The 106,269-nt window shown below is 41.4% G+C and overlaps 7 protein-coding genes across 14 annotated transcripts; 3 read left to right on the forward strand and 4 right to left on the reverse strand.

Annotated features, from left to right (window-relative positions):
• Positions 1-10,185: 10,185 nt before the first annotated feature.
• LOC121624091 (zinc finger and SCAN domain-containing protein 22-like) lies at positions 10,186-12,963 on the reverse strand. The gene is made up of 2 exons (XM_041961704.1): positions 12,754-12,963; positions 10,186-11,096 (listed from the first exon to the last, which is right to left on the reverse strand). Exons 1-2 carry the CDS (start codon positions 12,938-12,940, stop codon positions 10,282-10,284), a joined length of 1,002 nt encoding a protein of 333 aa, XP_041817638.1. The 5' UTR covers positions 12,941-12,963; the 3' UTR covers positions 10,186-10,281.
• A 2,104-nt stretch (positions 12,964-15,067) lies between these two features.
• On the reverse strand, positions 15,068-25,360 carry zc3h11a (zinc finger CCCH-type containing 11A). 5 transcript variants are annotated; one of them, XM_041960110.1, is made up of 18 exons: positions 25,286-25,341; positions 24,864-24,945; positions 23,610-23,681; positions 22,546-22,693; positions 22,316-22,435; positions 21,529-21,652; positions 21,236-21,418; positions 21,063-21,128; positions 20,243-20,416; positions 19,771-19,842; positions 19,567-19,665; positions 19,324-19,383; positions 18,695-19,207; positions 18,446-18,519; positions 17,783-18,350; positions 17,276-17,448; positions 16,864-17,066; positions 15,068-16,395 (listed from the first exon to the last, which is right to left on the reverse strand). In XM_041960110.1, exons 4-18 carry the CDS (start codon positions 22,597-22,599, stop codon positions 16,173-16,175), a joined length of 2,706 nt encoding a protein of 901 aa, XP_041816044.1. In that variant the 5' UTR covers positions 22,600-22,693; positions 23,610-23,681; positions 24,864-24,945; positions 25,286-25,341; the 3' UTR covers positions 15,068-16,172. The 5 variants fall into 5 exon arrangements, with proteins under 5 accessions (XP_041816044.1, XP_041816035.1, XP_041816052.1 ...); XM_041960101.1 differs by having other exon boundaries at positions 24,864-25,360; XM_041960118.1 differs by lacking the exon at positions 24,864-24,945 and having other exon boundaries at positions 25,286-25,352.
• Positions 25,361-26,575: 1,215 nt separating this feature from the next.
• sypl2a (synaptophysin-like 2a) lies at positions 26,576-44,238 on the forward strand. Its single transcript, XM_041961374.1, has 6 exons — positions 26,576-26,770; positions 26,996-27,070; positions 35,268-35,389; positions 37,708-37,906; positions 40,181-40,354; positions 42,085-44,238. The coding sequence occupies exons 1-6, from the start codon at positions 26,756-26,758 to the stop codon at positions 42,208-42,210; spliced, it is 711 nt and encodes a 236-aa protein (XP_041817308.1). The 5' UTR covers positions 26,576-26,755; the 3' UTR covers positions 42,211-44,238.
• Positions 44,239-47,529: 3,291 nt separating this feature from the next.
• Positions 47,530-65,437, forward strand: atxn7l2a (ataxin 7-like 2a). Its single transcript, XM_041955918.1, has 10 exons — positions 47,530-47,659; positions 48,703-48,771; positions 49,867-50,206; positions 51,020-51,276; positions 53,086-53,168; positions 58,059-58,270; positions 59,014-59,194; positions 60,397-60,518; positions 62,639-63,605; positions 65,184-65,437. Exons 1-10 carry the CDS (start codon positions 47,530-47,532, stop codon positions 65,199-65,201), a joined length of 2,379 nt encoding a protein of 792 aa, XP_041811852.1. The 3' UTR covers positions 65,202-65,437.
• A 1,391-nt stretch (positions 65,438-66,828) lies between these two features.
• On the forward strand, positions 66,829-74,715 carry LOC121614064 (cytochrome b561 domain-containing protein 1). Its single transcript, XM_041947839.1, has 3 exons — positions 66,829-67,721; positions 69,085-69,122; positions 71,274-74,715. Exons 1-3 carry the CDS (start codon positions 67,565-67,567, stop codon positions 71,778-71,780), a joined length of 702 nt encoding a protein of 233 aa, XP_041803773.1. The 5' UTR covers positions 66,829-67,564; the 3' UTR covers positions 71,781-74,715.
• Positions 74,054-84,932, reverse strand: zbtb40 (zinc finger and BTB domain containing 40). 2 transcript variants are annotated; one of them, XM_041947821.1, is made up of 12 exons: positions 84,834-84,932; positions 84,002-84,193; positions 82,637-83,070; positions 82,242-82,435; positions 80,710-80,923; positions 80,115-80,513; positions 79,154-79,360; positions 78,195-78,359; positions 77,826-78,040; positions 77,570-77,726; positions 76,516-76,754; positions 74,054-75,767 (listed from the first exon to the last, which is right to left on the reverse strand). In XM_041947821.1, exons 2-12 carry the CDS (start codon positions 84,151-84,153, stop codon positions 75,552-75,554), a joined length of 2,592 nt encoding a protein of 863 aa, XP_041803755.1. In that variant the 5' UTR covers positions 84,154-84,193; positions 84,834-84,932; the 3' UTR covers positions 74,054-75,551. The 2 variants fall into 2 exon arrangements, with proteins under 2 accessions (XP_041803755.1, XP_041803762.1); XM_041947828.1 differs by lacking the exon at positions 84,834-84,932 and adding an exon at positions 84,799-84,819.
• A 1,037-nt stretch (positions 84,933-85,969) lies between these two features.
• On the reverse strand, positions 85,970-103,954 carry usp48 (ubiquitin specific peptidase 48). Of its 3 annotated transcripts, none has more exons than XM_041951292.1 (28): positions 103,826-103,954; positions 103,199-103,336; positions 102,545-102,665; positions 102,224-102,365; positions 101,425-101,552; positions 100,838-100,962; positions 99,621-99,729; positions 98,271-98,404; positions 97,085-97,170; positions 96,633-96,812; positions 96,311-96,448; positions 95,962-96,111; positions 95,347-95,547; positions 94,519-94,630; positions 92,601-92,743; positions 91,353-91,427; positions 91,069-91,193; positions 90,543-90,665; positions 90,383-90,444; positions 89,990-90,100; positions 89,485-89,615; positions 89,237-89,343; positions 89,000-89,107; positions 87,843-88,025; positions 87,433-87,558; positions 87,249-87,297; positions 87,097-87,123; positions 85,970-86,714 (listed from the first exon to the last, which is right to left on the reverse strand). In XM_041951292.1, exons 2-28 carry the CDS (start codon positions 103,330-103,332, stop codon positions 86,692-86,694), a joined length of 3,153 nt encoding a protein of 1,050 aa, XP_041807226.1. In that variant the 5' UTR covers positions 103,333-103,336; positions 103,826-103,954; the 3' UTR covers positions 85,970-86,691. The 3 variants fall into 3 exon arrangements, 2 of the variants coding, with proteins under 2 accessions (XP_041807226.1, XP_041807232.1); XM_041951298.1 differs by having other exon boundaries at positions 103,911-103,948; XR_006007306.1 differs by lacking the exons at positions 85,970-86,714; positions 87,097-87,123; positions 87,249-87,297; ... (1 more) ...; positions 87,843-88,025; positions 89,000-89,107 and having other exon boundaries at positions 89,485-89,610.
• Between the last annotated feature and the right edge of the window lie 2,315 nt (positions 103,955-106,269).

The following is a 106,269-nucleotide window of genomic DNA, read 5'->3' on the forward strand; positions in this document are numbered from 1 at the left end:
AATTATCAGTTGGATTTAAATGAATGCAGCACAGGTGAATATGTGCTGCAGCTCATTTCAGTGATTAGTTTCAGTTCAGCAGAAAGACTCAAGACACATCAAGAAACAGCCTGTTAGCTCAGTGTCTTAAACAGTTTCCATTCTGTGTTGATGATCATGAGAGTAAGTGGTACGTGTGTGTGTGTGTGTGTGTGTGTAGCCCTGCAGCCTCAGACACAGCTACTGTATGCTGAACAGATTCATGACTTGCCCTGTAAACTGAAGAATGCTGACTAGCCAACTTCACCTTTACAGTCCTCCACAGCAGCAGCCCAGAGCCAGCTCACTGCCAAGCTGCTGCTCACAGCAAGCGGGCAGCTACAGATCTTCTTGGTTTGTTTTTAAGGCTCATTGCTTGACTGATTTTCACTGAAAAATAACCAGAATTATTCGATAAAACAGATCATAGACTGGTTTTCACTCGGATCGTATGTTCCCACATATCCCAAAGCTGATGCATCTTTCAGGAAGAACAACGAGATTGAAAACCGTGTGGAAATTAAAGAGACAAATGAGGCAAAAAAGCGAATTAGCTACTGATTGTTGTACGGACAGTAACATTTCCACTACAGTACGTTGAATTGCAAATGGTTTTATAAAATCAGGTTTTCACCCAGATGTTTGTATAATTGGCTTTTAAATCAAGTTTCACCCAACTGAGTAAATGCCTTTTAATAAAAAAAACATTTATATTAAAAAGCAATGGTAAGGGCCTGCATCTAGTCTTTATGCCTAAAAACATATTAAACATACAATGTTTAGACCTATGACCCCACACCAATTTCCATAGAAAACAAGAGGCTGGTGAAAATCTGACAGTGACAATGGAGGGTTAGAGAATGAGCCTGTACCAGCACAAAAAGACACACTGGTTAGGTTAGGCTTAGTATTAGGTTTGAGAATAACCACCTAACAACTCTTGCTACAACACTGGAAATACAAAACAACTTGAGACAGTGTGTTTGTACGGTTTGACTAAAACAAACATGGCTGAGGTGATTATTTACAACCACAACTTTAAACTAGCTTGAGTAAGGTTAAGGCTCTGTCACCATGTAAGAGCACATTTAACTGAATTAGACAAAAAAAAACTTAAAATCAGGTTTAGTGTTGAGACTATTTTAGTTTTTGTTGGTCAGCGAGACCAAGCTATAAATTCAACAGCTTGATGTGTTTCTGTGTGTGAACCTCCTTGTTTATTCATGTTTAGATTTCACTGTATTATATAAATCTTCAGTGTATGTGCACATGCGTGTGTAGGTCCTCAGGTTGGGTCATTGGATCAATATATCAGATATCAGTAATTGGCCAGGTCCATTGCTGAATTGGGTTTTTTGAGGGGGCAATTTTTGGGGGGGATTTCTGTCATTTTATTTTCCTCTGCAGAATTAATTGCATTTTTATTAAATCATGTAAATGTTTCCTGAGACAACTTCTGCTGAATATACTGATGGTGGCCACCTGGAAAATCTTAACAAATCGCCCAACCTTGGCAGGTCCATGTGTAATCCTGCCTCTTCCCCTGTAACATCAACAAACTGCTAGCAAAGACTCAGATCACACACACACACACACACACACACACACACACACACACACACACACACACAGCATGACTCAACGGGAATCTCCATATTTAAGATGAATTCCCAAAAACTGCTGACCCCAGGTTGTTTTCACAGTGCAGGTGAGCTGGTGATATTACTAATGCTTGTTTTGTTAGAGCAATAACTGAGAACAATTACTGCTCTAAAAGTTACAAGCTCTCTTTAAAAAACACTCTTGAAGTCAGTGTTTCATTCTGCACTACAAATGCCCTCTGCTGGGAAAATGAGTGTAGAAGGAGAGAAGCGTTTCTCCTTTTGCTGGACTGTAGGCTTCATGTTCATGTCATCACTTCTTTGTTATTCAGCTGGGGAACAAACATACAGACAAACACACACTCACATACACTTTCCTCTTTCCTTGGTCTGGTACATGCATTAGGCTCTCATTACACTAGTCGATAATCACACATTTCTGTACAGTAACACAGTAACACATAGCTCCTATATAAGAACGCTCATCGTCATATCAGAGATGAAGAAACACTGCAAAAAATATCCCAGAATTTATCAAGATTGGCTTCTAGTGGTGAAACTGTATAATTACAAATGTTCAAATCAAATATGTTTCCATACCTGTATCAGGTTTGTATCATAGCTGTTAAATGTGGAAAGCAAATTTACTCCAGTACTGCATAATGTTAGCAGTGAAGGTAGTTGTACTTAAGACATGTCAGTGCTACTTTATGCTTCTGCTTTATTACACTTTAGAAGGAAATGTGATCTTTATTCCAATGAATTTTCTTGACAGCTATTACTCACCATTTTCAGATTATGATTTCAGATGCAAAACATGTGGAGAACCTATAAATGATGATGCTTAACAATAGATTAAACTACCCACCAGTACATCAAGTAACTAAAGCTTCAGCTCAACTAGCTAGACCAAAAAGGTCTCTTACACGTGGACAAGTCAGTAATAATAATCCAGTCATATGAATAATAATAAAACACTCTGACTCTAGTCATTCTGCATGATCAGTACTCTTGATGACTACATTTGGTACACTCATTATATACTTCTGTGCTTCTGCTTCAAAAACACAGTGAATAACTGACTTTTGCTCATAATGGAGTACAGACAGTGTGACATTAGTACTTAAAGGCTGTGAATACTTGACCTTGTCACTTAAAACTATTTACAGTGATCACCGTTGATAATCCCCAACGACGAAGACATTTTAACACATCAGTCGCAAAGCTGAATTGTTTGCAGGAGATAAATCCAATGCAAACACAGCACACGCACCACTGATGGATACACACACACTTAAAAGGAACTACAGTATTACAGGAGTCACTTTAAATATCAGGTCAGAAGAGAAGAAACACCATGAGGTAACATCCTTCATGTCACTATGAGCTCACTATTGATGATAATCCCCTTTGGAAACATCATGACTGCAGCACAGGACTACAGTTGATGCACACTATCACCGATCTGTACTAAGTGATTTAATGATGTAAGTAAAGCGGCTGCTGAGAGCAGACAGCCAGTGTGGGACTATTATGGAAATGTTGTAGGACTTATGTGAGCAGCACAACAAGGTCACCATGTACAGCTGTGAAGTGTGTTGTTCTGAGGTGTGTGTCGTCCATTGGAATATAAATGCTCTGCCTTTTCTTGTGGTGGCCTCCCTTCCATTGAGCTGTGCTCTGATCCGCTTCCTGCGCTGAGGCAGACCTGACTCACCCTGTGTGCAGCCCAGGCTGCAGCCCCGGGGCCTAACCGAACAAGCCCAACTTGACAGCCCTTTAAACGTCCCGTTCGCTCGTCCTCTGCAATGACACCTCTCCTCGCACATCACACACACGGGCCTCTGCAGATGCAGACGGCGAGGCCGGGCCCGGTCATTTCCCCGGACTTGGGTACCTTTATTTGCGATTTGCGCAGAGCAGCAAAAAATCCCACGAAACCGCAGCATCATCCAGAAGATGATGCGCAGAGAGAGGCGGGGGCCCGGGTGCACCGGGTGCCCGGAAAACACTGCAGAGAGACGGGGCAATACCGTTCCGAGCCTCCTGCGCGGGACCGGAGCTGCGTTCCGTACAGCTATCATTTTCCCCAGCCTCGGTTCGCATCACCACCCCGGTCTGGCTCCGCCAAAACCGGGACACCACCCGATGCGTCAGTGCGATGGGGGCTACAACTACAGAGCATCACAGCAGAAAGTAGAAAGAGTGCGCCTACCTGCGCTGGTCCGCCGCTCCTGGCCCCGCTGCTGCACCGGGCACCGTCAGCTCCGCAGCGGCATCAGACAGGACCACCTCCTCCTCTGCGCGGTCGGCGTTACCGGAGCTCTGACTCCGTGTTTCCTGTCAATGCGGTGCAGGTCTCTCTCTCTCGCTCTCTCTCTGCCCTGTTCCCCTCCTTCAGCTGTTCTCTCTCTGCTTCGCAAGCGCGCCTCCACGGTGGTGCCGCCGCGTGCACACGCCGCACGCGCAGCCAGGGGTTGGCCGGCAGGTGGAGGGGGCGGAGGGGGTGGAGGGCATGGCAACAACGAGGGCCCCCGGGGTGGAGACCTTTAGTTTCTTCTAGCTTATTTTAGTACCATTTTCTGATATGAAACAATAAACAAGACACTAAACCACATGCACGAGGCTGCACAGTTAATTTATCACAAAACTGTGAAAATATTTCTATTCATACTGCAACCCCACATCAGCACAGAACCACGTCATTAAATCACATAAGAGTGAGCTACAGTGAAAACACAAGGCTTTGATAAGGCCTTCAGACTGACTGTAGCATCAGCAGCTGTCTGTCAGGTTGGACGTGGTTACAAAAGCAGTTTCATGGTGGAAAAAGCATGAGAGCATCCACAGAAACGTTTCTCTCTGTCCACTTATATGCTCCCTGTATGTTGTTTTGTCACTTAACTTCCAACGTAGTTAGCTTAGCTGTTAACGACCTCTGCTAGCAACCAACAGAGCTTCAATGAAGTTTTATGTGATGTCTAAATGTTAGTCTAAAGCCTGAAGGTCAAAGCTCTGGTGGGAAAATACCACAGTACAGGCCGAGTCAAATTTGATCATGCAGAATCTCCAAAGTGTGATCTGTCCACAAACCATCAGCACGAAACACCATGATTCATGTTAAAGATTCATCATTCTCTGCAGGTAAACATAACAGGTGCTGTATGTTTACCTGCACTTCATCTGTACTTGGGACGATCACGTCACTGAAAACTGGACGTTACTCACAGTCACAACCCCTCTGACTGAGTCTAGCAGCTTTACACACGAGTCGGTAAGTTCATAGTAAATGCAGGACTTAGTCACTTTCACAAAAAGCTCCAAATATTTTTTTAGCATGGTGTGATTCTCAAGTACTGAGTGCACTCAGTGACTCAGCGTGGTGAAATAAGGACAAGATCTTACCAAAATGTCCTCACTCGAACACTGAACCAGCCAGGAGTGAGCACACCGTCTCACTGTGAGGGCTGCATACATCACATCATTAATCAAAACATCCTCCGAACCGTTTATTCCTTATTACTGTATATATACCTCTCGAACTACATGCATGCACGCTAAAACAAAGCCTGTGCAAAGGAAGGCAACATAAAAAATATCTTTCCTTCATGTTTGGGAAACAACAGCAAAATAATGTATTTCGAATAAAATGTGTTTTTTTCCAATGAAAAATCGTTATTTGATTGTTGCTCGTTCAAAACCATCAGTAGCTTCACTTTACTTGTTATTGCCAGTCTCAGTTTGGGCTTGGAAACTGCACATTTTCAATGAAAAATCTGTGTTAACAACTGGGCATGCAGCATTTTAAAGATGTGGCCATTTGTAGACAGATGAGCACTAATGAAAGACTGTTGAGCTGCATTATGGGAAATGTAGGATCCAGCATTTGGAGCTTGAAATATACATATTTTCAGCCTCTGCTACAATTTTGACCCTCATTTTTAAATCTGCCTGTAAATGCTTAAGTGTGTTTCTTAAATCACAGTTTCCACACACATATGTTGCAGGAATAATCACCTTTATGGCTCAAATGGCCATGAGGGTAAACATTGTGACTGATGTCCTCTACACAACAAAAAAGGGCCTCCGGTTTCCCAGTAGCTCAGGGAACTGGATGCCACATTCTCACAGATTGCGTTTTATAATGTGGTTCTTGGCTTTGACTTCATATGGAGTAGACTGTCACCTGGCTGCATGGACCACCAGCTACCTCACCAACAGACCACAGTATGTGAGGCTTCGCGACTGTGTGTCGGATGTGGCAGTTTGCAGCACCGGGGCTCTGCAGGGCACTGTGCTCTCTCCTTTCTTCACCCTCTACACATCAGACTTTAGACACAACACATCCAGCTGCCACCTCCAGGTGTTCTCTGATGATACAGCCATCAATGGATGTGTATCACAGGGGAACGATTTGAAATACAGGGAAGTCGTCACTAACTTTGTCAACTGCAAGCACCACAGACTACACTGGTGTGCATCCAGGGATCTGACATTGAAATTGTGGAGGAGTACAAATACCTGGGTGTACACCTCAACAATAAACTGGACTGGTCCACGAACACTGATGCCCTGTACAGGAAGGGCCAAAGTCGTCTCCATCACCTGAGAAGACTGAGGTCCTTTGGAGTATGTAGGACATTACTGAGGACTTTCTATGACTCTGTGGTTGCATCTGCAGTCTTTTACGCAGTGGTCTGCTGGGGCTGTGGAAGCTCTGAAAGGGACAGAAAGAGACTGAACAAACTGGTCAGGAGGGCTGGTTCTGTCATGGACTGCCCTCTGGACACCATTGAGCCAAGAGGACGATGTTAGCCAAGCTGACATCCATCATTGACAACCCCTCCCACCCCCTGCATGACACAGTGGGGGCCCTCAGCAGCTCCTTCAGCAACAGACTGCTGCACCCACTCTGTATGAAGGAACACTACCGCAGGTCCTTTATACCAACAGCTGTCAGAGTGTTCAACTCCAGCGTTGCCTAACTTGCCTCACTGGTTTCCATATTCAGACTGTTTTTTGCAGTGATGTGTGATTTATCATACACCTAGTACCTTGCAATACTGCTCTCTTTCACTCTGATTGAGTACTGTACATATATATGCATAATAGTATTCTACTGTGACATATACATATTTATTTCTGTGCAATATCATTAATGCTATAGTCACTTTATCCACCATGTGCAACTTGTGTATAGTCTGTGAAATTCTACAGAATTTTTGGCAGTATATTTTTATGGCATTTAATTTCCCAGCTGGGGATCAATAAAGCATATCTTATCTTATCTTATCTTATCTTATCTTATCTTATCTTATCTTATCTTATCTTACATACATTTATGTGAAAAGTCCAGTGATCAGAACTTAACACATGAAGCAGAAAATGAAATATTTACTCAGTATTTTATGAGTAACACAGAAATTGGCCCCTCTAGTTGTCACATGTGGAGGATTTCACTTGTTTGGTTGTGTGACACAGTTATTTCCTATTTTTAGCAGACCCCTGATCTTTGGAAGATGGTAGAAGAGTTTCTGTGTCGTGTGTGTCTAAGAGAAAGTGTATGTTGTGTATTGTGATTTTCTAAGGAAGTTCTATTTATTGTATATGGAGCAGCTGTTGCTCAGTTCATAAGGATTTGGCTTGGGGACCGGAGGGCTGGCCAGCACAGGCCAGTCGATGTGGAGGTGGGCCGGAAGCTGGAGAGGTGCTGGTTCACCTGTGGGGCACCGCAGAGGCATCCACACGCACTGCACCTAAACCCTAACTGCTCGTGATGCTCGAACCATCACCCTGACATCTCTACACATCATTTAGGTTTCTCTGCGTGCCTGTGTGTATTTTTTTAATTGGTAGTAACAATAAATCTCCAGCAGATGGCAGTAATGCTACATGATGACATGGATAGATCAAGACAAACAGGAGTTACAATTTTACTTTCATATCTTTCAGGTGACTTAAAATGAAAATGAGAATTCCAAAAAGAAATGTAAAGCTAACAGAGCTACAGAGGATGCCATCTCCACTGACCTCCACTTAGCCCTAATGCATCTTAGCAACACCTACAAACACAGTCACCCTAATGAAACTTAGCGCTGATAGTTCTGATGCTCAGTGATATCGGTGAGGTGGGGTGCCTGCAAAAAGGATGCTAAAAGACAATATCAGCCCCAGCCACAGCCTGTTAACCCTGCTGCCGTCTGGCTAGCGATACAGAAGTAACCACTGCAGTACTACCAGACTACAGACCGGCGTCCTGCCTCAGGCTATGAGACTTCTCAGCTCCATAACATCCTCCATACTCCACCAAAAATAAATGACTCTCATAAACCTTTTCCCTGCATGGAACTTTTTGTTATGCTGGTTTTGCAAATTACACTACCACCACATTTTGTAGTACCCCCATTCCCACTATAACCAAAGTTTTGGTTATAGTGGGAAATATTACTCATATTGTACTGATACTGCACATATTCTATGTGTGTGTGTATACTGTATGTACACATTTACCATATGAAAGAAAGGGGATGTAGATGTACAACAAAATTCTATTTACAATAAAGATATACTGTAGATGTGTGTGTGTTTGTGTGTGTGCAATATTTATGTGTTGTTTGTGATAATGCCACTGTACATATTCTCTGTATATATAACATGTATCTTTCTTATTAATAAAACTTTTTTCCTTTTTATTCCTTTCTTTAGGACCACTTTTATATACTTTGTTCTATTTTACTACCTATTTTATTGTTTTATTTTATTCTGATTTAGGTATTTGTTTACACAGTTCTGTGTGTGTAGCATGGAGGTGGATACAACTCAGGGCTGCTATAAGCATTATAAGTGACTGCAGTGGGCCCTCTATCCACCACGGCCCTGTCTGTTTGGTTTGTGTCTGTTTGAATTTGCGTTTTCAGGGAAAAGCTCTACTCTAGTCCATCATGGCGGATGGTTTGACACGAATTCAATGTGGAGTGATTGGAGGACAAGGGTGAATGAAGATGCCATTCAGTCAACATCCCAGTGCAGGAAGCTGAAGCGAAACGGAGCAGAAACACAGAAAGAGAAAAAAGCAGAGGACAAAAAAATACAGGCAAGAAATGATCTTTCCATATTGATTGAGACTTTTATCCTTACAGTAGCTGTTAACATGCTTTTAATTTGAAATGAAAAAGGTTTGTAATTAGCTATCTGATATCAGGAAGGCTGGCTACCATGTTACAATGCTGCCACAGTGCTACCTAATGTCAGTGTTAGCTGATGCAGTATTGGAGCAAAACATTATGACATGCTTATGAATGTGTGACGACAACTCGCTGTCAGATTAGACTGTAAGGCTGTTGTATGAGAAGCCTTTGCCTTTAAGTGAGAACGACTAGAGGAACTTACTTTGGAATAATGTTATATGCTCGTTAGCCTTAAGTTAGCTGATTACCTTTGGCTTTTATGTTGATAAAGGATGCCTGGTCACAGGCATTGGTCTTTTTCATGAAAGGATGAGTGGGGCCTTTAGGCCAGAAGGGTGGTGGTGGTGGTGGTTTGAGTTTGGGGGGTATAAGATGTGTAAGATGCCACAACATACATCTTTCCAGAAGTCCAGTGGGAAGTGTTTTCTGTTTGTTGCTCCTTTGCGTTGGATGTTTGAGCTTCACTGTGCAGAATGATGGAAGAGCAGAGTTTGACACCTGAAGTCTGCTTTCACATTCCTCTGCTGAAGAGGAGTTTCTCTGTTCTCACCGTCAATCTCAGGTCAACACGAGCACATACACGAAGATTTGGTGACACTGTGCTAGCGAAATAAGTGTGATGTGGGAAGTTGTGCAGTGCTACCAGTGTGTGAGTGGACACTAAGTGTCTACTCATTACACAAACATGAGTGGACACCTTGTCTACTCACACAATGATAATGGACTTGGTAGAAGTGGTAGAAGTCTTGTGTCGAGCAGGAAAACCAATAAATGATCATGAATATTTTCATATTCATAGACTCTAGATTTTTTTTGCGAATGAGTGAGAAGGCGCAGATGCTATCTGAAGTATTTTTAACTGAATAATTGCACTTTTTGTGACAAAACCAAATCAAATTATCATTACAATCACCTGTCTTAGCATATGTCTGATTGGGATCTTCATGTTTCTATTTTGTGTCTCACATGTCGTTTTTAGAGCAAGAGATTAGTAACTAGTTGTTATTACACCTCTGCTTTCCCTGCTATGACAAGTCAAATGTGTGCTGTGAGAAAGGTCTGTTGTCAGTTTTTTCTTGCCCTCGTCAGTCAGGGAAATGCAGTTTTACAATGCAGGGGACAGTCAGAATTGACTTCATTGACTTGATTGATTTCAGTTATCTCTGCTCTCACTTCCATTTCTAACTAACCTACAACCTGTTTAACTGTCTCTCTGCTAATGACTATCACCATCACCATGTCTGCACTTTTAGACATGACAAACATTGGCAGGTAAAATGTTCGGCAAAATTATCCTTTAAATCCTTTGAGTATTCAACAACACAATCAATGGATCATAAATCTTTATGTACAACACTTTATTGCACAACAGACAAGACACACAGTCAAACACCATTATTGTACACTGTTTGAACCTGAAATGTAGCTACTTAAAGCATTTCAAAGTTTATAGATGGTCGGGGTAGTTTGTTTGTTCACTTGGAGTGTGGTGCTCGGCTCCAGCTGGCCCTCTCTCTGGTGTGGAGCCTGAAGTGGGTGTTGAGGTGTGCTGACTGGTTGAAGCATTTCCCGCAGACATGGCAGCGGAAGGGCTTTTCCCCTGTGTGGATGCGGTGGTGCCTCTTCAGCATGCTGACCGTGGTGAAGCTCTTCCGGCACACTGCGCAGCTGTACGGCTTCTCCTTGGTGTGCCAGCGCATGTGGACCTCCAGCTGGCAGGCAAAGCTGAAGCCCTTCCCGCACTCTTTACAGCTGTGCCACCTCTGGATGCTCTGGCTTGGGTGAGAGGAGCGAGATGGAGGGGGCTTCAGGGATCTCACATTCTTAATTTGCAGTATGTGTGCGTTCTGTTTGCCATTTGAGCGAAGCAGCCCCTTCACCTGCTGGTCTGTTTTCTGAGTCCTGTGACTCTTTGCAGGGCTGGCACAAAAACTGCTCTGAGCGGCTCTGCAGTTTGAATTAACAGTCATGGGGGATGGTAGGCAGTTGGCTGGCTGCTGTTTGCTGCTGTCCTCTCTGTCACTCTCTGCCTTTACCTCCTGGGATGTAAGCGGAGGTGGGGAGACACTTTGTCTGCGACACACAGTCTGGGCTGGCGGAGGATTTGGCCTCTGTAGTGGCTCGACGTGACTGCAGTTTCCTTCCTCAGACTCTCTCGCTTCTTGTGAACAATCTGCTTGAATGCTTCTGAGTTTTGGCTCTTCTTTGATCTGTGGCAGCAGCTCCACACTGCCGCTCCACTGAGACTCACAGGGCTGACCATCTTCTTGGGGCTGAGCAGAGTGAGGCTCTGAAAGGTTACAAACACCACAGTCATCTTAGGTGTATTTGCATAAACATGTGGTGTTAGTGCATCTTTTGTAGGGATGCTCAAAGATGGACTTCAAGTGTATTTTTATCTTTTAGTCTTTAATGGAAACAAAGTTCTGTTTTCACTATGGTTCCACCAGACTCCACTCAAAAATCTGAACATCTAATCTTGTTTACGACAAATCATGTAGACCTTGAAACTATTTCAGTTCTAAGGTAAGATACGATGAGACAAGATGAACTGACAGGTTGTACTGCTAAATTTAGCACATATATTCTTCACCTGATGTCTGAAAGAAACCTCCCGTTTGAGTAACATTTGCTGAACTCATCACTACAGTGACGAGTTATTTTAGGAAACAAACTATATGTTTGTGAGCTGATTTGAAAGTCATCTTCAGTAAGTTTGAGAAACACTGAGAAGGGAAGTCAGAAAGTTTCGAAAGAAAAACTAACACATGATTGGTTTTGGTCTTTTTCTAGGATTTGTTGACAATAAGAGAAATATAGAATGACAACAGTTTGGAATAATCTGAATATCAATGTTCAGCTTCCTAAACTACTCATTGAAACATGACTTTGCTTTGGGGTTTGACCTCCAGTTAGCTAGCTCTCTCTTTAGAGCTCAGTCATTCTCATCAGTTTTTTCCTTTTGTTTATGACTAGCCAAGGCCTGCCATCCCTTCAACATGTCCTGTATCAGTATTCCCTGTATTAACCCCTAAACTGGCTGATATTGAAACATTACAGTATGTTACTCTATTCTCAAATGGGTTTGTGGGCCAATTTGTTGGAAATAAACATGTATGTTATCATACAACTAGAACCAGATTCTTTGAAACATGATCATAATGTGCTACTGATAACTGATTCAATAACTTAGTAACTTAATAACTAGCTGCTACAAGGGGCAATTCTACCTTGTCACTTATTTGTTCTATGAGTCAAATAAAGAGTCACTGTACTAAGTGAGATGGGCAACGTGACCGAAGTAAATATCACAATAATTATCACATTATCATCATTCGACATAAGTTGCACCAAGATTCAAGTCTGAAGTCATCTTGTTCTTTTCAAGACATACATGTTTGTAAAGTTACACTCTAATGTTGCAACATTTTAAACTGCTAGCACTTTGTAAACCTCATTATCTTGTTTAAGGACATTAGCTATGTATAGAGACAATGATTTATCATATTGAATCACTGCTCAGCTCTATCATTTTCATTGTCTCAAATTTGCGATCATCAAATGCACTGTATCCATCATTTACAGAGCTATACAAATGTCGATTTCTGGGACAATAGACTGTAAACAAACTTGCCAGTTTTCTTCCACTGATGTTTTGTGGTCTATGTTTATTATTATTGTTGTTGATTATGTTGTTCTAATGACCTGTTTCTTACACTGTCGTACTGTGCGTTTCGTTTCAATGCAATAACCAAAATGTAAGTTAGCTAGCGTTAATGTATGACACAGGCTGAGGGTCCGGGTGTTAGTCACAACACACAACTCTACCCGTGAGCACAGCCCCATTAAAAACGGATATATTTTGAGTGAGATGTGGCGTAACATTCAGTACATCAGTAAACAGAGCATATCAATGACAAGCAGCACAGCCAGCAGCTGGTCCTCACCTGGCTGCAGCAGGAGCCGTTGGACGGCTACATTGAGCAGCCGTTTGAGCCGTTCGTTCTCCTCTTTGGAACGCAGTATTTCGCTCTGATACTCCACCACCGTGTCTTTAACGGCGCGAAAAATCTCTTCGGCGGCCGCTGTCAGCCTGTCGTTCAAAAACACGTTCAACAGCTCCAGTTTGGTCATGTTTTCTCCCGCTGTCTCCAGAAGCGGAACGTCCTTCTGTTTACATCCACTAACCCGGAAGTAGAAGCATACCGGCTTCTGCGTACAGTCAATGGTCAGCGGGACCCCGGTACCGCCACCGTTTGGACGGGAGACCACACTGCACCATGTTTCTCCAGAACTGGTTTGAAAATTGGATCTATCAGTGGCAACGCTCAATTAACAACCAGCAAAGTCAGAAACTGCCCTGGGGGCCCAGAACAGCAGGAGTTCATAAGCTCACTAAATATGAAATGTATATTACTATATAATGTTGTGTTTAGTACCACAGACTAACTAACCTGTGGCAAGGTAGTATTATTTCAGCACAGGAGTGCAGGTCTGTGGCCTGGGCATATCGTGAAGCTGCTATGTCAAGTCTGCTCTGTGTATGATACTTAACAGGAACTTGGAGGTGACATTATACATACATAACACAGAGATTGCCTTAAATGCACTATATATGGAACAATAGTGACATTCCAGTAAGAAATCACTCTTTGAAAATAGGGTTTCTAACTATCATTTCATTTAGGCAGTTGATCAGTTCAAATTCTGTCACCCTATCCAGAATTTCTTTCTGAATTCAAACTCCTGGTCACCCCCAAAGACTTTGCTACAGTGTTAGAGACTATTACTTCAGAGGCTGTAATACTATTCAAAAATGTGTAGGTGAAAAAAACATGAAACGCAAAGACAGTGGTGAGTGAGTTTAGGTTTGGGTTAATTGATCGATTCATTGATTTTTGTAATTATCTGCTTATTCTGGATTTGATGCAACAAAACCTTTCAAACTGGGACAGGAGCAACAAAAGACTGGGAAAGTTGTGGACTGCTCCAAAAACACCTGTTTGGAACATTTCACGGGTAAACAGGTTGATTGGTAACAGGTGATAGCATCATGATTGGGTATGAAAGGAGCATCCTTGAAAGGCTCAGTGGTTCACAGCGAGGATGGAGCGAGGTTCACCACTTTGTGAACACGATTGGCTCGGGCTCAGTTCGTATTCTGTTTTAATATACACTCACCTGCCACTTTATTAGGTACACCTTGCTAGTACCTGGTTGGACCCCCTTTTGCCTTCAGAACTGCCTTAATCCTTCATGGCATAGATTCAACAAGGTACTGGAAACATTTCTCAGAGAGTTTGGTCCATATCGACATGATAGCATCATGCAGTTGCTGCAGATTTGTTGGCTGCACATCCATGATGCGAATCTCCCCTTCAACCACATCCCAAAGGTGCTCTATTGGATTGAAATCTGGTGACTGTGGAGGCCAGTTGAGTACAGTGAACTCATTGTCATGTTCAAGAAACCAATCCAAGATGATTCAAGCTTTATGACATGGTGCGTTATCCTGCTGGAAGTAGCCATCAGAAGATGGGTACAGTGTGGTCATAAAGGGATGGACATGGTCAACAACAATACTCAGGTCGGCTGTGGCATTGAAACAATGTTGTTGGTACTGAGGGGCCCAAAGTGGGCCAAGAAAATATCCCCCACACCATTACACCACCACCACCAGCCTGAACCGTTGATACAAGGCAGGATGGATCCATGCTTTCATGTTGTCAACGCCAAATTCTGACCCTGCCATCTGAATGTTGCAGCAGAAATCGAGATTCATCAGACTAGGCAACGTTTTTCCAATCTTTCATTGTCCAATTTTGGTGAGCCTGTGTGAATTGTAGCCTCAGTTTCCTGTTCTTAGCTGACAGCAGTGGCACGCAGTGTCAAAGTCACTTAAATCACCTTTCTTCGCCATTCTGATGCTCGGTTTGAACTGCAGCAGATCGTCTGAACCATGTCTACATGCCTAAATGCATTGACTTGCTGCCATGTGATTGGCTGATTAGAAATTTGTGTTAACAAGCAGTTGGACAGGTGTACCTAATAAAGTGGCCGGTGAGTGTATGTTGTATGCAGTCCCAACTTTTCGGAATCAGGGTTGTAATTGAAATACTACTACCTCATTGTAATTTTTGTGTGACATGAAATAGATAAACATAGAAGGATGTGTTTGTTACAAGCTAAGTTACAAAACAGATACCAATTCTATCTTTCATGCATGGGCACTTGATATTAGTTCGCAAACATGGCACAAAGTTAAAAGTATTTTTTATTTACACAGTAATTTGTACAAGTCACTTTGAACAGTAAGTTTGTGGGAAAGGGTCAGGACAAAACAAACACATATTATGACCAAAAGTTGGTCTTTTCTCAGACCACATTGACAAACCAATGCTAACACAAAAGAGAAAAAGACAAACAAAGACAGCATTGTTGAACTGTAATACAGCATCTGTCAATCATATAAAGAACATATAAACATCAGAAACCATCCCTGAGGTGTTCATTAATTAACAAATACCAGGAGCACTTAACCCAGACTAGTTATTCCAAAATATGCCCACTGAATAAAAGAACTGCTTAAAAAAATACACACATTTCAAACATTACAAAACCAGTTAGGGACCATCACAGATAGAAGGTGCACTCCACAAGATCTTGAAGAGAATTCAACAGAGCACATATACCTGATGGATAAAATGATCAATAACAGTAACATGACTGACAAACTTTGGATGTCCTCTCAGGTGCTGACCTGAGCTTTGTTGACAGGGTCATTGTTGCAGTAAAATTGAAACATGTATTTGTCATAATCTGGAAATTAGCTGGGCAACAGCAGTCTTGTCCACTCACTGTTATAAAAAAAACAAAGGTAGTTGGGGGCAGCTACTGTTAAGTGCAGTATTCATTATTTCTAGATTGAGCTTGCTCTTCCCTTTGCATACACAGTATACACATATGACTTCTCTCTAAAATGACACATTCATCATTCCTAACATTTAACTTGCAGGAATTCTTGACAAACTCTTCACGTCTCCCAGTACCAGATCTTTTTTTCATTTTCTCTTTTCAGGAACTGATAAATTTGACAATGATCATAAAGAGACATGATAAAAAAATCAACGCACTGCAGAACAACACCTGGGGCATCAGATAATCATTTGGACAGGAAATGAAAATGAAAACAAAGATGAACCTAAAGCTTAAAATAAGTTCAACTTTTAAGAAAAAGAAATGTCTTTTTGAAACACTTTGTGGTGGATAGTGGGTGATGGTCTTCACTTCCTTAAAATATAGAGTCACCAGACACGGTTGTGGGTGACAAGTTAGAGCAGCGTGTTGATCGAGCTCAATGGAGCCCTCAGCTGTCAATCATCTCTGACAGTTCCTGCAGCAGGTCATCCTCTCCGATGGCAGGGTCCACGTCTTCATCCTCCAAATGGTCGTCAGTGAATTCATTGATCAGCTCCTCAAAGTCGTCCACAGCAGAGGCGGAGGCAGCAGCGTTGGAGGTGGAGATGGTGCGGGACGCAGCTACGCTTGTTCTCCGTGACTTTGGCTGAGTGGGAGTCTTCAGCACTGGGCTGAAATATACAGAGAGTCTTGTTATTTATGTCGTGTCTGACAATGCTTGGTTCATGTCAGATGTGAAAAACATCAGAACAACTTTAATCGATTTTCACTGGGACAGTCTCAGAACTACCTTGTTTGTGTGGAAAAGTCCGTAAAGGTCATATTGAGCAATGACATATTTGAGGTTTTTTTTTAAAAAAGAATGAACATTTTTTAAGAAAGGATGTCATCACTGATTGTTCTTCATCAGTATTTCACACTCCTCGCCTGGGGAGTGATGAGTTCACATTCTATAGTAAACCAAACATTACAAGGTCAACACGAAAACACTGTCTATCCTGTAAAAATCATTGTTTCTTCATGATCACAGAATCATACGTAAAGAAATTGCTAGTTATCACTCCCCACGCCTGCGTACAAGTGCACTCATTAGTGCTGATGTTCAGAGCTGAAGTTTTAAAATCTCCTTGGACCTTTACCTTTGGGGGACTGTACAGGCCTCTCTGGCAGAAGGAACACTGACAGTTGGCTTGGTTTCCTGGCTCTGACTGTGTTTGAAGACAGGGACAGTCTGGAGCTCCTCTCTTAGTGGGCTGGAGCTGCAGCCTGAGTCCAACAAGGTGCTGGGACTAGGTGGTACAGCAGAGCTCAGCTGAGCCTCTGCACTGGAAGATGCCAACACCTGACAATGGAAGTCACTGGAAGTCATTAACAGCACTAGACTGTTTAGATTACACAAATCAGGAAATATAAGGGAACACAAGGCAAAGGCAAATATGAAATGTGCCACATCAAATTAATTTAAGACACATCTGAAAAGGTCCTGGTACGTGCTCCACACAGGCATAGGAAGTATAAATTCACCATCACTGGCCCTGTGTGCCGACCTACCTGTCTGTCTCTGCATGTTGTCTCCTGTAGTGGCTCCTCCAACACTGTGGAGGCGCTGTTCAAAGGTTTAACAGCAGCGACAGCAGATCGCTCTGCTCCTCTCCTCTTCTGGCCTGGTTTCACCTGCACTGCAAGCTTCATGACAGACGGCTTCACATTCAGTTTGGGCCTCACTAAAAAGAAAGCAAAGTTTTAATGCTATAGAATGGCAGAGTTGAAGAGCTCTTTATCCTTCCCTGGTATCATTTCTGTGTGGAATAGACACAAACCCTGTCTAAAGGCAGTTATTTGTAGATGTGGCCAAACAATCACATTTCTCTCAGTAAAGTAAAACTGAGTTTCTTTTTACATGCCATTTCAGAAGTCACAGAGTACAGACTGTACTCTGTGAAAAAGTTAGGCTTTCCTTGCCTATCCAAGTCTAAGGTGGGTTACCTTACAAACACTTATTCACAGAAACATGGGTTGCAAAATGAAGTATGGATGACAGAGTTGAAGGTGGGGTACCTTTGGTATCTGTAGTGTGCTCTGGGGATTTCTTCTGATTATTGTTCAGTGTTTTTTCAGCAGTAAAGGCCTCTGCAACAGGACCCTGAGGAGACACTCTGGTCTGCTTGGCTGGTGACAATGTGGTAGAGTTTGTGTTTTTGTCTGGGACCTCCCTTAAGCTGCTGGGGCTCTGAGAGCAGGACTCAGTCTCAGCCTCCAGTGGAGAAGAGCTCTGCTTCACAGGGACTGAGGTACCAGCAGCCCCTCTGGTACCAGGAGTAGTATTGCTGTTCAGAGCAGCCTTGGATCTGAGGGGGATCAGTTTACGAACAGGGACCTTCTGGGTGGAAAGGGTAGTGTCAGGGACCGGAGTGGTGGAGGAAGGTGATGAAGAGCCTGGCGGTGTGAGACTGACTTTAACAGGAACCTTTCTCTTCAGGGTTCCTTCAGTGGTCTGTTTCTGACCAGGTTCTGCTTCACTCGAGCCTTTGGCCTGCTCCTCCATTTCCTGCTTGCGGAGGCGTTTCTCCCTCATGATCTCCTCGAAGGTCTTGACCTTGACACTGTTACCATTGGTAACATTTGTCTAGAAAGATACAGATACAGATTAATTACCATCACATAGAGTCAACACAATAACAAGTAGCCACAGCCAATACTGCAGTATCCAAGAGACCATACCTCAGAAGCAACAGCATGACTTTTCAGTGGCTTCTCTGTCACCTCAGCACTCTTCTCTGCTGTGGTGTTGCCTGCTGAGTCCAACATAAAAACTATGTTAGAAATTCAGAAACATGGTACAAAAGATAATGCTTCGTAAACTCTAAATGTAATGTGTCAGAAAGACATTTACAGTCGTAGAATTAATAACTATAACTGTGTCCACACACAGGGAACAAAACTCTGTGATCATGACGAATGCTGTCTTACTTTGGGACGCTGGTTTACTGATGCGCAGTAGGCGTGGCTTCTTAGCACTGTTTTCCTCAGTATCAGAGCTGTCTTTGTTTTTAGCCTCCAGGGCCTGCTGAGCCTGAATCCTCTCTGCCTTCTCCCTGCGGATCTCCTCCAGGGTCTTTACTCTTACACCCCCGAGGTTTATGGCCTCAGGACCAGGCTTGGCTGTGTCAGGCTCTGCCTGGCTCTTTCCCAGAGCTTTCTCCACAGTGTGTTTGGCCGTCTTATTCTGCTCCTGCTGTTCTTCCTGTCTTCTCTTCTTGGCACAAAGAATCTCAGAGAACGTTTTAACGTGGCTAATGGAGTGGTCTTTTATGCTAATGGCTCGTTTGACACCTCTGGTGGTTTTGGTACTGCTGATTTCTGGAGCCACGACTGAAGGGCCCCCTTTTGACTGAGACTTTGCTGCCTTCTCCTGTTTGATCTCCTCCAGAGTTTTGATGTGAATCTGCTCAGGACCTTCCGTTGACTCTTTGTTGGTTTCAGCTGTTGGTAAATGTGGGGGACAACAAAAAGATGTTAATCATTACCATCTTTTCAGACAAAATAATCAACAATCACCGTCATCATCATCAACCTCTGATCTTCTTCAGATTTCTTACCTGGTTGAGTGGCAACAGACTCTGCAGACAATCCAAGTCTTTCCTTGACAGGCATCAAAGCTGCAGAAGAAAGAAGTTTAAATAGAAATATCATTAATACTAGACTGGAAATGATGAGCCCCATCAAAACAACAACCTGGTTACATACACATTTCATAGTCGCAACACTGCTCTTTGCATCTTAAAATACATCATCTATCATAAGCATGATTTGGGTAAAACACAGGCGCTCATGCTACTCACCTTTCTTCAGGGGCATTAATGGCGCTTCCTGATCCACAACTCTGCCCAGACGCTCAGCTAGACTCCTTCTCAGTGGGACACCTTCTCTGCTTTTCACATCTACACCAAGGACAAGTCATGAGCTTCTAATCTCTACTCTAAAATTAGCATTATTAGCACTCAAATGAAATCTGTAGATGAGGTTTAACAAGGGTGCAAATTTACCCGTGCTGGGCATCTTCCTCCCAAGCCTTTCAGTCACACTGCCTCTTGGGCTCTCAGCTTCTTCAAGTAGGCCTGGGTTAAAAGAGGGACCATTTGCTGGTTGAGAACAGGGTCATCATCACATTAGAAACAGAGCCAAGACAGGCGCTGCTTCAAAGCTATGAAAAGTATACTTCAGTGCAGTAGGACCTATCTGTCAATAGCTATAGTCCAGTCATTGATTTGTCCAAAACATGCAGTGCGACTGAAATACACACGAGCAACTGCTGTCTACTGTCAAGCTAGTATGAAAGTTTTCTGGATTCGTTATTAATCTGACACTCACATTTCTTTAAACTAATCATACATATTTCATCAATTGTATGTTATTGTATGTAAGTATGTAAAGATAAAGGTAGATATGGGAGGAACGTTGCAGAGTTGGGTATCCAACTCTCTGAAAGCTGACAATCTCACAAGTCCTGCTCTTTACCGTCTCTCGCTTCATGCAGGCCTGGTCGAAAAAATGACCGGATGTTTTCTTTCTCTCTGTTGGCTGAGGTATCAGCACTCTGGATGGGGTAACCAGCTCTCTTCATGCTGGCCTTCAGGGCCTTCCTCAGCCGGATCTCCTCCAGCGTGCTCACTCCAAAGTTCAGCGAGTCATCTGTCAAGGCACAACATTATCTCATAAACACACAATTTGGAAGTAGTACCACTTCGGTCACAAATTATGATGAATTATGTTTGTGAATATATATTTGAATTGCAAAAAAAAAATGTGAAAATCTGGTTGTGGAACAAAGTGAAAATTAATATCTAACTTTGGGGGGAAGAAGCAGTACTGCCACAGCAGCTGCACTGAAAGCACTGCATTATGAACAGGAGGTACAAAATGTTTCTGTTGTTCCGTAATTACTTTTTTATTCCGGGAAAATCTGTTGAGCTTGGACATACTCAAGTCTGAGTCCTCCCTCTTGCTCCTCTCCCAAATCAGTGAATTAAGGGTTTATTTTGACCAAACCAGTTGGTGGTGATTGTTGGAACAGTGAAAGATGAACAGGGAAGACTTTAGAAACAGTTGTATTTTGTTTCTGTAGCATTTGAATGAAGTTTGCTCTATGATGATAAAATGACTGTTCAGTTGTTGACTGTTTTTGTGAGCAGAGTCTGGTGGCTTTGGCCAGAACGATATAACAGCTGACTCTGGTTAAACAAAATAGATCTTACTCTGTTTTGGACTGTCTGTGTAGGGATCCTGTCAGTGGCAAAAACCCTTTCAGTGGACGTATACTGACGCCCAAACATCTCACCTGATTTGGGTAGTTTTCTAGAGGAAGAGCCAAGCTTGCCATCCTCTCCCTCCTCTGAGAACTGGTCTGGAAACATAAAGACTCATGAGTGATTAAGGCCACAAGGAAAATTCTGCCTCAAAATGAGGATTAGAGGAAACAAAGAAGTCATTTTAAGATCAAATCCAGGTTACCGTCTTCATCCTCGTCATCATCTGCTGGATTGATCACCACAGGTGGATGGGTGGGACTCGGTACTGGCTCCTGAGCTTCTGTCTTGATGACACCTCTGAGCTGAGGATTGGTTGCAGTGGGGAGAGGGGCAGCTGGTGGGGGAGCTGGTTCCTCATGCGGCTGTTCCTCATTCTTGCTTAGACCTGGGAGAATTACATCGATTATCATTACCTTCTTTCATAGGTGGATGTTTAATTATCTTAAACTGTACATGTCAATTGTCAGCGTGTTTGCTTAAACAATGCCCACTCACTTTTATCAGGTGAGACAAACATGCCGTCAATGTAGCGGGGCTTTTCATGGAAGAAGGCACAGTGTGGCTTCTGGCAGCCGGCTGCTTGGTTCTCCCAATAACAAGGTATCTCCTTTCGGTTTTTCTGTTTTGATGAAAGAGATAAACAGCTTATAACAGCAATATGGAGATGGGCTGATCACATCTCAGTTAGATCTATGTACATAAAATTTGCCCTAATACATGACATCATAGCTGAATTCAAACTATATTATTTCAGGACGATATTTGTACGATTCTATTTTCACTTTTGTACACTGATTGTGTTATTATTTCACCAACAAAATACGGTTAAGATGTCGGAACAGAAAAGCGAACCCATGACTTTGGACTGCAAAGTTTGGAGCTAATAGCTGATATTATAGAGAAAGAGCCAATAATTCAATCAGCTTGATCTTGAAGGCAAGTATTTGGACACATAGCACATTTTATAAATATACTGGAAAAAAGCTTAAATAATAAGCTACAGACATTTCACTCATATTTTATTAAATGAATTGCTTTCATTGCATTGTAGCATACTGATTTGTTATTTGATTGCTTTACCAGTGTATCAAGTGTTCCTCCCAACAGGTCCAGAGGCAGGAGTGGAGCTCCTGGCTCAGGCTTAATGGGAGACTTTTTCTACCCTTCGGTAATGGCCACTCATGACACACGCAGCCTCAAGTGGGCAAAGCTTGAAGGAGATACTTTTGAGCTTTCAACTGAAAGCAACAGAAAGCAAAACAAATATTTCAATTTTACTTACTGTGATCTTCATGTGGCGAAACTTGCAGACATTACGGAAGCATCGTCCCTCCTGCCAGAGGTTGCAGACGGTCTCATTGCCCATAGCTGCCTCACAGTGTCTGAAGGGGCAACTGTCTCCCTGCACAACAAATGACAAACAGTAAGACACTGACATTCTTCCTCATTGTCACTTTCCGACTGGTCACATTATATGTGGAAATGTGAGCTTTGAACTCAAATGTTGCTTACTTTAGTGCAGGTGGAATAGTAGAAGAAGTAGCAGTCATCTCCATGGTTGGTCATAGTAATGCTGGTATGCGTCTTGAGTGACGGAGGTGATGAGGTTACGACCTTTAAGCCTAGCAGCTGGGTCTCTTCAGGGCCAACAGGACTCTTCCTGAGACAGAACACAGACCACAGCAAAATATGAGAGAGAGAAAGCCTACTCCATTACATCAAATCACAAGAAGTTTCCAACAGTCAGAGATGTAAAACTGCTACCAATACGGCCATCTGTAGTTTCTTTCTCATACAAAATTGAATGACTTGAATGACAGGATTCTTACTGGAATTAAGTGCAGTATGATTTTACACAACCTATGGGTTTGGGGTTGTTTTTTTTTCCCTTTTTAAGTAAAAATGGACTCATTTCTGTACTTTAAATGCAATCATAAATGCAAAAGTCTCTTGTAAAAACAATGACATGTGATGCAAAACTGGGGCTAGGGAGAGAGCAAAGAGGTGCTGTCATTTCAATGCAGCAATCTACTTCAGATCAAATGAACCATGCACTGAGGACAAATGTCCTCAATGTGACCTAAGCTCTATTTGTAGTTTGTTTGTTTGAGACACAGCACAGGACCACATAGAGGAACTGTTCTTTGAAAAGCACTTGCCTGCATTTACGTGTGAAGAGTCAAATGTACTGGTGAAAGAATTTGATTTTGCTTTATAATTATATCATATGACTTAAGGCTGAGCAGTATTTAAAGTCGCTGCGTGCAAAGAGTAAAAATCTGTATACTGGCAATTTTTTTTTACTTTTAGACGCTGTTGTCTGAGAAATGAGCAGAATAAAAAATGTAAATGGACTGAGACTTAAACCAAAAAACAGGAAACTCACGACACAACTAATTATGTAACGTGTTGCCCAATCAGTGATGTTTTTTCTCGGGGATTTAAAAACAGCTTCTGAGAAATGTAAATTAAGATGGCCAATAAGCCGCCACACATATTTTGAGTCTTCGGTTGGTCATTTTGTCTGTACTAATGCGCCAAATGTGGTTTTGATTTTAGTATTGTGCCACATTTACCTGAGGTGGCTATGAAGTCGTCTCCCTCCTGAGCGCACTGTTGGTAGGATGTCACCGAGGTGGTATGGAGTCCTGAAGGAACACTTGATCCATGAGATAAGAGGAAAAGGGGGGTGGATCGCCCAGAGACACTTGTCTTCCTACGACATCCCTTTTCTGAGACTGTCTGAGACATCTTTATCTCCGCCAGACAGCTAAACATTACTGATGGAGGGTGCAATATAGTCCTTTGGGGTTTTTTTTTATTATTTTTTATTAATTGGTGTAACCAAGGAAAGAAAGCAATAGGGGGACATACACAGCCAGAAAAGAAAAAAGGAAAAAAAAAAAAAACGATCCAAAAATGGTTAAATTGATGTGTTGAAAAGGGGACAAACGAGGGATGGTGGGTGGAAAAATCCTCAGCTTCTTCTTGGGCTCGGAGGCATTTTGCACACTTGGTGACATTTGAGTGATGCAGTAGAAAAAAATGGCAGGATATTCAAGCTTCTAGAGATTTTCAGCTGCTGATTACCAATGCTGAAGAGAAAAAAAAATCTTCTGCCAATGTATTCTGAAGGGGGCAAGCTATCCATATCCAGGGATTCCCAGAAAGGACCAAGAGGATGGTTTTAAACCTACAAATCAATGAAAAACGCTCCCCAGGGAACTGAAAATTGGTTATTAAGAGACAGACAGTTGTGCACAAATACAAAGGAGACAGTTGGACATTTCCACACAGAGATACAGCATCAAGAGTCAAGAGTAGAAGCACGCTAGAACAGGGGTCCAGGTCAGTGGACAAACTTGCTGTTACTACATTGCATTACAACCCACGTTTACATATTTCAGGTATCTAATCCAGAATGAAGAACAACTGAATTTGCAGTTTGTGGGAGCCCAGACCTGGGCTGTTTATGCAGTCTAGACATGGAGGCCTTAGTTCGACACTGATGATCGGCCTGAAGAACAACTCTGGCTTCCATCTTATGGACCAGGAAAATTAACTCTCAATAACAAAATGCACTTACACGGAAAAAAACGGGTTAAAAATAATGATTCACAGAGTTACTAATTCGCATTAAAAATAAATACTTCTGGGGGCACAGTCATAATAGTCACTAATCGGGCAACGTTAACATATCTGAGACCGCTTACTAGAATCGACGTTTCTTGGCAGATAACATGCGTTACAGGTCACCTTCAGTGTTGGTTCAAGATATGTATGGTCAAGCTTAAAAACCAAGACAGTCAAGAAAACAATCACATACTTACTGTTTAATAAAAAGTAGCCCAAAGCTAGCTGGAACGAACTACGAGCGATTCCCAGCAGTGATGAAGAAACACTACTGTACGACTAGAAATCGACAAACATTAAAATAACGTTAGCTAACTTTAAATATACAATAGAGGAGTTTTGAATATTAGTTAGCCTGGCTAACTATTCGCTGTTATCAGAATACTGAACATCAAATAAATATCAACGTTAACATAATACGCTCTTGTCGTTAAGGGTTATCTTATCATCTGCTCCATAACAGAGGCCTACCTAAATGACCAATTTCTATCGTTAGCTTTAGCTAAATGTTAAGACGGTTGTTTAGTTTGTAATTACCTTGACATTCACTTTTTCATATCTAACACTACAGTGTAACAGCCAAATATATTATGTAAACAAAGTATGCAAGGTTAATTACCAGTTTCAGATTTTAAAAGATTTAAAAAAATTGAGTAGTCTCGGAAAGACTCCGTCCCAGGCCGTTCACTGCCGCAGCTGTGCAAGACTAAAGCAAAATGGCGGCAGCAGGATAAAAACATGAGGGTGGGCCAACGAGTGTGCTGCGTTCGGGTCCACTGGAAAGACTGTAAATTCAGCAACTTCTTGATACAGAGATGCCTGTGGTGCTGTGTTTTCATGCTGTGTTAATTAGTTCTACTCCACTACAATTCAGAGGGAAATGTACTAGTTAACGTCGACCAACTACACAATTGTACTAAACATAGTTGAATCAAGAATAATAATCAACACAATATGATATAGGAAGATATACCGATATCACGGTTGCTTTCCGTTGCTGTATGAGCAGTCACCTTTAGTTTTGATACTTAACGTACAACCTGCTGAAAAAATTGCATACGTTCACACAAGTGAGAAGCGTTTATGATTACTTCCACCACCACTGGTTTTGCTGTGTTGTTGGTGTGTGTCGGTTAAATTATTTAAAGTAATTATAAACTAATATAAGAGCTAAACCGTTCATGGTGCAACAAATATATTCCCACAAGGGAGCAGTGTGAGTTCCTTTGGCTGACGTGCCTGAATTCTGCCCGTTTTGAGTGGATGGGCACTTTACTTATATACATTATCTTTTAAAAAAAAAAATCATTTCTCAGTTATTATGCCCTACATGGGGCCATGCTAGGTCAGGTCAGTTTCACATCTGCCACACTACTATACTGCTTGTCTGAAAAATCACTATATTTTTTTTTAATCTAAGTGAGAAAAATTACATATTACATAGCCGAAACAGTTCTCCCAATATATATGTACCATTGGCAATGCATACTGTCCACAGACAAGACATTACACTCTGCTGTCTTACACTTGTTAAGAAATTAGACGGACAAAACTTCTAGTAATTTGAAGGTGACAATATTTTATTAATCAAGTCTGTGTCCAAGAGGATTTTTTTAACCTTTTACAGAAAAAAGATAACTTGGAAGAATACCGCTGATATTAAGGAAGACCGGGAAAACTTTTGTATTAGTCATCGCTTTGACAGATTGTATGTTCCAGACGGAATAAATCGGGGAGATAATATTCTGTGAAGTTGAAGTTAAAGTAGGCTAACGAAGAATCTAAGTTGTTTGTGTGCTAGGACAAAGTTTACACTTTTTCATTATTTTGAAAAGCAAAATCCGGAAGTGGTGTAGATTTTATTTTGGTCGGTTTGACAGCGATTCAGTTGTATGGGGTTTGACAGCGTTACAACAGTGTTATCAGTTGCTTGCTTCGTTGTTACTCTGCCGAACGCTGACAGTCAGTAGCAGTTGTATCGCTCGCCACCTTTTGAAGGCAAACGGAGTATAACTTTAAGTTAGCTTTGCAACTAAGCTGACAGCCTTAGGGGTGAAATAAAACTCATTTATCGGCGTTGCACGTCACAATGGACACTGTTCAGGTAGGTGAGTTAGTTGAATACACAGGTTGTCAAGCGTTAGCGTTAGCATGTCGCTAGCAGGGGTTGGCTAACAAGGGCAGGGCCAGTTAGCCGCAAGGTGACAAACCAGTAACGTTAGTTGCTTGGATGCTAATGTGAACGCTAATTCGTTTACACCTGGCTAACTAGCTACTTATTGTGTGTGTCTTTGTCAGTCTTTTTACACACCTTGTTTATTATCCGCAGAGATTGGTGTCTGGATTTTCTCTGGACCTGGGACCATTGAAAGAACCCCTTGGATTTATTCGTGTCCTAGAATGGGTAAGTGAAGTCAAAAAGTAGTTAAAATGTCTCTACAATAGGTAGCAAACCACCTTAACGTCCGTTATCGAGTCACAAGTCAGTTACGAGTTACAAGTTATTCTTATTAGCACCATACTCAGTTGATATTTCTTAATTGTCTATTTTACTTTTTCCATGTACAAAACACCATCCAAGTGTATCTCAGTGTTGTTAGAAAGATATTCTAGTACATAGATTAAAGTGTAAAGAAAAATACTTCAATAGCCGTTGCAAGTTCTTCTGACTCTGCTTTGTTCATTGGGAACTTTGGAGTTTTGGCTTTTGACTCGGTTAAATAATACCATAGTGGACCTGCATGTAGCTACTGATTTCCCAAGTGAAATGTTAACCTAAGATAAGATGTAAACCTTTTGCTTTGAACTCTTATATGCCTCTCACAGTGAACTTGATTATGTATATTAGTGGACCAAGCTGGAAGCTCAAACAATCACCAGGAAATTCCCAGATATTGTGACTTCTGTATTGAAATAGTACAGCTAAGAAAATAGTTGCTGCATTTCAGACAGTTAAGCAGTACCACCCAGAACAGGAGTGTGGTTGATGTGACAGAAAAACACACAGTGAAGTAAATGATAATGTAACCTGGCCATAACTGAAAGCAGGGGTCTGACTTGGTGCTCCTGTGAACTACTTCTACTCTATGTAGCTGTTGTGAGGAAGGCCAGCTGTTGAGAATCAAGTAGCTTGGATATAAAGTATGTGCTGGTGCTAAGTAGAACATGCTCCAGATATCAGTATCAGTATTGATGTGGACTAATGTGCTAACTGCCCCAGTACAACAGGCTGTGCTCTGTGTGTATTTAAGGCGTGGACTTGTGGAACAGCCATGTCCGATTGTAACTAACACATACAGCAGGTATTATCCGTTGCTGTGCTGTGGCGTTTCACTCCAGGAAGGTGGCTTAAAAACCCCAGCTTTCTATTCCATTGTCAAAGTGTAATGCACAATGGGCAGTTATGGTTGATTATCAAACCTCTATACAGTACACTAAATATCAACTGAATTGTAGCAGAAGTGTATCATTTTCTGAGTTTTGGACAATGATAAATTAGGTGATCAGAAAGGTTCGAAATAAGTCAAGGTTCAGCCAAATTATCTAAGATACTTTATTTGGATTTGAAACTTACAGTGACCACACAGTGTTTTTCTTTGAAATGATAGTAGTAATCTGCCAGTCCAAAATTAAGCCCATTCCAACAAGTACAGTAGGACTAAGATTCACCAGAAAGTCTGTCTATATGCATAATAAATATACAGTTTCTTTACCTTTATTTTCTCTTAACACATGGAGGTTTGTTAACAACCTGGCATTAATGCTGTTAATTACAGCTGTGTTTTTCCTGTCATGACATATCAAAATGTCTACAAACTTAATGAGTAAAATATTATTATCAAGAAAATGATGCCAAAGCCAATAGAATTATCCTTTATTGTGGATTATACTTTTCATTTGGGCTATTTGCTTGCATATGTTTTTACTGTGAAGTGGAAATTTAAGGTCCATAATTTTTAAATGGAAAAAAAAAAGTTTGAACTGAAGAGGTTACTTTTGTTAGTTCTCTGTTCTGACTATTGGATGTAGAGCGGATGAGGTGTCTAGTTCCAACTGGGCAGTGCACACTTCCCAGGAAACAGACTGTAAATCCGGCTGGCTGCTGCAGCACAGCAACTCTGACTATCTCCTTGGGGAATGGGGTGCAGTGGTATGAGCAGAGAGCACACATACCACTGGGGTAAATCGGCATAGATGCGCTAGGTTGTGTAAAGGCCATTGTATACTTAATGCAGGACCTGCTTTAGGAAGGTTTGTACAGGCAGAAGGACATGTGTCTACCATTTCCCTCCATTTCTTATTAAAAGATTCAAAGCACCAGATTGGCAAGAGTTGGCCTTGCTGGTTGATGTCTTGAGGAACAGCAGACAGCAATAACAGTCATGGTTAACAGCTCATTTTTACACACTGGCACCTAGTAAACAGCAACTGTACAGAAGTCACTGAAGAAAATGCTAACATCTCTCTTGAAATACTTAGTCAATATACATCAAATGATCTCAGCAGGTGTGTTTATGGGACATTTTCCTGTAGTGGTTGGTTGAAACGTGTAGAAATACAGCATAGTTATTACTAAGGCATCTACTGGGAATGTTCGTTTGCACACACTGCATGTGATTGGCACTGCAGTGCCTTGCCAGATAATGTTGCGTTGTGGCTTTGCAAACGAGGTTCACCTTCTTTCCTGTATTGCCAGACTGGCCAGTCTGAACACAGCATAAAACACCAGTCTCTTTCTGGTGTGTATGCCTCTATGTGCACTAACAGTTGTTAGTGTCCAAATCCTGTGACTGAATAGGCTGCTGCTGTCCATGTGGAAATGTGTCTGTCAGTTTGGTGACTTTGCTTTTTGGGTTTTAGGATCTTTGCTCCTTTATGATAGTCCGAGCTTTCTAATCTGATTTTCATACCTGCAGACATTGTTGTTTTGATTTTTTAACCCTTGCTATTTCCAATTGATCCAGGAAGTTCAATAAGTTCATTTTGTTGTTGGTCTGCTTCAGTCTCATGGCTGAAATAGACAAAATTCTTTGAGGGTGAGACATTCTTAGTATTCTAGTGCTGGGAGAAACGTCTTGCCTCTTCTATTGTAATGCTTTTGGAAGATGTTTAGAATTGATTTTACTGGATGTCAAACTGGCCTGTATGCCACAGTCTATAAACATGGACATTAGCCAGTAACTGGAGTTTTTCACAGTGTCAGGTGAAGGGTGGTCTTGCTATTTTTGTCGTCATGGCCTGCTGGGTCTTTTTTTGGGTCATATCCATGTGATGTGCTATGTACAAATAAAGGTTGTTGTATAAAAAGCTAAATTGCTAATGTCAGAACCTTGTGACTGCCTGCTGCTGTCTCTTATCTGTCCTGCCACTCCCTGATCAGGAGAGCTGGTGAGGAATGCATCAGTCAGTCTTTGGGAGGCTGGGTGGGACACTGGAATTGGGACCTGGAACCCCTACCCTATCTGGAGAGTTTATTTGGGGTGCTGTCAGATTGGCCCGGGTGGGTCAAGCAGGGCTGAGATGAAAGCTGAGAATTGGTGTGGAGATCCAGAGACACCTGAAAGATGAAACCCATTCCTGGAAATCCTCAGTGGCCTGAAGCTTGCTAAATACTGCACTGCATTTCTCTGTGTGTGTTTCTGTTATTTCTCTTGCTGTTACTACACTACTGCAGCCTGCAGACTGTTTACCTCAGTGCCTGTGCTTACCAAGTGCTTTGGCCCAATGTATGTAACTTTTTTGTGGTTGAAAAGGATCCTGATGATTTGATTTGGGAATGTGCATTGGTAGATGTAGGCGTTAGTGAACAAAGGACATTATTCTTGAGAGAAAGTACATAGCAAGAATCACATGCCCTAACCAGAAGCTCGTCATTGGAGGAAGGATGTCCTGGGAAGGGGGAGAGGTGTGTGGAGGGGGGTGCCCTTTGTCGCTTAGTACTCCTAAGTACTGTAGTGCTTTATTCATACAGACTTTACAGGACAGTTACTGCAACACCACCATTTCATTGTAAGAAAAGAACACATTTTTGTGAGCATATCATATTGTCACTGTCATGTGAAAACCAATTTGGTTGCTTGTAATTAAGTTAAAGGACTACATGCCTTCAGTGGGTTGAGGTCATTTTCCAAACCCCTCTGGCTTATCAAAAACTTTCACAACACTTTGCATGGACAAGCAAGCCAGGGAGGAGAAAGGAGGTTAGCTCTGCTAACAAGTGCTAAAAACCAGTTTGGCAGATATTGGCAGGGCATGTTGTAGCTAGAGCTAGGCAGCAAGTGTAACTGGTGATGCAGACTGAATGGTGCTAGCTAATCCTGTAGTAAGAGGTGTGCAATATATTGTCGAAGAGGCAGCAGGGATGCAGGGACTCCTTCACAGATGGGCCAAACATCCTTGCCATGGTACAGTAGCACAGTTAGTAAACCACCACCGCATCCCTCCCCAGCACCGAGCAGAGCTGAGGGAGTGAGGGAAACTTTAACATTACTGCTAGCTCGTACTAAAACCAGATTAGCAGAAGCTAGCGAGGCAGCTGTAGGCCATGCTGGTTGACAAGCTAGTGATGCAGCCTGAATGGCACAAGCTAACCTAGTAGTTAGCAGGAGTGTGTGTGGTGAGTTGTTGAAGAGGGAGCAGGGATGCATGAACTCCTTTACAGAAGTATTGGTCGTCTTTCCTCTGGTACAGTATGGCTAGAAGTCTGCACTGCGTCCCTCCCCAGCACCAGGCAGAGTGGAGGGAGCAGGATGAAACAGGAAAAGTGAGAAGACTTGACAGTTACTAAGAGGATCCTCTCAGCAACACCCAGTGGTGACTCAGTTAGTGTTCTGGGACTTGGCTTTGTCAAAAAGGAGACGAGCAATGCATGCACTGGCACTGTTTTATAGGGCAAGGGTGCTACCCCCTGATTGGGTGGTTAGTACAAAATTCTTCCTCAGGTGCAGAGGTGGAGCTCTGTAAAGGAAAACACATTGCAAAGCCCATTGGAGGCCGGAGCACGCATGAAAGTAAGTAAGTAAATATTGGGTTAGGCAGTGTAATATTGACAAAAAAATATGATAAAGCCATGGCAGATCACACTGCAATTATGTGCTTAATGACACCTTCAATAAATAGTTCTACATGTTCTAAACACACTTGACAGCTTTTGTCCAAAAAAGACCAGTCATAGATGGATTTCCAATAGAATTTAACTAGAATAGAATATGCCGAGATATAATTCACTACAATCAAACTGCTTTTAAACAAAATAAATGTCAATAACACCAGTAATAAAACCAATATTAGAACACAAGACAACCCTTGAGTTTAAAAACAAAAGACTAAAAAAAAGACTAATTTTATTTCAGAATGGAAGCTTTAAGTTTCTAAATGAGAACAACAGAGATGCTACAGAGGGGCATTATTGCCACCAACTGTTGCTGTCACTGTCTCGTGATTTGATTGATTTGGAATACTTGATAGCAGAGGCACAAAAGCTGTTTTCTCATATGAACTCTGGAAAATGTCCACAAAATCAAGACCGAACATTGTTCAAACATGGTCAATGGACTTTATTTAAATAGACTCAAGGATACTTCGTCATGCAGACTGCAGGGGATCAAACCGCTGACCCTCTGATGTGGATGAGCCACCGTGTAGATGTCCATGTCACATGTGTTCTCATTTACTGGAAACACTCCATTTGGCTTAATTGAGGGGTGGTGCCTGGGTAGAGCATGCAGGAGGAGGACTCCATAATGATGACTGTGTTTGCATTGATATCAATACTGCATGTATTATATCTACAGTATATATCTGCAGTATCAGCAAAAGAATGGAAAGCAGTATACAGGCATGCAGAAAAGTGTAAGCCAAATGCCATGGTGGAAAGCATAAATTAGATACAGATAATTGTGTAAAGAAAGACCATTACATTTCCCCAAAAAGTAGTCATGGTTATCCCAGCCTTAATGAAACACCACATCATTTCCACATATTAGTTTATTGGTGCTGTGTTTATGACAGAGAGCTGCTGTATGAAATCCCACTCCCACTCTGTGCCTAGTTTGTGTCTGTATTTTAGCATGTAATGTCTTAAACAATAGGATGAAACTGCAGCAGTGAGAATCTATTTGGCATTGTAGTGGAGTGGTAGTCTGTTTACAGATAAAGTACTTGAATACATTTTTTTCCTGTCTTAGATAGGACCAATGATGCTACCCAAGTGTGTAAGAGGTTTCTGGGAAGACTTATAAACGACTGTCTTCAGAATTTAGGCTTATAAATATTTTTGTGCAATGTGGATTGCTGAATGTCTACTCAGTGCCCAGCAGAGTACTGCACAGGCCTAAAATCTGGCCCGACCCTGCCCGATTTGTTAAGGATCGAGCCCATTCCAGGTATTTCAACAACAACGAACCTACAGATGAAGAGAGGCTGTTCAAATCTAAATTCATGACCCACCTGAGAAATTTGTTGGAAACAGCCACTAACTGGACATATTTCAACCCCACCATGTTGTGGGAATAAATTGAAACTCCTGCCTGCTCTTTGTCCTGCACCACAGTTGACCCTCAAGTGGCATCACAGTTTTTCTGCACAGTCAGTTCATGCTGGAGGTTAAAGGAAATGGTCTGGGTTCCCCTCTGCTTTCCATTCTTCCTGCCAGTGTCTCCTGTCTGTCAGCAGAGTTGAAGATATCAGCTTGTTTTTCTCCCTTGAGAAGAAGCTTTTTGCTGACATTCATTCTTATGTGATGTGAAAAACAACTTTGACAGAGTAGAATATTCATTCACATTGAAAGAAGCTATATGTAAGAATTTTATTCTAAAATATTGAAAACTTAACTGAAATTATCAACTGGAAATATCTCAGTTTTTACATTAGGTCAGACATCTGTGTATTGTGTTGCAGAGATGTCTACTGAAGTTAGCATTCCAACCAGTTAGCTTTGGCCTGTCTTGTCCCATAATACCACTTTGTAGCTCAAGAGGCCATATGAAGTCACTGTTGTGTCCAGTCTGTCCTCAGTTGAGCAACACCGTAGTCCCCAGAGTTCTGGTCAGAGCTTCTGTACTGTATGATGTACTGTACCGTGATCACCTCAGTGCTGTATTCCCTGTTGTCAAACTTGTTTGGTCCCAGTTTGGTGGCCAATTTTTACATTTCAATCTTACTTATGCTTTGTTTGCATAAGTTTGTGTTGTCTTCTCAGTGCTGCATTATAAATATGATAGATTTATGGCAGTAAACAGTATACTTGTCATTGCCCTGACAACCACAGGACAGAATCGTTTTTTTGTTACATGTATGTGATGTTTGAATGTTTTTTTTTTTTTTCACTTTGAGCACCTTTATCAAGCACGTTTATTTGTATAACGCCCTTGGATACATGAGCAGTTCCAAGTACTTTATATAAAACCAGAAGTGCATTAAAATTACATGTAAAGGTATAAATAATAATAGGTAAATAATATCTTGTGAAGTAGAAAAATACAGAAAGACAAAAAATAACTGTCAAGACATACATTTTTTGCACCCATTGTTCAGCAGTAAATTGCCCCAAATTTAAAGAAGGTACAGTAGAGAAACTTAATCAGTCAACGGCACAGGTTTGGTTCTGACTGTTGGTTCTGGTATTACCAGACTGTTTCCTGAAGTTATAAGGGATGTACTATGGTTTGAATGTGCTACAAGTTGATCTTTTTGGGAACACCAGACCAAATGCCACTCCAGTAGTCTACCCTGCTTGAGATAAAGGCAGGTATGATGCTCTAGATCTTGTATAATGTCTAATGTGTTCGAGCTACATATGGAGGCTGTCCTACAGAAGATCTGCTCATTGATATTCATTAAATTCTGAATATTTTCTTATTGAATTGTTAAGATTGTATTAATCCACCACATGATTAGACAGTATTTCTAATGACAACATGGGCTTTAAATGTAAAACACTGGATTCAGAAAAATTTGAAAACATTGAGTTTTGGGAAAAAGTCAAATGGAATCTGCCTGTGTATCTTAGTTGCAGAATATGGCATGTTACCATATTTAAACTGTGAAAGGAGGGCTCTTTGCAAGAGCTGGACTGATTGAACGTGAAAGTTTGGTTTGTCAGCCTCATGTTAGGGGTTTGCCATTTTTGTTTTCAGCCCTTTGAGGGGGAGGAAGGGAGTTTCCTGTGTGGAAAAAGAATGTAACAACTGCTGGGAGGAGAATGTTAGTGAAGTAGGGATGTTGGTTCAGAATGCATTTGGTATGTATGGGAAGAGGAAAGGCATCATGGTATCAATTTTATATTGATGCCTTCTTCTAAAAGTAGAAGCTTAAATCTGACCCTGAAAAGCAGTCCAGTTAGTACTGTCTCAGTGTAATGTTTACAAATATGAGGACTTAAAAGTCATTAAATTGGCTTTAACTTAATTTCTAACCAAATTTATATTCAGACTCTTTTTATTAATTCAGAATTACTGCAGCAGAATCAGGTTTGATTTCCTTTAAAACCAAAAGCCTGATAGTTTGAGACCTGTCAGTCAAACAAACTATCTCTGTCTCTCTCTCTCAAACTGTGTCTCTTTTAAAACCTCCCACCCTTGCTTATTTCTTTGTCTCGACAGGTGTTCACCATCTTTGCTTTTGCCACCACCGGAGGTTACTCAGGGACAACCCACTTTACAGTCACCTGCCCAGGATCCCAGGTGGTGCAGGAAGTACATCCTGTATTTGGCTACCCGTTCAGGTACTGAAGAACACTAGAGTGCTCCTAGTCATAATAACCTTTATCTGCAGTTAATATGTGAAACAGGATTTTCTTAAAATTTGCTTCCCACACCACAACACCAGGACACACGCAAAGTTCGGTCTTCCTTCTCTTCCAGTAAACAACAGAATTGGGCATTACTGCCATCATCTGGTGAAAAGTATGGTTACTCCACTTGGTCTTGGCAGGTTAAACTAACATTTTGTCCCCCTTCAACTTTCTCATTTGTTACTTATTTTGCCTCTCAGTGTAGGTGAACACACAGTACTGATGTTGCAGAGACATAGCTTTATGTTTTTGTTGTCAGATGACTGCAGAAGAATAAAATCAGGATTTTATTTCCGCAGGTCTGAATGCTCCTGGGTATCGGTGTCAACAGTAATTGTTGGTCACCAGCATTTCGATCCACTATCAGAAAGGACTGGACCTAATGGTTAAAATCAATATTACACTAAGAATATCTTTCAATAATAATAATGGCATATAATGGCCATAATAATGATATGGCAAATGTATGTAGAATTATATAAAGCTGATCAACAAGTGAGAAAAAATCTTATTACCAAAGAAAAAAATCAGTCATTCTAGTTCATTTTCAAAGCTTGCTCAGAATTATGAATTTGGACAGCTTAGTGTTGTGAAATGATTACATGATATGATCATATCTACACCATACATTTCTACTGAAAGTCGTTTGAGACATTGCTGTTAATTGAAGTGATGGCGGTGATGATCATGAAACTCATCCGTAGTTTAGTTGACTCTGCTAGCATTCTGCATGAATAGAGCCAACGGAGCTGAGCGGTTAGAGGAAACAAAGGTGAAGAAACAGAACATCCATAGTGTTGATATTTACCAAGGATTGCTGCCATTTTTTAGGCTCTATATAGTGAAATTGTATTAGTTATTTACTGAAGAGCTGCACTGAGGTAAAGCAATCATTTTACATCTGGGAAAAGCAGTTGTAGAATCTGTTTTGCCAGTCACATGGAGGGACTGAGATAAAAACAGTGTGTTAGAGAGAGAGTTTTTATACAGTAGTTCAGACAATGACAATACTTCAGTGATGGAAATTACTATAATTATAATTAGATCAGTAGATCTCCATTCAGCACTGTTTTAAACCAGAGAAGTCTATTTTCCTGTATCATTTGGCACAGGGTGATTAATATCACAATCAGAATACTTTATTGGTCCTTGAGAGGAAATTTGGTCAGTTGCAGTTGCTGTAAAGCAGTAATAAAGTAGAAAAAGGAAATAAGAAGTATCTTATAGAATATTTAAAATATGTACACTATATAGCAGGCATGTCCAAACTATTCCATAAAGGGCCGTGTGGCTGCAGGTTTTCGTTCCAACCAAGGAGGAGCACACCAGCTTAATTAGCTGAGCTCAGTCTTCAGCTGATAACTCAGTGATCCCTTGATGTTGATTGGCTGGCCTGGTGTGCTCCTCCTTGGTTGGAACGAAAACCTGCAGCCACACGGCCCTTTATGGAATAGTTTGGACATGCCTGCTATATAGCAATATAAATCGACCATAAATAATAGACAATATAAAATATGCACATGTGAATATCAAAACTATGTGTATTGTGCTACAAGAAATAGCACCCCTCTATATAGAAATATATCTGTTGTGCAACATTTTACATTAAGTAACGATAGTAATAGAATACAAGAATACTACTACTGCTAATACTAATACTATGACATTAATAACAATACTAACAATAATAATAATAATATGTAGTAAAAACAGTATATAGTAATGATGATGATAATTATAGTAATATTATTATATTATTACTAATAATAATAATAATAATGATGATAATAGCAGTAGTAGTAGTCGTAGAATGATGCAATATAGATAATATACATCTTCACCATAGTATTACACCATTGAATTTCTGCACATGTTGATGAGATTATTAGAATTTTGAGGTAATCAGTCAGACACATAAACAGACTTTGTGATATTCTGATGTCAGCAACAAGGTCTTCTGTTCATCGAGATAATAATAACTGGAGAAGCTTCCTGTGAAATCTCTTTATGATGCAGCTGATCTATGACCATACATTGGTTGAAGGCTCAGTTTAATTTCTGCACGCAGTCTTTGTAAAATCTTAAGCGTGTCCCTTAATCCTTTCATATTTTCTCTTCTTGCTTTCCTTGGATAGAAGAGTAACCCAGGTGAGGACTTGTTTTATTCAAAGTTAGACAACAAGAGAGTAAAAACAGGAGTCATTAGAGTGATTGTTGAATGTGCCTTCTTCCTCTCTTCGTCCCTTCAGGTTGTCAGCACACCCATATCAGATCCCGTCGTGCAACAGCAGTCCATCCAATGAGACCTTCCTGCAGGGCGACTTCTCCTCCTCTGCAGAGTTCTTTGTGTGCATTGGTGTGTTTGGGTTCCTGTATTGCACTGCCACGCTCATCCTCTACCTAGGCTACCAAAGCGTCTACCGCCAGACCACCCGCGGTCCCATCATAGTGAGTACATATCCTTTGGTCAGCAATGAGCTTTCTTCATACTACTAACCCCCTTTGCACCCACCAACCCTGCGTATGAGGAGAGTTGGGATTGTCTTTTTTTACATCTCAAGCATTCAAACCAATGTTCGCCTTGCAACAACACAGCATCCACATCCAGGAAGTCCAGTTGGAGTAACTAGGGGTGTAACGATGCAATATTAATGGTTTAACATGAACCACATTTTTGGGGTCATGGTTCAGCACAGCAGGGAAAACAAAATTATTATTTTTTTTTTTGGTTTGTTTTTATTTATTTTGAAACAAACATTCAACATTGGCTTATTGGTCATCTTACTCTAACAGTTAAGGCACTTAAATACTGGCATATTATCAGTTAGAATAACAAAAATTAACAGTGTAAGTGTCAGTACTGCTCCATCTAAAGCAGGGGTCACCAACCCGGTGCCCGCGGGCACCAGGTCGCCCGCAGCATCCACATCAGTCGCCCGTAAGCCAGTTCTAAAAATAGCACTAATCACGAATTAGCTCTGTCTAAAATTTTATTGAATTGTTTTGCTATTCTTTTTGAATTACATTTACAGTGATGTAAATTTAAAAACGAATACATAAAAATGTAAAAAAAAAATTATATAATAAAAAAAGTTTAATATATGAACTCTGACGTAGTCTGGGTCGGAGGTCAGTCTAGTGCGCATGACAAACCGGCTTTGCTGAGATGAGCTCGTGAGCGCTGCAAAGATGAGGAGACGAACGCATTTTCTACCCACAAAAACAGCAGAAAAAAGGAAGAAAACTTATCATTTTCACAGTGAATGGGAGGAAGAGTTCTTTTTTACTAACGTGAAAGAAAACTGCGTGTGTCTCATTTGCGGTGCGACTGTGGCGACGGCTAAGCGGCACAACGTGGAGAGACACTTCATAGAATATCATTAATGATAATATAAAATTAAAGGTACACTGTGTAACTTTGTTATTTCAGAAGTGTATTATCAAAGTGGTAGCCCTTTGCATTACTCAGTGCCCTTGAAGTAGCTCTTAGTTTCAAAAAGGTTGGTGACCCCTGATCTAAAGTCGTCTCTAGGAGTGACAGGTCCATGAATTTAAAGGCTTCTCAAATGCCAAAATGCTGCACAGTGGTTTTATGATACTATGAGACAGGATTTTACAACTCTGGAAAGTTACCATGGTGGCAGCTATTATGTCTTTCATTGCAAGGTTAATAGTAGAAATATGATGTTCACGTTACAATCGTAATTCACATTGACAGAGCCCCAGCAATTCATCATTTTATCAATTTGTCTAATGGTCTTTTTTGTTTTTCATTTTCTACTTTTTGTGCTATTTTCCACAGAAAAAAAGAAACTGTAGGAGTTTTTTAAAATATTTTTTTCCTACCTTCCAGACTGCAACTGACTTGTATTTTTTCAAGACTGAACTGTTTTTTTGTTTTTGTTGTGTGGTACATCTAACTACATCTAACTAACTCCAGTTCTATGAGTGTGTGCTTAGCCCTGTGACAAGCTTTGCTCAGGCACAGCCTCGATGGGGCAACCAGGACGCAGGAGGGTGAAATGAATTCTGGTAAAGCAGCAACTGTTAAACGCTTCTTCCTTGATGATATGTTGGTTTGCTTGTGAAAAATAGATTTAGACTACAATTTCAAAGCTGTGCTGTACCATCAAAAATATTCCTGCTATTTTGTCGCCAACACCCACCCACCCCCTCCATAATTATTACACAAAATCAAATGTTGTATTAAATTGCATAATCCCTCTTCATTTTGGTATGGCGCTAATCTCATTTTAAAATATCTCCACTTCACTAAGATCTCATTCTTATTCACATGTGCATAGAAAAGAATTCAGGGGCAATCATAAAAATGTTCACATTTTCTTTATGAGGGGCTCCAGCCCCCATGTAACCATGAACATCAATATGAAAGTATAGAGAATGGATGGATGGCAAAATAGCCAAAAGCAGCACATCATATAAAGATTATCCAATACAGTTTGTGAAATTATTCGTTACATTATGAATTCTGAATTATTATAGGAGCCTGTACACAGATACAGACTGTGGCTAAAACATTGCTGCGTGTTACTCTGTTGAATTCAGAATGAAAAAATATACAGCAACTAAGAACTGTTAATGATGTGAAAACTTCACTTTTGTTCTTGGAATGAGAGCATACAGCAGAACCCTCTGAATACTCATGGGATATTAATGTGTATGTAAACATGCTCCGTGTTTACTTTGTGCTACTCCTGCCAGGACCTGGTGGTGACTGCTGCCTTTGCCTTCCTGTGGCTTGTGTCCTCCTCAGCCTGGGGCAAAGGCCTGACTGATGTCAAATGGGCCACTAACCCAGAGCACCTGGTGGAATCGTGCAAGGAGGTCTGTAAACCAGGAGAGTTTCCTTCCATGGGTCGTCTCAATGCCTCTGTGGTAAGTCATGGTAAAATAGTGCTGCACTCCTTATTACCTCCTTCATAAGAGACCCATAATTCTCAGAGTGGCCATATTGGAGAGCAAACAATATTTTAATAAACTTTATAACCTTAGAAAACGTATCCTGTCTGCTCCAGGATTGACTGTAGTAGAGCTGCAGATATGTTTGCAGCAGCTGGGGAAATAAAGAGACACATGGTTGGACATTCCAGTAGAACTTTTGATTCTAAAAGCAACAAGATATTCAAAGACATTCATGTGACAGGTTTTATCCTAAAATGTAATCAGAATCTGTCTACCCTCGTAGCTATGCTAAACAAGGAAACTGAGCTACAGCAGCAGCAATTTCATCTACTACCCTTAAAACTTTGTTCATTGCACCTCAAAGTCATGCATATTCAATCATTTCCTTTAAAATATTTTTAGCAAATTATTGTATCACACTTAATATCATTAAGCATAGTTCAGTACCACAATATTTATGGTTGTTAATGCAGAATGTGCAGGAAAACTATTTGACCATAGGACCATGGCTCTTAAACAATAGACACACCATTGGAGACAAACATCAGCTAACTTATTTTTGCAATCAGGTCGCTTCACATTATTTCATATAGGCTAACTTTCAGCTGTAAGCCGTTTTCAGAAGCAGATTAAATTTACACTTCTTTATAGGTAATTGTTTCACGGTAGGGAAGAATGTTTTTTTTGCCTTTACCTCTGCATTATAATCTTTTTGATATGTTGAATCCACAGCATAACATCTGAAAGAACTCTAAGTGGGAATAAAGCATTATTAATTTAATTTTATTATTATTATACACTAGTTACACTAGAGCATAGTGTCATTCTTCTTAATAGTGTTTCTGTTCCTTGCAGATGATGTGTGTAGGATGCTTAATTAATAACTGTCCATCCATACCCGAGATAGTGGGAAACTACATCTGTCTAACCACTATTTTGTCCAAAAGCATCTTGATCTGATAATCAACTAAGCCAATATGCTTCATACTGACTGCTGTCAGCAGCTGTGCCCTGTTTTCAGGAAGTTGACAGTTATAAACCTATTACACTGTGCATTTTATAACAGGCTAGCACCGAATACCAACCTCAGTACCACCACTTTTTCCATTTTCAGCACAGTATTCCATATAAATCTGGAGGGTGACTGATTGTCGATTGTTGCTTTGTATAATGCTCTAGTGGCAAAGTACAGCCAGTGCCATGTGATGTTCAAATACAAACTGCCCATTCCCCTTCAATGCTAGGACTGTTTCACTATCCTGCTGCAGCAGGATCGAGTTAACTATGTAGAATACAATTCTAATGCACTTTGCAAACTGAAAATGTCATCGTTTGGTAGCATTTTTATTGTCCTGTTTCTGATCCAAAGAAATGTGTCAATAATGTAAATGCAATAACTGTTCACATTTGCATGTTCTTACCTTACTTGTCACCAATATTCAAATGTCAGTGTTTGCTAAAAAACAGTATAGTGTGTTTTATAGTGTTACTAGGAGGTGTTGAACTGTGTATGACTGCATCAAATAATGTCGGCAGACCAGACCTTTAAAGCTTATGGTACAACTCAACTGGAACATAAAAGAGGAGGACATAATACCATGAATGTAACTTAAACACTTAGTCAACACAAACTCAACACTGCAAATGGTAAAAGTACACAGTAAACATTATATGTTGTCACTAGTCTCTCTGTCTCTCTACAGATTTTTGGCTTTTTGAACTTGATCCTGTGGGCAGGCAACTGCTGGTTCATTTACAAGGAGACTCCTTTCCACAAGGATCCCAACCCACCCGCCACCATGGAAGAAGGAGGGGCCCCTGGGCCCTAGCCACATCACTGAGGTCCTTGAGCATAGCCCTGTAGCCACAGCAGAAATGCTTTGTTCCCAACATTGGTCTCTGATGTTCGCCTGCAGAAATGGAAATAAAAGGAAGGCAATTGTCCTATATACCCCCATACCTCCCAACACTTGCTAGTGTTGGAAAGTTAATCCTGTCCCCAATGACTGAGTAACACTAAGTCTTTCTTTTTTTCAAAATCTGTCAACTCCCAATTCCTGCATGCCTTGAAAACACTAAGTGCAAATACAAACTGAAATGCTTTCACACTATGTACAATAAGAGCTACTGTGAATATAGCTTGAGTTGAACACTAAAACTGTATGTATATGGTGTTCAGAACAGCAGGCCCGCACTACATTTGCTTCCACATTAGCACACTGCCCTCCCTTGATATTAGCCCTTTGGGGAGTCACCTAGTGATGAAATTGTGATGTAGGAGCCCAGAATCTCTACTATTCTTCAACCAAGGAAAGGGCAAAGGATTAACAGAAGTTCAAATCAAACATCCCTCAAATCCAATAAAAGTGTGGCCACAAGAAATGACAATGAGCACATGCATACCTGGGGTTGAGCCAGTCCAGTAGGACCCTGCTTTTCTTACATTATGTCATCTGTAAGAGGAAGTGCTACAGAACAGGTTCCAAGTGCTGCGTTTTCTAAACACGTCAAGAAGTTCAGTAGATGAGCTTGTAGGTTAAAATGTATTGAATGCTCTCTCCTCCAGTTAATATATTAAACAGCTGATACCAGACCCCTTTGTATAATTGGACTTTGGCATGTGTTTTCTGAACTCTACCTCCGAGGCCTGAGACCATCTAACAATTACATTTCCTCCAACAATATTCTAATCTAATATTCTAATCTACAAGCACTACAATGTTTAAGAACACTTTGATATTTTTGCGCTTAACTGTTGATGGCATAAAGGAAATACGATACACACTAAGAAGAAAAATCACACTAAATCCTCCTGTACTTCTCTGTAATTCAAATGTATAAGCAGATCTTTATTTTAGAAGAATCTTTTTGCTTGATGTTTTAAGTTGCTACAGTCTTGTGTAATTTTCCACCTGTTTTCAGAACAAGGCAGGCTCTCTACGTGTTTACTTCAATAGCTGTTATACATGACTTCACAGTGGACGTGACTGATAGATGTCAGGCCAAACCCTGTTTAGTTCCTCATTGATCAAAATGTTGCATTCACACTACTCAGTAACACCAACACCCGTCCTGTTTGAACTATCTTTTGCAAAAGGTGACGTGCAGTCACATTATTTATATACAGTTCATATGTATTTTTATCTACATTAATTGGTCTGTTGCATATGTTAAAACCAATGTTGGGTTTCCTTTTATATTCCCAGTGGAAAAGTGTCAGTGTGCAGCTTCTCTTTGATTTTTTTGTAACATTGTCAGATTTGCTGTTAAACTTGTTGTACCACTGAGTAGCCTGAGGCTTAATTTTGTGATGGTAAATAGTTCAAGTAACAAAAGTGGCAAAATGTGGTTGCCAGATTAATGTAATCCTGCTGTATCTTTTGACTCCTGTTCTGCTCTACATGTAACTTTATAGCCAGTACAATACATCAGAAGGTTTTGTGCTGAACACCTACAGTTGTTCTGAGTCACTGCTGATGATTATTTGTCGATACATTGGCTATTTGCATTGCACTAAGACGGATGTAATGATCTCAATGAAGTAACTGTTTTGATTTGAGTTATTGGGCCATCTGGGCAGCTGTTTTATTTCATTGCCATAGCCTCTGTAGGAAATAAATGACTGGCTGTTTGAGTCACTATAAGTAAAGTAATATATTTTCCACATCATATTGAAATTAGACATATATTTGGTAAGATGCTTTGTCAATTTTAAAACACGAATCTTAATTTGATTAGAGCACCATGAGAATGTGGATGTTTATGTAATGAATTATACTTTATATGTTTTATGCCTTGTTTGTGCAAAAGGAAACAATGGTTTATCTGTATTGACACGTAAAACATGAAAGCTGCAAGTGCTGGATTCTGTCTTCTTTTTTAATTACTTTGCAAAATGAGTTTATACATGAGTACGTCTGTACTTGTTCACATGGTTTACAGACATTTAAAGCCACTATGTACAGAATTTGTGTATGATTATAATGTAACATCTTTCATATTAGCTTTATAGCATTTTGCGGGGGTTTGTAGGGAAATGAAACAATAAGACAATCCTGCTTCAAATTGATGCAGTCTACATATGTATTGCTTCCGGCCGATTCATTCAGTCTCCGGGGTCAGATCTACCTGCCAAAGTATCTTTATCATACTAACACAGGATGTTGCCAAATTCAGAAATTCTACCATTCTATACAGTGAGTTTAATTTCCTGTTTGGATTATAAATGAGTTAACTGTGCTACTCAGCCAGATGTGTTTAGAATGTGTTAAAATCAGCCAACTTTTGGGTCACTGGTGAGAATAGAAGATCCTTCCATAGCAGATTCCTAGAGCTTTGTCACTCCTCTCTTTCTACTCTGCCTCACCACCAATAACAAACAAGTAGGCCATGAGGGAAGGCCTGTTTGGAACCGGATGCTGCCATAGTAAACATGCTACAGAAGTGGTTCCCAGCGTTATAGCTTGTGACCCCTTAAAAAGAAAAAAAGCCTTAGTGTCAACAGCAGTTTTGAGTTGTTCAACCCATGAGTGATTTTCTCCTTCCCAGATTGTGTAAAAGGATGTTGGGGCCTGAGGACTGTGTGTGTGTGTGCGTGCGTGCGTGCGTGCGTGCGTGCGTGCGTGTTTATAAAATCCTGTAAATTATCTGGTGACCCCTTAGATGTGCGTTTCGACCACTTACAGGGGACAGATGAAGTTGGAAGCCACTGCCATATGTGAGGTGTATATGTGTGTCTGTGTGCAGTGTGCAGTGTGCCCTGAACCCAGCCCTCGTCTGACAGATGAAATTGGTGGCAATATGGAGGCATGACATTAATTCATGTTATGAGTGTATTACTACACTCATCAGTAATACTTAACAATTGTGGAGGAAACACTCAGATCCTTTCGTAAAGTGAAAATACTTGTAGTAAAGTGTGAAAATGATTCATTACAAGTACACATCCTGTGTTCTACGTAAGTACAAAAGTATTATCAGCAAAATGCATGTAATGTGTCAAAAGTACTGGCTCTGCAGTAAGACGTTTCCTCTCACTGATATTATATGTGACATAATTAGATTGTTAGTACTAATGCATCAGCATGTAAACAGCTGTACTGTTCTGACTGGTCGAGGTGGAGCTGGTTTATTTCCTCTATATACAGTTAGTGTGGAGTCGAGTGGTTCCCAACCGATGGGTCTGGCCCCTCTAAAGGGTCACCAGGTTAATCTAGGGGGTCTACAGCAGGTGCCAGTATGGGTAGCTGTAGCTGTAACATCTATTGATGAGGAGTCATTTTAGTAGTACCTGACAAAACATTTGAGCGTGCACAAAAGGCACAGAAACATGCTCCACCAATGACTGTATTTGTACCATCTCTGCCATCCATGCTCATAATCACCCTCTGCTACTAATCGTCTTACTTGCCAGCAGCCTCTCTCAAAATCTCAACTGAAGCATAAAAGTCTAAGTGATGAGTAGAGATCCTTCAAGTAATACATAAATAAAAGTGCTAAATTTATCTGCACTTTAACGTGTTCACTTTAAGAATGCAGGGGTGTTCACAGCAGGTGTCTGATTCTGACCACCTGACTGTAGTCACTTAATGTAGGAACTAGTTAACTCAGTCTATGTGGCTCTGATAGTTCAAAGCAGTGGTGGTGATTTTAGGATTCGCTTTTTGTAGCTTTGTCTAAATTTAAGAGGTATGTGGACAGTGGTAAGGGCGGTGGGACGGCTCAGGGTGGGGTGCCAGAAAATTTCCCTTATTTTCAAATCCCAGCGTTGACAGATATGTTATAAAGTCCCATAAATTGGATATATTCATGTAGAGTACAAGTACTTCTAAATTATATTGGGTAAATCTACTTAGATACATTACACCACTAATATTTTGGCCTGTGCATTTATCACCCAAAGTACAATCAACTCAACTTTCAGTTAGTATATATTACTGTTTTGTATCCAATGCCATTTGTGGATTAATGTCAGATGGATAATACCATTTCATATTTCTGTATATATTGTGTTAATGTTACTCATGCATTATATCCAGTCATCAGTAGATATGTCTATACCCAAGCCACTAGGTCACTGATCTTTGAACTTGAGCAGTGGATCGCACAGTTGTTCCTATATGATTGATGCAATTCTGCCGCCTGTGAGACAGTAATCACAGATATTTTATATATTATGTGATAATATTATTATAATATATAATATCTAATGATTTTTTTATCACAAAATTAAAAACGGGTCATCAGCATTTTTACTAAACTCATCACAAGTGATGTTTCATTCCCACTGACAGATGCATGCATCTTTTTCCTGACTTTGATGTATGATGACATGATTTGAGTGTTGACAGTACAAGACCGCAAACACCAACACAGCGTAGGTCTACATGCGACGTACAGTTACATCACATCTTCATGATGAATCGTGTTTGTATTGCAGCACAGCTCTGACTAGCCGTGTGAGGCTTAACCACTTACAGGGATTAGGAGTGGGGAAGGTGTGTTCACGTGTGTGGACCTGTGACTTCTGATCACCATTTCAGAAAATGCTCTCTCTGTGCTTCACTCTCCCACTGAACAGTGGTGTTTTTGTCCAATAGAACATTGCTTGGAATAAAAATATGCAGCTTTGAGGATCATGAGCACAGGAAGCCCTTAACCTTTTTGAATCTGGAGACACAATTCTAGCTGAACCTCATCATAAATTATGAAGGCTGAATTATCAAGAGGGGAAAGTGGGCAAGTTCCCCACAGCCTTAAACATCAGATTCACTGTGTATCAGCTGATTTTTAATTTGATTGTTAGCTAATGTTGACAAAGCATTGTCTTATATAACATTTTGTTTTAAGACCGTAATTATTGTATTTTTATTGTGCAAACTTGTGTTTAACCAAATTTGTGTTAACCAAAAACTAACACAGCAAATCTGGCACCAGGTTGGATTCCAGGTTAAGAATACTGATTATTTTCTTTCGCGTCTTAAAGAGTCCAAAGCCACAACGTTTTCTATTCGTTTGTTAAAGTGATTAGAAGAAAAAACATTTCGAGACTTTCTGTTCCAGTCCACTGTGTCCCAAGAACGCGCACGCAGGAAGTTCCTATCCTGTCGAGAGCGCGAAATATGACGTAAGTTGCTTGCCGCGCAGCGATGATGGCGGTGCGTGAACGCGCAGTAAAAGTAATGGCTGCTCTGGATCGGCGGCTGCCTAGCCTCGATGATTTCGTGGGTCAAAGCTGGACTGCCTGGGCCGAGTGGGCCGGTGTGACAGCGGCGGATGGTAAGGAAGCATATTGACGCAAACACTGGCAGCTATGAAGCCATTTAACCAAAGCACCGGGGGTTATTTTCGTGGAAACGGAGGACAGAGCTAACCATGTTACCCAAACAAAGACCCTGCCGGGTCCTAGCGCTGGGTGGGTAACATGTTGCTCTCTCGCAGGTCCCACTGCATATGCTGTATTCAAGAAAAAACAAGTGATAGTTATTCAGATATAGCCATTATAGTTTGTATTTTACGGCTGTGGCCATGAAACAAACTGCCAGCGTTTCGGGGACGCGTTTCATTTGAGTGAAACGAGCCGGGCAGCGGTGGCATCAGAGCGGAAGGAGGCTAGTGTGGATGGGTAGGCGAGCAACTTCTTGCCGTGAAAAGCTAGGCTAGCTAGCTAACGTGCTAGCAAGCAAGACAGTCTAGCCGTTGACGACGAGGCAGTTAGCGTTAGCATGCTAATGCTAGCAGCAGCAGGAGGATTGAGAGTAGACACCGGTGACGGAGGAGGAGTCTGATGCTGTTGCCACCATGTAAATGCTGGCCCAGCCTTTGATATTGGCTAACGTTACCCTGTGTTCTTTTCGCTTCATTTTAATGTTCCCCTTTGATTCCCAGCGTCGCCGCTTTCATTTAACTGATGTTAACATTTCTGTATGCGACAGGAAATCTCATGTGTGACTTCAGCCCAAAAGTGCTCTCGCCCTTCCCAGCTTAGAGTATGTGCGCTCACTCATTGTCTGGCATCCCTCCAAGTGCTACTTTGTCAATAACTATCAAATGAAGTCCTGTTCCACCACACAATACCTGCTGTTATTAGCAAACCTGTGAGAAAAATGAACAGAAAAAAATGACCAGCAGCAGTCAGTGGAGAAGCAGTTGACCCGCAAATCAGCCCTTTTATATAACACAGCTTAAGGGACTGATTATGTGCAGAATTTGTGGAGTAAGGTCAGGCTTTGTCTTGCTGATGAACCTGACATACAACTTTTGGAAAACATCTGACCTTCCAAGGGGCTCGTTGAACATGCATGTAATGTGTGATGTTTCAGGACCTGATGTGGACGACTGCAACAAGAATGGCAAAAAGGCTGCAGAGGCCATGTCACTCAGTAAGGAGGGTAAGTCTGTATGTCATCATCAATGAGACGTAGTGAAGTCTGTCGTTGTTTGGGACATCTAAAGACAAGAAGCTATAAACTGATAAGCTTTATTGTGTGTGCCTGAATTACTGTGCATATACATTGACCTGTAAAGCCTAAATCAACTCTACCTTAGCTTTTCTTTGGTCCAACCTTGCCAAGAGACAGTGAGTAAATGGATGTATTAGTTCCCAGAAACCAGGGCTGGTATTAAAGCTGGTCAGTGTTTAGTTTAGGCACCTTCTGGCACCTGGCCTGGCCGTGTGTAGCAGCAGCTGTCTTTGTGTATGCATGTCAGAGCATGACATGATGAATCAAAAGGAGTACCTTGATGGTATGTCTGTGTCTAAGTATGTTCACCGTCTCACAGTCATGCTGCATCTATGTCACATGGGAATAACAACCAGAACAAAGCGATGGAGAAGAATGAGCTGGGGTCCACAAATTTGTTTTGATTTGAAGTTAATAAGTTTAGAATTGAAACTTTCTTTCCACTTCTTCTCACTTCACATTAGGCCAGATGTAGGATATACCCTGAATCGGCCGCCAGTCTATCACAGTCTGAAAAAAAAAAAAAACGCACGCACTCACTCACTCACTCACTCACAAGCATGTATTCACAATGATGGGTAAAGTCACAAATTGGCTGTAGGTCTTTGGACTATGAGAAGAAACCCACTCAGAGTGAGAACATCCAAACTCCAAGACACAGCATGGTGGCCCCATGGCTAACCACTACATAAGCAAGCCACAGTGCCCGATCCAAAAACACTATTAAACCAGCGTTGAACTGCTTGACTCACCATGACATTGTATAAGTACCAAGTAAACGGCCAATGTTGTTAAGATTTCTTTTCTGAAAGTGACTGATTTCTGCCATCAAAATTTTCTACCAGTGTTGTCCAACTCTGACAGTACTTTTAAGTGGATAGATGTACCATCTTCCATAATGCAGTAATCATCCGTGCATGCCCCACAAAGTGACCCTGCCATGTTGTTTCCTCTGCAGTCTGATATGTGTGTGTCCATTGTCTTTCCTCTCCCCTTCACTCATCCTCTCCCCTATCCTCCCAGACATGTCAATCTTTGGCCTCTACCCTGGCCATGATGACTTCTACCTGGTGGTGTGCAGCCATTGTGGCCAAGTTGTAAAGCCGCAGGCGTTTGAAAAGCACTGCGAGCGGAGACACGGCCCTCTGACCAAGCTGTACGCCCGACTGCGCTCTCCCACCCCTGCACCCCAGCCCCAGCAGAGGCCCCACCACGGCCACTCTCCTTCCCATGGGACCAACATTGCTTCCGCTTCATCCTGGGAGGGTCGTGGCCAGGGGGTTGGGCAGCTACGGGCAGCACCACCTTCACCTTCCACCCCACCCCAGTACAGACACTCCAAGAACTCCAAGGATGGAGTACGGTAAGAACAGAGTGGGACATGTTGGGGAGAAAGTTCTAACCTGAGCTCAGGGATCACAGAATTGAGCTTCACAAGAAAGTAGATAAAAACTTGAAAGAATGGAGTGTAGTCCTGTGTTTTGTTTCGTTTGTTTTTATATAGTTTTCTTGTTTTGTTTTTTTAAAGGTTTAGAATAGAACATTATCGTGTTATGTGCTGAGTATTTCTTGACTGATAGCAGTAAATTCCTGACACGACAAAGACAACCAACTGAGATGTTAGGAAGTTACTGCACCAGAAAGAAATGGTCCAACACACAGACCCCATAAAAGCACAACTTGTCATTTATGTCATGAGTTTTTCATAAGTTTCAAAAATGCTGATATCAAGCACCTAAATTTTGGTGGAAAATTTTATGAGTAAAAATTAGAGTTAGACAACGTCCCTGCTGCCATTTTGAAAACCGTTTGGTGGCATCAGTTAGCAATTAAAACTATAATATGTTAGCTGGTTAGATATGCAATGGAATTAGAGTCCAGCCTCAAAGGGCTTCACATTATACACGCCCTAAGTTAAGAATGAAAAAAAAAAAAACTGTTGCTCCCACCAACCTTAGGCACGAAATTGAGAGGGGAAACCATCTAGGAAAGAGAAAATACAAAGAAAAGATTAATACTGATGTCATGAACAGATTGTATGCTGTCTCTGATTTTCTGACCATTGGCCAATCAGATCAAACCCAAACAATAATTGTAAATCCTTAATTTTTGCAGCCTTTGATAAAAATGTGTCTGTTGTTTTTGTCAACATTCTTCATTGCCTTTCATCACCCAGACATTCCCCACTGGACAAGTCCTCTCACAGCAGCCACACAGAGTCATCAGTATTTAAGCAGCCACCACCTCTGGAGCCTCCAATGAGTTCTCCTCCACCATCGCTCAGAGATCCACCCTGGCCGCATGGAGGCACCCTGCCTGGCAGACCTTCACCTGGTGATAGGCCCCCCACCCAGAGTCAGAGGAAGGACTCCTCTATGGCCTCTGCAGTACAGGGCCACCGGATCCCAAGACCCTATAACAAAGTGGCCTCCAGTGAGTACAAATATAGAAATTTGGGTAATATGCAAAGAGTAAGTGGATGCTTATTATGTAGTCTGTCAGGTTCCATTTCTTAGATCCATGCTGAAAGTCTTTTTGTTCCAGTCCTCCAAGCGGCTGCAAGGTGCGTTGCAGAAGCGGGGCGTTTTACATGCATTCTTTTGTTAACATGCTCAGATTTAGCTCATTTGGTCATTTGATGTGTACAGTGTGTTTAATTTTGAAAATGTAGCAGATTCATCAAAAATAGACTCACCGCGTATTTTCTGCAGAGCAGATTGGAGAGCCGCTTCTGAAAGGGAGATGGAATGCGCCTGGTAGCATTGCATGCGTTGTCTAAAATTGCAGCTATGGACTCCCTCAGATGCGTTGCGGATGGAACGTGGACAGAATGCGCCCGGAGTACTGCTTTGTTTTGGTAGCTCTCAGAGCCTAATGCACAGTTGTAGGTGTAGTGGAATGCAAAAGTTTGGACAACCCTCATCAAAAATTCTGTGACTGTGAATAATTAAGTGAGCCAAAGATGAACTGATCTCCAAAAGGCAGTTTTTGAAGATGAAAACATTCTTGTCAACATTTTAAGCAAGGCTAGTATATTATTTGTTTTGTACAATAAGAGTGGATAAAAGGGAAAAAAAGCACCATACAAAAGCTTGGCCACCACAAGAGATTTGAACTCTCATAACTTACCAATGTCTACCAATGTCTAATTTACCACTGTCTTGGACCTTAATTGTTAACTTTAATTGCTTGTTAGGCCTATGGCTTGTTCACAGTCATCCTTAAGAGAGGCCGGGTGATGTAAATTTCAAAGCTTTATAGATACTCCGACTCCTCAAACTTTAGCCCAACAATCAGCAGCCATCGGCTCCTTTGAGCAGCTCCCTACACTCTGAAAATTCCAATAATTGATACCCTCAAAGCAGGAGAAGGCTGTAAGAAGATGGTTAAAAGGTTTTCATGTAGCTGTTTACTAAGTTCATAATTTAATCAAGAAATGGCAGTTAACAGGAACACTGGAGGTCATGCTGAGGTCTAGAAGATCAAGAAAGCTGTCTGAGAGAACTGCTCGTAGGATTGCTAGAAACCCAAATCAAATCCTCCATTTGACTTCAAAAGACGTTCATGAAGGTTTAGTAGACTCAGTAGTGGTGCACTGTTCTACTGCACAGTGACACCTACACATATATGACCTTGATTTAAGAGTCATCAGAAGAAAATCTTTCTTGTGTCTTCAACACAAAATTCAGCATCAGATATTTGTAAAGGAACATCTAAACAAGCCTGATGTATGAGTAATATTCCTTAAAATATTGAAGAAATGTGCCGTCTTTATGTTGTTTGGAAATCAGGTCACCTTTTACTTGCTTAACTATTCACAATAACAAGGATTTTGGCCAGGGGCACCCAAACTTTTGCATGTCATTGTATGTGCGTAAAACAGAAAAGACAGACTTGACCCAAGGAGACACAGGTCATGATTATAGATTCAAAGTGGGACAAAACCACAAGCTGTTACACAGCCCGTGTAGATGGCTGTATTGATTAAAGTAGAAACACATCTCCACTGCTGAACAACTGAAAAACGTGGCTGACTTAACCACCTGTGATGACTAGTGTCAAGTGACCAAAACATGTAGGTTCCTTGACTTCCAGCTTGTTCACCACGTTGTGGTGAAAATGTAGAAAATGTCTAAATGTCTGGGCTTTTTGTTGCATTATTGACAGCACTGTATGTGGGGGTATAGTGATACTGACTGCGTGATGATGTAGCTGAGATTCTCTCTTTGTCTGTGTCCTCAGAGAGGGAGTGTGACTTGGACAAACACTGTGGCGTCCTTGACCCCGACAGGAAGAAAGTCTGCACTCGCCTCCTGACATGCAATGTAAGCTCCAAACATACTCAGCTTCACCAGGCTAATGCCCTACATCCTTTAGTTTTCTTTCTCATTTCTTAATTTTTCTCTTTATCATTCTTTCCTCAATTTTCTCTAGTTTAGTAAAAGGTCTTGTCCCTTTTGCTTTTGACCCAATAAGTACATATTAGAGCAGAAAACAATGTTGTGGGTGTCTCGCATGGTCTCTTCATGACTCAGACAATAGCCGAGAAGTCAGATAATATTTTTTGACATTGTGCCTATGCCTATCAAATGGTTGACAGCAACAGAAATATGTCTATGTTAGAAAAGGAATAATGTGTGATGGAGGCCCTTAACAATGAAGTGATGCCCTTAGAGCTTTTTAAAAATACATAAAATGCAGAATCTGCAAGGCTAACTGCAGTTTCCATATGGCAGGTAAGACAGACAGCAAACAACTAATCTGGAATAGATTCTAGATTGCTTTTGGATCTCATATGTTCTTGATAGAGTTAGATTTTGAGTGGTATGTAAAGATTAAGTAATATTTATTCAGTTAATTACATCAACAAGGCCCTTTATTTCCATGCTAATGTATTATTGTTAGTCATGGTCTCAAAGAAATACTGTCAATATTTCTTCCAGGGATGTATACAGTTGTGGTCAAAAGTTTACATACACTTGTAAAGAACATAATGTCATGGCTCTCTTGAGTTTCCAGTTATTTCTACAACTCTACAAAGTGATTAGAACAGATACTTCTTTGTCACAAAAAACAATAATGAAGTTTGGTTCTTTGGTGACCTTTTTTATGGATTAACAGAAAAAGTGCCCAAATCTGCTGGGTCAAAAATATACATACAGCAACATGAATTAGCAATTCTGGTGAGTTAGAAAGTTGTGTCAATGAAATGAGCTTCATAGCATGGCCTCTCAACTTCTTGTGAGTGATTATGAGTGACTACAGCTGGTGACTTCTCTGAGGCCATTTAAATAGGGCTCATTGGACACATACAATGGGAAAGTCAAAGGAGCTCAGCACGGATCTGAAAAAGCAAATCATTGACTTGAACAAGTCAGGAAAGTCCCTTGGAGCCTTTTCAAAGCAGCTGCAGGTCCGAAGAGCAACAGTGTAAACAATTGTTTGTAAGTATAAAGTGCATGGCACTGTTCTATCACTGCCACGATCAGGAAGAAAATGCAAGCTATCACCTGCTGCTGAGAGAAAATTGGTCAGAGGGGGTGAAGAGTCAACCGAGAACCACCAAAAAGCAGATCTGCCAAGCATTAGAAGCTGCTGGAACACAGGTGTCAGCGTCCAGTCAAGCGTGTTTTGCATCGCCATGGACTGAGAGGCTGCCGTGCAAGAAGGAAGCCCAAAAGCTCCAAGCGGCACCTTAAGGCTCGACTGAAGTTTGCTGCTGATCACATGGACAAAGATAAGACCTTCTGGAGGAACGTTCTGTGGTCAGACAAAACAAAAATCGAGCTGTTTGGCCACAATGCTCAGCAATATGTTTGGAGGAGAAAAGGTGAGGCCTTTAACCCCAACACCATGCCTACCGTCAAGCATGGTGGTGGTAGTATTATGCTGTGGGGTTGTTTTGCTGCCAGTGGAACTGGTGCTTTACAGACAGTAAATGGGATAATGAAGAAGGAGGATTACCTTCAAATTCTTCAAGATAACCTAAAATCATCAGCCCGAAGGTTGGGTCTTGGGCGCAGCTGGGTGTTCCAACAGGACAAAGACCCCAAACACACATCAAAAGGGGTAATGGAATGGCTAAATCAGGGTAGAATTAAGGTTTTAGAATGGCCTTCCCAAAGTCCTGACTTAAACCCCAGTGAGAACATGTGGACAATGCTGAAGAAACAAGTCCATGTCAGAAAGCCAACAAATTTAACTGAACTGCAACAATTCTGTCAAGAGGAGTGGTCAAAGAGTCAACCAGAAGCTGGCCAGAAGCTTGTGGATGGCTACCAAAAGCGCTTAATCGAAGTGAAAATGGCCAAGGGACATGTAACCAAATATTAGCATTGCTGTATGTATATTTATGACCCAGCAGATTTGGTCACTTTTTCTGTTGACCCATAAAAAAGTCATAAAAGAACCAAACTACATCAGTGTTTATTGTGACAAAGAAGTATCTGTTCTAATCAGTCTATCAGAGAAAAATCATAGTCATAGTGGAAACTCAAGAAAGCCATGAAATTATGTTCTTTACAAGTGTATGTAAACACAACTGTATGTGTATATATATTATTTTTAAAAAGGAGAAGCATTTTTAGTCTACTTATTTAATATTTGTATGAGTTAATATACAAATGTGTGACAATTACTGTAAAGTCCACCATAAAGGTGTCGTACAGCTTTAATGCTCCTTGTCATTGATTCTCCCAGAGAGTTGAACCCTGCACGAAGGATGAATAGCATTCTTCCAACAGATATGACCTCATTTGGTGTTTTGATGATGAACGTGGTGGTGGTGGTGGATAGTGCTGTTTAATACCTTGCTCCATAATTTCCAATAGGTGTCTATAGTATAATTTCACATCATTTTCATACTCATCAAACCATTCAAGACAAATTGGTTACCAATCTAGTATTCCACCATTAATGCTTTGTTTGGTGTAAAGGTATTTGCATGAGTTGGATTTATTCTGTATTATACAGTGCCTCTTGGTTTTTAATAGTTGCTGTGAAAGCCCTTTAAATGAAGTGGGGAAAAGAGTGATAGCAATGTGAGATCAGAGCAGATCTTTTCAAATGAATGAAACTGCAGGCTGCTGTTTGTTACTGAGCAGCACTGAGTGATACTGAGCAGTGAAAATGGCTCCCAGCACAGGAAGAGTCCTTATATGGTGGCTGGTGTGTGAAGGAGGAAGTGAGTGTGAGAGGCCACATCCAGCTGAGTTGAGACAGGATGACCTGATTAACAGGAAATGACAGGAGTGACGGGAAAGACATGCAGGAAAACAGCCTGTATCTTATACCTGCTCGGTAGGTGAACAGACTCTTAGTGGGTGGCTGTATTTTCTCATCCACCCGCTACTAGGAGGGAAATATGTCATGTAGTCATTTTAACCGCTCATTTAGAATGATTGAAATTAGATGTATGTTTAAATGCCATACTGATGCTTAATTTCAATGACAACCCGTAGTGCTACTTGATAAAGCCTCTTGAATTTTCTATGGATTACTGAAATAATTTAGTAGAGTCTCTTGCCAAAACAATTAGTGGATTAGTTTTCTAACAAAAAATTGAATGTCATTTAACAAATATCAGACATTAGCTGGTTCTCCAGTGTTACAATACACTTTTTTTTTCTGTTTGATTTCATTGCAAATTTATGTATTTGGAAAACAGGCAACTTGAGGATGTCACGTAGAACTCTGGTAAAGTGTGATGGGCATCCCATTTCTGTTCGCATTTAACAGAATAAAGTTGGTTATTTGAGAAATAATTCTTACTGTCATTAATCATCAGGGATTTCCAGAGCAAAAAGAGATATAGAAATGTTTTGATGACACAGGATCAGCTGTTTAAAACCTGATGAATTTCTGATCCTTGGTTTGCTCTGGGTACAGGTTTCATATGCTCCTTTAAACAGTGGGACATCCACTAACTCATACAGCTGTGACCAGCAAGTGACAAAATAAACAGCAGCCAACAGTTTCAATTAATCTATTGATAGCATTCATTTTGAGTCATAGCAGAAATCTTAAGTTGAAATATTATATACCATTGGAATCTTTTCAGCCACCAGACTCCGTTCACAGAAACAGTCATTCAGAACAGCTGCCACGACGATGCTGCCTTTTTTCCAACAATGAAATATTAATTTTCACAATGGAATGTGTGCATTTTTTTAGAATTCAAATATAAATTTGAATTTTAAATATTGGTTGACAGCACTAGTCAACTCCAGGACTTTGAACAAAGTGTTAGCATATGGCAGAAAATTAGTCTTGAACTGTGGGGAAAAACTGTCTTGAGCTTATAATAGTTTGTAGGATTTGTTGGGTGTGAAAGATCATCCTCAGTTCTCAATAATCTCCACCATCCCACTGCCGTTGCCTGGAAACAATGGAATTACCCCACTGATGGGTATCTAAGTAGAATCACGTTCTTTTCATGTACTCTCATGGATCCCACCACAGTTGCCTTCACTCTTACTGTAGCCTTAATGACACTGAACCTTTACCCAACTCCAACCCGTTCTAATCATAAACTCAACTTTTCCCTTTTCGTCTTGAAGACGCTGTCAGCCAGTGAGAGGTTGCTACTCGCACCTCCATTGTTTGAAATGTGAACACGACAGCAGTGGCAAGCTGCTCTCTTGAACATGCATGGCTATTTGGTGCCATCTGAGTAGACAACAAACAGATCAACGAAGAGAAACAACATCAGACCTAGTTTGTTTAGGAAGTTTGATTATCTAGTTTGGGCCAATACACAATGTTTATAATATTAGTTAGCCAAACTTGCTATATTAATCATGTTATATTGATGTTTCTTTCCTCTAGTTTAACCTACAACTAATTATAATTGGCAAAGTGATGAGATAAGAGTAACTTGAACCTGTAGTCTATGCTGTAGGTTGTTTGTAGAACTGGAGGTATCCAGCAGCAGCAGTGGTGGTGGAGTTGCACCCTGCTGTCATCTGTTCAAACTACAGAACATTGATGTCACTGGGTGGCAGTCAAAGCAGTGCTGCCTGAAAGCACCTTTACAACTTAAGTTATACATCTTAATAAAAATCAATTATGTTGTGCTTTAAGCCAACCTTCATGCATGGCAGGCCAGTCCACAATTTTCTGACGCTCACCAGGTGCAAGTTTAAGCCATTTTTGATGTGAAAACAAACAAAATGAAATTGTAACTAACTGGCTATATACTGTGTCCTGATCCTTAGATCCACTCTATCCACCAGCGAAGAAAGGTGGTGGGCCGCAGCAAGAACTTTGACCAGCTAGTGGCAGAACTCAAGACCAAGGTTCGTGAGAAAGGGGCCCAATCCCTGGAGGGGGGCTCTTCCACCGGACGCTCTCCCAGCCCAGAGGCACCCAGGGAGCAGGCTGGGGCCCCACACTGCAGGAGACCTCTGACCAGCCTCCCTGCTTTCAGGTTAGTGAAGCTAATTATTGGTACATACATGAGTGTGCATGTTGACAGCTGGGCATTTCTATGCATTCTAAACCTTTATCTTTCTACAAGTGAGATTTAAAAAAGCCACAAAATAGTTTGCTATGTTTGGTTGAAACAATCTTTTCCTCAGTTTTTCAAACAGCCACACTTTTAGTGCCCACTCACACAGGCACAGTAATAACAGTTGTTTCTTTTAATCACCTTAGTTGATCAAATAAATAATTTGGCTTGCAGCAGTGATGCGTGGTCAGCTACTGAAACTCGACAGGGAAATAATTCTTACCAAGATTATTTGTACTCCTAACATACAGCTAATCTACAAAAGATGTGTGTATGTTGCAAATCTGCTTGAAGTGTTCAACCCATGTGTGACAATTTGACTGTCTAGGTTAAACTGTTGTTGTCACTGCTCAGACTACGATTTGGAGATCCTGTCACTTTACTATTAAACCTTAGAACTACAAGGATTTACATGGAATCATGCAGACAATGAGAGGGAACTAGAAAATTCAAATGGAAGCATAGGGAATAAGTGTTGGAGCAAGTTCATGTAGGAGGTCTTACTCAATCATGTTCCTGGATGTGAGTGACGTAGCATTGCACAGCCAGTAATTGTGCGACAATGGATGTTTGGTTGAGAAAGTGAGCATCAGTACTGTATATTATGGTACACCTATATACAATATAATTAAAACCACAAGTTGAATTTGTTCCTTTTACAGTCGGTCTACTACTGTGTCAGAGAGCACCACAGAGGAGGAGAAGCAGTGGCAGGATGAGGGAAGTCTCCGAGCCCCCTCACCACTCGTCCATGGGCGGATCTCCAGTGATGAAAGTGAGGCAGAAGGACCCGAGGAGCCCATTGAGTTCTCATCTTCTGCTGCACATCCCAGACCACTAGCGGTGAGCAGTTTGTACTTGAGGAAAGATTTTTTGTTTTGTTTAAAGGGGGTTTCAGAAAGTCCCAGACCCAGAAATATGGAACAGAAGCATCTCATCAAGCTGTTGTGTCTGTGCACCTGATGTGCAAAGCCTTGAGTGCTATATTGCACTCCGAAGACATTGGCTGCATTCGAAACTGCCTACTATACTGGCAGTACATACTGAGCATGTAGTATGCAGTGTTCTGCAAAAATCTCTGGTAAGCATTGGCCAGTCTGTCTACTGTGTCCCACAGTGCAAATCACTGGAGCCGGGCCAACAGCAGGAAGTTGTTGGTTGTTTATTTTTTTTTACTATTTACGTATGCTGTGTCATCACTACATTCACTTCTGTGAATTTTTGAGACAATAAATCAGCTCTGTAGATTTTGAATATTGGCAGTTTTATAAAAAAATGTATGATCAGTCAAAGAAGTTGTCTAATGGTGTTGGAGTTGAGAAGCCCCATAAGCACCTGCAGGGATATCTAGCTAGCAGCCTTCCAGTCATACTTACAGACCCCTCTTACCCAACATTCGTCTTTCGGGAAATCTGGAAAAATAACATTTATAATTTTTTTTTTGTTTGTTTTTGGAGCATAAGAGTAAGGGACACCGTCCCAGTGGTGGTTTGCCATTAGCTGTGTTGTTGTTTACAGCTGCTTCCAATAGTGGAAGATTGAAGTCTACTTAAGTAAATACTGCATACTGGTTGGCAGTATGTAGTAAGTGGATCAGAATAAGGCCACAGTCTTGTGATGAGATCACAGGTAACTTTCCCTGTGAGGACTGATTATGGCAAATGATGTCCGAGCAAGCGACGCTGCTCAGTGGGCCGATGCGGTATTACTCCAGTACTAGCTAAACTTTCTTACATGTTCTTAGTTGTAAAAAGGGGAAGTTAGATATCTATATGTGACTGCTACTGACAGCTCTTTTGGATATTTATCTTGTCTTCGTGGAGGGAATTGTGCGTTTCAAGAAAACTGTTTCATTGTTGTTTACAGCAGAGGTTGATTTGGTTTTTATCCTGTTTTACCCAGAAATGCATCAAAGCAAGACTGCAGTGAAATGTAATTTGACTGCAACTGTGAGACCACAGAATAATGCAGGTGTTTCTAAGCCACCACTGACCTCGACTGGTACAAATAACAACATAACAAATTTATATTTATTCTTTCTCTAGGTATGTTCATTTGGCAGCCATGCATTGGGTCACGGCATCTACACATTTGACAGGAGACTTCATCACCTGAGGTCGGCTCTCAGCAGCATGCTGGAGCAGCACATCAGCGCCCATCTTTGGAAGTAAGACACCTGAGCTCACATTCTTGCTTTGCCTTTTTAACTTATGGCGCTACTTGTTAAGTTTTTTTTTTTTTTTTTGTAATGACAAAACTCTGCTGCGGACAGCGGGATCGAAGGGTAAAATACAGAAGAATCCCAGGAAAAATGGGAGGGTTGACATGTATGGATGGGTGACATGCCTATATGACAACTATTTAGCCCACTAAAGCTAATTGGCTGCTACTTTTAATGGAATACACTCTACCACCATCTTCATCACAGAGTAGAAATATGCCAACCCACAGTGACATGTTTTAAAATGCTTATGACAAATGAGGCACACTGGCAGCTCACCTTGTAGAGTGTGCGCCCCTGCTGCTCTGACTGTGTCCCCACCACAGTGGCCCGGGTTTGATTCCAACCCAGAATCCCTTGCTGCATGCTGTCCTCCCCCCATTGCTGTCGCTCTCCACCTGAACTGTCGAATAAAGGCATAAAGCCAAATGGTGGCGAATGATTGATCTGCATTGTACCAGATCAAGTGTACCACTCTCTTTCCACCTCCATCCCATTCAGGTTTCTTTGTTGGTTCTTCTCACTGTAAATGTATGAAGGCTAGCTGCATCAGATCCTGTGTATTGGTAACACTAGCGGATAAACCTGAGTGTAACCCACAGCTTAGTCACTAATAGATGAAGCAGATGGTGTTTTCTGCTGCCCAGAATAGCAGTGGTGAAGAGTCTGTGGAGTTGGAAAGAAGATGCAGACTGGTTTCCCTGAATATCAGCTGATATTGACTACATTTACATGCACACAAGAAGAAAAGCTCATTGGATGAATTGGGTTCAGAATGTCACAGCCCTGCAGTAACCTATTTACTAGCAAATCTGTGCTTCTGCCTGGCTGGTTGGTAATCAGATTGTTCTTCTACCCACTATTGTATATTTGAACCAAGATTTGCATGTTTTATCTCACTCAATGTTAGTTATCCCACACATTGAGTGAAATGTGTAGGACTTGTAGCCCGTATTTGAACTCAGTTGTTATTGGGTTGTTGTTTTTTTCTAAAAAAAGAACATGAACATGAGAACAATATGAAAACAATAATGGTTACAAATCACATGCTCCCCCAGCCATAGTAAAGGAAGATATACAATCAAACCAATGACATATAAAAGTATTATAATGCACAAACAACTGAGACAAACCAATTAATCACATTGTATTTTACAGTTTGCATTATTATACAGCTTGTGTAGATGGGTCAGACCAGCACTGTGTCAGTACCACCCTTGCTGTTCATGAGAAGCCTTTGACTGAGGTTGATGCAGCAGTGTTTAATAGTGTCTTTAAAATTGAACAGTTGTACCATAAGAAGTTACAGTAAGCAACAATGAACACGGTGTGATGTATGAAAATAATGGCCGTTGCAAAATGTGAAAGTCTGCCGTTCTGCTTTGTCTCAAGGCATTCTTCACTTTTGCCGAGTCTGTTAGTGATGCAGTAGGAGAAGCTGTTTTTAAATTACCAACTGACTTTTACATGTTTTAGTAAGTTTAATTCATGGTCAGAACTGTTAAAGCAGCGAGAGGTGGTAGAGTGAGGTAACGTAGCACAGTAGAAGACTGTTGCCATGTTACTTGCATCTTAAAATATAATTAGCAGAGATTTAGAACAGTGGTTAAACTGCCAACTGGAATTGGATGTAATGTGTTCTGTTTATGTGGTTTCAATGTCCTCTTGTATTTTATGTCATGAATTTAACAATATTAAGATTTTATTCAGGAAATACAGTATCTGAAAGAGTTAACAAGACTTCATACTGTGCTTGCTGCAGTGGACACATTCCATACTCATTTCTTCAAATAGTAACTTCAAATTCTTGAACAGTGTTGCCATGAAAGTTGTCAGAGTTTAATCAGATTTCCTAAATTTTAGAATTCTAGATTTCAGAAGCTCCGCATGAGAAAATGTGTCTTGGATAAAGTTTGATCTGAAAAGGCTGATCTGGAAATTCAGGGTTAGAGCTAAACTTTTGACCTGCTTCAGTGTCATCTAGGCTAATAGTTTTTAAAAGTTTTTTCTCTGAGTGGATATCTATTTGGTTTATTAATTTATGCATTCATTTTCTCTAAATCCAGGAAATTACCTCAAGCCACAGACCTTCAATCTCCACCTTCCTCAGTCAAGAATGTCACTTCCTCTTCACCCTCCTCCATAGCCGCCTCTTCTTCCTCTTCATTACATTCTAAGGTCCGCACAGGAAGTCATATCAGCTCCTCCCTCAAAACTACATCCTCCTCCTACTCCTCTTCCAGTCGTGGTCCAGGGAGACCCCCTACAGCCATACAATCAGAGAACTCCGGGGGCAGTGGCAGCAGCATTGGTGGTGGCCATCTGGTGTCTCCTAGTAAGCCTGTGGCGGTGCGTCAGGTGGCTCCTGGGCGACCCAAGAACCCTGTGGGGCGTCCCAGCAAGCAGATGCTGAAGCTGCGAGAGGAGGCAGCTGCTGCCGCCGCCCTCCGCAAACGCAAAGCCCCGTCACAGGAAGGGGAGCACTCAGGCCCTGACAGGAACTGCATCATCCTCCAAGACCGGGGCCGCCCACCTTCTGCTGCCTCTTCCTCCTCCTCCTCATCTTCCTCCTCTAAACCCCCAGCTCCCTCACCTCTCCCACATGGACAGACCAATGGCACGCTTTCCCCCAGCAGTAAACCTCGCCCCCAGCCCTCACCCTCAGAGTCCCACTCACCGGCCGCCAAGGCAGTCTGGACCTACAGACGAACACACACTCCTCTGAGCCATTCATCGCCCCCAGACCCTTCCTCCAAAACCAACAACTCCCACAGCCAGGGCGGCATGGGGGACTCAGGACTTCATGGGCAGGGCAGCACGAGGGGCTTTGAGCACCAGGGGCTGGTGAAGAAACGCAAGGGGGGCGGGATTGAGGAGCACTCGCCCTCCTCTAAACCCTCAGCGCACCGCCTGTCCTCCTCCTCTTCCAGCTCTGCCACCTCCTCCTCTCCGCGCTCTAACTTCTACCCCTGGAAGGACAGTAAAGGCACGGGGCTGGCTGGGGGCGTGGAGAAAAAACTGGGCACACAGAAGGTGAGTTTGGAGCACAGAAAAGGAGGAAATGAAACAGCACACAGGAAAAATGATTTGGTCATTTAAGTTATAATATGCAGCTTTGCTCCATGAGGCTGTGGTGTATAATTAGTGTCCTTGTTCCATAGAGGTAGAAAGGTCATCTTGATTTGCAGTCATTTGTCGAGCTGACGTGACAGCTTCTGTAAAGTGTCCATAGGCCATGAAGAGACCAGCAGTGAACACTGCCAATCTGACAAACACTACACTGATCATGATTGTTTTTTCTGACCATCTCTTCATGACCTGTGGCTGCTTCCTTTACCTTGTTAAAGAAATAACCAGCTAACTGCTCTCTATGCCATATGACACAGCTTTATTGAATGTATCCCAAAACATCCTTGAAAAGTCAAAATCAGGCAAACTGCAAATGCACCAAACACAGTTCATTGATGGAGCCTTGCTGTCCATAGTCACTATGGTTCTGTAATATCTAGTCTCAGTGTTTGCACTGTAACATTTATCCACGGTAAGTAGTGTTTCACACAACTCTGCTCTGAAGACTGCAGGAAGATGCCATAGTAACCATGTATGGATGGGGACTTTTTATTTCTCTTCTGTGACAGCAAACACAATACACAGCCACAGGCAGTGGTGGAGATCCTACTCAAGTAAAAGTAACAATACCACATGGTAAAAATGCTCTGTTCCAAGTAAAAGTCCTGCACTGAAGATGTTACTTAAGTAAAACTTTGTAAGTATAATTAGTAAAATGTATTTAACGAAGTTGGCCATACATTTTAAAGGAATACACCACAGGAAATGTTTTGAGTATTGAGCACTCACTTGTCGGCATTAGTGCTATTAGCAGTTTCTACTGACTTTTTGAAACTTTTTTGATGTGTCTCCATTGCGCTTCATTCTATTGTGAATCCAGATTTACAACAGCTGTTGTCCTCTGCGATGGAACAAGCTACAAACTTTTCAGAGCCACCTTTCAAAACGATGTACAACAACAAACACAAATTTTTTTGTGGACAATTGTGTTTGTGAAAAAAGACACCTGTTGTTACTTATTTACATAATGTCTAAAAAAAAGTTTGAAACTCATAAAAATCAGTCACCTCAGAATATGTCAACATGGGCAGGGGTTTTTTATAACTGCAGTTCACAACTTTAGGTCAAAACAGTTTGTCAACATCAGTGACACGTTATTACAAGGTTACTCAGTTGGAATTAACAGATGTTAGCAGCTTTAAGCTGAAGCCTATTTAGCTATTTATTTAACATTTAAAGCTACCCAGAATATAGAGTCACTTGGTCATATTTAAAGTACATTCCCTGATTTTGGTTCAGTGCTCAGTAGCACCCCCAAATCCCCAAAATTTAAAAGAGTCTAATTTTAAACATCAGCTGAACATAAAGTGTCTTCACCAGCCCTCTGATTCTTCTTTTCTTCTGTCTTTTCCTGATTGTGACTCTTCTGACACCATTTATGTCCCTTGTTTTATTCTACCCCATGTTGTACAGTTCTGAAGTGAAGTGAAACCTGCTGTCAAAATGGAAGTAACAGTTTCAAATTTTTCTCTTGTCCCACAGCCAAAACTGCACCATTAAGTGTGCCTGCCTTACAAGCCACTATGAGGGAGCCAGCTCTGCTCAGTCCAAGACTGAGGCAACAGGACTCAAATGCGTGTACGAGTGTGCGTGTGCGAGTGCGAGCGTGCCCGTCTGCCTGCCTTTTGTCTATTGAGCAAACGCTCATGAATGGGTATGTCAGGTTGTTTGTATGTGCAGAGTTAGTACAGTATGGATCTGTTGGTGTGTGAATCTGTTGTGAGGATGAATGTCTGAGGGAGAACTGGGAGTGGGAGGGTGGGATACAATTCAGAGTATGGATTAAGAAATACCTCAAGACCATCCGGTTATGCTGCTAAATTAAATATGTTGGTTTATAAAAATGGATTAAAAATGTCCTTTACACTTGGTTTCTTGGTTTCTATTTCTAAAGCTATATGTGTAATATTTAAGCTCTTGATCTTTCTCTAAATTTCCCATTTTCTTCAGTAAACACTCCTCAGTGTATGATAGTCCCCTGTTCTGTATTTGTTTGTTCTAGCACTGTATTGATCTGTGAAGCTCACAGTGAATGCAGTGTCTTGGGCATAATTTAATTTCAGATTCCACATATCTGATATTTTCAGAAACTCTTGGATCCTCAGTAGAACTTAAAATACATTTCCACCTTCTGTGATACAGTTTGTGAGATAAGATTTTTTTTTTAATCAAGGCAAGTCTGACACTATTTTTTACAGAAATGGTATCCATAGAGATCATATTTACAGTCTATGATCGAAATTAACAATCCAAAACAGTCCAGCAATCACAAGTTACTCAAGAAGGAATGTAATGCTCACTTAAGAGAGTATTAATGACATGGATGGTTTTTATGAAACCCTTTAATGTATTAGAATAATGTTGCCCCACTATGGCCTACTTTATTGTGATTCAAAAATTTAGTGATGACTATGTCAAATTTGTACTTAAGTACCGTCTTTAAGGAAATGTACCCAGTTCCATTTTACCTCTGTTCATAGACATAATTTGTCCCTCTCATACTTAATGATAATGAATGACTGGTCCAGCACACGTCTAGGTAAATCCTATCAGTTATTCTCAGTGTGCTGTGAACCAGACCACCATCTAACGAAATACCAAGCAAGCACTAAATCCAAAAGCATGAAATAGGAGTGAAGCATCTCTGTGGGAGCCCTTTTCCACTTAAGTGACGGGGGTCCTGTAAATCATAATGAGAAACTTTAAGTAGTGGCTTAATATTTCAATGAGAAACTTTTTGAATAATGACATCTTGAAATAATGATTTAGTATCTCAATGACAGTCTCGCAACATAATGAGAAACATTCTCAATTACAATGATTGATTGGCCCTTTTTCCGTCAACGCTATTTTGTGATAAAATCATTTTAGTTTCAATTTGAGAAAGTTCTTTAATTTTGAAATACAAACTAATTTTCGATACAAAGTAACTTCATAAAGGCTCTAATGTTGAGATGGTCCTAATTATAAGAATACAGTCAGTATTTAGTTTCTCTTTTTAATCACACGGGCGGAAATGAGCTGCCCACTTCTCGCTCGGTGTCGAGGCAGACTCAAACCAGGAAGTGAAACCAAAGCGCGAGCCACGAGCAGTGAAAGGAGGATACAGTCTGTGTCATGTGATATCAGTCGGACGACGCTGTGGGAAGTGTTGGGAGACATTATTTAGCTAACCAGCGACCGGAAGAGAACCTGTCTGGTGGTGTACGGCAGTGGAGGAGTGGCACCACCGCGTCCACTCCTGACGGTGTTGTTTCTGCATACACTGGCCAGCCGAGTTCATTCAACCCATAGTCGAGCCACTTCAGGCTCGGAGGGGTTATAGCGACCGTTTGACTTGTTTCGTTAAGTCGCCAAAAACTAACCACGAAAACAACTGGAAGTGAATTGTTTTTTTCCCGAACAGGCCTCTTAAAACGAATACAGCATTGAGCGCATTGCACAACATCTGGACGGTGCAAAGTAGAGGACTTTGGGATATAAACGAGAGCTGGAGAGCTACAGGCCCAAAGAAACTGCACGACGACGGAGGGACTATTGAATAATTCGCGTTTATTCGATTTGGCCGGTGATACTGTTACAACCCCACTGTAAAACAACAGAGGAACTATAAGATGCTTCTTCTGGACGTGGATTTTGAAAATCGACACACCGGAAGTACAGTGTGTTGTCATTTCGTGTAGCCTGACGGGGTCACGTCGATCGGCTCGTCTGTCTGCTCTGTGGTTCCTCGAGCTCATCGTTGCTTCGTGATTATGGAGCTCGCGCAGTGTCACGGAAGAACACGCGCCGCGTTTCTCCGTTTCAGCGCCTCTTTCACACGGGCCCGAGTGGGCAGGTAGCCCGGCGGGTGGTTCAGCGGCATGCGGTCTGATGTGGAGTACAGCCCGGTGGGAGAGGGGCTGGGGATGCGGGACTTCTGGTTGTATGTGTGGCTGCGGAGGGCGGCGGTGATAGCGGCTCATGTCACCGGCCTGGGCCTGACCCTCATCATCTCCCTGCTGTCCAGACCCGGAACCAGTGAGTGAACATGATGATGTTTGGATGTACAGCACACGATGTTATCACCTTAATTTATTTAGCAAAACAACAAAATGTTCATTCAAACTGCTGTAGTTTTAATGAAATGCGTCGAGGCTTGAGTAATTCATTGCTCGTTTAGGCTGGTGGGTTACGGTGGGTTTGTAATTCATGGCCAAGCCCACGAGCCTCTTCATTAAACTGTGTAACAACGAGCCAGTTTTATTCATCAAGTTTCTGTCTCCCTGAATTTTGCATATTAGAAACGCAGCAGCTGAAACTAAAGGGATCCTTGAATGTGTTCTCCTCCTGATAACTACCTCAGCACATTGTAGAGCTTCTCTGATCAATGTTTGTGGCATTTAGCCCTTCATAAGATATTTATTGTGGGTGCAATAATACTTTAATATCAGTTCCAAGGTGAGTTCTGCCTGTAAATTCAGATGACTAGAGCACAAAATATTGTGAGATTTAGAGTGAAACCTGCTCCTGCTGTTTCCCTCAGATGGATTATGGGATTCTGAGCACTGGATAATTTGATAATCATTTTGGTATTTAGTTTGCATGCAAATGATAGAAACAGCATAGAAAGAAATGTTAGAGCAAGCCCTGTGGAAGCCCTGCCATTGGCTCAAATCTGGAACACTGTTTGGTGCTCACTCGACAGTTTTCCCTTAGTGATGATAGAACTTCCATGAAATGAGTCCTGCAAAGTTTTGGGTTGTCTGTGGAGATTCTCATTCATCCAGGTCATGGTAGGAGGATTTTCAAGAAACACCACTTTCCTGTGCATGTCAAGCCCAGTAACACCCTGAGCAGAAACTGGTCCACCCTGAGGACAAAACACCCAGGCACAAACAGAGCAATGTGGTGTCTGCAGAGCAATGCAGAGAGGAATGCACAGACACAGCCACTCCACAAGCACATGACACCACACAGAAACAACACCTCAGGCCAAGACTCAGCAGTCCATCCACACCTGAAGGACAGGGGACACTCATTTGAGGACTATAATGTACATATTGTGTCCATGGAAGACAGGTGGTTTGAAAGAGGAGTGAAAAAAGCCATCCATGTCAAACTGGAAACTGAGGGGGTGACCTACGACACCACTTACAATGCTGTCCTCAGACCCCTCCCCAGGCAGCTCAACAGCCATTCACACCAAGAGCCAGGTGACCCTGATGACTCACATGATCACCTTGGCCCATGTGACCTTAATGACTCACACTCTCTGCCTCTCTCTCTTGGATGAGAGGCGAAACGTCTTCTAGAACCTCAGACAAGTCCAGCTGCCTTTTGGAAAAACCTTAGAAATAGTTTTGGCTTGTAAGATGCTCACTGGTGTTTTTCTTTGTTCCAGGTCTGTTTTCTTGGCATCCAGTTTGCATGTCTGTTGCAGTAAGTTTACAGTCTTCACCTTCTCCATCTTGTGTCACACACACACACACACACACACACACACAGCTAGCACACAGCTTCCATGCGTTTGGCGGCCCTTTCAGTCTTTCAGACTAAGCCTGACCGTTTCTGGTGTCAGTTGGCGTGTGGCTTGTATCAGCCTGTCTGACAGCTCCCACCTGCTCTGTGACAGCTCCCTTCAGTCTGTTTTCTGTGTTGACCTGCAGAGTTGTGAACGTTTGGACACAGCGTTGTTTAATAGATAATCATGAAGGTGCTGATATCATCATCGCACACTGAAGGAACGTTCATCTGCTCATCCTCAGTTCAATGTGACTGAATGTGTTTTTGTTTTTTAGGGTATTTGCACAAATCTAAAATGATGAAGCATATATGTTATTTAGGTATGAAGTATAGTAATTAATGTGTGATATTTTGATTGATTGCTCTGTCACCTCAGCGTCAGGCTGTCTTGTAGTGAGGCCTGTGTTTCAACATCTACTTTTAATACCTTCACTGCATCAGTTGATTTTGTGTTTACATGGTGCATATTCTTAAATGAATTTCCATGTAATTAAAGTATTACTAACTCTTCTTGGACAATATCCCCCTTTTGCCCCCCCCCCAAAATCTACAAGTACAAAATCTTTATTACGATATATAATAATAATCTAGGAATTACATCATATCCATGACAAAACCATCAGTTTACGTCTCATATTTATGAGATCTTTTTCTCATAATTACATAAACAAAATATCATCACCACTAGAGAATAAGGGGACGTTTACTGGCTTTTATCCTCAGTTGAACTCAACATACATTAATTTATGTAGGGATGATTAACATAACACTGATGTGTGTAAAGCTGATATATAAGTAATAATGTGACATCTGGTCCTTTGTTGTGACATAAACAAGTCAAACGTAGACTAATAAAAGAACACAATATGTGATTTCACTAGTATTACTTCAGTTGAATATTGACTGTCCTGTAAGCTCTCAGCGTACCTTTACCTTCACACCCTTTGGTCTTTGTGTCTCCGTCTTCTTTCCACTGTGAATAATAGATGGGAGGGAGTGCTAACACTAAGGGCTGTGCTGCGTCACTGCGTCAGATATTGTGTTACAAAGTGACCTAGAATATGTTGGTGAGAGCAGCTTTGCACACTGACATGGCCTGCAGCTGGATGTTGGGCTTTGCTGTGGCTCATGGCAGGACAGTGTGATGAGTCATCACAGTAAGTCTGCCAGTCTGCTGAAGCTTACTGTACAAACATCTTCCCTGTGAGCTGTCCAGCTTTGATTGATGTGTTGATTTTCTTCTAAAGAAATGAATTTAAAGCCCCCCCTTCAGAACAGTTTTATTCAGTAGCTGCCCACCTTAATATGCAAAGTGTTTTTGATTGACATTCAAAGATGCCACAGAACAAAATATTCATTACATAATCTGTGTGTATAACAAGGCAAACATACTGTAAAAAGTTTATTTCTAATTGGCTGGCAGGTGTCTGAAAAACACATATATATGGACACATCATACTTACTTCTAGTCGACAGTTGAAGTAACATTAAAAAGATAAAGATGGTATTATTCTATATTTTTGGTTATTGTCAGCAATCTCTCGATACTTTCTGACTGTTCTACTCTCTGGCACTCAGCTCCAAGCCCATTGATCCTACTTTGATGTAAATCTTTAAATACAGGTCACACATATAGATTTCAAGAGTCGCAGTATTTACCTAAAACAGCTGACCTCTGAAGTTTTTGTCAAACATTACTCAAAGGAGGAAATAGTGCATTTGTTGGGGACTACTCACTTTGGTGAGTACAGTGACATCATAACCTGTGGAAATGATGGCCAAAACGACCAAAAGAAGACCCGATCTGTAATAAACTGGAGTTATCCATTAAGTCACACTTGTGAACGTGACCTAATTATGATCTGAAGGGAGTGCAAACAGTCTAAAACACACATGGATTTAAACAGCCATGGTATAACAGCCATAATGCACGGGAGGTGTCCTCTTATAAGAAACTAATGCACCCGTTCTTTGCCTCCACCTCATCCTTTCTCTTCCTGTGTGTCTGTACCTGCTTCAGCATTAAAACACCTTTATTAACACCTTTCTTCTTCTTGCCTCTTGCAGTACTGCCTGTGTATGACTGAAGGCATCCTCCTCTTCTCAGCTGAGGGATCCCCCTTTTGTTTCAAATCTCGGAAGGGTAAAGTCCGCCTCCACTGGCTCTGCCAAGCTCTGGTCCTGATCGCTGCGGCCACTGGGCTAGGCTTCATGGTGGCCAGTAAGAATGTGTCAGAGCGCCCCCACCTGGTCACCTGGCACAGTTGGCTGGGCATCTGCACCTTGGCCGCCACTGTTCTCCAAGCAGCTTGCGGTATCTGTGTGATCTTCCCTAAGCTGCTGCGTCTCTCCTCCTCTCTGCCGAGGCTGAAGCTGTACCACGCCACCTGCGGCCTGGTGGTCTACCTGCTGGCCACCATCACCGTCGTGTCGGCCATGTTCTCAGACTGGTTCCAGGCCACGGTGAAAGGGGTGGCCTGGTGGGCCTTCCTCCTGCTGCCCATCTTCCCTGCCCTGGTGGTGATGAACCAGATCACTAATGCCTACCTGCCCCGCAAGAAGCTCACCAGCTAGGAGGCACGAAGCGTGAGGCTCATCCACTTCATTCACTCAGGAGCCATATTGGATTTACATTGTACTCCAGCACAGAGAATCAAATGGACACTATGTCCTCCGCTAAAGCAGCCTTTGAAGACACAATAACTAAAGCAAACGGCTTCACATGCTGGTCATCCCGTAGACAGTAGAAGAACTTTAAAACACAAGTATCTGTAGGGAAGTTTTCAAACCTGAAATTTAGTTTTCATACTTACCAAGATCTTTGACAGTTACTGGAGCAATAAAATCCTAATTTGGCAAAGAGGCAACATCTAGCCATATCTGAAATCAGACATGCGAATGTCAAACACATGATTTGTACTCACTAATGATCAGTTAGTATTCAAATTGATAATATGTACCCTCAGATTATTTATTTGTGCACTTAGATTATTTAAATTCTGCACCCAAATGAAGGCTTGAAGTTAGTGTAGGAGAAGGAACTGAAACTTTGTTGAATCTAGTGTAAAAACTGGAGCGTCAGCAGCAGGTTAGCAGCTGTGTGTTAGTGTGGAGTTATCACATTTATTCCACTTGATAAATTAGATGAATGAAAGAAGTAATTTAAGGGTACAAAATACAAATGTATTAATTGGATGGAATGCTTTACTAGGTTGTGTGCATTGCAGATTAAAGAAAAAACACCCACCCACCCACACACACCCCAGATTCAACACACTTCAGTTGAGTTTTCTTAGAGCTGACATGTTGTGGCCAGTAGAAGAACTGCAGCATAAAACCTGCATCCTTTCTGTCTCAAAGTTGGGACACCTGCTGAAATAAGAATTTTTAAACCTAAAACTAATGACACTGTGCGCAGTACGTGGATTACTGTGTCTAATGTGCACAGAGGAAGCGCAGGAGCAGCGTATGTTTATCCTGACTAACTACTGGAGGCAGTGTCTTTGTTGGAGCTCATGGGTCTGAAGCCTCTCGGGAGGAATATTTGCACTACACAAGCAGCGAAAGCAGAAGTCAAAGACAGTGTATGTAGACTGGTTTGTGGAGGGATGTGCTGTTTGTGTGAGGACATGGATGACAACAAACCAGCCTGTACCAGTTTATTTATCCATTCATCATGTTTTTGTGCTGTGGCTGTGTGGCTGCTCGTAGGTGCTACATGAAGCAATTTACCATTTAAGATCCGTCAATCAACATTTTTGTGTATTAACACTGAATCAGATGATGCAGTGTGACGTGAAAGAGGTCGTCCACAGTGAAAACCAGCAGAGAACAATCACCCAGCTGTTGTGGGATGATGGCAGATGTGCTGCTGGTGCAGAGCTCTGATAAAGCTGCTGAACACTAGTTGCCCTGCACCAACCAGCACACAGACACCAGACACAGGAGGAGTGTGTGACAGAAAACACACTCAGGACAAGAAGCAAAAAGGTTTATGACACGAGTGCTTGTTAGAAAGCATTAGCATTAGCATTGGCATTGTTAGGGAATGTTTCCTCAATGAGGCCTCATTTGATTAAAAATGCTAGCACTGATAAGCTAGCAATGACACATGTGAAAAACTACATGTAGCACCTCTGCGCTATGTGCTCTTCATTTTGTCAGTGTGTACATGTGAACCTGTTCTGCCTTTGAGTGGATGTTTGGTAGCTGCGCTCTTTCTGTTTTGTTTGCTTTCGTTATCAATTGGAAAAACGAACGTGTTCCCACTCGTTACTTTGTCGCACAAAGACAAAGTCAAAAGCTTTCTTCTAGCAAAGATGTCAGTCAGTTCTTCCAGGAACTGAGACAAATTCAATCAATCCCATCATACTTGCAAGGGCTGGAAGTTCCCTCGAGACTGCTCAGAATCTGCAGACGAGTCAGATGAGAGGATGTGAAGAAATGGCTCCAGTCGCTGCACTTTGCCATACTGTTAAAAACCCAGTTCAAATACATGAAAACATCCTTACAGGTGAACATGAGAGGGCTTTGCTTCTTCTAACTTCTATTCAAAGGCAGAGCAGATGGTATTCTCTACTTTATTGGCCCCAACAAATACCACCAGTTCAGATCTTACCAAACTACTCGAAAGTTTCCACAATCATTTTCAGCCATGTGACTAATCACTGGATAGTCTCACTTGTCTCATGGAAGACAGACTGGGAACAAGTTTTACCTGACATCCTGAAGGCAAAGCAAATGAATTCCAAGCAGCTGGCACAAACAGGTTTGTGGAGATGCAGCTGCAGGTTCTTTCAGGCCGCAATAATCAGGACGACACTAAGCGAGACTCTGGGACACGGGGGAATGTTTTTAAACTGTCCGAGAACCTGATGCACAAAGACCTATTGGATGTACTGTGGTTTAGTCACTATTAGGTAGCTCATGCACATACAAACCAGTCAACAAGAGGCAGTGAAAGATAAGTCAACATGTCTTGATTCTCCAAAAGCACTAATCACCTGCAGAATGCACACAATGCAGGGAAGCTGTGAGAAAGCCAGTCAACAGTCCAGTCACTGATGGACTGGGTTTGACGTTTTAGCAGTCCTTCATTAAAATCAGGCTCTCCTCTGGTAGAAAGACGATGTCTTGACTGTTCTTACTTGACGCATTTGTTTGCATTTTTTGATTTGGTTTCACTCCAGCTCAGATGAAAAGCATGTAATGAAATAAAGGTTCAAAAGAGGAATATAACAAATTTGTTAAGTCAGATTTTTCCTTATGTGGAACTCAAAATTACAGATTTAGTATGGATTTTGTAACTTATCTTATTTTTTAAAGACATTATGTTCTCCTTCATTAAAAGTACGAATATTCCCAACTTGTCAACAAACATATTCTTTGTTCTACTTACTACTCAGGACTTTGCTGCATGATGCCACTCAGAGTGTGTATGTGACGATCAGAATGTAGGCTGTCGGCAGGCTGCTGCCTGTCAACCTTCTGTAATAAACAAATAAAAACATTTCCATTTTGATTTGTTTTTATTCCTAATGTGACAATTCACCCATAAACACACTTTTTTTTTTTAACTAGCGATGAACTATTTCTGGACTAGTTGTTTTGATGGTGTTCCTGGTTAACTGCACTAATACATTTGGACAATATGACACATGAAGAGAAATGTCTCAGGCCGCAGAGAGGTACGTCAGAGGAGAAATGACTGCTCTGAGCTGTCACTTTCACTGACATTTCACAATCACACACCAACAGATGCAGGGTAGAAGAGTTGCTACTCCTACAGCAGCAGAGAATAACCCAGAATGCAATGCAGCCACATCTTACCTTTATGTTCTTATTATGTGACGCACCAAATGTGGGTGAATCCACCACTGATGATGAAGTGCACAGTTTGTAAAAACGAGTCAGTGGGCAGCTGCCTTTTTTAAAAATTAAACTCCAGCCTTGATTCCAGAATAACTGGGATGCTTTGTAAAACAGTTTGTTTCACACAGCGCCCCAGCTTTTCTGGAATCAGGGTTGTTGAGTTACATTAGTGATCAGTTTGTGAAGATTTACATCTTCAGTAGGAACCAATGTGATTGGGGCTGAAAGCCTGAGCTCTTTCAGGACACATTTTAGAAGCCACCCTGGGTTTCTGTATATAAACTAAAGTAAAACACATTTACTACATTTATTCAAACTGCAGTACTGCTTCAGAGAAAAGACTTTGGTGGACTAAACATGAACGTACAACACAAAGAGTCCTTGGCTTTGTCACTGACTTATATCAGTTAATAGTCTGAAGGTGTGTTAATGAGACAGTGTCCAGAGTGATCCTCCAGGACTCAGAGTTCCCGGCTACGAGTCTGGACCTAACTGTTTGTCCTCACAGATGAAGGTGACTGAACTGTTCAGTAGGTCATACATGTTGACCTCCACCACCTCTGCTGATGATTCGCTCTCTTTCCCGCCTGCCAGAGCCACAAACACCTGCTGGGCAGCTGCCAGCTGTGCCTGCTCCTCAGAGATGATTGACTCTGCCCCTTCACTGCCCGATGGATCTGCTGATATCACCTGATTGGACAGAGAAGGCATTCATTAAATATTCTGATTCATTTCAAAAGGTAAAACTGCTCTGCTCTGTTGGTTCAAATATTCAATGATTTTTGCACTTTGATTACACTCCAAACAGTGAGCTATCTGAGGCAAAACACCTGCAGTGACATCACGTATTGGGGTGTGGCCAGCTGCTTGAAGGTTTCAGCAGCAGTTTTCTGTCTGTGTCAGGGTTAGGGTTAGGGTTAGTATTTAAATGAGCGCTCCATTGATTTAGCATCGCACTCCTATAAAGCGCCTCTAACACGGGTCATCACTTTTATCAGAACATTTACTGTGTCAGACTTGGCTGAGCTCCCTCTGGAGACACTGACAGCTTTATGCTAATTTTTCCAGATAAGTAATAGTACTTATTTCACTGAGGCCAACACGATGTCTTAAAATTGCTCCGCTTGTATGACCAATCTTAAAATAACTTATTTCAACTGATAATGTATTCATAACAAAGTATTCAAAGAATAATGGTGTAAAACACAGAAAAGCTAGCAGATAAACACACAAATGTCTGACACTGTCACTGATAAATAATTTAAATGATTACTTAATCAAAATCACCTTTGATTGATTTTATTTCAGTTCTACTATTTGTACCATCTGGGCTGAGGTGAACATCATTTCTCAACATTAACATCAGCTGTTAATGCTGAGATGCCAGGCATGCAGGAAGCTGGCGTGTACTACATCTCCCAGCAGCAGAGGTCCTTACCGTGTGGGAGGAGGAGGCCTGCTCCTCGGCGGCCTCCTGCTCCTCCTGTGCCCCCACGTGGAAGGACAGCAGGTGCTCCTGCAGCTCCAGCTGGGAGGTGCAGACCAGGGAGCAGAGCGGGCAGCTGAACGGCTCGCCGCTCTGGCTGACGTGCTGGCTGCTGATGTGCTCCTGCATCTCCTCCTCCCCTCCCAGCACAGCCGGACAGTACGGACAATGCACCGCCGATGCTCCTGAGCCTGCAGTAAGGTCAGCAGATGAGGTGATGCTGTCATTCATTAATTCACATATATTGCCTTAAGTCATTGCCTTTGCATGTACATGATGTAAAAACTTCTAGGAACAAAACACAGGCTGTGATGTGTTTGAATTCTTTGAAGATGCATTACTAAAGGTGTTGATGTCTGATTTCTACTTGCCATGATTCAAAGTACGTTCTGTCCAGTGCAGTGACCCAGCTTAGACCCATAGTCCCATGAAATATAACTAGACATTATCTTTGATTCATTAAGTCTGCTGTTAGGCTGGATAAAAGGTCAAACCCAAACTCTGTGATAGAAACATTGTCTCTCAAAACTATGGAGAACAACAGTGGATAATGCTTTTAAAGAAGACTAGATGGCAAAGTATGTTCGTCTTCAACTATCAGCAAAAGCCTGCTGCTGAAATCTATGTCATATAATCCCTTTCTAATGCCCATCTTTAATCTGATTTGGTTACACAATACACAGGGATTAAATGTGCTTCCTTTTTAATGAAAGAGATATGGTTTTATGGTTTTTAAACTGTTGCTTTTATTTTTCATCTGTTCTTCATCTCTCCTCAGAGGTCATTTCGGGAGCTGTCCAATCATTGCTCATTGTGAAGAACCAGGCCAAAGCAATGCGCTGGGTTTCTGATCATTACCAATTCATGTTACTGCTATTCAAACTGTTACATCTACCGCAGATTCTGATTTTGGTGGAGGGCCACGTTTGGCCCATATGCCACCATGTCCTGCCCCTCATAATGTGAGCCTGTGTTAGACCTTGTATCAGGCCTGTGTGGTCCTCACCTTGGTGCTCAGCAGCCTGGTGTTTGGCCACACTGGCGGCGCTAGGAAAGAACTTGAAGCAGACATCACACTGGACCAGGGTCTTGAGCTGCCGGGTGTGGTTAGCAAACACATCAGGGTGGTTGGTCCTGTTATGGTACCATAGGCCAGATAGTTGCTAGGGCAACAGAGAGAAACATATACATTAAAATCACAGCACACTACTGACCACCTGACCACCACCTCAGAGCTGTGAAGCAGGACAACCTTGTCCTACCTGATAAGACTTGTTACAGAGGTCACAGCTGAAGGGCTTGTTTCCAGTATGTGTGCCCTTGTGTTTGTCCAGCAGGGCGGCGCTGGTGAACACCTTGCTGCAGATGGGACACTTATGGAACTCTTTTGGGTGGAACTCCTGGATGTGCTGCCGATGCTCCTCCAACGAGGAGAAGCTGAGGCAACACTTCTGACAGTCATGAGGCTCCGACAAATCTGACAAGGAGCGGGCGCAAATACTTCATTATCCTGCAAATGTCTTCCTATTGTTGTTAAAGACACAGAATTCTAAAGAAGCAATCACAGGTGAGCATTTTGATCATGTAGATTAGAACAGTCTAATCGTGTGTGTGTGTGTGTGTGTTCTTACTGTGGAAGGTGTGCAGGTGGACGGTGAGTCCGCTGGCCTGGCTGTAGCCTTTGCCACATTCTCGACACACATACGGCCGGTCACCAGTGTGTGTTCGCACATGGCGCGTCAGTTCAATGGACTGGGCAAAGACGGCCTTACAGTACTGACACACGTACATCTTCCCTGAGCAAGAAAAGGCAAAGTGAATGATGAACAAAGTGCTCAGCCTGATGTTCACCCTGTACACCAATGACTGCAATCCCCAACATGGAGAAAAAGCAGCTGTGAGGTCTGTGGATAAGACCACTGTCATCAGCCAGACTACAGATAGCGAGGAGAATTGATATCATGAGGAAATCAACAGGCTTGCAGAGCGGTGCACAGAGAACAACCTGCTGCACAACATCAGCACAACCAAGGAGCTGATTGTTGCTTTTAGGAAAAAGGAGACTAAGACAGACACTCATGTCTACGTCAGTGGAGCTGAGGTGGAGCAGGTGAACATTTTTATCACAGCATCACAGAGAGCCTGTGACAGGCACAACATCACACATCTCTGTCTCCATCTTTAATAACTTATTCTTTATTCATCATTTATATCATTTTGCTTTTATTAGTAGCATAAAGGGACTATTAACCCTGTGTTGTAGACTGATAAATAAATTAACCCTGCACCATGAATCTGCACAGATTGAACTGAGTGAACATGCAAAAACACCACTGAGAGGAGATATGTCCAATCATGATGACTCAGTGCAAAGATTAGACTGCCTCTTCATCAGTGACACACTGCAGCAACACAAGATTCAAACACATTCAGTTCAGTGAATGATTGGCCGGATTGAAAAAAATATAATTTCATTAATGGTGGATGCAGTCAGAAGATAACACAATAATTCAATATTATCATCCAACAGCTTTTAGTGGAATAATATAATTATGTCTATAATTTGACTGTGTGTGTGTGTGTGTGTTACCCTCAGAGTGTTTCTTCTTGGTGTGGTATGCGAGTGCAGCAGCCACGCTGAAGCTCATGTCACAGTGTTTGCAGCGGTAAGGTTTCTCCCCTGTGTGCAGCCTCATGTGATTCTTCAGAGACGAGTTGGCGCCGAACTTCGCGCCGCAGTCCTCACAAGCAAATGGTTTCTCTTCAAAGTGCTCGGTGCGTTTGTGGTAAATCATGCCTGAAATATGACGAGAGGGAGCAGAAACACGGCAAAAACCATGTGTCTGTAGAACATTTACAATGAAGCTTCCAGAGAGACCTGCAGCAAACATCTGTTCAGCTCAGACTGGAAAAACCAAAAAACAGCACATACTGCTGCAAGTGAAAACCATTTCCATGTTCCATCCAAATCTTCATTTCACCTTAGCAGTTAGCATTGGCATCTAGCAGTTAGCATTAACAGTATAGGTGAATCTAGCTTTATTGTCCTCTTCTGTTCCTCTTAACAGGTAGCGGTTAGCATTTAGCATTAGCATTAGCTAAATGGTGGCATCGGAACTGTATTGTCTTCTTCTGTTCCTCTTAACAGGTAGCGGTTAGCATTAGCATTAGCATTAGCTAAATGGTAGCATCGGTACTGGCCACTACCTGGAGCATCCTCTAAACAGGCCTAGGTCAGTTGAACGTGGCGCTGCTGTTTGGATTGTGTAGGAGCAGTGTGAACTGGCACTAGGGGGGGTGACTCTGGGACGCCGGAGTTCACCGCCTAGCCTCCTGGAGGTGTAGTGGGACTAAGTAGGCGAAACACTGTTGAAGGGAGGTATCCACCTGATGACCCCCAGAGGCATGTATAGAGGCAGATTAGGGCTCCAAGGTTCTTCACTGAGAATGAATCCTCTTTTTGAGCACAAGTATTGTGTTTTAATTAACATTCTGCTGCGTTCAAAGACGATGTTCCAGGCATTACTGTCCCTGGACCAGCTGATTCTCACCTGATGGGTGGGCGAAGGTTCGCCCACAGAGGTCACAGGCCACCTTCTTCTTCACTCGTGCGGCGCTGCGATGCACCTCGGCCCGGTGGTGCTGCAGGGCCCGCTGATTGGGCAGCTTCGCGGGGCACTGTGGGCACTGCTGCTCACACTCCTGGGACATGGGGCAGCGCTTCATATGGGCCAGCATTCGACACTTGTAGGCAAAGCCCTTCTTACACCAGCGACAGGAGTAGGGCTTAGAGGGGGGCGGAGAAGAGGAGGAGGGGGCAGGGGAGGGAGAGTCTGTTGTAGCATCTATGACTTTGTTATCCTCTTCGCTCTCCTCCTTACTGTCTTCTTCCTCTCCCTCTTCCTTCTGCTTTTCTTCAGCTTTAGTGCCGTTCTGTTTTTCTGAGTCGTCTGTAAAACATTAAAAAAAACAATTTCAACAATTCTCATCATCACAGCAGCAAGAGATGAACTCGGCCGCAGCGTGTTGAAGAGAAACGTGTTTAACGGCAACTGAAAACAGGGTTTTGTTAAAGTTGAAATTCGGAGATGCTTTTCTTTGCTGAGAGAACTTCCACTCACAGAGTCACAATGTGCTCGTCTTTACCTGCACTTTGGTTTCCCTCTGGCCCCTGCGTGTTCCCCTCCTCCTCCTCCAGCAGAGAGAGCAGTGGCGTGGGGAAGGAGGATGGAGCTTTCTGTTGAACAGTGCGGAGCAGCCTGACGAGCGCTCCGTCACTGAGCCGGCCCTCCTTCACTCTGCTCATCAGCTTCTCCAACGCTGAGCTGGGATCAGCCTCCTCACAGCACTGACAAACAACCTGGCGGGAGCAGAAATGTACCTTTATTTCCCTCATCTACAGACAGGATCTGGCCTTTATCTGAAAAAGTGCTGATGTTCGAGACATGCCTTTATTCCTCCTTTGACCTGTTTATAAGAATATTAAATCATATTTTAGTAAGAAGCCTCCCTGTTTTCTGATCTGCTGTTTTCATTTGCTATTAATGCAAATTCCAACCTGCTTCAACTGCCTTTACGTGTGTGTTAGAAATGCTAAACAACAAAAGCTGAAGAGCAAACATTTTGGAGAAGACTGGAGAGCCATGCAGCATCATACACAGCAAATCCCTTTAAAAAGGTTTTTATATCCACTAGCATTCTTTCAGTCATGTTGTTTGTTTCACGTTAATGCATTACCACCATTACTTTTTGTATTTCTGATCATATCTCTGTGTGACGCGCCTTTCAACACTCAGTGCCAACCTGCGACACATACATCGACTTTCTGTCATTGCTTAACAAAGACTGTTACTGTATATAAAGTCAAAAAGTCTAATTATCCTACTTTTTAAAACAAACTGTAGAGTCAGGTGGATGTAGTGGATCAGGAATGGAGATGAAGAAATGAGGGGAATACGGTAGAAAGGAGGATAGCAGACAGGTGCAGTGAAATACATAAACAGATAAAGAAAGTGTAAAACTAATCTGCCTGGAACTTCACATTGAAGATGAAAAAATATGGTCTGTAAAAGACATTACTGGTATCAACAACAGATTTAACATTCTTAAATCTTAGAAGATATTCTAGATTTAAGGCTTTAAAGGTGCCCTGTAATGTTTTAGACCTCTAGCAGAGCCATGGAGGTATTCCTCTGTGAGTTGGTCCCTGTTTTGTTTGTTGTTATGGATCCCAGTGCTCCTCTTGGCATCACCCGCCCTGCTCTGCCTCTGACCGGAGTCCCCTGATATTCTTTCCCTAATCCTAACAAGTCTCACTCCTCATGCCTAAACCTAGCCAACCCGAAAGACGAAGGCAACCAATCAGAGGCAGAGTAGGGCGGGCCTTCGCATCCATAAAGCATTGAAGACACAAGAGTGTGATCCAACACAGTCCTTCCAATAGGTTCACACTATTCCACTGATGATCTACAGGTTGCACTAAAACACCAAGATATGCAGCAAAGCACCAGAGAAGACAGGGAAGAAAAAAATGCCATACAAACAGTAGGTTTGATAGGATCAAGCAGACACACAGCGTGCTTTGTTGAGTAACAGCGAAAGTAAGCATCCGTTTTTTTTTAACAGGAAAAGTCCACAGAAGCCCTTCAGGACTTCAGGACTGGGGCGATCCGTTCTACCTGTCTCTCACGTTCATCCAGGCTGCTCTCTGCTGCCTGCCTCAGCAGCTCCAGGACAGAGGACATGCTGGTGAGGAGCTCCACAAGCTGAGAGGAGCATCCCAGAAAACCAGTTTCAGGCCTACTGGACATCTTGGCTGCCGTTGTGTTTCTCTCCGCCACTGCACTCTCGGGGGGTTTGCGATCTTCAGGCTCTGTGCGCACACACACATATCAATGATGGACTGTGGTCATACACTGCAGTCAGAAAGCTTTAGGACAGTAACAGGCTGCTGTGTTGTATACTGTACGGTTGTTGTATTGGACTGGATCTAATAAAAAGGTATCTAGTGTATTTATGCCTTCAGCACATTTCTAAACTCCCCAAAACAGGCCTTTGACTGGCTGAAACTGACCTGAGGGCTCAGTAAAATCCACACATGGTCTTTTACATGCTGGTTCCTCTGCATCTTTACTGTCACCCTGACAGTCTTCCTCCTTCAGTTCAGCCACTGGCTCTGTCTTGTCTAAAGACGAGTCGTCCTCATTGGGTGAAGCTGAGCCTTCGGGGTTCAGGCTCTGGTCTTTTTTGATCACGGTCAGGCTTGGGGTCGATGTAGAAAGGACTGGTATTGTGGGTTGCTGCTTTACAAGACTGGTGAGGACGTTTTTGAAGCCGACGGCCACGTCGAACATCTGTAGGCTGTCCGCAGCCGCAACGATGCGGCTGACATTGTGTTTGCCTAGAGGCAGCTTGCCTGTGTAGACCATGTCCAGCAGACAGCCGAACTCCTGCGAGGAAACCATGGCTGTGTCGATGGAGATGGTGTCGGAGCCATCCAGAAGAGACCTGACAGAGATTAGGGTCATTTTATTCCACTTAACAAAAGTCACAGGTCCCAAAGCTACTATCCCATCTTTCCTTTTCTTACTCGCGTGTCTGTACAGTGTTATGATTAATATGGATTTGTTAAATGACCAAAAAGAAAACCCCAACAACAACAATCACCTGAAGCTCAATATCAGCAGAACCAATGAGCCTGTGGTGGACTACAGTGCTAATAATATGGATGTTGCTGCAAAGGAGCTACAAACTGTAAAATGTTGATGCTTTACACACATGTTCAACCCGGCAGCACAGGAGATCTGTACAATCAGCACAGTTCCAAGGTGAACACCCAAGATTAGTGTCACCAATTCATTATCTGACCAAATGTGAAATATGGTCAAAGTCTCCCCCTCTGTTTTAACAGAACATTATGATGTCTCAGTGAAATTTACCTTTAACCTTTTCGATATAAAAGCCATCACTTCATTTTATCCTGTGAGACATTTCTGTTCAGACTTGACTCTGGACCTGCTTGGACTTGTCTTGAATGACTTGAGACTTGCTATGACAGGACTTGACATTTGTGTTAATAAATCTTGAGATTTAATTTAGACGTGCTCTCTTTGATAAGACTTGAGACTTCAGATTTGCACTGATCAGGTTTGAGACTTGACTCAACGAGATGAGACCTGACTCAATTCAGTTCTCATGGACCTCAAACACTGAGCTTTCAGCCATGCATGTAGAGTAGTACCTGAAAAAGCTGGTGAGTGGACCTTGAGTTGAAATTCGAAAAATAATTTTGTTTAACTACTAGCAATGGTCAAGAATAATCTTTCAGGCTCGACTTGAGACTCGCTTTATACTTACAGACTTGCTGAATATGAATCCACTAAATTTCACTTCAACAAATCATTTGCAGTTGAGCTTCCAGATGCCATGTTCACACTACCTGAAGAGCATGCTGGAGGCAGCCAGCACCAGTTTATGTGCTCGGTGAGGGTTGTCTCCCACCAGGATGGTGCAGTCACAGAAGTGGCCCTCCTTCCTGAGGGCCCACAGCTGCTGCATCAGCTGTCTGCTGTAGTTAGGTAGCTCCATCATTTTGTTTGACGGTCTGCAGGAGGAGGATGTTCTGTTCTCTCTTGTATGGAGAGAACATCAAGTTAGTTTTTTCTCAGAAAATCATTTTCTGCCATCAGCAAACACGTACAGTTTAAACGTAGCCTGAATACTGTGCATATAATTTGTACCTAACAGTGGATTGACACACACTGAACATACACATACTGTAGTGGATTATGGGGACAGTGCTTAGCGTACTATGTGTAGAATCAGTAAATAGTAAATGGATCACAAATATTCAAACAGCTAATATTCTTGGAGCTACGTGTTAATACGCAACTCTGCGTTTCTTTTCTATTTGAATAGAATTTGTCGTATGATAAAAGTGTTATTTCAGATAATATTTTGGAAGCTACAGTGAAGCTTCGCAACGTAACAAAGCAAGTGGTCCATCTTTGAATGGCAACCCACTGTTTGCTCAGGTTCTAGGCTGATACTGATGTTCACAGGACATTCAGTCACTATTCACAAGATTACACACGAGCTAGCCGGCTCCAGCAGGCTATTCGTCATTAGCTTTAGCTACGGATGCTAATGTAAAAGAGAAAAGGTTGCTAATATTCGGTCAGTGAAAGTCATTGGGATACAGAAGCTACTATTTGCTGAAAAATCCCGGACGATCACCCGATGTTCAGCTTCCACTCAACGGTTGCCTTTACCTTGAATGATTCAAACGATCCGTCTCTTTATTTAAACTTCTTTGCTGACAACATTTGCTGTGCGCAATAAAGCTTAGCCGATTTGAAAATGGAGACAGATGGTCCGGCAGCTAAATGGGGACAGTTCCGGTTACGGGAAGCTTCGCTGATATTCCAAAGAGTTTGCTTTTCAAGCTGCGCTTTTATTAACTAGTGCAGTAAAACTGTCGTATGAATTAATTGCGCACATGTTCAGGAATTGAGCTTTTCTTAACCTGCTTATCCAACAGTGACGGCAGCAGCTGCGCTTAGTGAGCATGTAGCCGCAGCGGAGCACAGTGCACCGTCAGCGAGCAGAGGAAGGGCGGAACGTTAAGTACTTTACTGCTGCTCGTGGAAATATGCCCTGCTTTTATTAGTAGTATTATTTTAAACAGACTTAAAATTCGTCCATTTTAAAATCTATCAATCTATTCATTTTCCACAGTAGCACAGATGGCTGTACCCTCATAACCCCCAAGGCAAGGCACCAACCAAGAGCTGCAATGTCCCGTTTGAGTCCGGCTGGAGACCCTCGCTGCAGCTCTCCCTTATTTTCTGCCTCCTGTCCACGCTCTGCAATAAACTCCCGAAATATAAAGAAAACTACTACTTGAGTCCAGTCTTACAAATGATCAACAAATTGTTGTCTCTATTGTTGTCAGTGCAAGTCATGTATAGACAATGCGATGCCATTGTAGAATTTCAAATATTTCCGAGGTAATCACCTCCATTTCACTCGATCATACTGTATCTACAGTGCAGACCTTATCCACAGGACATGGCCACTTGGTAATGAGATAGGAAAACAGCTGTTAGAGGAGGATGACAAATATATCTTTGGTTTGATTTGATTCTGTCATAGAACAACCACCTCAGTCCTTTAAGCAGCAATTTAGAGGAAAGCTTGGAATGGAAATTAGTTTCAACAGTGGAAGTGATAGCCTATTGGCACAGAGACTACTTAACGACTACACTAAGAATACATTTCAACAGGTGTTGATATGACTAAAAGAATGCTAATGCCCTGAGTCACAATAATAAAGACAGTACCACAAATACCACCTTCTATTTGGCAAACAGCTGCATTTAATAATTACGAATGTGTGAGGCCAAGGTGCTTTGAAAATAACTTTATTGTCCATAGGAAATAACAGTGAAAAGAACAAGACATATCATTGCTTGCATTCTGTTTCTTTCTTCCAACTCTCGAGGTTTGCACTGCTGGAACTTCTGCAGGAATCAGCCTCTATATGTACATACCGTGTAGCTATGTATCTCTAAATGCCACATGGAGTATATGGATATAGATTTGCTGTAGAGGTAATAAATGTTCTAACATTAAGAGCAGTTATATTTGTAATACTTAACAGTTACTCGTGCATTCTTTTGACAAACCTGAAAACTCTGCAGTGAGAACACAAGCTTCCACATAATGGAAAGAAAGAACATTGTCTTGAAATTTTCTTCTGCCATAATTTAAGAGTCAAAAACAAAGCCCATTTTCTTGAGTAACAGTAGAAGTTAACTGAAGCCAAGCCTCAGAATAAAATAGATCCACCTAGCTTCCTCAACCTGTTTCTATCAGTCAGGCAGAAGCACTACCAGGAAGTCCTTCAGAATGATTAGGAAGTTTAAATATCAAATGCCAGCTAACCTCATGTAGAGAAAAACAGCGGCTTTGCAACAAAGTCACAGTTTTATTAAAGAAAGCCTACTCAAAACGTAAAAAAACAAATTAAAGCACTTATTTATATATGGACACTTGACAAATTCAAGCCTTTTTAAAATTTCCATCAGTTATCCATCCAATTCAAGCATAGCAACAGCACAGCTTTCCTCAGTGCCCGAGAAGCCCAGTGCCTGCAGAGATTGACAGAAATGATTGGATCAAATCATCAGAACCAAAATACACTGTCCACAAAAAATGACAACACATCACAATGACAATCCTTCACAAGAATAAATTGTGTGTGTGAGTGTGTGAACTGGAAATTCTACGAGGAGGCGAGATCCACATAACAATACTATGCTAAAGTTTAGTGCCCATCAGCTCCCTTTACTGTGCGTCCTTCTGTAGCCTGGTTCCACACCGCTCAATTGCTGCAAACATCTTACATGTCGTGCAGCAATTGAAGTAGAATAATGAGGTGAATATAGTCTGATTATCAGGGTCGTCCCCTCAGCTTTAATGCATCATGGTAAATAATCCCTTTCAAAGCAAATGAAGAAAATGTACACTCACCTTTAAATCCCTCTTCAGGCATTCTCACTGTGAAGGAAGTCGACAGCTCATATGAGAAAACAGTATTATCATGATAAAAGTAAAAAAAATAAATAAATAAAAATCAAGGTAATGTAGCAGCTATAGTGGAGGTCGATCGTAATGCCACGTACCCTGATAGACGTCATCCATTGCAGCATAGTCTGCTATTGGCTCATCAGCCTGCAAGGAAACAATGGAAAAAATGGTTTGGATTAAAAGGATAATGTTTGTATTCACCATCAAGATGATGTGATGGGAGTCCAGATTAAAGCTGCAGTGGTTAAAGTTTCTATGTAAAAATCGAGGTAGAAGTACCTTAAGACAGATGATGCTTTCAGGGATGACACCCAGACTGCCCAGTGTGGCTGAGTCATCTGTCAGACTTTTTCCATCAATGGAGAGGTTCTGGTCAAACGGAGCCACAGAGAAGGCATGCATAATCTACAGGGTCAGAAGCACAGCAGAGTCAGTTGTGTGAATACAGACTTCTCATTACATGTTGAGTAATCACAACATTAACAGTACTTCTGTTACAATTCATTATTACAGTATCACTTCTGGTTCAGGGCTTCCAAACGGATTCTGTAACAACCAGTTCATGTGAACAATTTTCACTCTATTCATCCTCAAGATGTCATAAATGACTAATTTTTCATCATCAATTTAAATGCTTCAGGCTTGTATCCAGCAGTCCAGTGCTGCATTGGGTAATTTGGAGCTCTCACCTGTATTTTCAGCTCTTTCAGTGTCTGATTAGCTGAAACAATGAGTGCTTTCTCTCCTCTAAGTTTCCTGTGCCGGGTGCTTCTTCTGATTCCACCTACTTTGGTCACATTGGTCACAGGAGCAACAGCTGATGATGCTGCGCTACTGTCACTCAGCTTTAGCCGCTTTGCACCATCTTCTGACTGAAAGAAAGTAATGTGATTATGAGCTATAACAACAAAAGATACCTCTATTCCTCATCTCTGCTAGACACAAAAAGTAGCTGTACCTTTAAGAGTGTCCCAAAACAGAATATTTTGATAAAACTAACAATGATAAACATGAATGTAATCTGTATGTACAGAAACATGCCTGTGAATATTCTCATTCATCCAGGTCATTGTAAGCTTTAGGGCATTCAATCGTTCGCAACTGGACCTCGTCAGTTTGTCTTAGACAACAATGGGACACTAACGAGGCTAACGACTGTCGTTGACACCAAAGGGTTGCACCCCACCCCGCCTTAAAATGGGGGGATCGTTTGCCTCACAATAGAGCAATAGAGTGATACCATTCTTGTTTTTGTGGGTTGGTCTCACTCAGGGGATAAATACTTGAACCTAACATCATTGCATTGGACTAGAGCTGTCCTATCTAGTCTGGTTGCGTACGAACTGATGAAGCCTGCTCGGATGAGAGGCGAAACGTCTTCTAAGACAAACTGACGAGGTCCAGTTGCGAACGATTGAATGCCCTAAAGCAATCTGTATGTACAGCTACTTTTAGTAGTTCTACTGCTTTTACTGTCTGTTGCTAGTCCAACTGTTTGACTGTTGATACAATTTCACCATTTAAGTTGTTTTACACTAATGTTAAAAGAAAATGTTAAAAAAAAAGAATAAGAAAAAAGACCAACAAGAAAAAGAGATGCTTTTCCACAAGACAACACAACCAGTCATGTGATTTTGTAGCCCAATCACAGACAGTCATATGGTGGATGGTCCCTGAAGACTCTGATGTGCTGAGTGTCTAGGTTTGACTTTATTTAGGGTGTATTTAGTTGCCTTAACTACTGTTACTGCAGCTAGTTCTGACAGTACTCGCCTGTTGATACTGTGTGTGATAGATGTGTGGCAGCATCCTTTCATTCACAGCTACACTGTGGTAATGGACTTACCTGGCTGAAGTCTGGGTCTCTCTCTCCATCCACCTTTGGATGTTCTTCCTTCTCCTCCTCTGCCTCGGAGCTGCTGGCGTTCAGTTCCGGAGCTGCCTCCTTTATCATCTATGCAGGGGACAACATAAAAACACAAAATCAGTTAAGACTCAGTGTCAACGATGGGAGATCCGTGGATCTCGTTTGAGACATTCTGTCCCTGCTTGGATGAGCTACAGTGTGCCTTGTTTTTCATACCCGCTTGTCTTCGATGACTTTGCGAATGTAGATGGTTGCTTGGGTGTACTCTCTGAGGTCCCTCTGCTGCTGGAAAAGGAAGCTCTCTCTGCACTCCCAACACAGATCTGAACACATACACACACACATATATATCAATATTATATATATACTTTAAGTATATGAAAAAAGTGCATTACAATACACATCTTAAATCAGAGCCATGAACATGTGAAGTGAACCATTTTTTTCTAACGTTACACTCTTACCAGGCTGAGTTGTGTACTGAGTCGTTGGACCACTGGATGTGGTCTGCTTGAGGCAGTGGATGGAGATTGGCTGGTCTACAATGAAGAGTCTGCTGATCACTTCCCATTCACTGGGCCAGAGCAGAGCTATACTGTGCAGGACAAACAGCACAACATGAGACCACAGCAGCGTCCAGTCAGTCACATCAGCTCATGGTCCTTCATATATTCACTTTACTCGTGTAACCTTCCCAGTTAAATTAAGAGCTGCACATCTTGTTTGATTTGGATTTGACTTGACCAGTTTGTGACAAACAAGGACCATTTTCTGATCATACAACAGCTGGTCATTCTGCTTGTTCAGGCCAATGCTGTCTCACTGGGTTTTGGGTTTAGTGTGGGTGACAATGGGTAGTGTTCCACTTCCTTATTCATTCTGTCAGAAGTATACATTTTTGGATTAAAATTTTGGATTTTTTATTTTAAATAAACGCAGCTATTGGTCAATTAAATAAGCAGAACTCACTGTTGAGCATCTCCATTAATCAGCGAGTCGTAGGTGAACATGAAGCCTCCGTGGGGACAGAGCAGCAGAGTGTTGCCCACATTAGACACTGGAGAGGATTTAGTGGGCCTCCTAGAAAGTGCAAAACAGATGGGAGAAAAATTACCATTTACTACCAGTCATATTCAACATAATAATGGACTGGCCAACTCAGATTTAAAAGGGTCGACCTTAATACAAACTCAAAATTAGGTTTCATTACTGATAACATACAGATGATGTTAATGCCAAACTAACACCTTTTATGGGTGGCTGACCTCATTCTTTAATGCACAGAGTCAAACATTATTTTAACAATATGACAACAAACACAGTAACATCATTTTGTTCATTTCAATGTTGAAACAAACATACCTGATGAATTTTCTCCACTCATCCACAAAGAAAAGAGGGACTATGTAAAGTACATCTGTGCCCTGGAGAGACAACAAGATCAATCTCAACTTGCCTTTTTCAAAAACCACATTAGTGTAAAGCGGTAACATGACTGACTGGTGCTTGGCTTTGTGTCTACCTGAGGCCACTTGGTGAGTGTTGGCCGGTTCTTCTCATGGAAGAGGTTGAGCAGTTGGTTCTTCTGGTCCAGGGCCATCATCTTACTGACTGCCTCATTGTCCTTTTCTTCCTGCTCTAATGTCTGGACACACAAGACGGAAAGCTTTACTTCCACAACTAATGCTATGGTTCACATCACACACACGGCTAGCTAAACCATGTCCACTGCAAAGCTATTCGTGGTTGCACAGCAGTAGATACGGAAGAAGGTTACACCCTTTTAATGTCCGTCTAGTGTTGTAGTGGAACTACAAAGTGGTGACATCCAAGTCTGGGCTACAAGTCAACTGCACTAGCAGCACGTGTGGCAGAATGGCTGTGCACTGTGTGTAATTCCACCTTTACACTTACAATTTTAATGAAGGCTTAGACATAGAAAAATAATACACATGCAGGGGTACCAACAAAAATGAAAACAAAAAATCAAAGATGCAAGTGAGGTTCAGTGGGCTGCTACATTAGATGGTTTGTCAATGTCTGCTCACCAGGCACTGCTGACAGGACTCTTGGTTTTGGTTGAATTCTGGGGCTTTGGGGAAGTATGCTCTCAGCTTGGTCCAGACTTCAGGTGATACCAGCTTCCGTTCAGTCTCAAGAATACTCAGACTCCCTACACCAGGAACACATTTAAGAACCAACAAATTAAACTATTAACTATGATGCATGCATATGTGGTAGCCACAAAACACATTTTTCTTTAGAAATTGTACACTGTCATTGTTAAAAGTATTTGCTAAGATCATTCTAAATGCTGATGATGGGACAGTACCGTGAGTGCAGACAATGTCTTCATTGAAAGTCTTCATCTCGTCCTCGTTGCCTTCTGAAAGCTCTGGGCCAAACTCTACAGTGAAACAATACACCAAGAATGTTAATGCTCACTATCCAGAGTAGGGCTGGGTATCGATTCAGATTTCAAGAATCGTTTCGATTCCGATTCTTGAGATTCAGAATCGATTCGATTCTGTAGTCAGGGGGCGAGGCCGAAGTAACAGTGGTAAAAGTGTAAAGGGCATTCCGCTCTCTGCGTGCCGTCATCTGCATCTTTACGCAGGATAAGCTGTCATCTGTGAGCGCGCGGCGTTTGTTTCAAAACGAACAAACTAAAATAAACTAAAACATTTTAAATAAATGTTCATTAATTATTTTCAGGACCTGCATCGGAGGGATGAAGGAACCGCATGCGGCGGGTTACCGACCCCTGATCTAGTGGATGCATAACGCAACCCCAGACACCACAGTACGGTAGTTTCTGTCTATGCGCCTTATAATGCGGTGCGCCCTATAAATGATATATATAATAAAAATATAATAAAAAACTTTGGTCCGCACCGAATTATTTCAACAACTATTGGATGGATTGCCATGAAATTTGGTATCGATGGTTCCCAGAGGATGAATCCTACTGACTTTGAAAATCCTTTAATTCTTACAGTAAGCAGTTCAAAGTTTTTACTTAATCAGTGAAATATCTTAACATCTACCAGATGGATCGTCATGAAAATTACACATTTGTGATTCCCAAAGGATGAACCCTGCTGACTATGGTGATCCCCTGACTTCCTAGCACCACAATGAGGTCCAATGTGAAATGTCTCAACAACTAGTGAATTAATTTCCAAGTAATTTGGTGCACACATTCATACTCCTCTCAGGATGAATTGTCTTAACTTTGGTGACCCCTTATCAGCAATCTACAGTGCTGAAAAAATGAGTCAACATGGAAGTGTCAAAAACGGCAGTTCCTCGATTGGCCACTTGAGGCTGGCTCCAAAATGGGGTCAATGCCCATAGACAACCCAATGGTTTTTTAAATTATCACCAATCATTTAATCAGTCATTTAAGGTAAAATATCCGACAAGTTATTTTTTTTCCTGACAAATCTTCCTAAAGCCAAATGTAATCAATTTACAATGATGCAATGAAAAGCTGCGGCAGTGTGACACAATTTTCTGTTTCCTGTTTGTTTGACAGATGACACAGACGAAGAAACAAAATCACTTCCATTCCTCTCACCTTTGCTGCCGGTGGTGTGTGGTCCCTGTCCATTTGTTTGGCCGTTGCTGTGCTTTGTTTCGTGTTCATCCTCCTCCAGCTGATCTAGAGCCAACTGTCTCCAGCTACGCAGAGATGCTTTGCCCACCCAGTAGCCCTCACCACTGAAACACAGACACAGGGTGATAAACACCCGTGATTACATTAGATAACGATTCTGTATTGGCCCCTTGAGGACTGTTCTCTTACTGAGGAATTGCATCTTCTTCTGAAACACCCCTAATTAAGTTGGAACCTCTCACCCTTTTCAGATATGGAAGATGTAACATTGCATAACAGGGAGGGTGACACTGAGCTGAGTTAGAAAAGTTATGATAGCAAGGATAGACAGTTTTCTGTTCTCTCATAGATTGGATTTCAAAACATAATTTGAGGCCTTAATGGCAATCATGAGCATGAGGACATTCTTCACCGTTTCAAACAGTGAAACTACAGACACATTTTCACTAAACCTTTATCACTTCATGTTATTAGAGTGTGATTCATTCTTATATCAAAAACAATGAATGACAGGACATTAATGCAAAGAGGTTTGCTGGTTATTCAGTTCCTTATCCATACAGCTGGGAAGAATGAACACTGGAAATGCATGGAGTAAAGCCATGGGTGGCAAAAAAAAAGTCCAGCATACAGAAAAAGAAGCTCGCTGTTAAACAGTGTGTGACTCTTTAATTAACTTGAGTAATTAACCTGACTTTTGTACAAACAGGACACAAATCAAATGTCTGATCAAGTTCATTCCTGGCTCCCCACAAGGGTGTGTGCTTTCACCCCCATTATTTAATGTCTACACAAATATGAGTCAGAGCAGGTGTGAAAACAGATGACTCTGTCCCTGTTAGCTGGCCAGGAATGAGACCAGCTTCGTAAATGTATGTAAAACCAAAGACATAATAATTGATTTTAAAAGACATGTGCACACACAAAGCTACATCCATAAAGGGTCAGACAGTGGAATGTGAGCAATCTTACAAATATCTTGGGACAATAATTAACTTAAAACTGAACTTGAAGCAATTTGTGTAGCTGTGCGCAAAAAGGGACACCAGTGTTTGCTTGGTTGAAGGAAACTGTCCGATTTCCTCACTGATAAAACTATAATTACCTTATTCAATTGTGCTTTTATTGAATTGGCTTTATCATTTTGTTTAAAGAACAGAAACTCTCTGAATGAAACTGTTAAATGGTCTAGTAGGCTGATAGGTGTCACAGCTTAACCCATCATCCCTGTACGACAGACAGTGACAGCAGATAACCAGCTCAATTTTAAACGACTCCCACCCTTTGCAGAGTGTATTTCAGCGTCTTTCTAGATGGAGGTTTATTGTCCCAGGGTGTAGAACAAAGTGGTATAAAAACAGCTTTGTTCCAGCAGCCATCACTCAGATGAACAAGTAGTAGCAATGCTGAACAGATGCCACAGAAGCACTGTTAATTTATTTATTTCCTTTTTCTTGACCTGCATTTTACCTTAGTCATTCTAGTGGTTATTTATTTTAGTGTTTTTTTGTTGTTATTTTTCTGTTTTGACATCCTGATTATTGAAGCATTGAGCACTTTTATCATTTTTGTCTACTATTTGTATTGTTTGTAAAAATGTGTGTGACGATGAATGCCTGCAAACTGAATGTACCTACACAGTGACCTCAACCTGAATGAATTTAATATCCCTCTCTCTCTGTGCCTCTGTTACAGCCTTACATTAACCTCACTGTATTCAATAACACCAAATGTTTCAGATCTGACAGCGAATTGCCATCAGATTAAGAGAAAGGGGTGCATGTCTGAGAGGAGCTATTTGAATATCATTTGAGCTCAACTTTACATGATGCACAATACAACAATCCATTAACCGAACATTTATCCTGAGGGTGTTCACCTGAGTGTGCGTTTGACCAGGTTGGAGACTTCCTTGTAGTCCTCATTGAGCTGGTTCTTCAGCCGCAGCACCCTGCATCGCTGGCCAACACACTCTCTACACAGAGAGGAGCCTGAACAAACAAAGAAAAGTAGGGTATGTGACAGGTATAACACAAAGTTTGTGGTTTCAGGAGCAGTTTGAATGAGAAATATTTCCGGATTGTGAGATGTGTTTTGAGTGCTAATTTCCAATCTGACTACAAACAAGAGTATTTCTTCAAAAGACAGAACTACAGAAAAGCAAATTCAACCACTGTTTTCCTTTTGTGATTTCAGTCAACTGCTGGTGTTAATGATTTGTCAGTGATTGATTCATTGCAGTGAAGAATTTGATCGATCAACATACACGCTTTTCAACTAACCAGTTCCTTACGCTGTGGTTTCTGCCTCTTTAACATTACCTCCCTTTCTGTATTAACATTTGCAAACTTTTCTTGAGTGAGTGTGTATATACACACACATATTTTTAATAGTGAACAGCTTGTACACATGAGCTACCCTGACCATGCATATATGCTCACATTCTAAACCAAAAACCTTGTGCATATCTTTTCACTGATAAAAAGGACTGGAGGCTCGGATAAAAGAATTAGTCTTTGGATTGTGCACAGCATGTTTAGTTTGGGGTTATTTATGTCCTGATGATTTTCAGGATTTTTAGAATAGTAAACTGATCGGTATGACACCTACTTCTGTGTATAGTATAGTGAACTGGAAGCACTAAATCTTTCTACATTTTACAGAAGGTCACGAGTTGCGAGGAGACCACATCCTCTGTTTGACTAACCATCCAGTCTCGGCCCTCCACTGTAGCGCTCATAGAAGAGCTGAGCAGCTTGGAGGGAAACCCTCTTGGAGTCTCCCACCTTGTCAGGGTGTAGTTTGCCGTGAGAACATAAGAAGAGAGAGTTGTCGATTTCTTTTGTGGCAGTGGAATCGTCCAGCCACTTCTTCAACCAGTCCAGGGGGATAAACTCATAGGGCTCGCCTGTGATGGAAAGGCAGAGGAACACATCAAACAAGAGACACAGACACATGTTGAATCCATTATTCTGTGTACACTGTCTCTTGTATATTGTTCCTTTCACACCAAACACATGTTGAGTATAGAAATTGTATGGAATCAAACACAATTGGTAGTTTCCAATCAACAACTGACTCCCTTAGTGACTCATCCTGGTTCAGTAGGATGTTGTCTTGTACTAGCAGTATTACCACAGACAGGGGAACTGTTGTACAAATTAAGCAATACCTTGCCCCCACCCCCTTCCTTTGGCTGCCCCTTGATTACATTGTCTGTACTTTTAGTATGTTTTGAACTGAAAGTCACATCAAACATGTACACTATCTTTAGTGCTTCTGTTAAGTGGACTGTGGGCGAATAGGGAATGTTTTTACCGACCGTCTCTTGCGGGTAAAAGCTCGTAGAGCTCCTTCACCTCCTCATGCTTGGCTTTGCCCTTATCCACGCTCTGTTTTCTCATGTCAGCCATCTCACTGCACCACTCCTCAAATTTATGGTTGTCTTGGTCCACCAACCTCTGAAGAAAGGCTGGCAGCAAGGACAGAGGGAAAGGAAACCATCAGACAAAGCAACATGGACCAGTTGTATATTTCTAATTAAAACACATTTCTAAAGGCAAGTCTTGATTCCTCGACGCATACAAAGATAGAAGCCAGAGATTATCGCTGCTGCTTCCTAGTCTGATGGCCATCTTTGTTTTGTGTGAAGTTACAGTTCTGCTACTCACCTGGCACCTCGACATTGGTCCTGGAGGGATCTGAGCTTTCCTCTTCCTGGACCTTATATACCAGCATGTAGGCATTTCTGGAGCAGTGGTAGCCTTTACTGCACTTTGGCTTTCGTGTTTGGGACTTCACCGTCTCAGCTAGGGACCAAGAAGAAAGAGAAACAACTATGACAAAGTGTACACATTTACAGACATGACTTGCAGGTGGGTAAAAGGTAAGACTCTTTAATTTACAATTCTTTATTTTACCTACGCATCATCATGGTGGCAACACATAAGCTTCTTGACTGCAGATGAAAATTTCAGCTTTAGTACTACTCACCTATGTCCTCTTCAATGCCAAGCTGCAGCTTCTTGCCTTCCATCTTCTCAATTTCCTCATCGTTGAATTTGTACCAGTCGCCGGTACGAGCATCCTTCACATGGGCAATGTAGTGGCCCGAGTAGGCACTGATGCCTCGATGGATCAGCACTGCACTCAGTTCATAAACCAACTTCTGGTCTGGAGAAACAGTGCCGAATGTCAATACATTTCATTTTCACAGAGTCATCAACAAAAAATGTCTCCTGTTGATGGGGGGTATAGACAAAGAAGCAGTGTATTACCAAGAAAATACTAATACAGATCCAACCACCATAGGTAGGTGGCCGGCTTGACACTGTTGATGACATTTGCCCCCCTGAGCACTACTAAAAATTTCATTCTTGTTTTCCCAATTCCAAAGAACCAAAGAATGTGTGTGTATGTGTCTCAGAGATTCATATTACTAATACCTTGTTTTCCTTCCAAGAAAGGCCCCATATCCAGCTGCTCTGGAAAACTTATAAATGTGTTGAGCTTCTTCTTGTGGCCTGTTTGTCTAAAGAAGACACAGTTTGTTCTCATAACAGTAGACAGTAAACACTAATAGCATCATTTTTTGTCTTGTCTTTGTTAAAAAAAAGCAGGCAACGCTTTATATTAAGGTAGACTTATTCATCATTAACTAGTTACTTATTAGCATGCATATCAACAGCATACTGGCTCTTCATCAGTCATTATAAAGCGCCCTATTCAGCATGACCATATTCTACAACTACTAGGCCATTAAGTAAGAGTTTTCCTTCAATAACCTCCTAATTACTGCTAATTGATAGTAAGTATCATTCGCTTCATTGTAATCACCTAAATCTAGAAAACATTGTCACTGGTTGCTACTTATTTTGAAATGCATTTTTTAAACTATAAATGGTAAAGGGACTGTTTTAATATAACGCCTAGTCTAGTCTTAACGACCACTCACACAAGTCAGCATCCACCCACACACACATTCACACCGTGGTGGCCACCTACGAGCATTAACACACTCACACACTGATGACACAGCATCTGGAGCAATTTTGGGTTCAGGATCTTGCCCAAAGATACTTTGACATGAGGCCAGGGATCGAACCACTGACCTTTTGACGGGTGGACGACCACTTTAGCTCCTGAGCCACGTCATTCTAACATTTTTTAATTCCCTATACGTCATTGTATAACCTAAGACATACTAAACATCTTTTTTTTTTGCTCCTCCAATTTCTAAAAAAATTGAGTGAGTACCTTTAAATTTAAAGCTCGATTCTTGAAAATGAGGTGGTTCATCTCAAGGGGTTTATCCTTCTAAAAAAAATGTACCAAAGAAAGGAAGCTGTTGTACATGAATTACAATGTTAATAACTTAACCCTAAACCTAGTAACAATAACCCCCTAATCCCCAGAATAAGGCACTAGCAAGTGCTTTATAATGACTAATAAAGAGCCAATATGCTACTAATATGCATGTTAATGAGCAACTAGTTAATGGTGACTGTGACCAAAATGCACTTTGACCTGTCGTATATAATAAGAGAATATACTGTCTTGCTAAAGTGATATAACAAACAGTATATTTTATTAACGTCTTTTTCCACAATGCAGTACAAAGAGATTGCTGACCTATCAAAGACAAAGCGCATCAGCTGCAGGTTGAGGGTTGGAGGAAGGCTGTGCAGTCTGATCCTTCGGGTGGCGCTCTGTTTATTCTGACAGCTCTCACAAAAGTAGCGGTTTTCCCCATCCAGTTTCTCCTCCTGCAAAGTTGGAACGTGAGGGGTAACTATTGTGAAATCAACATGTGTCAAGACATTGTCAGATGCAGTTATTTAACTTTGGGACCCACACACAAAACTATCTAATTCCAATTCAAGCTGTACAGGTGTGAATTGGTTTAATGTTATTCTGTGTTTTCTGTTTTGTGCAGCAAATTTTATATAAAGTGACTCACATGACTACATGATTCTGTTGAAACTGAGAATAAAGACTTTTTACTACTCAGAATTGAGATCACTATTTTCTCCCACAATTCTTTTGGACGTTTTTTAACAAACAAATAAAACACTCTGTAGACTCAGACAAAAGTCATTACTGATAGAAACAAACTGTCAGGCTCACGTATGATTCCATGGTTCAGCTTAATCAGAATGCCATGGCCTCAAAATTGTTTATATTATGCAATTCTGCTTCAACTGCTGCTCGACATTAGAGTCAGTTTCTACCTTAGAGCAGCTGCAAACAGCTGCAGCATCGAGTTAGATTTGTTTAGTAAAGCATTAATCTGTTTGTTGCAGTGCTGGCTAACTGCAATAACATTTTTAACGCTCTGCTAGATGTTTGAGTGGTAGGCCAATGGCTTTTCCTGGCCAATGTGAGACATACCAGGTGGTTGTAAACATTTTGTGATGATACCTTTGCTTGGAAAGTAATGTGGGTAGTGGTACTTTTGACTATCGTTATCACTTTTGAATCCAGTTCCACAGAGCAGAGTGCACAGTGTTTTTGTCACTGGATTTCTATGACTCTGACACATATTTTTGTTGCTCCTGAAAAGTATTTTCTTTCACTACATTTGACTTCACCTTTATATTCACATGAACAATCATTTAATGTCAATGTCCTGCCCACCTCGCATAGCAGCTGGAATTGAGATCATGACTATATTTTGATCAATCATGCTGCTCTACTGATCCAAATAAGCTTCTATCAAAAAATCCCCTTCGGTTCATATCAGGTATTTCCTTGCACTGATCGAAAACACAATATTCAGTGGCATACTTCTACACAGACACTGACACAGTTTTAAATGTGTCTATGCGTATGGACTTATGTTCTATGTGTCCGAAACTGCTGTCTTCACCCTTTGTTGTGCTATTAAGTGTTGATACATTCAATATGGCAAAATACCCATCCCAAATATGATTTACTAGAGTAAATGTTAAGACATTTAGTGTGGCAGGGAATGAAAGCTACCTTCAGGAACTCTGTGACGCATTCTGTGAGGCTCTTGTGGCCCTGGATGTTCAGCTCCAGCTCATAGAATCGGGACTGCAGTGCAGATGATCTTCCACACTGGTTACAACTGAAAAACAACCAAACCAGGATAAAAAATTCCACCACAGCATAGATGGCTCTGTGTGTGGTCTAATATTATTCTGTCAATTCAGTTATTTTATTATTAGTTATTTTTTTAACTTGACCTTCCATTCTGTCTTAATACTTAATAACAGTAATTGCACCTGTTCTCATAAAAATCAAGTCAACCAAAAAATTACTGTATGCCTCTGCATAATTCTGGTCGCGATCCAAAAAAGTCTTCTGAATAGTAAGTAAGTAAACACCTAGTATCTTACTTGTACCATTAACATGACACAACAACAATAAATGGCTGTTTAACCTAATCTCACTTCTGACTCGTATCACATCTGATCAGACATGACTTCTCCTTAGGAAAGAACTGCACGTCTCTCTCAGCAACTGGAAAATGTCCCCTCTGCGAAAGTGTAACTGTTCCTGTCTTCCATATTATTGCATTCTCTGACATGATCAAATCAAATATATGACTTATTTTAGTGCTTGCTCATGAGGGAATTGTTGGGTCTCGGTAGATAAAGAGTTTGGTCTGTACCTGCTCTATATGGAAAGTGTCCTGAGACAACTTTGGTTGCGATTTGGCGCTATATAAATAATACTGAACTGAATTGAATTGAATTTTAATGTGAAAAATGGAAAGGCCAACTTATTCAATTACCACCAATATGAGGCAAGACGTGACACCTCGCCTCGCCCTGCAGCTGCCAAGGTGACAGACTAAAGTTCATATCCGCTAAGACAAGTTGTGCAATAAGTCACAGGACATAATGCAAAAGCCTTGGCAAGAATGTGGTGGGAGATGGCAGAATGCTCAAAAACATCCTTCCAGAGTGTTGGGAGATGTTTCCTTTACCAGCCTGACAAGCCAGAATTATCCTATTATCGCCTGTGTACAACAAATGGGACATATTGGCCACCTTCTTATTCTCTCCATTCTTCCTCACAACTAAGGTGAATATAAATTTCCTAATTCACCAAAATATCACACTCTCTTTATGATTTGTTTGATTTGAAGAGCTCTGATGTCCAAAATTTTATCATATGACACTTTTTCACTTAAGTATAAACTGTTGGGTTTAAGTCCTGAGTTGTCTTACACAGTAACGTAGGAGAACTGTCCACAGAACTGCCGCTGGATGACATTTTGCAGGTTGGTGTTCTTCTGCTTGGACAGTGTGTCTTCCAATAAAGATAAGAAAAGCTTTGAAAACTCCTGTGCGTCCTGAAAATGAAAGATTTGAATTGAATGTAATGTAAAGAAACCATGTCTCAAAAACCTAACCATTAATAAACATGCAGGAGCTCCCATTCTCTGTGTTCATTCTGCTATGTACTCCTGTAACCCTTAATAAGTTGGGTAATCGTGTAGTTGATCATCTAAAAAGTTATCAGCAAAAATGTTCATAATCAGTTTTTTTCATGGTTGTCCAAATTTCAAGACATCACTTTGGTCTCTGGTAACTTCTGATGGATATCATTTTTGACCATTTACATATTGAGACACTGTTACCATCAGCTCTACAGAGAAGAGAAACAATTCTGATCACGATTCTAACGAGGAAAAACCATGAAACCATGAAAATGGTAGAGTAGAGAAATATATATCCACTATCATCTTTGAAACTGTGAAACCAGCCCTGTATGTCTGGGTTAAAATTATGGGAGGTTTCATGGAGTGAATTACCTGCTGCTGTCCTGTGTCCAAGCCCAGTGCTTTGACCAGCCCTGAAGGGTCAATGTACTTTCTGTTGCTGTTCTGCAGGAGTGCAAACAGATACTGTAGGTGCTCACAGATGGACTGAGGCTCATAATCTGAAAAAGACAGAGATTCATCATACGAAAAGGTAAAAACCTATAGAGAAATCAAAGTATGAATTTGCAGTTTCATGCTAGCCTCTGTCACTCTCGAACATTAGCCAAAATGTATGTGTGCCTTCGCTTCTGTCAAATCATTTTAAACAACAATCATGTGAAATTATTCAAGGAAAAACTAAAGACTGCAGATGTGCAAACAAATGAAAGACCAACAACATAGTGATATTTAGTTCACTGTTACTTCCAACAACACAGTAACTAGTTAGTTTGTCCGTCTGTTAGCAAAGTTAATAAAGAACTTATAAACTGATTACAATTTTTGTGGAGAGATGGGCCTTTGGCACAACTCAATCAAGTTGGCAGTGGAACACATTGAATATTTACTGGTTCACAAAAATAATTATAATCCAAATAAATTTGATATAAATGGATGTTGATGATTTCTTTGGGTATAACATCTAGTTGGACATTTGTTCTGTACTGGTGGAAGTTTTTGTTTTTTGAGTGTTTTCTGCTTCAATTTGTGCAAAAATGTCAACAGTCTAATGGATATTATATTTGTTTGGACAATGTTATTGTATTCTGAAAAAACAGTAATTCACAAAACTGGCAATATATGCTGACTGAGAACACAGCAAACAAAAGAAGTATTTCATTTTCATTTGTACCAGACTTAATATTGTGTTCCTGTGCTCTGGAATTATGGCACTGATAGAGGCTCCTACGCAGTTCCAGGTTGTGGAACCACACTTGCAGGAATGTGTTGACATAACATGTTGCACCCAGGTTGGTCAGGCCAACAAATGTGTTCTGGAGGGGGGCAAAGAGACAGAGAGAAAGACATAGGATCAACTGTCTTTTAAGATAGCATTCTATCTCAGGGCTTGTGATCAGGACTTCAGTAGTCCACCAACAAAAGATGTGTGATATGAGGAGAATAGACAGGTGAGTAAACAATTTGAAGTATGTGCGGCCAATTAAAGAAATACCTTGTCTCGACGCTCTGAATTAGGGTCATCGATATTGTGGAAAGCATTTTCATCAATCTCCCCAAGCCACGCCTGTTCACCAATGCCGACAAGACAGTTGGGATTCCCTTTGCAATTCCTCCTGCAAAACATGTTATATCATTAACCTTAGTGTTCCAGTACCTACTTTAGAAGTAACACCTCAATTCTTCTGCCTCTTGTGTGGAGACAAAAGTCATCAAACTCCATCTGAAAAGCTAACTGAGTTTAATGGTGGCCCTAATACAAAGATATATACCCTTTGAAATTAGCCTTTTATATGCAGTTCGGAGCCACCGAGAGCAAAATTAAGTTCAGTAACATTTCAACTGTAGTAATTAGTGCTTACTGTGATGCCTACAAACTGGTATATTAGAGCTACTTTGTGGTACGCTGAATTGAAGAGTGGAGAGGATCGTCATGACCTTTCATACAAAGTCTACAGAACTGCTCTGCATGCTATGAAGGCTTGTCCACAAGCAAGAAAACAATCAGACGTATGATGCACAGTAGCAGTCCTCTGCGGAGCTGAGCATTAAGCCCTCAACTTTAACATTTAACGTCTACTACTGGTATTTAAAGAATGCACATGCTAACACGACAGAGGCATGTTGTTAAGAAATATTATCATTGTACCTGCAGGTTCCTCTCTTGCAGGCCGGGAGATTTACGCGATATGCTAGGTCGATATGCTCCTGCCTGATTTCTTCTGGTTTCACCGTTTCCACCCAACGCCAAGCCGCTTTCTCCAGCTGTAAGCGGGGCGCCATAATCCTACGATGTAACGTTGATCACACGGTCAGATATATGAGTCGAAAAAGGCAACACTTCAATGGCCTAACGTTAGCGTTTGCCAAACTGCTTCCAGGAATGCTAACATAGCCGGCTAACAGGGGCTAAACAAGTTTTTGCAGGTCATAGCTTGGTTCTTACGAAGCAACCTACCGTTAGCTATGTTGTGCTACTTAACCTAGCCAGCTAGCTTAGTAGTTCCATCACTACCCTATTAAATTTAAAAAGTGTGCATATCACACCACACATCGCAGCAATACAACACAGAGAGTTGAAATACAATAAACCACGACACAGAGTATTTGCAAGGTAACGTCAAGAGTAAGGACTACCCTCGTGCTAATGCTAGCTAGCTAGCAAAAATGTAGCTGGTCGACCGGTGTTAGCAAGTAATTTTCCTGCATTTTCCATCTAACGCTACCTGACGCTAACGTAACGAGTTTATTGTGTTAAGGTCAAATATTATCGAACCTTTCATGCGTGCAGCTGCTTCACCAAAATATTTTATGTATTTTCACATTTTATTCACGGTTTATTTTAGATTTAGCGCCCTTACGTCAGTTTATAAATAAATTATTTCTCCGCTCAAAATCAACACGACGTCAGAAAGTGACGTTGGCGACGCCTCTTTGTTGTGACTGGAGGGAGGAACGGACACACGAGGAGGCCGCAGAGGTCTCTGTTCTGTCCGTATTATCACAAGTAGCTCTTCAATGCTTTGCTTTCTGTGGTCCCAAGAATCACACATTCTGTGTCATATGTGTTATACAGTAAATATTTTTACCTTGCCTTTTACTTCCATTTAAAGTTTGTTCTCTATTCATGTCGTGTTACGTCCAATTCTACCTTTGTTTTTAATATGGAGGAATGATTTGGAATGAAAAATAAAGATAACATTGAAATACATTTAAGAATAGATGAATAGATAGATAGATAGATAGATAGATAGATAGATAATAAAACATTAGCAGTTCATATTAAATCTTCGCCTGAGGTGGAGCTCTCCAGTCCACTTTGGTGCTGATACAGTTTTAAGCCCAGTACTATCTATTCATGACTGTAATTTTAAGGAAGTGTGCATTTTGTATTTTCAGTGAGCTGTTTATAATTATTGAGGAAGTCTAGGTTTGTATGGGTCATAATTAAAGCTGATAAGTCAAAGGACGTATGAAGCTCCTTTCAGGCTGGTGACTATGATTCAAGATTCAAGATTCTTTATCGTCATTGAGCATGACATGTCAATGAAATTTGCATTGCAACCCCCATGTTAGAACATATGTTGCAAAATGTTAATGACTCATGAGGTAACACACATATCTAGCCTAAAGTTTAACTGTAGTAAGTGAACTGCTCATTAGCAGGGCTGCATATGCCCACTGTTGCAAAATTACAACTTCAGTTTTAGCTATACTAACAAAAAATCGTCAATTGTTTTTTAGACTATTTTAGATAGTCAGTGGGTCCTATTGTTTAACCCTGCAATGCTATTGGATGGTAAATGTGTTTATAGGTCCGGCCATCAGGCCATGAACTCACACAACCTGCAAGCTTTGGGGGTATTTTTCTTAGGGTTCCTTGGTTGATTTTAGTTCAAGTGTCTGTAATATTAGTTGCTTATTGTAATAATTAAAATGATTTTCCCTCTAAATTTCAGCTGTCATTGTAAACATATGCAAAAGAAAGGGGATTGTTGCGCTATAAATTCTTTTGGGTGTAAAAAAGCTTTGGCCTGCCATGTCCTTTAGATTCCAAAATAAAGGAATCTCTTTCCTAATGATTACAAATGTTGACTTATGGTCAACATAACAGTAAAAGATTTCGCATGACATTAAATCTGACGAGGCACTGATGCCTATCAAAAATGTTGGAAATATCAGTGTTGATATATACTAATGAACAGGCCTCAAAGTGGTTCAACTAGAAGGGAAAAGAAACAATTAGTCAAGTAACTGATAAACTGATCGAACAAAAATTAATGGATGACCATTTCAATGACTGATTAATGGTTTATCATCCTGCCATACAAATCCCAAACATTTGCTTGTTCTTTCTTCTCCAGTTTGATGATTGCTGCCTTTCTGTTTTATGTCATTGCTGTGATTAAAAATCTTGAAGTCTTTGGACTGTTGGTCAGAGAAATGAAGCAAAGTGAAAAGTAACAAATTTAGTAAAATATTGTTGTATTTTTCACTCAAATTCATTATTTACAGTTTGGAGACTTAGCTTTCACCAAATATATTCCAAAAGTTGTTCTTTTTCCCTTTATTTCATTTAGCTGGTGGCTTTCATTGTCAACAGTATTTAATCTTGTAAAATTGAATGAATATATTCTTTAGTGATCTGCCTACCTATGTTTAAGAGTTTAATGTCTTTGTCATTTTCATTTCCTTCATTCTTTTCACCTTTCTTACTATTTTATTTCTTCCTCCTGTCCTCCTCCTTTCTTAGTTAAACTCACTCAGGTTTGATTATAGGACTTGTAATGGATTTTTGTGGTACTGCTGCACTTACAGTAAGACAACGATTTCACTCTGTCAGCTTAAGTGAGATGTGCCATTATTTTGAACCTTTTGTGTTGTAGACTTAACAGAAAGTTAATTGACTGATACATTAGTCAGTCAAGAAAATGATCATTATTTTCCGTACGACTCACATTCTTTTTCCACAGGGGCTTGTTTCACTACACCAGCTAATGTAAGACAACATCACCCTCCAAAATGTATTATTGGCAAAATTTCCAGTGTGTTGAATTGTCGCATATCATTAAAACATATTGAACAAAACATGCAATGTACATGGGATGACATGCAGGATGACAATTTATGATATTTTCATTGCAGCAGGAAGTCCTCCGAACGAGATGCAAATCATTATGAATATGGTAGGTTGAAAAGATGCCTTCACACATGACCTGA

Source organism: Chelmon rostratus, chromosome 2 (genome assembly GCF_017976325.1).
Source record: "Chelmon rostratus isolate fCheRos1 chromosome 2, fCheRos1.pri, whole genome shotgun sequence".
Taxonomy (NCBI): Eukaryota; Metazoa; Chordata; class Actinopteri; order Chaetodontiformes; family Chaetodontidae; genus Chelmon; species Chelmon rostratus.

Excerpts from the sequence above, each read along its gene's own strand:
- LOC121624091 (XM_041961704.1), bottom strand. The coding sequence starts at position 12,940 with ATGACCAAACTGGAGCTGTTGAACGTGTTTTTGAACGACAGGCTGACA. Across the intron at positions 11,097-12,753 it reads ACGGCTCCTGCTGCAGCCAG|AGCCTCACTCTGCTCAGCCC; the intron begins GTGAGGACCAGC and ends GTAACCTTTCAG.
- zc3h11a (XM_041960101.1), bottom strand. The coding sequence starts at position 22,599 with ATGACCAACCATGGAGATGACTGCTACTTCTTCTACTATTCCACCTGC. Across the intron at positions 19,208-19,323 it reads GTCTGTTGCCACTCAACCAG|CTGAAACCAACAAAGAGTCA; the intron begins GTAAGAAATCTG and ends ATTTACCAACAG. Across the intron at positions 16,396-16,863 it reads GCCTGTACAGTCCCCCAAAG|CCCAGTGCTGAAGACTCCCA; the intron begins GTAAAGGTCCAA and ends TGTATATTTCAG.
- sypl2a (XM_041961374.1), top strand. Across the intron at positions 35,390-37,707 it reads GTATTTGGCTACCCGTTCAG|GTTGTCAGCACACCCATATC; the intron begins GTACTGAAGAAC and ends TCGTCCCTTCAG. Across the intron at positions 40,355-42,084 it reads GTCGTCTCAATGCCTCTGTG|ATTTTTGGCTTTTTGAACTT; the intron begins GTAAGTCATGGT and ends GTCTCTCTACAG.
- atxn7l2a (XM_041955918.1), top strand. The coding sequence starts at position 47,530 with ATGATGGCGGTGCGTGAACGCGCAGTAAAAGTAATGGCTGCTCTGGAT. Across the intron at positions 53,169-58,058 it reads CTCGCCTCCTGACATGCAAT|ATCCACTCTATCCACCAGCG; the intron begins GTAAGCTCCAAA and ends CCTGATCCTTAG. Across the intron at positions 58,271-59,013 it reads ACCAGCCTCCCTGCTTTCAG|TCGGTCTACTACTGTGTCAG; the intron begins GTTAGTGAAGCT and ends TTCCTTTTACAG.
- LOC121614064 (XM_041947839.1), top strand. The coding sequence starts at position 67,565 with ATGCGGTCTGATGTGGAGTACAGCCCGGTGGGAGAGGGGCTGGGGATG. Across the intron at positions 67,722-69,084 it reads GCTGTCCAGACCCGGAACCA|GTCTGTTTTCTTGGCATCCA; the intron begins GTGAGTGAACAT and ends TCTTTGTTCCAG. Across the intron at positions 69,123-71,273 it reads CAGTTTGCATGTCTGTTGCA|TACTGCCTGTGTATGACTGA; the intron begins GTAAGTTTACAG and ends TGCCTCTTGCAG.
- zbtb40 (XM_041947821.1), bottom strand. The coding sequence starts at position 84,153 with ATGATGGAGCTACCTAACTACAGCAGACAGCTGATGCAGCAGCTGTGG. Across the intron at positions 80,924-82,241 it reads TGGATGAACGTGAGAGACAG|GTTGTTTGTCAGTGCTGTGA; the intron begins GTAGAACGGATC and ends TGCTCCCGCCAG. Across the intron at positions 79,361-80,114 it reads AACCTTCGCCCACCCATCAG|GCATGATTTACCACAAACGC; the intron begins GTGAGAATCAGC and ends GTCATATTTCAG.
- usp48 (XM_041951292.1), bottom strand. The coding sequence starts at position 103,332 with ATGGCGCCCCGCTTACAGCTGGAGAAAGCGGCTTGGCGTTGGGTGGAA. Across the intron at positions 100,963-101,424 it reads TGGACACAGGACAGCAGCAG|GACGCACAGGAGTTTTCAAA; the intron begins GTAATTCACTCC and ends TTTCATTTTCAG. Across the intron at positions 94,631-95,346 it reads TGGAGGGCCGAGACTGGATG|GCTCCTCTCTGTGTAGAGAG; the intron begins GTTAGTCAAACA and ends TTGTTTGTTCAG.